Genomic DNA, 144,179 nt, shown 5'->3' with positions numbered 1-144,179 from the left:
AGGACTCTCTAGAGGGAGAAGGAGTGGAGGTAGGTACTTCGAAACACCTTCCCGGGACATACTTTAGCCTGTAGACCCATCCCTGGAAGTTTAATTTTCCTAACCTAACCCCTTTCCAAGATAAGACAAAAGTAGCTAAAGTAGAATTTTACCGTTGTCAAACAAAAATTGTAAAATGCATGTTTTTTGCGTATTTTAGTTGTTCATCCTCTCAGGTAATTGTCAAGAATCGTATCTGTCTTGACTGGTATCACATTTTTATCTGACAACCCATTTTCATCCAATAGTAAAAAGTGTACGGTAGCGTAGTCCAAGAATTGGAATACGAGTTGCAAGACCAAGAAATTCAGACATAAAAGTAAGATATACAAATCACACTCCATTGAAATTCAATAAATTAGCCATGGATTTAAGGTGCAAGAAAATTTGTTTAATTTAAGTTTTGTAACTTAATTTAAATTTTAAATTGCCTATTTTGTCGGATAAGTTCAATTATCAGTCAGTCTAACCGATCAATTGGATTAAAAGAATCTCAAACATAGAGAATCAAAATAGCCTGTAGTACAGGTCCAAATTGACAAAAATACGCTTATTTTCAGGTCCTCCTTCGTCATGAAATATTTGTTTTATGCAATCTGAAAGCAGTTTCCAGTCATATTGAACCTGCTATTGCAATTATACCCAGGAATATCTAGCTCCAAGGGGGCTTGACCCTTAAAAATGACTTGAAAGGTTAGATAATACTACCTCGTGAGTTTTATATACAGTTTTTTTTTTCAAGTTTGTATTGCTACCTGTTACATGGCTCCTGCAAGGCATGCAACTTTAAGAAGATAAAAAAAATTATTGGCAATAAATAATAAGTTTTTACCTTATTGCCAAAAATTTGTAATGGAAACAGTTATTATATACTCAAATAACAGGGGCTTCATCTGTTTTACCTTAGGCTGTTCTAGTCACTCCTTGGCACTTTGTTCTTCTCGTGCTTCAAAACTCTTACCCGAAAGCGTGGAAGACTTTATTAGAGACCGAGTCAACTATATTGGCGTTAGTCCAAACCTGTCAAGGAGTATGAACAGTTTCAAGAGTTTACAAATATTGGCAAATACAGGCTACTGTCCATCAGTGCAACACGATGGCTGTCTCTTGAAGCAGCAGTTTACAGGATTTTAGAGTAGTGGAGTGCCTTGGTTTGGTTCCTGGGTGATTAATCTAACAACGCTGTCACTGATAGGACTAGTCGAGAGAAGGCAAAGCCGTTATACCGTTTCATGAACGATCCCATCTGCAAAGCCCATCTATATTTTCCGTTTTTCTCGCTGAAGAAAATCAATGTACTCAATCTGAATTTTCTGAGCGGAGCAGTTCGCGTTCACAGTATTCTGAATAGCACCAAAACTGCATTTACCTCGCTATTGAAGTGCTTTATAAAGCCCAGTGTGATAGAAAGGGCTGCACACGAGAAAGTTTTGAAACTCTCCCTGGAGGATTAGACACTCCAGAGTGTAGTTCTTTCCTTGAGCAGATTGAACCTCCGGCCAAACAGTGGGTGTCATTTGTTACAGTCGTTTCCTGCTGAAGCTTGCAAAATTCCGAAAAAACTGCAGGTCATATTATGTAGTGTTCTGCAGGCACATCGACAAGAGATTCGACAACGAAGATGAACCGCTCAAAAACGTCGAGTGCATCGATCCTGCCGTTGCTTTGAGCAGTTCGGTCAGAACAGTAGTACCCAGTAATGCCAGGTGCCTGACTTCAGATAGCACACCAGGGGAGCAAAAATGCACCATCGGCGCATTTTCGCTATATATTTTTTGGTTGGAGTTCAAAATTCAGGCTAAATTAGATCTTGCAGGGATGAGTGCAAAAAAAAAGAAGAAAAAAAAAAGAAATTCAGAAACAATGTTACCAGGAAGTGTGAATTTCGCTTTTCAGAAATAATAGAACTCAAAATCTTTAGGATTCAGTCTTCATTGACATATATCGGCACCATATTCTGAAATCTGAAACAGTGAAGCATTTTTGACTGATTACTTGCGCTTTTGTGGTCGAGGTTTTCTGTTCTCAGTCTCTGGCTTGACAAAAAAGTTATTTTCCTTAGTTCTCTGTAAGGTCAGAGAATTAAATAAAAAAGGGAATTAAAGAAGATCTAAAAAAAAAAAAAAATACTTGCCAGTATCTAAGGTGGTATTTTACATTACTTTCTGGCTAATATACTGAATTATTCCCATCAACAATAGAAATTGTGATTAAAGAACTAAAAAAAGAAATAGGTACTCAGTATACTGGTCTTGCAATATAGACAAGTTATACAAAAACGTGGAAATTAAAAGCACATTTGATAAAGATAACTAATAAATAGGATTTTTAATGTAGAACTAACGAGAAGCATGATCCTTGAAGGTCACATCTCTCCAAAATATCATTTAGGTAATTGACATTAAAGTTTACTCATTTATACAATGTTTTTATGACATTGCAATTCTAAGCTTCAAAAAGATATAAATTCTCAAACTTAGTTATGAGAACAAAATGTTTCGTAGCTTTTAAAATATAAATTAGAACGACCAAGTCAAAGATCAGAAATTAGACTGGCCATTATTAATGCAACTATCTATAAAATTACAGACAAAAGACAACGTTCTGAGATTTTGTCATAAAACAGAAGCCTAAGACCACAGTTTATAAAATTTCAGGATCGGGGCTCAAACTCCATTTCCGTACCCCCCTCCCCCTTGATACACCCTTGAGTAAACTATTAAAAATTAAAAAGTGGAATCAATATGGTAATTCAAGCTCTGATCTTATAGTTATTGCAGTTGGAAGCCTTGTGATGAAAAGACAATGGGAAAGGCTTTCTGATTTATTTTCAGGATCGGGGCTCAAACTCCATTTCCGTACCCCCCTCCCCCTTGATACACCCTTGAGTAAACTATTAAAAATTAAAAAGTGGAATCAATATGGTAATTCAAGCTCTGATCTTATAGTTATTGCAGTTGGAAGCCTTGTGATGAAAAGACAATGGGAAAGGCTTTCTGATTTATTTTCAAAACCAATTTAACTGGTTCATCCAGGGATTTCGTTTTGCTCCTGCTATTTTGACTCATCTCTATCTAACGTGAACTTACGCAACGTTAAATTCGAAGCAGAGCTCGAGTCTATTTGGCGCTACCTACTACGTTACGGACAAAATTTGCTCCGTAATGGCTCTTTCACACTACACTGTAGAACGTTCCACGGTACTAGCATAGTTGCCAGGTGGTGCGCATTTGCGCCACTTGTGTGGTTTTTTTTGAGTTGATTGCGCATTGAATTTTTCAAATTGGCGCATTGCGCCAATTTCGCGCATGTAAAAAATTCGGCACAAAGTGGGCGCATTTTGCCTTTACAATAACAGTGACAAAACTCGAGATTTTAAAGTCCAGTGTTTACTGACAACTTCTACTGACAGATTCAGGAATCTGTCTGTAAAGACAGGTAGAATTTTTGGAACCCTGTGGGAATTCTCATATCGCATTCCAGGATCCATGACGACCTAAATTTTAGATTATCCGCGTGAAAAACCAAATGGGAAAGTGGTCAAATTTTGAAAAAAAAAAAAAAATAGAAAAGAGTGGGAAAAGCTGACCCTTGTTCGACGTAGCTCAAGCAGCTCTTTCTGTCTTAAGCTTATCCATCAGTAACCCCTTTGTCGAGAGAGTGTTTTCTGTTATGAATCTTGTCAAGTACAAAATTTGAAACAGGATGCACCTTAAAATGCTTTACTCTACTGTGACCATCCAACTTAGGCTTAATTGCCAGGGAAAGTGCTGCACAGACTTCTATCCTACACCCTATATGCTGAACAGATTTACCATTGACATGTATGACATCAAAAAATCATCCAATGACAAAGAAAATGAAGATGAAAATCTTCAGGAAATTTTGTGGCGATATAGAAGGAGGGTTTGCTGTTTAACTTTGAAAATGATCTTGAATACTAGTCGAAGATAAATGCAATATACGATTAAAAAATGTACAAAACTAATTCTAAGTTCATTAAAAGAAAAACACAAATAAAATAACAATCGGTATTGTTGAAGGACCTTGCCAAATACAATTTTGTCTCATATGTATGTCTTAGGCACAGTTTATATAATTATATATTATCTATAAACTGTGGTATTCACCCACAAAAGATAGCAAACCTACAAAACCAGCGGATTTTTTATATAGACTAGCGCTGTATATAGCCCCACTAGAGAAGTTGGGGCGCAATTAGGACAGCAAGAATTATATTTGGATAGACTATTGACTGGAAAATATAACGATATTTCTTTTTTTTCCATCTGATTTTTATCCTGCAATATTTGCCTTTGCCCAAAAGGGCGAAAATAGAGGGGGGGGGGGCAAAATCCATTTCTTAAAGGTACTTGTTTAGAATCCAAAAAACACACGAGAAAGACCGCATCTAAATCTCAAAGATGCTTAATGAAAAACAGGTTTTCGCTGCATTGTGAGGTATTGCTCACTCCGTAACACAGATTTGAACTTTAGCTTTTTGGGGTTGAAGGGGCCAAAAAAGGTACCCAGGTTAGGTTACGTATTTAATATATGCTATGGTTTACCCTCACCTCCCCACCCCCTAATGTGCAAATATATAGCCCAAATTTGTTCCTAAACTATTATATTTTCATCCTACTTTGTATTATCTCATTAGCATTAACGAAACTTCACTTCTCGCAAGTTTTCTGGATTCGGTAAATATTTACCAAATCATATTATTGAGTTACGACTACAGTGAATATACCGCTCAATGCCCTCTTTTTATGCTCTTTACAAATATAATAATCATTTTAGTCGTAAATGAATTTTAGCCCCCACTCCCTATATATACCAATTCAGGGTATATATTTGCACATTAGGGGGGTGGGGTGATTTTATTTCTGATGTAAACGAGAGGTAAGTTTAAACTTCCCCCCCCACCCCCTTATCTGCAAATATATACCCTGAATTGGCATATGTAGGGATGTGGGTAAAATTCATTTCCGACAAAAATGATTATTATATTCGTAAAGAGCATAAAAAAAAGGCATTGAGTGGTATATTCACTTTAGTCGTAGCTCAATAATATGATTTGGTAAATATTTACCCTGGATTCTAAACAAGTACCTTTTTAAAATCTAGGAGGGTGGACTTGTTGTTTTTTCAATTCTTGCAACTAATTACCAATAAAACCTTTTATCAATGAAAATATCCCTTAGAAAGGTAAGTTTCCAAACCTTGGGATAAATTCAGAGGGTCACACGCCCTCCAATAGACGTTACTGAACTCAATTATCACTAATGGTTACAAATTTCAAAGAACATTTTTTTTTATCTTTTTGCACTTTCCTTTCTATATCACCTTTAGGTAGGCTAATGCCATTGCCAAGCAAACTATGCCTTTACTGATTTACTCCAATCAAATTAAGGGGAATAAACCTACCTTTAAGGTCTGTATCCTAAGCGATTTTTCTCCATAATTGATTTGTAAAAATATCCAGAAAACATTTTCAAAACAAAAATTCACCAAATCATGTTGAAGTCCTTCTTCAATGGTACTGTTATAATGAATTAACGCAAGAACAGTATTAGTCTGCGCAAGGCGAAATCACAGCAACAAAATGACAAGTTATTTTTTGTAAAACGGCATGTGTTCGAAACCACTAACTATGTCGAAAATCAAGGAAAGAAGTAGCAACTTTCACGTAATGTGAAAGATAATTGATTTTCCTTGCTAATGACTCTTAACGGCTGAACAAATTATCCCTAAAATAGTAAACAAAAGTTTGACAGTAATACGAAAAAAAAAATAATTAGGAAACCAAAACGAGGGTGATTTTTAGCTACTGAAAAACAAAAAAAAGACGAAGGGGATATTTCAATAAGACACTCAGCCAAGCAGTCCTCGCCGCTCAAAAAAGGAGAGAAGGAGAAAGAAGGTGACACAATTGTAAGATAGCTGCTAGAAGGTTTTGAAAAAAGGCTTGTGTTCGAAACCATTGAACTATGTCAAAAATAAGGTGAAGAAACAGCAGCTTTCTCTACGTGTGAAAAATGATGGTTTTCCTAGTTATTGATACTCTTCTTGTGGCTAAAACAGTTGCCTCTAAAATAGCAAACACAAGTTTGAAAAAAAAGAAGAAAAAAACGTTAAAATAATTAGGAAACCAAAATGAGGGTGATTTTAAGCCTGTGGAAAAGAAACAAACAGGCGAAGGGGTATTTTTGGCGAGGACCCCCAGCATACCATCCTCAATGCTCAAAAAATAGGGAAGGGGAAAAGAAGGTGACAGTTATAGCAGCAGTAGCGGTGGTAGTGGCCCTAAAAGCTTCAGGTTAATACCCTAAGCTATTCCTAAGACATTGCGCATACGCCTATTTTGATAACCTGGACGCACTTAGTTTTTTTTACCCACCCATGAACAAACATTAATCCCTTTGATGATAAATTCCGCATTTAGAAAATGGACAAATCACATAATATTCATTCCCTGCCCTGTGGGCCGTAACAAACATGGCATCCCGAGATGCATAGCTATTAGACCTTTTGACTGTTTTGAACACAATGATGTTTCTAAATTTCAGATTTTGGTTGAAGGGAAGGCGTTTAAACAGGGTAAATAGGACTGGTCAGGAGGGTATGTAGGGTTTTAGTCAATCCTGAAGGTATAGTTATTTGACCTCACGACTGTTTTGAACAAAATAGCTATCTCAAAATTGTGATCAGATGTCTTTCGGCAATAAAGGGACATGGGAGGGTAGCTAGTCGCCCCACTATCGCTTCCGTTGGTTAAAAAGGGCATTAGAACTTTCAACTTTAATTAGAACAAGAACTCCAATTTATAATCAAATGAGCGCCCGTGGAAGATTCTGCAACACATTTTTTCTGTTTTTAAAGTTTTAATTTATCATATATTTTCCCTTAGGCAGCTTTTGGTGGGGGTCATTTGATTATAAATTGAAAATTCTAATGGTCTTTTTACAATCTAATTAAATTGGAGGGGAACATCCCCCTCCAAGCCTTTTTAGCTGCCCTCCCCCAAAGACATTCGACCAAAATTCTGAGATAGTCATTTTGTTCAAAATGATAAAAAAAATTTTTTTTCATGCGATAAACCACCGTATATAAATAGTTAATTTAAAAAACTTTTTCCACGAAAAAAGTTTTTCAAAGAAAAGTAAAGAACTTCGTTAAACAAAAAATGAGCAAAAATAAAATCAAATAATCTACCAAGCATGAAACTACCACAAATCAGCATCGATAAATAAATGAAACCCAAAACTGACAGAAATTACAATAAATAACTGAGTCAACTCAAAACGAGCAGAAATTAACATAAGTTGGGCGTAAAAACCCTATGCCTTCCCAAGGCCAGAACAAAATTTGCACTTTACTGAAAAAAATATAAATGTTTTACTTTTATAACTTTAATAAGTCAAATAATTTTAACATTTTGTTTACTGTATATCAGTATATGTATATTAAACTGATAATGCACATTCATTTGTATTTTTTCAGTAAAGTGAAATTTTGTTCTGGCCTTGGGAAGCCATAGGGGTTTTGCGCCCAACTTATGTTAATTTTTGCTCGTTTTGAGTTTGACTCGGTTATTTATTGTGGTATGTGGTAGTTGTGGTAGTTTCACGCTTGGTAGATTATTTGATTAAATTTTTGCTCTTTTTGTTTAATGGAGTTCTTTACTTTTCTTTGAAAAAATTTTTTTGCGGAAAAAGTTTTTTGAATTAACTATTTATATACGGTGGTTTATCATATGAAAAAAAAAAAAAAAATGAATGTGTATTGTCAGTTTAATATACATATACTGATATTTATTAATCAAAATGTTAAAATTATTTGATTTATTAAAGTTATAAAAGTAAAAACATTTATATTTTTTTCCGTAAAGTACAAATTTTGTTCTGGCCTTAAGAAGGCATAGGAATTTTGCGCCCAACTTATGTTAATTTCTGCTCGTTTTCAGTTTGACTCGGTTATTTATTGTAATTTCCGTTCGTTTTGGGTTTCATTTATTTATCGATGCTGATTTGTGGTAGTTTCACGCTCGGTAGATTATTTTATTTTATTTTTGCTAATATTTTGTTTAATGGAGTTTTTTACTTTTCTTTGAAAAACTTTTTTCGTGGAAAAAGTTTTTTAAATTAACTATTTATATACGGTGGTTTATCGTATGAAAAAAATACAAATGAATGTGCATTGTCAGTCTAATATACATATACTGATATTTAGTAATCAAAATGTAAAAATTATTTGATTTATTAAAGTTATAAAAGTAAAAACATTTACATTTTTTCCGTAAAGTACAAATTTTGCTCTAGCCTTGGAAAGGCATAGGGATTTTGCGCCCAAATTATGTTAATTTCTGCTCGTTTTGAGTTTGACTCGGTTATTTATTGTAATTTTCGTTCGTTTTGGGTTTCATTTATGTATCGATGCTGATTTGTGGTAGTTTCACGCTTGGTAGATTATTTAATTTTATTTTTGCTCATTTTTTGTTTAATTGAGTTCTTTACTTTTCTTTGAAAAACTTATTTTGTCGAAAAAGTTTTTTAAATTAATTTTTGTTCGTTTTATATTGAAATAGTCTTTTCAGGGAAAAAGAAAATCATACTTTAAATCTTTTCGTTTTTTAAGACTTTATAGTTTGGCCTGCTACTCGTATGCTGAAGAAAAATTTTCAGCAATTTTTAACAACATACGCCATTTTAAAAATCTAGACACAAATAGTTCTGTTTAATTTAGTTTCATACCTCCTCTAGTTGAAATGAAATGGAAAACTTGATACCGTTCGCAAAAAAATTTGATTACTTTCTTTGATAGCTTGGATACACTTGGATACTGATTTGGTTAAATTTTAAGCGTAGAAATGGGAGGGTTGGCGTGGTAGGTTGGGTGTGGGAGGGGGGTAGTGGAAGGGGGAATAGTTGCCCTCAAATCCCTTTCGACTATTGAAAAGGGCATCAGCCCTTTCTATTTTCAATCGAATGAGCCCTTTTCGAAGTACCCGCGACAACTCCTTTGATACGAAGTGCCCTGGTCTAAACAACAACAAAAAATAATACATTATACCCACTTCGATCTTCATTATAAAAATGTCAAGCGTTCCAGTCACTTTCGACTATTAAAAAGGGCACTAGGCCTTTCGATTTCCAAACGAATGAGCCGTTTTGGAAACGACAACGCTTTCTATAAACACCTTATATGCCTCCAAGAGTATAAATTACAACCCTTACCCTAAGGTCTGTTAGGGTGGTTGTCAGTCCTCTAAGACCGAATTTCTAGAACTTTCAACTACTTTAAACAACATGGCTATCCCAAAATTTGATTGAATGTGTTTGGGGAAATGGTGGGCATGAGAGGGGTGCTAGTCACCTTCCAATCACTTTCGACTATTAAAAAGGGCACACGCTGCTCCAGTTTCCAATTGAATGACCGCTTTTCGAAGTTTCTCCGACAACGTCTTTGATACGAGGTGCCCTGTTCTAAAAAAAAAAATAATGAATAATACATTGTGCCAACATCGTTCTTATATGCCCCCAGGGCATAACTTAAAACCCTTGCCCTGAGGGTTTTGGGAGAGTATCCTCCTCTTTACTTAGTTTCTGTTTCTTGTCTCGTTCTTGAGTGTTCCCGTTCTTTACTTAGGCAGTGCGATCGTGCTGCCTATGATTTATACAACAATTTTTTATACAAACCTTATGTGCCCCCAGGGCAAAACTTACTACCCTAGCACTGAGGACTCTGAGGGGATTATCATCCTAAAAGACCTAATTTCCAGAACGTTCAACTACGTTGAACAAAATGGACATATCAAAATTTTGATTGGATGTGTTTTGGAAAATGGTGGGCGTGAGAGGGGCGTTAGTCGCTATCCAATCACTTTCAACTATTAAAAAGGCACTAGCCCTTTCAATTTCCAATTGAATGAGCCCTTTTGAAGTTTCCACGACAACGCTTTCAATAAAAATTTTGTATGCCCAAGGGCATAACTTACAACCCTTGCCCTGAGGGTTGTGGGGGGAGGGGTTGTCATCCTTAAGGACCTAATTTCCAAAACTTTCAACTACGTTGAGTAAAATAGCTATCTAAGAATTTTGATTGGATGTGTTTGGGAAAAAGTTGGGCGAGAGAGGGGGGCTAGTTGCCCTCAAATCACTTTCGAATATTAAAAAGGGTACTATCCCTTTGAATTTCAAATCCAATGAGCCCTTTTTCAAGTTTCTACGACAAAGATTTCAATAAAAACCTTACATGCCCCCAGAACATCTTGCCCTGAGTATTCTGGGGGAGTGTCCTCCTCCAAAATATATTTTCTATCTGGAAATCAACTACGCTGAATAAAATAGCTATCTCAAAATTTTTATCGGATGTGTTTGGAGGAATAATGGGCGTGGGGGGGGGAGGCTAGTTGCCCTCCAATATGTTTCGACTATTAAAAAGGGCACTAGCCTTTTGAATTTCCAATCGAATGAGCCTTTTTTGAAGTTTCAATAACAACGCCTTATATAAAAACCTTATATGCCCCCAGGGCATAGCTTAAAAACCTTGCCCTGAGGGTTCTGGGGCAGTTTCCTCCTCAGAAACATATTTTATGTCTGGAAATCAACTACGCTGAACAAAATGGCTATCTCAAAATTTTGATTGGATGTGTTTGGGGGAATGATAGGTGTGGGGGGGGGGGCTAGTTGCTCTCAAATCACTCAACTATTCAAAAGGTTACTAGCCCTTCGAATTTCCAATCGAATAAGCCTGTTTTGAAGTTTTTACGACAGCGCCTTCTATAAAAACCTTATATACCCCCAGGGCATAACTTGAAAACCCTGCCCTGAGGGTTATGGGGGAGTGTCCTCCTCAAATCATATTTTCTATCTGAAAATTAACTATGCAGAACAAAATGGCTATCTCAAAATTTTTATTGGATGTGTTTGGGGGAATTATGGGCAGGGGGGGGGGCTAGTTGCCCTCAAATCACTTTCGACTATTAAAAAGGGCACTAGCCACTCCAATTTCCAATTTAGTGAGCCCTTTTTGAAGTTTCTACGACAACTCCTTCGATACGAAGTGCCTGACTGAAGAAAAAGAAGAAGAAAAAAAAAACACATTGTGCCCACATGTTTTACTTAGGTAGCGCTAGCGAGCTGCCTATGATAGACAATATGATCTGTCCCTATTACAACCATTATAAAAACGCGGACCGACATGCAAGTGCTCCGTAGAACATTTAACTTTAAAAAACTGTAAACATTAAGCGACATTCGAATTTTTCACGGTTGTAGCTTGTAACACTTGTTCACTTGCTTCAACGTTGTAACACTAATTTAGAAGAAACTAATTTATATATATATATATATATATATATATATATATATATATATATATATATATATATATATATATATATATATATATATATATATATATATATATTATATATATATATATTATATACTCCCGCCACATTCTTCAGGGTAAGGGTTATAAGTCATGCCCCGGGGGTATATAAGGTTTTTATTGAAATCTTTGTCGTAGAAACTTGAAAAAGGGCTCATTCGATTGGAAATTTAAAGGGCTAGTACCCTTTTTAATAGTCGAAAGTGATTAAAGGGCAACTAACCCCCTTCTCACGCCCATATTTTCACCAAACACATCCAATCAATATTTTAGATAGCCATTTTATTCAACATAGTTGGAAGTTCTGGAAATTTGATCTTTAAGGAAGAAAGCTCCACCCCTCCCACAGCCCTCAGGGAAAAGGTTGTAAGTTATGCCCTAGGGGCATATAAGGTTTTTATTGAAAGCGTCAAAACTTCAAAAGGGCTAATTAAATTGAAAACTGAAAGGGCTAGTACCTTTTTTAACAGTTGAAAGTGATTTGAGAGCGACTAACGGCCCTCTAACACCCACTATTTTCCCAAACACATCTAATCAAAATTTTGAGATACCCATTTTGTTTAAGGTAGTTGAAAGCTCTTGAAATTAGGTCTTTAAGGATCGTAGCCCCATCAGAGCCCTCAGTCCAAGGGTTGTAAGTTATGCCCAGGGGGTATATAAAGTTTATTTAGAAAGTTTTATAGAAATTTCAAAAAGGGTGCATTTGATTGGAAACTGAAATTGCTCTTTTTAATAGTCGAAAGTGGGTGGAGAGTAATTAACCCCCCTCTTACGCCCACCATTTCCCCAAAAACCTTCGATCAAAGTTTCGAGATAGCCATTTTGTTCAACGTAGTTGAAAGTTCTGGAAATTATGTATTTAAGGATGACAAACCCCCCAGAGCCCCAAGGGCAAAGGTTGTAAGTTCTGCCCTGGGGGCATATAAGCTTTTTATAGATAGCGTTATCGTAAAACTTCAAAAGGGGCTCATTCAATCCAAAATGGAGAAGGCTAGTGCCCTTTGTAATAGTCGAAAGTGATTGGAGGGTAACTACCCCCCCTCTCACACCCACCATTCCTCCAAACATATCCATTCAAAATTTTGAGATAGCCATTTTGTTCAAAATAGTAGAACATTCTAGAAATTAGATCTTTGAGAACGAGCCCCCCCCCCCTCCATTAGTAATAATTATACTGTGCCCTCAAATCCCTTTCGACTATTAAAAAGGGCATCAGCCCTTTCTATTCTCAATCAAATGAGCCCTTTTCGAAGTACCCGCGATAACTCCTTTGATACGAAGTGCCCTGGTCTAAACAACAACAACAACAAAAAATTGTAATTTTTTGTAAAAATTGTAAAAAATGTAATTAAATGAGCCATTAGTAATAATTATACGTAACTTACGAATTAACTTACGTAACGAACTTCTATATTCATAGATTTTTAATACGTATATTAGAGGGTTTGCCCCTAGTCAATACCTTGCTCTTTAAGCTAAAGTTCGAATTTTGTCCCAATTCTTTAAAAATGACCCCTTACTCACAAAGGCCGTTAATTAGAATAAATAGCCCTTATGAAAGTACAAAAAAATCTTTGGCTTAAAGAGCGAGGTATTGACTAGGGGTTGAACCCAATCATATACGCAGTGTTTTCTGTTCGTTTTAAGTTTTGATGTTGCTCCTTACTTTCAGTTGAAAAACTTGTTTTTTTTATTTAATTTCTGAATCTTTTTTTTTAATAATGATGGGAAGTCCGGCGCCCCTTCATAGCAATGATCCTTCCACAATTAAAACTTCCTTCATGGAAAGATCTTCCCATATAGCCCCCGACCCCCCCCCCCCACCTACCAGAAAAAATCCACCTGAAAACGTCTATATACTTCCCAATAACCAATACTATATGTTAACATGGGATAAAGTTCATAACTTTCAGCCCCCCCCCGGGGACTTCGGGGGATTAAATCATCCTAAAAGACATAATTATCATATATTCGATCATGCTGAACGAAATGGCTATCTCAAAATTTTGATCGGGTGACTTTGGGAAAAAAATGAGCGTGGGAGGGGGCCTAGTTGCCCTTTATTTTTTTGGTCACTTAAAAAGGGCACTAGAAATTTTAATTTCCGTTCCAATGAGCCCTCCCACGAAATTCTAGGACCACTGGGTCAATACGATCATCCCTGGGAAAAAAATAAATAAATAAACACGCATCCGCGATCTTTCTTCTGGCAAAAAATTCAAAATTCCACATTTTTGTAGATAGGTGCTTGAAACCTCTACAGTAGGATTAACTTTTGATATGTAAGACTATATTTGATGAAACCTATATATTTGAAATCAGCATTAAAATCTGATTCTTTTGATGTATCTATTGATATCAAAATTCTGTTTTTTAGAGTTTCGGTTACCATTGAGCCGGGTCGCTCCTTACTTACAGTTCGTTACAACGAACTGTTTGATATAGGGGATTGTTGGCTATCTCATTATAATAACCATCGCTCTGTTAGATGTAATATTGATAGAGATTGTCTCTGATCAAACTTGATATTTTAAAAACTAATGTTGGGCGAAATTCAATATCGATATATCGGAGCAAATATCGATATCGGATATTGAAACAAATATCGATATCGAATATCAAAATATAAATACTGATATCGAAAACGATATTCGCAAAATTTTGAGTATTTTCGACTTTTTCTGATATCTACCGGTGAACGTCTTCAGAAAAGATCCAAAGTGAGAAATTCTTTCGAAAATGGCCGAGAAGTAGAACAATTATGTATTCAATCCATTGACTCATACATGCTAATTCATAGCATATATATCTGTATCTATAAGTTGGCATAGCCTGTTCTCAAACAAAAATACGTTTAGTAACGATGAACTTTCAAATGTTGCTGATGGCCTCCGAAGGGCTTGGCTGCATCAAATGCCTTCAAGGTGTATAGGTCTTGCTCAGATCACATCCGTCACGATTCTCACATGTCTTGATCCGCGTTTCATGAAAATATATATTTCCCCTGACGATCTTCTCCAAGTTGAGAGTAAAATAGAGAGATATGTATTTGGCCTTTCTGACTGCTGAATTTATATCAAAAGATGTGAGTGCCAAGACAGTATCAAGCTAGTTTGTGGGGAGTGCATGACAAAGTTTCAGTAGGCAGTTCAATGCATGTTTTGCCAGCAGCAAAATCTATAAAGGCTCTGCAGATTTTCAATAGGGAGTCTATGGTTCGAAGAAAAACTATTCCTCTTAAGTAGTGGAAGTCTCGTAATATGGGTCTCAGAAAATGTATACTGGGTGATCTTGAAATTAATGTCCATGCCCGCCACCATTGTCCCTTCTGAGAGCGTTTTCCAAGACTAGTCAGTTAGTCAAACAAGTTGTGCTAATAACCCGCAAGTAAGGAGTAACTCGGCCCAATAGTAACCGAAAATCTAAAAAATTGGATTTTCGCAACAATATATACATCAAAAGAATTGCCTTTTTATGCTGGTTCCAAATATATACATTTCATTAAGTTTAATGTACCCATCAAAAGCTACGAGCCTGAAAAAATTTGTGCGGTTTCCGAGAAAGGGGAGACACCTCCCCAAGGAATCTAAATGAAAAGTACGTCATCAGATTCATCATATTATGGACCCCTCACTGTAAGGGTTTCAACCTACCAGCTGCAAAAATCAGGAATTTTGTATTTTTTGTTAGCAGAAAGATCACGAATGCGTGTTTATTTATTTATTATTATTATTTTTTGTCTTTTTTCTCCAGGTTGATCGTACCGAACTAATGGTCTGGGATATGGCTCGTTCTAACGATAATTAAAAGTTCTAGTTCCCTTTTAAAGTGACAAAAAATATTAGAGGGCAACTAGCCCCCCTCCCACGCATTTTTTCCCTGAAATCGTCCAGTCAGAATTTCAAGATGTTCATTTTCTTCACCATAACTGAAAAATAAAATAACTGTGCCTCTGGGGATGACATGGTCCCCACAACCTGTGGGGTAGGGTTGTAAGTTATGAATTTTGCCTATTGTTTACGTGTAGTATTTTTGATTTGTAAGTAAACATACATTTTTCGGGGAGGGAGAACTTCCTGCGGGGAGATTTTCCACGAGGAGAATTTTTCATGGATAGAGAAGTTGCTGAAGATGAACTTACAAGGGGGAATATTACATGGGAGAATTTGTCAGCATTTCTATACGAAATTTGTCCTACTTTCTCTTTGCCAATTAAATTTTTCATGTAGAGATGGTCCAGGGAAATTGTCATGACTCCCCATGGTACCTGGGGGGAAGGGCTATAAGTTATGGATTTTGCCTATTGTTTATATAAATTATTCGATATTTGGAAGTAAACAGACATTTTTTAGTGAACGAGAATTTTCCACGGGGAAATTTTTCACGAGGAGAATTTTCCATCGTCAGATAAGTTTCGGGAGATGAACTTACAAAGGCAAATATTACACGGGAGAATTTACCAGAGCTCCTATACGAAATTTATCTTACTTTCTCTTTGCCAATTCAGTTTTACATCTAGAAATGTTCGGAAATTGACCGGGCAAAATTTTCAGAGAGGTTAAAATTATCTGGGGTTTTTTTCCATGGAAGGGAGGGATTTCCAATAGGAGAAATTCTCCATGGGGAAGTTTTCTATGGGAGAATTTCTTCATGGCGAAATTTTCCGCAGGATCCTCCAAGGGGATCTTCCGTGGGAGAAACTTTCCATTTAGAGTATAGAATTTCCAGGAAAAACTTCTTATCGAGGGCTTTTCCGGCACGATTTGAAAAAAGATTAAAAATTAAACGAAAAATAGGTTGTTTTTTTTTTTAATGAAAGTAGGCTAAAGAGAATTTCCTAGATGAAATTGTCCGTAAGAAACTTTCTGTGTGAAATTTTTAGCAGGGATGGATTTGTCATGGAGGAGGGAGATTTAACGCAGGAGGAAATTTCCATTGATGAGAAAGGCAGATTTACCGGCATTATTTGATGAACATCAGAAATTAAATAAAAAAATATCAACTATAACAAGGGAGGAATGTTAAAACTTAAAACAAAAAGAAATCATACCGCTCATAAGGGGAGATGTCCCCTCCTCAATACCTCGCTCTGTACGCACAAGTTTGACTTTTTGTCCAAATTCTTAAGAACAATTCCTGAAACATAAGGGCTATTTAATTGTATAAGAATCCTTTTTAAAATACTAGAAAAAACATATATGAGGGGCATCCCTCTCATATACGGAATAATTTCTGTTCGTTTCAAATTTTGCTGCTGAGCGTTAATTTCATTTGATTTTTTTTTTTTTTTTTTATTATTATTTTTTTTTATAATCACTGAGAGGTAGAACCAACTATCGGGGGAAAACATTGACATGTTGCTGATGTTGAATAGCCAAAAGTAGTCAGTAGCTTATCTTTCTTTATCCTGTGCCCGAGTAATTTCAAATCTGGATTTCTATGACACTCTTTTATGCAATCGAAGTTTGTTTTTATTGTTAGATTTTACATTATTCAAAGTTTGAAAAAATTGTTCAAAATATACTTTAATGATAGTTTTTATTTAACTTTGGCAAAGCCAAGAGTTAATCTGAATAAAAAAAATTAATCAGAAATATCGAAATCGATATATCGAATATCGAAAGTAAAAATATAGAAATATCGATATATCGTTTAATCAAATTATCGCCCAATACTAGAGTACACCCGACTTTCCCCTTTTTGTTATTCAAATTTCTGTAAAAGGGATATAAACGCTTTTATTTTTTTTGAAAATAGGCTTTGAAAAATATGTTACGAGATAAATTTTATAAATAACATTTCTACTTTAAATTATATTTTCATAATCGTTTGACTCGTTACAGTAATGAAAAGTATATTTTGTGTAAACTAAAGTAATATCGATATAATAGATACTAAGACAGATGGTATAAAGCGACCAATCCCTCCATATTATGGTGCTATAAAGTGATCAAACATGTTATATTTGGAACTAGGGGCGAGATTGTGTAATACAAGCAGACGGGTTTCTGAGGCAACGCCCATTTTTTGGAGTCAATCAGAGATGTTTTTCATTATAGTTCATATTAGTAAGAGAATAGAATTCAGAGAGAGAATAGTTTATTTGAGACGATATTAGTAAAGAAAATGAGTGGAACATTTACGCTATTGGAGCTTGATGGTGGAGTCGGTGGCAGCAATGATACAAGGGTGAGAGTATCAAACATGGCTGAGGATATAACACGAGGATGTAGACTAAGCCTTGAATGGGATGATATGTATGCTAGATACGTGATATCATTGAGCAAATTTAAATTGGAGGAGCAATTTTGCTTTGCTGCGAAACTGAACATTGTGCATATAAATAGACTTTAGATGGCATTAGATACACTAGTGAAATATATTGATGAAAACAAATTGAATCAGTGATTATTATTGTTGTAATTATGCTCAATAGAACTGTTTCTAAATCGAAGATATTTTTATTTCTATAGTAGGCTAGCATATATTTTTTAAAGTAGAAAAAAAATTCTGCTTAGTCTGAAGTTGGTTGTTAGAGTGTTAGGACTCTAAAAAATGGATAGATTTGAGATAGAGCAAATCATTGAGAAGCTTGAGTTTGTGTACAAACGTTCGCTCCTAGATGATGATTTTCTAGAGTTATCCATTCAACGGAAGATATTTTCTCAGGCAATGTTTGTCGATGAAATGAAAACTGATTCACCGTCATTAGACTATTGCATGAAGCTTTTACGTTTTGGTCCAAAGGCATTTACACAATTTATTGACATATTAATCAAAACAGGGCAGAATGATATTGTGGATATGCTTTTAAACACTAGCTTAGAAATTTAGAACTTTTTCATGAGAAAGATGCTGTTCAAATATAATTTACTCCTCTCTCTTTCTATCCCACTGAATCTGTTGATTGTAGCTCAGTTTCATTTTGGCGGTGAGAGAGTCAACACATGAAAAAATGTTCCATACATGTCCACTATGCATGTATACACTGGGCAGCTGGTCATCATGTGAGAATTGCACAATTATTGATGAGTATAATGAAAAGTGCAGATTATGCAACCCGTGTAAATTCCATAGAGGATATGCTGTACAAATTAAAGGTTGTAATTCTTGTCTTGAAGGGGTGTGTGAATCTCATCCTAGAGGGCACCTATACTCGAATTGCCACTATGATAAATGTAATCAGTGGGAGAATACTTATCCTTGTGTGATTGGAAAGAATCCTAAGCGTGATTTTAGTTTATTGCCAAGAGATTGGTATCGTTGTGGCTTTAGATTGTTTTGGGAGGAGGAGCCAGGTCAGCGATTCAACTGTTAAAATAACAAAAGAATTCGGTTTCTAGGTCATCGTTGTGAAGAAGATGGCTACTATGATTATAAGCCCACTGATTTTTATTTGGCTGTGACGGAATGTGATTCGCCACCTTAGGGCACTGTTTGTGACATTGCTTCAAATAAGCAAATTGAAAAATGCGAATTCTATCATTAACTATACAAAGAGATATGATGCGAGTGAAGTTACACTCTACTGTAGAAAATGTGACCCTGACATTGCAGCACATCATGATCAGTATACTGTGAATTCAGATGATCTACCTACATTAATTGTCATTGACAAATACCTATACGTAGTAGAAGAAGAAATCTAAAGAGTAGAAGAGTTGTTATCATCATGTGTAAGCATTATTTTTATTAATAAACAATTTTAAATACATTTTTAGAACATTTTATTCATAGGGCACTAAAATAAATTTTAAACACATTTGTAAGTATATTTCACATTAGAAAGACATTCAATCGAGGAAAGTCAACGTAAATGTTGAGAAACTGCTTGTAGGTATAGCCACGACATCTGAACATGAACAAGAGTAATGAATGAAAGCCACACGTCTTGGTCGTTAAATCCTGCACCCTCCTTTGATTTTGAATAATAGTTTTCCCACTGCTCTCAATAAAGTTGCTGATGTGTCGAGTGTAAAATTTATATCATAGGCCAAGAGGATCAAAAAATTCAATATTCTTCGCTGTTTGAAAGATGCATAGCCAGTGGCCTGTCTTCAAAGTCGATGTACTGGTATTAACAATGATTAGGGTATTGTTAACACATGGAATTTCTCAATGAAGTCCGTTTGTAGGCAAAAGAATATTCGCATAATGTCGTATGAGCTCACGCTGTACATATTGATTATTTGGTGTGATTTATATGCGAATAGTCTATAGGCACACTGCCGACAGTGTGCATTTCCTATCCAATATCAATCCAACACAGGAATATTAATGCGATGCTAACATCCAAAGCATTAGCAAAAATGCACTCTAAGCGTGCATTCCCCATTCGTACTATACTCATATCCTGGGTCCCCGACAGGTCCAAAACAATTACACCATGATTTTTTGAAAACATTGAATCGGTTATTCCATTTTCAAATAGTTGTTAGTTATGATCTACGGATTGTATGGTCGACTCATACACAGTTATATATGTTTTTTTTCTTCAAATGATAGGATTGTACAGTGAAATTCCATCCACTTTGCAAACAAGACTAGATATACAAAAAAATGAAAATCATTGGGGGATGCAGTCCAGGATCCAACGGCACTATCACTCTTCACAAAGGCCAAAGCAAGTTTTGATGGGATTTCTTCATTGACAAATGATGAATCGGTATAACTACAAGACCCAGTGGCAATGAGATGTTGATTGGTGATCGTATGGGGGACGAGAAGTCTAATGTTGTTGCCAATGGCTCTTAGCTTTTCCACTGCCAATGCAACAGAGCTGATAACCTGTTGTTTTCGAACATGAAGAATTGCCGAAGTGATAATGGCATTTGCATCGGGTGCTGCAGGAAGTGTTTTTCTCAAAATGAAATTCGATGGGGCTAGTTGCGACTTTATGTCTATCTTGACATTGGGGGGTAATCATTGGGATATATTGAATATCTCATGATTTAATTTTCCAACTAAATGATACTCCTGGGTCACTGTAGTAGTTAACTCACCGTCAGTATCAACACCTGATCGATATTCATAACCCAATGACTGTCCTCTCAACTCCTTATATGCCTTTGGTGTCATCATTATAAATTGTATGTAGCTTGCATAGTTGGATAAATTATTGCTAGTGCTCACCAATGTGCCATTAATAAGTACATTAATTTGTTTGAACAGATTGTGTAGAATACAGTTTTCATAGGACAAACCATCGGCAGCAGTTGGAGTTGTATTATCTGACTTTTTCTTCACCGCAACATTTAAATCAATAAATGTTGATGACAAATCAATGAGATAGTCTTCATTAGAAAATATCTGAAAGTGTATATTTTCCGAGAGGGGCTGTTGAGGATGAAATTGTTCATAGTATCCATACTTGACACTGAAATCAACATTTTCAGCATTGAACAGATTCAACGAGGAACTAATTGATGGATGTTATTCCTTGTGGGGGAGATAAGTCATCTTAAGAGAATAAATCCTTCTTTGATCTAACAATCGTTTTCTTTTTCTTCTTATTGGTCTTCTTCGTTTTATTCCTCAAAGTCGTTGTTGATGTCCTTCGCTTCCCGCCTCGGTAGAGATTGATGAGTGACTGACGCGCACGCATCCTTTTTATTCCCTTCCCATTTTGCTGAGATTTTAATGGCTCACCAACGGCTCTTGCTGAAGATCTAATATTTTCCTTAACATTCTCGTTGAAATTTTTACCCAACCCCCAGTCCTGTAGAGTTGAGGCAGCAAAATTTGATGCAGCAGGTACTAGATATTTTCTGGCAAGGGGTAGTGCAGAACGAAATAGCCTAGAAAACCAACTACCAAGACCATAGCCAGACATTGTAGTACGCCCTTTGTAGTAGTCCAAACCATGAGCAATTTGACGTGGACTTAGAGCACCAACATAGCATGTGATATCAGGACAAACAAATGAAATTCTTCTATTGTTCATTTTAGGCAGTGACGACGACGATGGGTCGAAAATGACATGTAATTACAGCTAAACCTTTTGTTATTGCTAGAGGATCACCCAATTCACTTCTTAGTGTTAACTGAAAGAGTTCCAAATGCGAAGTGTTTACAGGAACATACTGAAGATGATTTATATTATAGTGATGGACATGTTCAGGGGTTGTTTTTCGTTCAAGAAGACGTAGGAGAGGGACATTTGAATTACCAACTCTCGATCCTTCCACAAAGGATGCATACAGAAATATACAAGAGTCCGAGGCGAGAACATCTGGATAATCAGCAAAAATAACTTGATCCATCCCGTTAACAGTGCCTGCGTTTCCCATTGATCATATTCTGTTTAAAGCCAAGAAAATCTCTCAGATTATCATTGAGATGAATCATTTCAGTGTCAACAGGTGAGGTAATGTATATCCTATCGTGTTCCGTTGAATAATTAAAGTGGGATGTACCTTTCTTACGATATGAGATTTTGCTATTGATTGCACGACACAAATCCATCATAGTACCATATTCTTTATATATCAATGTAACATCTGGATAGTCACTAGATTTAAATGCTTCAACCCATTCATACTCGACAAAGAGCGACCAGTCAAATCGTAAAACTTTTATCTAATACGCGCAATCTTTTCTCAGGATACCATAGGTATTTTTGAGAATACAGTCGACAAGAGCCACTTCATAGACACCGTCGAATTTGATGGCGGGGGAGAGTTTCGTCCAAAAATCACTTGTTTTATTCATGTCATTGTAGAGTGGGTTGGATACGTTGGATATAAATGCTACATAAAAATCATTGGGCATTATCAATATCATCAACACCGATCCAAGAATCAAAATCAGAGTTGTATCCTAGCCACCGAACAAGTAGCTGTTTCCGACACCTGCGAGTACGAGTCTTTAATATCTTTTCAATTTGATAGATTTCACTTTTATTTTTAACTTTTTGTAGTTCATAGTCATAAAAGCCGCCGAGAATCTCTTCATCTTTGGTATCGCGCAAACGATAAGTTATGGGTTTTGTGTGTAGGATTTTTGCCACTTTAAAAAGTTCAGTGAACCACAAGTTATTGCGCTTTTCAAAAACATTAGTTGTTCTATTAATTCGAACAATATCACCAACATTGACTTTTACCCCTTGCAAACTTGTTTGATATCCTTGTTGTACGTTTCCACACAGTATACCTTCGGCCCAGGAAACATACCACTGAATATCAGATCACTACCCATTTCAGATTTTAACATGAACAATTGATTTGGGGCCTGGCATTTCACTAGTTCTGGGTTCATTCCAGTTGGTGTAGTCCATTCGTTAGCTAATGTACTCGCCATTTTCCAAATCATTCAATAAATTTTTAGTCTTAACTTTTAACAGGAGTGAATCAGTGTCCCCGTAATACACTTGAACTTGTCCCTCAATCGGCCATTGTATCTTGCACATATTATAATAAAATGACAACATGAGCTTTTTAAATATTTCTGTTATGGCACTCCCGCCTGCAATATTTTTGTTTAAAACAACGATTCTTTTCTTACGATATAGGAGTACCATATCAGAGTCTATGATTATGAACGATGTGAAGTTTGGATCCGCAATGATTCAAGCACAATCTTTGGGATTGGTTACAATGTCAAATCGACTTCTGTTCCGTAAACTTTCACACACTGTATCGAAGGCTGTATTTCAAATGAGTTTATAGATTTATATCTCAACCATCATTTTCGCTTGTGAGTGTTTACACAAAAAAGCGTCGATAAACATTTTAATATAAGGCTTTTGATGTGTAAAGTTTCTGTATTCACTTCTCTGTGAATTATCTACTTCTCTGTACAGTGAGACTTCTTCTCTTTAGGGCCTTATGGTAGCGTTTACCTATTATCTGGGTTCTACCGGTGGAGGATGTCTAGAGCCTCTAACCATCACATAGTTTATGTTTAGAGTATAAAATGTTTATTTATACATAAAATACAATAAATGTACATATGGCGAGGCCAGATACAGAATTAGAACTGACTCAAATAATCTAAATTGGTAACTTATATTCAGCACAATCTGCTTCTGATAAAGACAATTCGGGTTGGGTTTTTGACCATTGAGCTTCTTCCAGACAGGAAATATTATCGCTTTATTCCAAGAAGTGGGGTTGTCGATTGTTGATAATTTACAATGTTTGCATTTTAGATAGTGGGGTTATTCTGCGTTCAAGTGACCTTGGGAAGAATTATACATATGAATTTCTGACGTATACTTAGAATTTTAATTATTGGTTTTCACCAAGAAAAACCTATTTCCAAAGTTTACAGATGGAATTGGAGGGCTCTATGAATCTTTGTGACTTTGAAACCATTGGACACCATCCATTTCAATAGCACGTGATGTACAACGATATTCTGTTTGGGTTGTGGTCGGCAATAAGTTTTTGCTTTGAAGGCACCTAGTGCATACCCCCATCCTCTACTAAAGATAAATTGTAGGGACTGAGAGAGTTCCTACCCACCGGTCTATTTATGCACAGAAAAACAAAGTCTTTTACCGAGTCATGGATTTCCATGGGTATTTCACCGTCAATTTAAAAAAAACATCGCTGTGCCTCATTCTCCTCAACGCTAGCAATGTTGGGGAAATTCGAAGCACATGGATTGTTAAACCATTTATAATTGCCACATGGCAAACAGTAGTGAGACATTACCGATGGGTAAAGGGAATTCATAGCCAAAAAACTGCGTCTGACTTTTCATCGGTGTGCTGTCCGGTCGGATCGTTTTCATGATACGATCCCCGTGAAAAACATACCCACCCCACATTGGTCTAGGTACAAACAGATGCTGATCCATGTTTCTAATCAGGACTGTTTATTCCTTTTTGATTTTAAGAATCCATTGCTCCACCAGATAAGGAGTGGAAAGAAAGCAGTTTAGATCCAACACAATGTACCGATTTATATTATCCGTAATATTGTACACAATGTCCAGAAAAGTCAAGAGATCATTGGCCAACTACAATTTACAGTAATCCCACCCATTTTTCATCCGCCCTTTGCCCAAACCCTCTTAGAAAATTCATAGTCGCTAGTGGTGCACTAACTCTTAGTAAGAGAATTTTAAAAAGCTTCAATGGGCGATAATGACACCTCATCTAGCCTCGAGACAGAGTTTTAGTAATCATATGCGTATATGCCCTTACACATATAAATTATACATTTCATCATCTGGGAAGCGCTGTTTAAGGAGGGGGAAACTATCAAAATTGTTGCTATTCTGTACCTGAATCAATTGGCTTTAGGATTTTGGGAAGAAGCTGAAAGAGTCTAAAAAATGGATTTTATTCACGTTTTACCCTTGTCAACTGTTTTTCACATGAATTCTAGAAGCAGTAGCTTCTCCGATGATTTGGGTATGATATTATATGAAAAAGAACCATCTATCCATACGATATCTACAACTCCTCCCTTGGCAATGCGGCCCAACGCCGGTAAAATAAACTTTAAGTCGTAATTATAATTGTGAATAAAATCCGTTTTTTAGACTCTTTCAGCTTCTTCCCAAAATCCTTAAGTCGTTAATAAATCATACATTTCAACATCTTGAAATCGATGTTTAAGGAGGGGGAAACTATCAAAATTGTTGCTTTTCTATACCTGAATCAATTGGCTTAAGGATTTTGGGAAGAAGCTGAAAGAGTCTAAAAAACGGATTTTATTCAGGCACATGTTACCCTTGTCAACTGTTTTCCACATGAATTCTAGCAGCAGTAGCTTCTCCGATGATTTGGGTATGATATTATATGAAAAAGAACCATCTATCCATGCGTTATCTACAACTCCACCCTTGGCAATGCGACCGAACACCGGTAAAATAAACTTTAAGTCGTAATTGGAATCGTGAATAAAAACCGGTACGAAATATTGCTGTCTAACGTTTAAATTGCACGACTGATATGCCACCCCTCTAAAGTTTACTCCCTCCCAATGTAATTTCCTGCCACAAATGATCATGGTCAATCACCTTCATCCTTCCCCAATTCCCAACACCATCATCAAATTCCCCCTTGCAAACCCAACATATTTTATGATTTTTAATTGCCAATATGTCATCTGGTGATAGGAGCATAGGATAGTTTGTGTAACGAAGGCGCGAAATTGCACCGTTTGCTGTTTTGATTAGACTGACCAATGCTGAGCGCATGCAGTCTTCACCGCCCAACTAATCAACTACATCCAACACTTGCATGGTATTACTGAAATCTCGTTGCGCATGAGCGTAATAGACACCTATGGCTTCATTTATTTTAACACAATTTGAATTTAACAAATCGTACACGTCTGTGAGTCTTACTTCGCACTCCAAAGCGATCTTATTGCTCTGTAGGAGCGTGTTCTGGAAATTCTTAAAACGTAAGATCGCTTTATCTCCACTTACCGTTTCCACAGCCTGGTATCCATGACGTTTACAGTGTCTCATGTGATTCTTTAACTTTAAATCACAGCGAAATCTGGACAGGCATGTTGGAAAGTAATAGCATACACCTTTCCCCTTTTTACCCTCACACAAAACCATACTAATATCTGTAATTGGATTAAAATTCCCAATTGAATCAGGCTCTGTGGGTGGTTTGTATAAAATCCAAACCCAATGCTCCACTGACTCAATTGACGGTACCCTCACTGGAAATAATAAGCCTTTTTCATCAGAACGCTGGCCTTCCTCAAATTCTGTTTCATACTGCAACACCGTGACACCAACCTTTAAATGTGCATTAGCCCAGTCAAAGATATCTATTCCTTTTAATGTCACGGGAAATTGACCATTTAGACAATTAAAATCTACTATTGGAAACTTTGACCCCTCCATCTCATTAACTGCTAATTTGTCCAACTTTTTCTTAGAGGCATTATCACGCAGGGGTCTATGTGAGGCAATCAAAAATGCATACTTGAAACACTGTAGCCTCGCATCGAAACAGATTCGTTGTACCCCCTTACAACCCTCTAAATCAGAATGATATTTTAAAACTATAGAACCCTGTCCCTCCCCACCACCTCTTAAAATAAAATCCTTTTTAAATCTACAAATATTAAAGTTTAAACTCTCAATAAATAAAAACACCGACCCGCTACCCCCTCGTTATAATTATCCAGTTTAGTTACAATACTACTTACCCAATATAAACAAACCTCCTCATAATTTGATAAATGCGGGCGAATTGCTAACACCTCTGTATGCAAGTATTTCGAATATAGCTCGCTCGCATTTTCATTAAAAAAATATTTTTAGTGCTATTGATGCTTTTAAACTGTCCCTTCCCCCCTATACCCCCATCTGTTCTTCAAGAAGGACTCGAATCTTGTTAGCATATAAATGGGTAATGTCCAGGGGATGTGTTATTATGTCCTCTGTCATTAAAGAGTTAAAGGGGTCACCGAATTTGGTGCTGTAGACTTTTGTATGGTGCAAGGCAGAGTTAGAAAGACAAAAATCTGGAAATGTAAATGCCTGTGGGGATATGGTTTCATTACTACTAGTATCATTAACCTCAATCGTGGGGGGTGGTATAGAATCGTCAATAGTGCTACCCCCAGTCTGTTCAATTGTATTAGCGGGCCCTGGTGTGAAATCACCCAGATCACTTAGTATGCCTTTCAGGGTATTTGGGGATAGCTGATCAAGCCATCCTGTATTGTCTTGTGACGGAACTTCTTTATGAGGACCCGGTTTAGATACACTTATACTAGCATCTCCTAAATACTCATTCATATGTCTATCTGTCCATTCCGGGTCCTCCACAATGTCTATGTCACAAGTTAAGTCATCTAGGCTGGCCAAGTCCCCAAAACAATCATTTAAAAAAAACCTATGCACTCCATATTATCAACCACTAGAGTATTCTCATCCTTAAACTCTACTGGCGGTTCAATGATTGACGCAGGTCCACTAAAAATAGGTGCTTCATGACTTGATGGTGGTGCTAATTCATTAATCTATAAAAAACAGGGTTTATTTTCCATGTGAAATATCTACTGTCTTAAAGAGTTAAAAGACTGTGCCAATTTTTCACAGCGTCTGAACTTAATTTCTTTCCTAGCATTATATTGGCTAGAACCAGAATCTTTATCATACAAATCTAGGCCTTCGTAGATAATTCATTAGTAACGAAAGTGGCAGAACCCTCCATTCAATTCAATAATTGTCTTAATACCCCATTAAAAAAGAAAAAACAATGACTCTTTTTCCTACAAATCTAGCCATCCATAAAAATAGCGACCAGACTAGAAGCTGTTTCCTTTTCCTACAAATCTACCACCTCCAAAGATAATTCATTTGTATCGAGAGTGTTTGGCTAATAGCAATAAAATAAAGTACATTATAAAAAATATTTGTCAAGGAGCTGCCGTTAGTTCAGTAAGAAGCGGTAACCTATTTGTCATGACCGATTTCAATGCACTTTTACTCACAGGTTTACCAGGTACTAAATAAGTACCATTTTTCACTCCCGTCAAAACTTAAGTTCCCTCCTAGCATTATATTGACTAAATACTTACCCCCACCCCTCACCCATATAAAGTACCCAAATAGAGCTTAATCAATTCTATATTTCACCATTTTTATGTTATTAATTACACTGAAAATAATTGAGCAGAAAAAATCCCGATAAATATTTACTAGTTGCTATAGCACACACACACACACACATCGCAACGTTTGGCTAATAGCAATAAAATAAAGTACAATGAAAAAACTATCTGTCAAGGAGCTCCCATTATCTCAGTAAGGAATGACAACCTATTTTTCATGAAGCATTTCAATAAACTTCCGCTCACATGTTTTCCAGGAACTAAATAAGTACCATTTTTCACCCCGTCAAAACTTAATTTCCCCCTAGCACTATATTGACTAAATACTTGCCCCCACCCCTCACCCATATAAAGTACCCAAATAGAGCTTAATCAATTCTATATTTCACGATTTTTATGTTATTAATTACACTGAAAATGATCGAGCAGAAAAAAGCCCGATAAATATTTACTACTTGCTATGGCACAAACACACACACATACACACACCCACACACACACACACACACAACGTGACGTTTTGATAATATCAATAAAGTGCAATAAAAAAATATTTGTCAATGAACTGTCAATATCTCAGTGAGAAGTAATAACCTATTTCACATGAAGCATTTCAATACACTTCTACTCACATGTTTACCAGGTACTGAATAAATACCAAAAGTCATGTAGTAAAGTTAAGGTTTTTTTCCCCAGTCCCCCCGCACCATTTTCTACAACATCTATACTCCTTTTTCCGATGCAAAATTGTGAGCATATTATAAAGTTGAAAAATATCTGTTAAATTGGTGGTTACCTTGGAAATTGCAGGTAGGTCGGTAGAAACTGTTCAAGGTGCGAAGTGGATCACACTATCCCTCATGGAATTCATGGATCTGATTATGTCCGTGTCAGTGGTAACCGGCCCGGCATCCATCTTCAACCGCTTTTGGCTTGGTGTTTGAATACCAGTGTCCTGGAATAAAAATTAATTTCAGTTTGTTTGTTTCTCCACTATGTAACTTATAATCCTAAAGGCTTAAATCATCTGAAAACACATTGAAAAAAGAATGACAGTTCTAGATGGAGCCTAAGCACGATATAATTAAAATATGATACGTAAAGAAAAGAAAAAACAATTTTGATTATTTACTTCGTCTATTATTTATTCAGAATATTAATGGGGAGCACCCCTCCCCCCAAGTCATCTTTATTAACCCCATGAGTAAATACACACGTGTGCATTTTCAGTTTTTTCACTAGGTAACTTATAGCCTTATAGCCCTAAATTTCAATCATCTTAAAACACATAGAAAAAAAAGCACTGCACTTCAACGTATGATAAAAGAAAAAAAAAATTTTTAACTATTAGTTACGTTTTAAATTTATTCAGAATATTAATGGTGGGGTTGCACCCCTCCCACTTCCCCAAAGCCCACTCTAAATACATTAACGAAATTGTTTGTATTTAAAGGAGACGTTTTGTTCAATTATAGTCTTAAAAATGAGATATTTCCGTAAAATACATAAGAAGCATTTAGAGCCAACTAACCTATACCTGTATGGAATGCCATAAAACATATTTTTAAATAAGATACATGAAAAAAAAATACAATTTTGATTATTTATTTCATCTATTATTTATTCAGAATATTAATGGAGAGCACCCCCTTCCCTCAACTCCTTCTTTTTTCCTACCCTCCCGCTCTTCTTCCCCATGAGTTGCAACAGACGCGCATACAAGAAGTTGATTATTAACCGAGTAAGCGATGTTCCTTTCATCAAGTTTGCCTAATTAAGACTGCAGTGAAATATGGATGGAATTTCACGAGAAGCGACTAAGTACCCTTTTAGTCAAAATATCTAAACAGCTGTTATAGAGCATGCGAAAAATATGCGGTCCCCTGTCAATCAGAAAACTATTACAGCTATTTAAAAGCCAGCTATAACGAAAAACCTTTGGCTGATGCTTAAAGCAAACCCAGATTTGGATATCGCTAAATGTTAATTCAAATCATCAAATCAAAGCAAATCTGAAAGACATATGGCAGATACCTATTGGAAAAAGATCACGCTTTTTTTGATAATTCAAGAATAATGTATTTTACTTACCATAAAGATTCTTTTGCTGTTCTCCATTAGAAAAAACGAATAAATTTAACTGTAAAAGGCTTATTACAAGTTCTATTATTCAACTGATACACAAAGACCAATTTGCTCTACATTTATCGTAAAAAAACATGATTATAAGCCTGCAAGGTGAAAACCAGTATTTCTAGAAAAAGATCATCTTTGAATATACGGTATGACTGAATCAAGTTTTGGATATTGAACCTACGAAAAACATATGTATATATATTCATGGTAGGTGCATGAACCGAGGATACTGGAAATATATTCTTGTATAACTCAGTATACACCCTTGTTTGGACCAGAAAAATGCATGTTGCCTCAGAAACTAGTCTGCTTGCATTACACAATCTCGTCCCTAGTTCCAAATATAACATGTTTGATTACTTTATAGCTCCATAATATGGCGGGATTGGTCGCTTTATACCATCTGTCTTAGTATCTATTATATCGATACTACTAACATTTTATTTTACAGTTTTATATATAAATGCCTTTTCAGTAATAAGACATAAAGAATTAAGCATAAACTGACCTTCAGTGTTGCCAACGTGGTGTAATTGTACCGTTTTTGGTACAACTTAGAGGTTCTGGTACAATGTGGTACATTTGAAAATTGTTTAGTATTGTCCAAATTTTTGGGAATATTTTTGTTTTATCTGCTTTGTATATATGCAGTACAATTTCCATATATGGCTTTTCTTGAAACTAATTTAACAGAAAACAAGTAACATCAATTGCATCAAGCAATAAGAAAATCTACAAGGAATGTAAGATTTAGACAACAGAGGCCTATTATGTCATTAATGGAGGGTCTATAGTAAATTGATTTTCTCTTATAAATGATGTAAAATAGTATTTAATGGTGTAAATCAATATTGTAAATATGTTTTTTAGTCGTTTTCACAATTTTATAGTAGTTTCTGGAAAGGCTTGCCCTTAAATTGTATCTTTTCTTCCAGTTCAGCATAAGCTCGGCTTAGAATTAAAGCCTATTAGTGTTAGTTACACTTTTACCTCTAAATGCATGTCCAATAATTCCAGTAAGAACAACAGCCCATTAGCTAAGCTTATAGTAATCCTCTTCTAATTTGGTTTTAATTACCAAGCAAGTTACATTATCATATTTTTCAAATGACCAACGGAAAAGAAAAGGCCAGTCTCCCCTTTTTTCATTCTCTGTATGTTTGTTATACGTAAGCTACCATAGTTTAGCAGGTGACAAAAGCAAGAGTAAAGCTAACAGCTTATTCAAATTGCATGTTTTCTTGTAATAAAAAGATGAAAAAGTATGATAAAATAATGTTTATTTTCAAAAGGCTATCACAAGCTCTAATAGAGCCGAATTCGCTTCATATGTCTAAAGGAACAGAAAAAGCAAAACAAAGAAACAAATAATACAGCAAGAAAAGAAACACCAATCAAGCATAAAAATGGTCAATAAATAAAAAAAAATCCAAGTCCAAGAACTAAATTGAACTTTTTACGAATAATGGCAAAAACAGAAAGGGTGGGGAATAAAAAAAATCACAGGCAAGATGAAAGACATTGCCGAGTTCGTATTCAAAGTCAAATACCTTAAAAAAAAAAAACACTTATAATCAAGCCAAATTAACTGTCAAAAAGAAAAGTTTTACAATTAAAGAAAGGATTACAATTAAAGGTCAAAGGATTTAAAATTAAAGGTCAAAAATGAAATATAGCATAAATAAATACCACAAAAGGGCAAAATAAAAGTGACCAAAGATAAAGAGAAAAAAAGGACGCATGATTATTGTGGGTATACACCAATTACAAAAATAAGCGACGGAGGAATTAATTTTGGCGCAGGACATAGTTCAGGAATTATTTAGGCGCTCCAAAATAGAGGAGATAAAACTTTTTCAGCACCTCTCAGTAACGGTATGGATAGGTGAATAGGTTGGAATTGCCAAGGAAGCTAAGCGGGGGGAGTCGGGATCTAATGGGGTCGCGTAAATCGGGAAAGATGTCCTCAGTACGAGGATTAGATACTGCGGATTTAGCAAAACGCAAACAAATTTCTTCTCTCCTCTCTTTTAACGTGGTAACACGTGCGGATTTAAAGAGGAAGGGGTACGGAATTTTGCTCTCTTTGTAGATGATCCTTAGCGAACGCTTTTGGACTGACTCAATTTTGTCGCTAAGTTCACTTGAAAGTTGCAATTGCCAGACCGGACATGCATATTCCAATAGCGGCCTGATAAATGATAAATAAACACAGAGGGAATGCATCTTAAGGCAATTAAATTTGTTAAAAGTTTTAACATAGATAATGAAACATTAAATTGTTTAACAATATTTGAAACATGCATGGCCCACTTAAGGTTATTTAAAATTGTGTCACCAAGGAGTTTAACATGCTTCAAAAGCATTTCGGGTGGGATAGGGTCAAGAAAAGCGGGAGTGAATTATAAGAAATTTATCGTCATTACATTTTATTTAGTGGAATTTACTTTCATATTTAGGTTCTTAGCTTCATCCGAAATATGGCGAGGGGATTTAGGATTTTGAGGGGGTCACTTTTAATATTCCTGTGACATACTTCAACGATCAACAAGTCATCCATGTATTTTACATTTGGTAGACCTTACCAATATCGTGAATCATAACTAGAAATAAAAGTGGTCCCAATAAGGTTCCTTGAGGAATTCCACAATATATAGGGAGTGGGTTAGAGAAAATTTTTGTATTTTACAACTTGAAATCTATTTGAAAGAAACGGTATAGAAAAATTTACTAACAGAGGATCAAGTTCAAAGTTAACCAGTAGTGAACAAATTAGGGTGGTGGGGTCAATAAGGTCAAACGTTTTTTTGAAATCAGCTAAGACAAGGTTCAGCCAAACGTTTTGTTTATCAAAGTTATAACGATTATATATGTTAAGTGCACACGGTAATGGGTGGTGGAAGTTTCCCTTAAGTTACCAAACTGCCGGATGTCAATATGTGGACAAATTTTAACTTTAAACCAGTCAAAGAGGAAACCTTCCTATAGTTTGGAAAAAATTTAAGGGAGTGTAAAGGGGGCCAATATTGGCGAAAGTCAAACTGGTGCCCTTTTGTTATAGGTGTTATACATCCTTGTTTCCAGCAACTTGGGAATTTACCAGATTTTGTAATGTGGTTGAAAATATTTGATAATTGCTCAGCAATTTTGTTTGAAAATGCTTTAGTTAAGTAAACTGGGATGTCCAAGGGACAAGTATTTGATTTTCTGAGCTTTAGGATTTTATTTATAACAGCAGAGGGAGAAATAAGGATACTTTCCCATTATGTAGACACCTCGGCTATAGACAGTCAAATGAATGCAGCGATGGAGACTCGTAAAGCGGGTAATTGCTATCTAAATTGATCGAAGAGCGTGATTTCTCATTGAATTTACCTTAGACCCGCCTGTGCCTCCAGAGGCACCCAGGGCATCAAGAAGGAGCCACCAATCTTCCCACCGGTTTGCTGCTGCAAGTATGTCCTCCCACTGAGGTTGGATTGATGTGTGCAGGTTACGGAGATCTGTCTGGTACGTTCGACGCAGGGTGTTTCTGGGTCTGCCCCTGCGGCGTGGGCCCGATGGCTGCCAATGGAGTGCTGCATTTGGTATTCGGAGATTGTCCATACGTAGTACGTGGCCAAGGTATCTCCATCGGCGGACTCTTATGATATATGTCACAAGAGGCTGACCAGTCTTGTCACGGATGGATTGGTTTGTTATTCTCTGCTGCCAACGGATGTTGAGAATTCTTCTGAAAAATGTGTTTTCGAAAGCAAGTATTCTTCTCTCTTGTTTCTGGTTCAGGTGCCAGGTTTCGGCTGCGTGAAGCAGCACTGGCATAACATTGCTATTGAAGAGTCGTAACTTTAGCCATATAGAGAAGCTTTGGGACCGCCATACTTTCCGTAATCTAGTGAAGGCCCCATTGGCTTGGCCGATTCTTGTGAGCACTTCTTTTGTGGTCGATCCGGTACTTTCTATTATGCTTCCCCAGTAATTGAAATGGACGACTTGCTCTATGTGTTGGTCTCCGCAAGTGATGCTCAGGGGTGAATCTGTGGTGGACATGCATTTTATTTTCTCATTATTTATTTTCAGGTCGACATGGCCACTTCTCTCCCTCACTTTGTTAAGGAGTTCTTGGAGTCTTTGCTTGCATGATTCTAGGACGGCGATGTTGTCAGCGAAGTATACATCACTGAGGCGTGTTTCTGTATTTAGCTGGATTCCGTCTGTGCTTGTACTTCGCAGTATGTAATCAATGACGATTACGAAAAGTAGTGGTGACAAGACGCAACCTTGCTTAACTCCTGACTGAATGCAGAAGAAACGACTTTTGCCATCTGGCGTCTTTACACATCATTCATTATAGTCATAGGGCGGAACGATCAGTGAAACTATATTTCCCGGGAGTCTGGAATGCAGTAGTATCTTCCCCAGACTTTGGCGTTATACTGAGTCAAATGGCTTCTCAAAATCGATGAATATCATATAGATTTTGGAGCGCCATTCTCTGCTTTCTTCCGTCAGTAGCCGTAGGGTAAATATCAAGTCTGCACATAAACGGTTTGGTTTGAATCCATGTTGCTTGTCGCGAAGATGCGTGTCGAGCTGCGAGCTGATTCTCTGCAGTAAAATGTGTTTCAGCAATTTGCTAGGCGTGGAAAGCATGCACAGTCCTCGCCAGTTACCTGGGAAGGTCGCATCGTCTTTCTTAAAGATCCTCACAAACGTGCTACGTTTCAGATCCGAAGGTATTTTTGTGGTCGTTTAGATTGTTGCGAACAATGCTGTCCAGAACTTGAGGCAGGTCATAACAGTCACTTTGATCATTTCCGCGGATATCCTGTCTTCGCCAGGCGACTTACCATTTTCAGCTTCTTTTCTGCTGCTATAATTTTAGTGGATGACGGCGGATCCGTGCTGATATTTAAGGAAAACAATATTGTTGCTGGGATCTCTGGGGATCGTCTGGTGGATGTCTATTCAACAGCTTCTCGAAGTGACTGGCCCAAACTTCGTTTACGTCAGACTGGTGTGCTATCAGGATGTCCGTGGTGTCTGTTACTGGTCCATGTTGAATAGAGGATTTCTTTCCAATAATCTCATTAGTGATTTTATAGACGGCTCTTGAATCACCTCTCTCCACCGCCTCCTCTGCCTGCGCTGCTTTTCACTCCAGCAGGTTTCTCTGGTCTTTTCTGGCACTGTTCTTTACCTCTTTATCTGCGGCTCTGTATTCATCGTTTCGGAGGATCTGTTGGTCGGGGGTTTGTCTTTGGATAAGTGATACTTTTACTTTTTTCCTTGTCTCTATGAGTTCCCATGTTTGGTCAGATAGCCACAGGTCTTTTGGGCTCTTGCGGTACCCAATGGTGGTTACATTGAATTTACAATATTTAAACTGTTGTTTTTGGGGGTTAGGGGGAGAAAAAGGTACCTAGGTTAGGTTTATTAATATATATTTAATATATGCAATGCTTTACCCCCCCCCCTCCCGCTAATGTGCAAATATATAGCCTAAGTTTGTTTATAAACTATTGTATATTCATCCTATTTTGTTTTACTTCATTAGCATTAACCAAACTTGACTTTTTATAGGTATCCACATAATGAGAAAGTACCAAAATAAGGGGAAGGAGGCATTGGGAGGAATAGTTGAACTTGAGCCAGTGAAAGGGGGGGGGAAGACTTTTAACGATGGAAGCAAGGTACAAGCTCAAATCGTTGGCAGTCATATTAGAGGGTTGAGGGAGATGAAAATTAACTTCAGAAGGACTTTTCCACATATAACTTTAATTTTTCTGCATCAGTGCTTGGGCCTATTAGAATATAGATCTTTGACTTTACAATCACAATAATCAGAAGCTGTTTTTCTGATTTTTTTTTCTTTGGGAACTTTTAGACTATTAGCCTCAGTAATACGACTTGCCTTGAAAAAATTGACTTTTTTTCTTAGAAGTTTTTTTTTTTAAGACTCAGTAACATAAGAGTAGTGTGCATTCTATATGTCCAGCCAGTGATTACATAATAAGCCTTACCACGGACAGGCATCTATTACTAGGGAAGGGACATGCCTTACCAGACCGGCTTCTGTGTCAAAGCCCATATTCTGGGTCAATCAGAGAGAGCGGATGCAGAGGGTACTTAATGTTTCTGAGGCAACATCCATTTTCTGGACCAAGGTTTTTTTTACTATAAAATAATGTTTCTACTAGTGATACAGCCAAGTCGGACATGTTTATGAGTCAAAGCTTGTCAACGAGATTGATAACCTTTAGCTGAAAGGCATCTTGCATCTCATCAGGTTTGGTTAAGAATGCATCATGGGTAGTTACAGAACGATGAATGGTATGGTATAGTCATAATTGTTTCAACTTGAAACTTATATCATTTGTGTAAAAGCTAACTCAATTCGCGGAAAAGCTTTTCCATTGGTCAAGAGTATATCATGGGTAATTACAGAACGATGAATGGTATGGTACAGTCATAACTGTTTCAACTTGAAAGTAGTGTAATTTGCGTAAAACTAACTCAATTTGCGAAAAAAGGTATTCCATTGGCATAACTCTGCTCTGAATGATCTTAATTGGGGATTGAACAATAGGAGTGAAACGGAGCTCGAGATTTATTTTAATTGGATTGTATGAAAGTGGTAAAAAGGGTTAAAGTGCTTATCAGTTAAGGTAAGTCCGAAGGGGATGTTAACTCTTACGCAATTTAATATAAATTTGGAATAACATCATTGGTGTCAATCTACGGAAAAGATTATTTTAATTGGATTGTATAAAAGAAGTAAATAGGGTGAAACTGCTTACCAGTTAAGGTAAGCCCGAAGGGGGTGGTAACTCTTAGGCAATTTATTATAAATTTGGAATAACTTCATTGGCATCAATCTATGGAAATGATTAATGATGACAAGGTTATCATGGGACTTGACTTAGCTTTACCTCTTGGCTGTGTTCTGTATAATACACAAATACCATTTGGACAGTGTTGCCAATATAAAATATGGTTTAGCATAGGGATATGCTAAAAAGTTGAAACTAATAGAGTCATAGGCGCCAAGATGACCTTATGCCTTGGCCTAGCTTTACTCCTCGACTGTGTTCTGTATAATACACAAGTACCATTTGAGTAGTGTTATCAATATAAAATATGCCTTAGCATTGGGGTATACTAAAAAGTTGAAACTAATAAATATATAGATGCATAGAAAAGAATTTTAATAGAGAAATTCATAACAATCCTTAAAAATCCTTAGAAATCAACTAGTGAGATGATTATGGGTTTGAACTATGAAGGACAACAACCACCAACGACCCTAACCACCAAGAGCCTCAACCTCCAAGGGCCCCCTACCCCCAGCCTTTTTTATACTTTTTTTAAGTTTTTTTTCGAACTTTTTATTTTTTCAACTTTTTTATTATTTTTTGAACGTGATATATTTATCAACTTTTTTTTATACATGTATTCGAATGAGATAAAACATACTTAAAACAAAAAAAAATCACGTTTAATATTTAAGTCGTGACTTTTACTATTAGAAAAATAATATTTTGTAGTAGCACTTTTTTTGGACTGAATTTTTTTTGACTTATAAATTATTCAACTTTTTTTACGTATCCTAAAATGACATGAAATATGCTTGCGGGTCTACCAATCGTACCCCATGCTTGCTCATAGACACTACGCGGCTTTCCCACTGGTACTCTATGACGGGTTATCGACACTAACTAGTTTATTGTATGTAATAAATCAGTATTTTGCACACAGTGGAATGATAAACACAATTCATATCTTTAAAAAAGTGAATATGAAGCATTTTAAGAAAGTGTGTTCACATGATAGTGTTATTGTAGCATTGAATACTGACACGGAGAAGCATGTGAACTCTGAAACAAGTACAGGTGGTAGCACTATCAGAAACGCATACGTGCGTTGTCATGACAGTAGGGAATTAAATTTCTTTGGAGCACCAAAAAATTCCATTAAACAAATGGTGTATATGCAAAAGTATCATTTCCAGAAAAGTTAATACTCAAAGAGAATGCTAACATAAAAATATTAGTTGATGAAGAGGGGTATCTTCTTGCTAGTGCTTCAGGTAACATGCTACCTGTTGATAGAACACATCGTCATCTTTTAGGTTTTAGCATTCAAATGACAGCAAAGGGGAATAGAAAGGCAAACTCTTCTACTAATATAATAAACCATATCTTGTCTACGTGCCGGAACTGTTACCTGTGTAAAAATAATATGATAATAGACAGAGAAATTGCCAGAAAAATAAAAAGGGCATTGGCAGAAAATATCACAAAGGAATGTAAAGATGAATCGATGAAAAACAAAGTGCCAGCAAACGTTACTACCATAATTGATCAAAAAGTCAATGAACCAAATAATACCAAAGACTAAACGCATATTGAACCTGTCAACGACACACCAGTAAAACTTGTGTATGACTCAAAATGGAATAATGTTTATTCTACTGATTACGAACTAAGAGAAGACAATAGCTACAGTATCAAGAGAGATCACGGCAAACTATTTTACGGAAGAGATTCCAAATGTCCAAAGTTGTTCAATGATATTAATAATGTATAATAATATATTTTTTGTATTAATTTTCTGCATGTCATTATTTCATTAAAAATATATTATGCATTATATTGTTATGTTTTCATTATTTTTAGAGTATGCTAGCAAATCAAAAGTTTAGAATGTCTATTAAAACATCGGAGATGCAAGAAAGGGAATTTGTATACATCATATGTCGGATACAAAGGTTAACATGGAGAAAATCATAGGCAGCACCCTTGCGCTGCCTAAGTAAAGAACGATGTGGGTACAATGTGTCTTTGGTTTTTTTTTCTCCACCCGGGCACTTCGTATCGAAGGAGTTGTCGTAGAAACTTCGAAAAGGGCTCATTCGATTGGAAATAGAAGTGGCTAGTTCCCTTTTTAATAGTCGAAAATGATTGGAGGGCAACTAGCCCCCCCACGCCTATCATTCTCCCAAACACATCAAATCAAAGTTTTGAGATAGCCATTTTCTTCAGCGTAGTTGATTTCCAGATAGAAAATATGCTTTTGAGGAGGGAACTCCCCCACAACCCTCAGGGCAAGGGTTTTAAGTTATGCCCTTGGGGCATATAAGGTTTTTATAGAGGGCGTTGTCGTAGGAACTTCAAAACAGACTCATTCAATTGGAAATTCAAAGGGATAGTACCCTATTTAATAGTCAAAAGTGATTGGAAGACAACTAGCCCCCTCCCACACCCATCATTCCCCCAAGTACATCCAATCAAAATTTGAGATAACCATTTTGTTCAGCGTAGTTGATTTCCAGATAGAAAATATGCTTTTGAGGAGGGAACTCCCCCACAACCTTCAGGGCAAGGGTTTTAAGGTATGCCCTGGGGGCATATAAGGTTTTTATAGAAGGCATTGTCGTAGAAACTTCAAAACAGGCTCATTCAATTGGAAATTCAAAGGGATAGTACCCTATTTAATAGTCAAAAGTGATTGGAGGGCAACTAGCCCCCCTCCCACGCCCATCATTCCCCCAAGTATATCCAATCAAAATTTGAGATAACCATTTTGTTCAGCGTAGTTGATTTCCAGATAGAAAATATGCTTTTGAGGAGGACACTCCCTCACAACCCTCAGGGTAAAAGTTTTAAGTTATGGCCTGGGGGCATATAAGGCTCTTATAGAAGGCGTTGTCGTAGAAACTTCGAAAAGGGCTCATTCGATTGGAAATGGGAGTGGCTAGTGTCCTTTTTAATATTCAAAAGTGATTAGAGGGACACTAACCCCCCCCCTACGCCCATTATTCCCCCCAACACATCCAATCAAAATTTTGAGATAGCCATTTCTTCAATGTAGTTTTAAGTTCTGGATATTAGATCTTTCAGGATGAAAATCCCCTTACATTCCTCAGGACAAGGGTTGTAAGTTATGCCCTAGGGATATATAAAGTTTTTATAGAACGCGTTGTCGTAGAATCTTATAAAGGGCTCATTTGATTAGAAATTGAAATGGCTTGTGCCCTTTTTAATAGTCGGAAGTAATTGGAAGGCAATTAACACCCCTTTCATGCCCACCATTTCCCCTAACACATCCAATCAAAATTCAAGATAGCCATTTTGTTCCATGCAGTTGAAGTTCAGGAAATTATACCTTTGAGCAGGACACTCCCCAAGAGTCTTCAGAGCAAGGGTTATAAGATATGCCCTGGAGGCATATAAGTTTTTATTGAAATCTTTGTCGTAGAAACTTGAAAAAGGGCTTATTCGATTGGAAATTCAAAGCTCTAGTGGCCTTTCTAATAGTCGAAAGGGATTTGAGGACAACTAGCCCTCCTCTGTCACCCACCTTTTCCCCAAACACATCCAATCAAAATTTTTAGATAGCATTTTATTCAGTGTTTTGGATTTCCAGATAGAAATTATGTTTTTGAGGAGGACACTCCTCCACAGCCCTCAGGGGAAGGGTTGTAAGTTTTACCCTGGGGGCATATAAGGCTTTTAGTGAACGCGTCGTCGTAGAAACTTCAAAAATGACTCATTCGATTGAAAATTGAAATGGCTACTGCCCTTTTTAATAGTCGAAAGTGATTGGAAGGCAACAAACACCCCTTCCACGCCCACCATTTCCCCAAACATATCCGATCAAAATTTATTGGTAGCCATTTTGTTCCTCGAAGTTTAAAGTTCAGGAAATTATACCTTTGAGCAGGACACTCTCCCCATAGTCTTCAGGGCAAGGGTTATAAGTTATGCCCTGGGGGCATATAATTTTTTTTTATCAAAATGGGCAAATAACCCCCCTCTCACGCCCACCATTTCCCCAAACACATCCAATCAAAATTTTGAGTTATCCATTTTGTTTAACGTAGTCGAAAGTTCTGGAAATTAGGTCTTTTAGGATAAAAAAACTCATCAGAGCTTTCAGTGCAAGGGTTGTAGTTTGTGCCCTGGGGGCATATAAGGTTTATATAGAGAGTTGTTGTAGAAATTGCAAAAGGGGCTCATTTGATTGGAAGTTGAAATTGCCTTTTTCAATAGTCAAAAGTGAGTGGAGAGTACTTAACCCCCCTCTTACACCCTCCATTTCCCCAAACACATTGAATCAAAGTTTAGAGATAGCCATTTTGTTCAACGTAGTTGAAAGTTCTGGAAATTATGTATTTAAGGATGACAAACCCCCGAGAGTCCCCAGGGCAAAGGTTGTAAGTTATGCCAAGGTTGTAAGTTATACATATAAGGTTTTTAATGATAGAGTTGTTGTAAAAACTGCAAAAGGGGCTATTCAATTTGAAATTGAGAGGGCTAGTGCCTATTTCAATAGTTGGAAGTCATTGGAGGGTAATTAACCCCCATCTCACGCCCACCAGTCCCCAAAGCGAACTCAATCAAAATTTTGAGATAGTCATATGGTTCAACGTAGTAGAAAGTTCTCGAAATTAGGTCTTTGAGGATGACAATCCCCCCACCCAGCCCTCAGGGTGAGGGTTGTAAGTTATTCCCTGGGGGCATATAAGGTTTTTATTGAAAGCGTTGTCGTAGAAACTTCAAAAGGGCTCATTTGATTGGAAATTGAAACGGCTAGCGCCTCTTTTGATAGTTGAAAGTGATTGGAGAAAGACTAAGGCCCCTCTCACGCCCATCATTTTCTCAACCACATTCACTCTAAGTTACTAGATAGCCATTTTGTTTAACGGAGTTGAGCGTTCTGGAAACTATGTCTTAGAGGATAACAACCACCCCTACAGTCCTGAGGGTAAGATTTATTACCTACTATGCCCTGGGGGCGTATACGGTGTTTATAGGAAGTGTTGTCGTAGAAACTCGAAAAAGGCTCATTCAATTGGAATTCCAAAGGCCTAGTGCCCTTTTTAATAGTCGAAAGTAACTGGAAGGCTTGACATTTTTATAGTAAAGATCGATGTGGATACAATGTTTATTTTGATGTTGTTGTTGTTGTTTAGACAAGAGCACTTTGTACCAAAGAAGTTGTCGTAGGAACTTTGAAAAGGACTCATTTGATTGAAAATAGGAAGGGCTAATGCCCTTTTTAATAGTCAAAAATGATTGGAGGGCAACGAATCTCCCAACCAACACCCCCCTCTCAATTGACTTTATTTTTAAAAAATAAACGTTTCCATAATATTAAATCGAAAAGCACTGTGTTAATGCTAATTCCCAATAAGGCATCTCTGCAGTATCTCAAGAACGACTGAGGGTATTATGTTCAAACTTTTGGGGCTGCTTCTGCTCTTAAAATTTAACCAAATCAAAATAGCGTAAGTGTATCCAAGCTATCAAATAAAGTAAACAGATTTTTTTTGCGAATGGTATTAAGTTTTCCATTTCAGGTCAACTAGAGGAGGTATGAAACTAAATTAAACACTACTATTTGTGTCCAGACTTTTAAGAGGGTGTATGTTGTTAAGAATTGCTGAAAATTTTTCTCCAGCATACAAATAGCAGGCCAAACTATAAATTCTTAAAAAAACGAAAAGATTTTCATACGTATTTTTTTATCATATTTTTCATATTTTAAGTTGGGCTCAAAACCCCTATGCCTTCCCAAGGCCAGAACATAATTTGCACTTTACTGAAAAAAATACAAATGAATGTGCACTGTCTGTACATTTACTGATATTTAGTAATCAAAATCGTAAAATTATTTGATTTATTAAAGTTATAAAAATAAAAACATTTATGTTTTTATTAGGGTAAGAGTTGTAATTTATGCCCTGGGGCCGTATCAGGTGTTTATAGGAAGTGTTGTCGTAGAAACTCGAAAAAGGCTCATTCGATTGGAATTCGAAAGGCGACTGCTTTATGACAAGCGACTGCTGTCGCTTGTCACTCATTTTTTTTTTTTTTTAATGAAAACTATAGATGTCGCAGCATAGGATGACAACATCGATTTGTTGGAGTTACGGGAAGCGGAAATTTTTTTTTCCTAAAAAGCGTGATGCTACTTCTTATTGGTCGAGGTTAGGAGCGGGCTTGCACAGTACAGAAGCAAACAGAACCTTGAAGTGTCTCTTTTTTATGACCTCTTCATAAGTCTGTTACTAGACCGTTTTCGTCCGATTGGGATCGGTCATGACAGTCGGAGAAGGAAAATCAACAACCTGCCTCGAATTTTCACCAGTCGGTAAAGTACTGTCCTGTTTGTTCAATTCACTTGTTGCAGACTTGACCGAGTAGGACAACTGTTGTCCGTTTGCGCCTGCAAGAAGTGAAGTCAAAAGAGCAATAGTTGTCTCATCACTCTAACAGTATCTTGTTGGGAGAAAATATTCTATCGGAAACGGATTACGAACGACACTCCGCCTAGTCAGCTTGTCTGTATTTGACGGCTTTTTCTTGCCATCTTTTTACGGGATGCTGTCCTGGCACCGATGAAGTGTTCAAGAACCTCGAATGCATCAATCCTTCTGTTGCTTTGTGCAGCTCCGTGAATTACACAGTAATTTGCTCTCTGAGTAGACTGCAGTTTATTGCTATTGGTAGTTCTTGATGCCTGACAAAGAAAAAACTGCCGTCAAGACGTAACTTATTTCCACCTTGATATGCTTGACTCTAACTGCAGCGGTATGGACCAAGTCGCTACTCCGCCATTTTCATTTTCTCTACGCACCATTTCATTTCAATTCAAACTTTTTATTTCCTCCAAGTACGAAGAGTAAAAAAAAAAAAATAGTAATAACCGCTAATCAACAGGCCAAAAAATACTTTTAAACTATATAACAACAAGTACGCAAAGGCCTTCAATCAAACTTACCACACAAATTAACACTTCATTCAATAATTAATAAATTAACATTTAAAATTAACACTTCACAAATTAACACTTCATTCAATAACTTATAAATAAAAAAAATCAGTTGTGGCAATAGCTGTTGTTCCAGCAACAGTAATAGCATTAATAGCAGTGTGCACATAAAACTTTTTATTTTTTCAATATCCCTCTCAACATACGCTGAAAGTTTCCCCTTAATGGTGGCGTTTGTTTATTTGTTTCGTGTGCATCATCGCAGCAACAGTTTCCATCTTTAGCCTATTCTCAAGCTTTGTCTTCACGTTTGACCAAACTCAGAACTGCCGTTCTGACTCAGCAGACGAATGGGGGGGGGGCAGCATAGTTGCAACATAAATTCAAAAAGATCAATTCTCTCAAGTTTAAAAAGAAGGTATGGGTCAGAATACGACTCAAGCTCCCAAGAAACACCTCACCAATGCCCACAACGCAGACGGAGCAGAGTCTAGCAGGGGAAATCCAGTGGGGAAGTGTTATGAGCCATATAATCTTTTCTAGGAACCATAAAGTCTACATATTCGATCAAAGAATTTTTATAATCTTAGAATATCTGAAAAGGACATGTCGACAAGCAGCTGAGCCTTACTATCACCACCAAGGAACCATGTTCAATAATGGATTAATGATTCAAATCCGAATTTTAATTCAATTTTCAGTGAGAATTTTAGGTTTTTGATTGGTGTTTGGATGTTCTAAATACACTTGTATTATTGAGCAAAGCTATTGAATTAGATGGTTGTTTCAAACTGCCATAACATGCCTATGTTTTTCTTGGAAAGAAAGGAAAAAAAACAGAACTTGTAAAACAGGGACACATCACATCCTTGATGTGACCATGGATGCATTCATATGACAGTGAGCCACCTATTGAGAAAAGCTGTGAGGATTTACAACCTCGTTCCTAAATTTGAAAATCCATACTTTTTATCACACTATGGCTAGAATAATACTTTATCTGCACTTGGAACTCCCCCCGCTTCTCCTCCGTGGAGTAATTTTGACTAATGATAAAACTGAGATCGTGAAATTGAATTCTGATAACACCAGCGTCAACTCAAAGATGTTATGATCAAGAAATATTCGTAAAAGCTATTCGAGAGGTTGCAATGCTTAAGAGAAAGAGTGATACCCTACTTCAACGATAGTAGAGGTATCGCCTTTCAGTCGAGGGCTAAGGGACGGAGATGCTTAAAAAAATTATCAAATACACATCAAAAGCTGAACCGCTTCCCTAAAAATTTCATTTGAAGCAGGGTTCCCTTTACTCTGACTACTGAAAAGGGGAATCATATTTGTGATATATTCGGTTTTTTTTTCGTTCTCAATATAGCCATTTGAAGGTCAAAAATACATATTTATGAATGCTATTTTTGGAATGTTTATTGAAAAATACCTTTTTTGGTATTTTCACGGAAAAATCAAAAAACAAAATTGCCCCCTCTCAGATTTTGAAAAATGTATTCTGCCCCTCCCATTCATTCTTGTAAATTAGTGCGGCTATATTCATGTGAATTGAAAGTGAGTAGATTTCGCATGTAGATTTCTCCTAGCCAAGAAAACTATTCACTGCTTGTCTCTGGGTTAGAACCCCACTTCCTCCTCCCTTCTTTCTACGTCATTGTCCACCATAAGGGCTTTTCAGTTTGATCCTGGCAAAGCTTCAGTGCCAAAAAACGAAAATGCAGCTCTATTTCCTCAATAGCCTCGAGTTTTGCAGGTGCGTGAAACTATTTCTGGAGATGTGGGGCCAATTTTTTAAGACAAAAACAAAGGTAATTTAACAAAATAGCATAAAAACTCATAATTTTGTTCTGGAAAATGGGAGGGGAAGGTGGTAGATTGAACCCCCTATCCAGCCTTAGGGCCTTGATCAAAGTGCTATATTTTGAGCAGTCCAAAAACTTTATAATTAAATACTTTAACGTATATCAGAAAAAAGGTTGAGATTCTTACAGTTTAAGAGTTAAAAATTTTCCCTCTTGCATCATACAATTTTATCAACAAACGTATCTATGAAATGCTTGTTAAATCACAAATCAGCTTCCTCATTTCACAAAATTTCCGTTATATTTGTGCTCACGTTTCATGTAATAACCAAAGATCAGATACGAAGAAGCGTTATTACTCATATTTATGACAACCAATCATCCTGCGACACTCAAAGCCTAAGAAATGCCTATATTACGTATGTGAGACCTCTACTCGAATATGCCGTCGCTGTCTGGGGACCTTTTGTCCAGAGCACCCACTACCTTTGCGATGACCTTGAATCTTTGCAGAAATGAGCTGTTAACATAATCGTTGGTAACAAAAGTGACGACTACAACAAACTCTTGCAAGAACTGAACCTTAAAACTCTCAGCGACAGACGATTATCACTGATCATGTCCCTCGGCAAGTCACTGCTATCTTCGCCCCATCACAGACTGATCCTCCCACCCGATGCTCTTGTTAACCAAAGAACCAGATCCCAGTCGAAGCTACACCCCCGGTCTTCAGGACCAACCGCTACAAAAACACGTTTGTCCCCTTTTTTGTAGAAGCATACAACAAGACTCAGTGTTATTTGTATTCACGTGTTAGTGTTCTTATAGTGTTATTATAGTGTTATTTGTATTTTTTTTCCATACTGTTGTAAAGACTGCATAAATTAGCCATGGCTACACTGTTCGATCTTAATAAACCTATGTCTATGTCTATGTCTATCCTGGGATTATTTGTCTAATTAGTTTTTCTTTGTGACAAGGTTAGAAGACGTTGCACATAGGAGAATGTTTTTATCGGCTCCTCTCCCCCCCCCCCTGGAAAAACATCAAACTACATCCTTTTGTGTACTTTTCTTGAAATTTTTTTTCCACAAAGATGTAATTCGGAAAAATTGGGATGTAGAAAGGGTTTCAATTTTTACAACAATTAAAAATCCAAACTAAGCGCATTAAAACGAATAAAGATACAATCTACATACATCAATTATTACTAACGGCAGTTATATAGATTTTATTTTATGAAAGTCATTATAAAAAAAAATTGTTGAATATTATTGGAAATAAATTTATTCAATCGATTTCAAAAAAGACGATATTTCCTAGTGAGGGAGATTTGTTTGAATCTGTCAACTAAGGCTAAGAAAGACAAATCAAGCGTAAAAACAAGTTCCAATATAAACGCTAAATAATAACTAATATACAGTTTTTATTGTTTAACGGCAGGGTTTTATTTTTAACGGCAGGACTAGACCTCACTCTAAACTTATGGTTACATAAACCTGAATTGCACACACACTTACCACGAAGGACGAGGCTTAACATCTTGACCACCCTTGGAGCAGGAGGATCTACGCTTCCTCACAGGTAGGGACATCTCTAGGGTGGAAAAGATGGCGTTAGACACAAAGATTCTTCTCTCATAAAGTTTTTGCGTTATTAAATGTATCGAAAATACTGAACAAAAACGTGTAATATCGTATTTTGATTTTTGACAAAATTAAGGATTGAGTATTGATGCAGAATCTTGCAATTTTATAGACCCTTATTACTTCTTTTTACTCGATAAACTCATAAGCATGCAAGTGAAAACTGTTAAAAATTCAGCAAAGACCGACAACCTTTCCGGGTCCACCCCTGCTACAGGTTTACCTCGATGGATGCGCATTTTATGTTCATTCTAAATTGTTATATAATATACCTATTCCTGTATATGTATATCTATTCTATTCTAATATACCTATTCTTGAAAACTTAAATATCAAACACTAACATAATGAGTTTTGGGAGAAACTTTATTAAACATCGTTGACGCAGAAAAAGTATAAAGATAAGACCTTTCAATGTCTCGTTACAAGTCGACCCCTAGAAACTAACGGTAGCAAACATTAGTTTCTTAAATTTTTTTATCCTAATAAGTTAGAAAATGGTTGAATAAATCCTTACTTTCAGAAAAATAACATGCAAGGTTTAATTTTTTTTTGCCCAATTCCTGTATATGTATTCCTGTATATGTACCTATTCCTGTACATGTATATCTATTCTATTCTAATATACCTATTCTTGAAAACTTAAATATCAAACACTAAGATAAAGAGTTTTGGGAGAAACTTTATTAAACATCGGTGACGCAGAAAAAGTATAAAGATAAGACCTTTCAATGTCTCGTTACAAGTCGACCCCTAGAAACTAACGGTAGCAAACATTAGTTTCTTAAATTTTTTTATCCTAATAAGTTAGAAAATGGTTGAATAAATCCTTACTTTCAGAAAAATAACATGCAAGGTTTAATTTTTTTTTGCCCACATTTTTTTTTTGCCCAAAGTCACTCATTTATAAAAAAAAACTCATGGTTTGAGTATTTAAACTATGTAGCCCTCGGCGGAAGATTATTTAATTACATGCTTATTTCTATTTCTTCCTTAGAGGTTTTATGGAGATTTTTAACGAATTTAAGAAAAACATTAAAACTCTTTTATTTATAGGTTTCAACTACCCTCTATATTTTGTATATTTCTTTATTCTACTCCTTTTCTTTAATTTTCTTCCTTTAATGATTAAAAAAAGATAAAAATTCACTGAAATTTTTATTCTTCAATTTCTGGCTATAATTTTGCTCTTATAGAAATATTTTCACTTAATAAAAGCCATATTAAAATAAATTATCGTTCAGTATCTCTTGTTCCTAAACATCATTATTCACTGACTATATCTTCTTAGTCTATTATTCCGTAAATAATTCCTTCCGTATTCTACATTATCCAGCTTTTGACTCTTTAGTTTAATTGTCCGTTATTTACATTTGGAATCGCTGTAATTTCGTTGTTGTGTGTCTTTTAGCCGAAGATCTTGTCACGCATTATATATTTCCTCAGAAAATTTCATCGCATGGGCAACAGTTCGTTTTTTCATATAATTTCTTTGATTTAGGGCATATTCTAAGAAAAAAAAAATCTTGTCAGTATTGTAATGTAATAGCCTTGGAAAAATAAATAAAAGATAGAGTCATCAAAAGGTAAATAATCAAGGAGATTTAGACATTAGAGGAAATGACGTCATCGACAAGGTGACGTCAGTTTACATGTTTACTTCCTAGTGTATCTGTGGGAATGATATTTGGAGGAATGATTGAGCGGTGCCATTTTTTAAGAAGCCCTAGTCAAAACGATAGTCATTTTTGGCCACAACCACCAAAACTGTTTTAGGTAGGGCTCAAACCACCAAACAAAATTAACATGAGTAGGGCTCAAAACACCTACAGCATGCCTTTCCAAGGCCAGAACATAATTTACACTTTACTGAAAAATACAAATGAATGTGTATTGTCAGTTTATATACATTTACTGATATTTATTAATCAAAATGTTAATATTTGATTTATTAAAGTTATAAAAGTAAAAACATTTATATTTTTTTCAGTAAAGGTTAAATTATTTTTTGGCCTTCGGAAGGCACAGGGGCTTTGAGCCCTACTCATGTTGATTTCTGCTCGTTTTGAGTTTGCCTCGGTTACTTATTGTAATTTATGTTTGTTTTGGGTTTCAGTTATTTATCGATGCTTATTTGTGGTAGTTTCACGCTTGGAAGATCATTAGATTTTATTTTTGCTCACTTTTGGTTTCATCCTTTTAAAAATCTGGACGCAAATAGTAGTGCTTAATTTAGTTTCATACCTCCTCCAGTTGACCTGAAATAGAAAACTTGATACCATTCGCAAAAAAAATATGTTTACTTTCTTTGATAGCTTGGATACACTTACGCTATTTTGATTTGGTTAAATTTCAAGAGCAGAAGTAGCCCCGAAAGTTTCAACATAATACCCTGAGTCGTTCTTGGGATACTGCTGAGATGCCTTATTGGGAATGCCTTATTAGCCTTGAGATGTCTTATTAACAGAGTGCATTTTGATTTAATCTTAAGAGGAATCTTTAGTTTTTAAACATATTGGGCAAATTGGAGGGTGGGCGTTGAAGGGGAATTAGTTGCCCTCCAATCACGTTCGACTATTAAAAAGGATTGACCCTCTCTATTTTCAATCGAATTAGCCCTTTTTGAAGTTCCTAAGACAACTCCTTCAATACGAAGGTCTAAACGAAAAAAAAGAAAAAAATAATAATATGTTAAACCCACATCGATATTTACTATAAAAATGTCAAGCCTTCCAATCACTTTTGACTATTAAAAAGGACACTAGCCCTATCAATTTCCAGTCAAATGAGCTTTTCTTGAGCTTCTACGACAACGATTTCTATAAACACCTTATATGCCCCCAGAGTATAAATTGAAACCCTTGCCCTGAGGGCTGTGAGGGGGTTGTCATCCTTAAAGCCCTAATTTCCAGAACTTTCAGCTACATTTAAAAAATTACTATCTCAAATTTTGATTGGATGTGTTTGGCGAAATGGTGGGCTTGAGAGGGGCATTAGTTGCTCTTCAATCACTTTCAACTATTAAAAAAAGGCACTAGACCTTTCAATTTCCAATCGAAGGAGCCCTTTTGAAGTTCCTACGACAATGCTTTTAATAAAAACCTTATATGCCCCCAAGGCATAACCTACAACCCTTGCCTACATTGAACTACGTTGAAGAAAATTGCTATCTCTAAATTTTGATTGGATGTGTCTGAGGAAATAGTGGGTGTGAGAGGGGCTTAGTTACCGTCAGATCACTCCCGACTATCAAAAATGGCACTAGTCCTTTAAATTTCCAATCGAATGAGCCCTTTTTGAAGTTTCTACGACAACACTTTCTGTAAAAGCCTTATATACACCAGGGCATAGCTTACAACCCTTGACCTGAGGGCTGTGAGGGGGTTGTCATCCTCAAAGACATAATTTCCGGACCTTTCCACTACGTTGAACAAAATGGCTATCTCAAAATTTTGATTGGATGTGTTTGGGGAAATGGTGCGAGTGAGAGGGGGGTTAATTACCCTCCAATCACTTTCGATTATTAAATAGGGCACTGGTCGTTTCAGTTTCTAATTGAACGATTACTTTTTGAAGTTTCAACGACAACGCGTTCTATAAAAAAAAAAACTTATATGCCCCCAGGGCATAACTTACAACCCTTGCCCGGAGGGATGTGGGGGGAGTGCCATCCTCAAAGACATAATTTCCAAACTTTTTATCTACATCGAACAGAATGGCTCAAAATTTTTATTTGATGTGTTTGGGGAAATGGTGGGTGTGAGAGGGGTGTTGGTTATCCTCCAATCCCTTTCGACTATCAAAAAGGGCACAAGCCCCTCTAACTTCCAATCCAATGAGCCCTTTTTGAAGTTTCTACAACATCACTATCTATAAAAAAAACCTTATATGCCCTACAGGGCACAACCTTTGCCCTGAGGACCCTGAGGGGGTTATCATCTTCATATACCTAATTTCTAAAACGTTTAACTACGTTAAACAAGATGGCTATCTAAAAAAATTTGATTAGATGTGTTTGGGGAAACGTTGGGCGTGAGAGGACAGTTAGTTGCCCTCAAATCACTTTCGACTATTAAAAAGGGCACTAGCAATTTCAGTTTCAAATCAAATGAGCCCTTTTTGAAGTTTCTACGACAATTCTTTCTAAAAAAAAACAGCCTTATATGTCTCCAGGGAATAACCTACAGCCCTTGCCCTGAGGGCTGGGGGAAGGGGGGGGTTTGTCATCATCAAAGACCTAATTTCCAGAACTTTCAACTAGGTTGAACAAAATGGTTATCTCAAAATTTTGAAATAATTTCCAGAACTTTCAACTACATTAAAAAAATGGCTATCTCAAAATTTTGATTGGATGTGTGGGGAAATGGTGGGCTTGAAACGGGCGTTAGTTGCTCTTCAATCACTTTCAACTATTTAAAAAGGCACTAGCCCTTTCAATTTCAAATCGAATGAGCTCTTTTGAAGTTCCTACGACAACGCTTTTAATAAAAACCTTATATGCCTTAATATGAACTACGTTGAAGAAAATTGCTATCTCTAAATTTTGATTGGATGTGTTTGGGGAAATGGTGGGTCTGAGAGGGGTGTTAGGCATCCTCCAATCACTTTCAACTATTAAAAAGGGCACAAGCCCTTCTAATTTCCAACCGAATGAGCCCTTTTTGAGGTTTCTACAACATCACTATCCATAAAAAACCTTGTATGTAATACAGGGCATAACTTACAACCCTTGCCCTGAGCGCCCTGAGGAGTTTATCATCCTCAAAGACATATTTTCTAAAACTTATAATTACATTGAACGAAATGGCTATCTAAAAGTTTTGATTGGAGGATTTACAACCTCGTTCTTAAATTTGAAAATTCATACTTTTTTTTATCAGACTATGGCTAGACTGAGAGTTTTTCTGCACTTGGACCTTGGATTAAATATAAAACTGAGATCGCAAAATTTAATTCTGACAACACCAGTGTCAAATCAAAGATTATAATCAAGAAATATTCGTAAAAATTCTGAGAGGTTGCAAGGCTTAAAAGAAAGATTGATACCCTAGTACAACGATAGAAGAGGAGAGCCTTTCAGTCGAGGACCAAGGGACACAGACGTTTAAAAAAATGAACAAATTTACATTAAAAGCTAAACCGTTTTGCTCAAAATTTCATTTGAAGCAGAGTTCCCTTTACTCTGACTACTGAAAAAAAGGAATTATATCTCTGATATATTCGGTCTCAATATAGCCGTTTGATGGTCGAAAATGCATATTTATAAATGCTATATTTGGAATTTTTAATGAAAAATACCGTTTTTCGGTATTTTCACGGAAAGAAACAAAAATCAAAAACAAAATTGTCCCCTCTCAGATTTAGAAAAATGCATTTTCCCCTCCCCTTCATTGTTGTAAATTGATACCACTGTTGACAGTAGTTGTAGATGTTCATGTTTTTTTTTTCATCAACTACGTGTTTGTCGAAGAGTGAGCAGGAGGTTGGCTATATTCGTGGGAATTGAAAGTAAGTAGATTTTGCATGTAGATTTCTTCCAGACCAGAAAACTGCTTCTGCGTGTCTCTGGGTTAGACCCCCTCCTGCCTTCTTCCTACGTCATTGTCCACCATAAGGGCCTCTCAGTTTGATCCTGGCAAAGCTTCAGTGCCACAAAACGAAAGTACAGCTGTATTTTTCTCAATAGCATCGAGGTTTGCACGTGCGTGAAACCTATCTGGAGATGAAGAACCAATTTTTAAGATAAAAATAAATGCGATTTAACAAAATAATAGAAAACTCATAAATGTTTTTTGGGAAATGGGAGGGGAAGGTGGTAGATTAAACCCCTTATCCAGCATTAGGGCCTTGATGAAAGTGCTATATTTCGAGCAGTCCCGAAAATTTAGTGGCGAGGGATCAATCTATTTAAACGCCCAGATATGGAAATTAACATATGGTTGTTGGCTGTTGGTTATGTTTTCTGAATATGGCTGTTGGTTACGTTTGATGGTTGTTGGTTACGATTATTGGTTTTGTTTGTTGTTTTTGCATATGGCTCTTGGTTTTGGTTGTTGGTTTTGCTTGCTGGTTATGTAGTTTGTTGGGTATGCTTGTTGGTTATGTTTGTTGGTTTTGGATATGGCTGTTGGTTATGCTTTCTGGTTGTGTAGTTTGTTGGTTATGATTGTTTGATGGTTGTTGGCTATGTGTTGTTTGTTTTGGATATGGCTATTGATTGATTGTCATGTTTTTTAGTTGTTGGTTATGTTGGGGATGTGGTTTGTTGGTTGTTGATTATGTTTGTTGGTTTTGTTTGTTGGTTATGTGGTTCATTGGCTATCTTTGTCGGATGTGATTGTCGGTTATGATTGTTGGTTATGAATGTTGGTTGCTGGTTATGGTTGTTGGATGGGATTTTCGGTTTGGATATATTTGATATTAAATGGAGTTACTAGCCAATGCCGCCTCTTGTTTCTGTTCCCACATTGTGTGTTTCTATGAAAAACCATAGACGCCCATTTTGTAAAGAATCTTGTCTAAACATGCCCCTCAGATGCTAAATTTCCCCACGACGTTTTTCTAATAAGAACCTCATACGGCCATTATGGATCACGTCCAATATTTTTCTTAGCATCAGCCATTTTATAGCACATTAGATAAGTGGACCTACCAGCCCCTCAAGCCGTCACACCCGTGTAACGCTGTCACCGATTCTATTAAAGGCTATACAGTTGGCAAGACTCCCTCGACCCATCCCTTTGGACTCCAATGACGTCACAACACACGCCGTTTCACCCCGCTTATAACACAAAGACAGCACACATATTATGTGATGATACTGCAACCATCCCTGCCTTATAATTAGTTCCCCAGCGCCGCCCCGATAAGGGAAGACTGGTGGCAGTGGGGCCGAAAACAGTGAGCCGCGCCGCGCCGTCGGTAAGATGTCGGTGGCGTGGTCGCTGGCTGGAAACTGGTCTTCTTCGTTATTCATCAAAAGAAATAGAAATCTGGTAGAAACGAAATGACTGTGGCGTTTCGGAACCCTTGCATAATACTTGAAGTATCTATTAGCTATGTATTCTTAACATAAATAATTATCAAAATTAGTAGCGTTTCTTCATCGAGCATTACTGCATACAAAACTTCAAATACCGTATCACAAATTCTTCAGTTATCTAAGTAAGAACTTTGACAGTAAGTTTGAACTTAGAAGATTAAGTTTTCATAATGCCCTTTGCCTCTATCTGTTTTGTCACCTTTAAAACAGTTGAAATGGGCGACTTTGATATTGATTGTTTTTTTGTTTTTTTTTTTGCTCTTTCGGATTCCTAAAAAGCCTTCCTTGCATTAAAAACTGGTTTTCAATAACAATTTAAAAAAAATGAATTTTTAAGGTTTTTTTGCTTCTTTATAGAATATGTCATGTAGGCTAAGGCTGAACTGCTGCTTTTTTTATTGCTTTTGGCCGCCCGTTTGGATAATATTCATTTTTCTTTTGGGTATTCATTCCAAATTATAAATACCTAATATCAGCTGAATTATAAACTGTATCTAAAAGGAGTAAATTTATGATATTGAAAAATACATGTTGAACACTTCACATGAGAACACTTTCAAATACAATGAAAAAAAAAATACTTAATGGTTTATTCGGTATGAAGAAAAATGAAGCGCCAGCTATTTTCTTAGGTACAAAAAAGAAAAGCTCATCCGTTTTAATTGTAGTTGAATAAAATAATATACAGATAGTAAACACCTCTGTTGGATATAATCTGGATATAATCTCATTATACAATAAGACCCAATTGTGATTCCCTACGGACTTATTATAGTCAACAGAATCAAGTCTGGATATAATCTCATTATACAGTAAGACTCAATTGTGATTCCCTATGGACTTAGCATAATCAACATTTTTGAACTTGAATTATTTATAGCTAATTGACCAAATCTGTTTGATGCATTGCCTGTAGGAGTCAAGAGCTGATTTAATCGTGCTATATTTGGTTAGCGGGGGGTATTCACACACACCCCTTGCCAGTAAGTCCCTTTTGATGCTATTTCGAATGAACTGCTAATCCCCAATCCTCCCGAAGCGGATTTATAATCGAAATTTATCATGGCTAATGTTACGCAAAAATCGTTCGACGAGTTCAGAAAAGTTTTGAGCGGAAAACTAGATTCTATTATTGGTACGCAGACAGAATTAAATAATAAGCTTGACGGAATTACTTCTGAGATCGCGTCGCTGAGAACGGAGGCTGCTGACCGAGATGTGAGGCTTAATAACTTTGAGAAAACTATCGACGAGTATGTCGACAAGTACCAGGCCCTGGAAAAACAGCTATTACTTATCGACGTGAAAGATCGCCGTCTGAACCTTATTGTGCATGGTTTACCGGCAGAAGAGCCTAACAAGAAAGTTGAAGATAGCGTCATTAAATTAGTTAGCGAAAAGCTGGGTGTAACTAGTGACATATCTATGACTAAGTGCTATCGGATTTCTTCACGGGCTGCAAACATCACAAATAGGCGCAGCAAGCAAAATAGCCGACACAAGGAGTCCCCCGTATTTATTTCACTAAGCTCGGAGAGTGATGTCCAGTCGATCATGAACAATGTTAAAAAGCTAAAAGGTAGTGGGATTATAATCTCTACAGACCTGCCCCCTGCTCTCAACATGATTCGAAACTCCCTACTCTCGAAAGCACAAGAAATGAAAGAGTCGAAACATATCGTTTCATCCAGAGTGCGTCATAGGGGTATTAACTTATGGCTAGAAGTGAAAAAAAGTGATTCTTCTAACTGGGAAAAGATTAATTAGTTTGTTTGTAGTGTATACGTGGACCATTATTTGTTTTATTTGTTTAATGAAATACGTCCGCGATCGAGAGATGAAACAAGTTCATTTTGTTGGTGTGTGTGATGATTGGGAAAATGACCACTAGTCAGTGTTGTTTTTTTTCTTTTCGGTGTTTTTTTCTTTCTTATTGTGTTCAGTGCTCAATGCGACTTCGACTTGTTAAGTCTGCCATGCCAGATTATGCTTCATCGTCGCTATTCTTTATGTGAGGCCTAGAAATCAGGTTCTGTTTTTGCTTCATGTGTTTTTTTCAGTTGAAGATCAGATATTTCACAAGACGTGCCGTACTTTTCCACATCAAGGTTTGGTTGATGATTAATTGCCGCATCACTACAGACTCCCACCAGACGGTTTGGTAAGTCAAAATGATTATGATTAATTCTACTGGTGATGGGACATCGAGTAGGTTAAGAGATTTTGAGAGAGACCCATTAGATTTAATAAAAATTTCTGCAGATTGTGGTTTTTCGGATGATGAATATGATATTTCTATTAGATCCCTCCCTATTAACAAGTATTTACTCCCTAATGAGATTAATGGACATGTTTCTCCTGGTAGTGTGAGGGTGGCGAGTTTAAACTGTTGCGGGTTGATGAGTAGTTTGGACCATTTATCTTCGTTCCTTCCATGCTGCCGAGTTGATGTATTAGCTGTATGTGAGACTTTCTTAAATGAGTCAACTAGTCACCTAGCGAATATTAATGGTTACCATTTTATTTCTAAGACTAGGAATGACAGATCGAGAGGAGGCCTTGGTTTTTTTATTCATAATGATATTACTTACAGGATTGTTTCGGATTTTGATTCGATGTATGAAGAAATGTTGTTTGAATTTTTGGTTGTTGAGCTTGATTTTGGTAATGAAAAAGTGTTGTGTTGTTTGTTTTACAGACCACTTAGCTCTTCGGTGCAACATTTCATAAGTAAGCTGGAAGCATTTTCTTCGATCGCACTCGAGCGAAGTCGGAAGATTATGTACATTTGGGATTTTAATATTGATATAAGTAATGCTGGTCATGATCTTTCATATACACAATATTCGCCTTCGGCTGTTGATTTTCTGACACTTTGTCTTTCGCTGGGGCTTCTCCCAGCTTGTCGTATTCCAACTAAAGTTGTAAGCTCGACAGCAACGGTAATCGACAATATTTTTCTGAATATGGAATTTGATTCGTGTCGTGTTATTATCGATGACACGTCAGACCACTTTATGCTTTTGATGGAGATAAAAACTGGGCGACAAACGGCGACTCCGATCAAAACAACTAGAAAGCTTGATGCTACATCTGTTCAGCGGTTGAATGAACTGCTGCTTAAAATTGACCCCTCTCCGTGCTTAGACTGCGAGGATGTAAATCAAGCTTCACAGTATTTTGTCAACGAATTTACCACAGCACTTAATGTGGCTTGTCCGATGTCTTCGACCCGTCTAAGACGTTACAACAGATCTAAAAAGCCTTGGGTTACACGAGGACTACTAAGGTCGATCCAATCAAAGAACAGGCTGTATAAAATATATCTATTGAATCCAGATGAAACAAATCAAGCCTTTTTTAAAGCTTACAGAAATTGCTTAACCAAGGCTCTCAGGTCTGCTAAACAGCTCTACTATTTGAAGGCATTCAATAGCGCGCATGGATCTCCTAAGAAGGTATGGACATTAATAAACGATTGTATCGGCAAAAAAAAGTTGAATTCTTTTCCGGACGAAATGATGCCCCCAGGTGGTGATCCAGCTGTTAAAGGAAAACTTAACGTCGCCAACATGCTCAACACGCACTTCGCTAAAATAGGTGAAAAGACGTCGGAAGAGGCATCCCAAAAATCAACGCCAAATTCTGCTGATTTCAAAAGTATTCTACCCTCTTCTACTGACCGATCCATATTCCTCACTCCAGTCTCGTCTGCTGAATTGATGCTTGTACTTCATCCACTCAAAAATGGACACTCAGAAGGAATCGACGGATCTTCTACGAACTTGCTTAAATAGATTATGCCTAGTATAGTAAATTTTATTGTGCATAGAATTAATCTGTGTTTCAAGAATGGTATTGTCCCTTCATGTATGAAGTCCGCCCGTGTCAGTTCATTACACCCAGGGGGAGATATAAATGATCCGTCCAATTATCGGCCCATATCTAATCTATCTGATTTTGGAAAAATTATTGAACGTTGTTTGTACGTGAGGATTGTAAATTTTCTTGACAAGAATAGTTTTTCAGTAAGTCCCAATTCGGGTTTCGAAAAGGACATTCTACTGAGCATGCTATTTTGGCAGTAACCCAGTTTATTCATGATGCCTTGGATAAGGGTGAAATTCCAGCTTCTATATTAGTGGATATACGGAAAGCGTTTGACACTATTTGTCACATGATTTTAAATGAAAAATTGTCTAACTGTGGTATACGTGGTCCGGCTAAATCGATAATATTGTCATATTTAAGCGATAGAGTCCAGTGTATTGATGGGGGCGATGTTATATCAACGTCTTCGAACCAGTCAAATAAAGTTGGAGTGCCCCAAGGTTCAATTCTCGGCCCTCTGTTGTTTCTAATTTATGTTAATGATATTAGTAATTAAGTTGAGGACCTAGGGCTGACCGTTCTCTTCGCAGATGACACAGCTTGTAGTGTCTCTGGAATCGATGAAGATCGTGTCAAACATAATTTAAGTCAAGTATTCGATAGACTAGTAGCATGGTTTATGGCAAATAGGCTAGCTCTGAACACTTCAAAAACAAAGTTTATGGTATTTTCGCGTACGTCACGGGCACTTCCATGTCTGAAGTTGATTAAGTCATCTGTTTCAGGTATGTATATATCATGTGTTGAAATTATTCGTTACCTTGGTGTGCTGGTTGACTCAAATTTGAGTTGGAAGCCGCATATAAATGGTATAAGATTGAAGCTTGGAAGGAACGTAGGTATTATGCAACGTATGAAATTCATTTGGCCGCTCGAAGCTATGCGTTCTATTTATTTTGCTCTTGTTCATTCTTATCTAAATTATTGCCCACTTATTTACTTGAATACTTTCAGTTCCCATTTAATTCCGCTTCAGAGGCAACAAAATAAGGCGCTTCGTATTTTAAAAAGTTATCTTCCTTCCCCAGCGTCTTTCCCCAGTAAGTCTTCTACAAAGAGTTTATATTGTTTATTGAATATTCTTCCTGTTGAACTTGCAGTTACTTTTAACTCGATTTTATTCAAGGTTAATCATAATCTCCTGTCACTGCCCAGTTATTTCTTTTCTTTTGATTTGTTCCCAGTTGCTCCGCCATCTTCTCATCTAGCTCGCAGCATACGCCAACTACGCCAGCCGTTGATAATTTCAGAGAGGTCCCGGTTTTCTCTACGAAATAGTGTGGTTGCCGCGTGGAACCAATATGAATCTATTTTTGATTTTGATGTGTCTATTGGAATTTTAAAAAATAAAATCATTCCTTTTGGACATTTATTAGTCAAATATTATTTTATCATTAATATATTTTCCTTATAATAATATTCTCTTCTTATTTTTTGATCTCTCTCGGATCTTGATATCCTTCTTCTTGTCCCATTGCTGGTTGAGAGTTGTTTATGTATCGTCGGGTGGGTATCTGCCGTGATGTGGTGAGTAATTAACTTTACATTTATTGATTTATTTATATTTGTTTGTGAAGTCTACCATTTTGATTTAAAATCCGTATATTTCTTTATTGTTTTTCTTTTTTTATCAGTGCAAAACGAGCTTGTCTCACTGCCAGATATCTGTATATATTTAATGTCATTATGTAAGATTGAATAATAAATGAACCTGAACCTGACTGAAGTAGCTCCAAGAAAATGTTGAGATTTTCTTCCTAGTTCTTCACTTTTAACCCAAGCAAAATGTTAGGAGACTTAGTATCAGTTATTGAATTTAAGTGTTGATTTCCAATACTCACAAAATTACCAAATTCAAAAAAGTTGCAACAATAAGTCACCTGCGGGCAAAATACTCAATAACTCCTCTTTGATCCCCACCGAGGTTCAAAGCTTCTGCTATGGTCATATCCATGGAGATCTCCAAAGAGTTTCTTTTTAAGTTAGCTTTCAAGCGTAATTAGGGCTATTAAGTCTTTTTTGCTTTTCTTCAAAGCTTTGAAAAAAGTATTATAATTTTCCAAATGTTACATTTGTTATATTTGTATATATTTTTGTTCACCATTTGTGGAGTGATCAAATTTTTTAAACCACTGTAGATACGTAAGAATATTGCAACATCTCGTACCCTGAGGGCATTAGACTGTCAAAGACTCCACCTTGAACCTCCCAAATTGAATTTTTATTATTATGATATGGCCTTTTAAAGTAACTTGAGCACTGGGCCAAGGGCGTCATTGTCACTCGAGCGCAACGTTAGGTGAGGATGTCGATATCACTTTTGTCACGCCAATTCGTTTTAGTGGGAATCTGCCTGGTACTTAAGAATGAATGTTTTCAAAGTAAACTCGTTTCATCAATAAGAAAAAAACAGGTTGGACACATGTGTCCCTTTCCTTTTGGACGATAAAACTGTACAAGGGCTGTATCAAGTATAACTCACGAAAATCTTGTTAATTTTTGTCAACTATCTAACCTTTTGGCATCCCTGCTTTCAATAAAAACATCAAAGTACTATCACTTAAATATAATAACTTCCTATGCCCCCCTCCTCTGGATACCATCTTGATAGGATTCCGTCTCTGCTTTAATAAATAATTAACTTATTGGCATCCCTGCTTTAAAAACAAATAGAGGTATTATCATTTAAATATGATAGCTCCCTGCCCCCCCTCTGGATACCACCTTGATAGAATGCCGTCTCTGCTTAAAAAAATGGCATCCCTGCTTTCAATAAAAATTTTTGAGATGTTATCATCCAAATGTAATACCTCCCTACAACCCACCCCTCTGGATGCCATCTTGATGGGATACCGTCTCTACTTTAAGTTAAAAAAAAATAATTAACTTATTGGCATCCCTGCTTTCAAAAACAAATCGAGGTATTTTCATTTAAATATGATAGCTCCCTACCTCCCCTCCTCTGGATACCACCTTGATAGGATGCCGTCTCTGCTTTTAATAAAAAATACTACCCCCCCTCTGGATGCCGCCTTGATAGGATACCGTCTCAGCTTTACATTAAAAAAAAAATTATTTACTTAATAACTAACTAGGTCAGTATATGGTTCACACAAACACGCAAAATAATGTTAAATAGCTTAGTGTTTCCTTGAAAAAAAAATTGACGGTATGAGTAAAGAGGTACAAAGACAACAACAAAAATGTCGAAACGGTTCAGATATACCTCAAATTATTTGAAAACTGAGTCATAGATTCGCCGTGGCATTCAATAAGATCCAAAGAATCTAATTAAAAGTGAGCACACACAAAAGCCAAATAGGAGAAAATCGCAAACTACCCAAGACAATGAACAAGTCCCAATGGGGTGCCCTGGTTCTATCAAAATATTTCAATGATTTCCCAGGGAGCTTATATCATTTTCTTCCGTCTCCACTTTAAATGAAAAAAATAATTATCTTTTTGGCATCTCTGCTTTCAATAAAAAAAAATGAGGTATTATCATTTAAAAATGATAGCCCCCTATCCTCCTCCCCCCCTTATAGACAATAATTTACAAATTTTTTATGAAATCATTTTTTTTGGAGTAGCTTCCGTTACAATCTTTAATTCCCCAACCTTGTACATAGTAAGCTTTTCGCATTTGACCTGTGAACATCTATTGATATTTAAGCCGGATTAAATTTGGAATAAATTACAGTGGATTGTAGTGACCGTTAGTTTCGAAATAAGTGAAATAATAAATTTATATTTACGGACTATTTTACCATTTGGATATATTTACTTACTCATATAAAATATCAACTATCCTACTATCTTTTAGTTTGGTCTCACAATCTGCTTATAATTCGGATGTGTTAAAAAGCGGGCGGAATAATGGATGTTCTTGCTACAAGGGCTATATTACCAGTTGAGGGCGTTGCTTCCTTAAATTATAGGGATCTGGTAGTAAGAAACTACACTTCCTTTGCTTATTGGTATCTGGTTCTTATTATACGTACAGTGAATAATGAATAATGGACTTGTTTTTTCGCCGGTTTTAAATTTTTAGCAGTTTAACCGTGATAATGGAGTGAATGCAAACAAAATAGTGAAAATTGGAAAGGAGTTTTTTCTGGACTTGCCGAGTGTAATCGAAGCTAAAAAACTCCTCTACGATGCGGCTGTACCTGGGACTGAGCTTCCAAGAAGACAGGGGCCGAAGGCTTTGGAAAGCCATCCGAAGGATATGTTAAGTATATTCGAGAAATGTGACGATGAAGACAAAGACATACCGATGTTTGTAATTTGTTCTCCAAATGATGTACCAATCATTCCTGCTTTGGTTTATTCAAGTTTGAACGCGAAATGAATAGAATGGAACACTTCATAAAGACTGTTTCAAGTAAGTTTGAGTCGTATGATTATCACTTTCCACCACTGCCTGCCCATGAGATGCCGTCAACTGATTCTCTCACTACTCTTGTTGTCTCTTAAGTGCTGCAAACACTAAATGACCCGATAAAACGCAAAGAAGTGCTAGATAAAGGGAGCTGTCATGATTCGGTTACCAAGCTGAGTTTGCGAGGTGACAAATGGCTAATCAATGTTAAAAAATCTGCTGCTGAAGAATTCAAAGACTATTTCAGTAATTTTAGCAGAATCTCCATCCAAGGTGGTCACTAAACGGTTTTTCGAGATAGTCAGAGGAATATCGAAGGACTTAGACCTCTCATTCTTTCAAGGATATCCAGGTGTGATGGAAGCTATGCGGCTCGGTGACACTGGCACGGTTAAGCTTGGGTTTTGTGACTCCATGTCAAGGCACGCTGTGCGGGCCCTCATATCTCCACCAAGGATTCTCCCTGCCAGCTTGATGCAAGATGTGCCAATTGTGGTGAAAATCATGCCTCCTTTAGTCTTAGATGCTGAGAGATATCATTGCCAAGAAGGAATGATTGTGCCTGTTTCGATTATATCGCTTAACATAAATGGTACTCGTTTAAAGGAGTATATCATTGATGAATTGTGTGAACAATTTGATATAGTATGCCTTTTGGAACACCTCCTGACTTATACTAGCATTAACGTGTTAAAAAGGACTTTTAATCATTCAGTTTGTACATCTAATGGTGAGGTCACTTTTGGTAGAGCTTATGGAGACCTCGCGTGCATTGTTAAGAATAACCTGAGTTTTCTCTCTCCAGTGTATTTTCACAGTGATAAATTCATCTTTTCGGTTTGTTTTGGTAATACTGTGCTGATAAATGTATATCTCCCGTGTAAAAAAAAACTATTTGCGCTTTAAAGGCGTATATGAAAGCCTCGGCACATCTTAAGGCTATTCATGCGTCTGTTGTATCGACTGGTTATGATTTCATAGTGGTTGGTGACTTCAACACAGATATTACAAGTCAGTCAGTTCGATCTGATATAGTCCTTGATGCTTTTTCTGCTTATAAAATATTTGAGAAAAGTGTTGATTATTCATATATTCACCAATCTGGAAGTTTGTCTAATATAAACCATGTTGTTTCCTCACCAAATATTAATGTATCGACAGTTCTCGTTCATGAAGACTATCGTGATATTTACCACCTCCCGATTTCGTTCTCTGCTTCAGTAGTTGCTTCCCGTTCTACTAGACCATTTACACAAAGATCTAAGTGGTTTTACAGGAATAACTGGAATAGAGCTAATTTTGCACTTCATATTACTACGTTGTCCGCGTTATTGGGTTCTATAAAAGTTCCTTACCATTTGCTTAAAGCTACTGACCGTTTCTCAAATGATAAGCAGTCTCTAAATGAATATTATGATAAAATAATTTGGTGCTTAAAACAAGCAGAGGCCACTGCTGTTCCTCTAGAAAAGATTAAAGTTAAAACTTGAAAACCAGAATAGGTTTTGGAACCAGAATTAAAAGCTGTAAAGAATAAAGCTAAGTTTTAGCTACGAATATGGGTGTCTTACGGTTGGCCAAATCGAGGAGTTGTCTTCGATCTGAAGCAAAGTACCAAGCGTGCTTATAAAAAACGTTTACGGCAGTCTAGGGTATCTGGTTTTGATTTTCCTGCGTCGAGAAAGGAGTGGTCTCAATGTTATGAATTCGGATAAGCTTAGTAGTGATTTTTCTGAAAGTCCTATAGCAGTTCATACTTGGGTGTCCTATTATAATGATATTTTCGGCAAGGTTAACCGGGAAGTTGAAAAGTTTTTTTAGTAACCTTCTTGAGTCGTGTTTGCCTAATCATATTTCTCAGAGTAATGTATTACCAGTTTCTACTGTTGATATTAGTCAATCTATTAAGAACATGCAATCTAGCTCTGTTGATCAAGACGGAATTTCGTCTTATCATCTAAAAGTAGGTTGCCCAACTTTGATAGATCATCTTCAGCTACTGTTTCAGATGTGTTTATCTACTTCTATGGTTCCCGACAGTTTTCTCTGTAGCATAGTCACCTTGGTTTTGAAGCATGGAAAAACTTCGTCAGAGTGTAGTTCTTATCGACCAATTACTGTTTTGTGCACTCTTAGCAAAGTTTTTGAATATATTCTTCTCCCTTTCACTTCGGAAAATGTTATTTTTGATGCAAACCAGTTTGGCTTTCAAAATAGGCCGGGATGTCAGCCCGCCCATTGTGTTCTAGCTTCCCTCCTGTTGCAATCTATTAATGGATAAATCTCCCTTCATATCTGTGCTCTTGATCTTTTGACAGCTTTCGATAGTATAGTCCACTCACATGCAATTTATTCCCTTTTTTCCAACAATATTAACCTTTCTATTGTTGTTTTGTTACCGTACTGGTAATCGAACTCATTTATTCGGGTGAATTTTAATGGAGTAGTTTCTGATTAAAAGGTGTTTCTTCGGCGTGGGGTCTGTCAAGGTGGTGAACTTTCTCCAACTATTTTTAATTTATGTACTTATACTATCCTTTAATACTTTCCTTCAACTTTCATTTCTGATGGAATTGATGTCTCGTATCTTGCTTATGCGGACGATGTTCTCCTTGTCAGTCGTTCTAGGGCTGCACTCTCACATTCTGTCAGCTGGATCTCAGACCAGTTCAGACGGATTGGGTTTATGTTGAATGTTGATAAGTGCGAATATATTTCATTTAATTTGAGTGCGAGTCTCCCGCTGAATTGTGTTTTTATCTCTATTCCCTGTGTCGCTGCTTTTCAGTGACTTGGTCCTCACATTACTAATAATCTCAAAACACTTCGGGCTCTGATAGTTTCAAATGCGAAAAAAAAAAATTCAGGTTGGATATTAAAAAATTGTTGCATATAGAGGGAGGTACAATAGAAAAGCACTTGGGAAATTATATTCTTCGTTTTGTGATGATTCTCTTCTTTTTTTATCTGGTTTTCTTCCAATTCTGAAGCCTAAAGATCTTAATTCTATCTGGATTTATTATTTTAAATTTTCTCGGTACCTTTTGTGCCTCCCTCCGTGGTTCCGGAACCGGCATCTAATATCGCGATTCGGCCTCCCTGATTTACGGAAAATGTGACTGTGCTTGCGGGAAAGCTGTCGTTGTCTGCAGGTCTTACTGCGCACCATAATTTACGTCGTCTTATTAAATAATTGTTAAGGGCGGGTGTTTGCTTTTTTTTTTTTTTTTTTTTTTTTGATGTACTCCGTATCTTTTTTATAGTGGGTAGTAAATAAATTATTATTATTATTATTATAGCTTAATCTATAGCTAGATTTTGTCTCATTAGAAGGTTTTTTGTGGGGAGGGGGGAATTTTTTCAGAATTAAGATTTTATTTTCTTTAATCTATCAGGCGGTCAACAATTGGGTATTAAACATTAAGAAAATCTTATCTAAACACAGCGAAAGAAAAAAAAAATTCTGCCAACTTTCAATTCAGCAGTAGAAACAGGCTGTCGGCTATCAATTTCAAAATCCAGCTGAAGGGTGAAGCGGTATAGTAGTGAATGCGTTCTATAATTCTATTCAACTTGAAAATAAAATTCTTGACTACGAATGATGTAAGAAATAGAAATTGGGAAACTGCATTCAAATGATTTAAACTCATTTCCTAAAGACGATACTTTTTTTGTCAACATATGAAGAACTATGTACATTGCAATATTTGCAATTGCATTTTGCATCTGTCTGGTTTTTATGCAAAGTAACAAAAGGGACGAAAATTAACGAACAGTGAAGAATTATGGTATGTAGTGAAGAATTGTGGTATGCAAAGTAATATTTGGCAGAGAAAGTCACTGGTGATAAATCCCTAGGGTTGGCACCGGGATTGCGTGATTTTTGGGGATTCGGGGGACCAAATTTATTTTCGGGGTGACCCATAGATTTTCGGGGAAACACCCAAAAATTCGGGGATAGTGAAAGCCCTGCTTGATTTCTAATCAGGAAAATTAAAGTACTAAATCACACGAGAAAGAAAAGCTCCGACTTTGCGGTTGACACAATAAAGAATTGCCACAAAATTAATTCAAAGTCAGCCGAACGCCACCGCCTCTGTCGGCGGTGTAGCAAAACTTTGGCGGTGGTCGACCGGGCTTCTTGTCGGTGACGTTTGGTCGATCTGCCGGCATGGCGCCGGAGATTACACGTAATACCTCTTCGTCAGTTTCATTTTCTGCCCGAAACACTCAACACGTTTTTTCTTTCTTTAACTGAATGACGGTGTACACTTTATGTCATCTTACACAGTGATAGCGCAACCATCACTGCCAGTTAATACCCTTTTTGGCATATTATTCTTCGCTTCTTACCTTCAACGTTTTTTTCTTACTTTACTTGTTCTTTTTTTCTTTAGTTCCTAATATTATAGAAAGGTGATGGGGTCCAAGCGACTAGTTCAAGAGGAGAGGAGTTTGATATTAGATGCAATTTCTTAGGCATTATTGAGGTATTTCTCTAAGCCCTTAACAAAAATACAGTGTTTTGAGACAGGACAATACGAAAGGAAAAAAACATGAAAAGGCTTACAAAAAATATATTAACACTAACATTTATAAATTAAAGAAAGATGGGGGAAGGGTCCAAACAATTAGTTCCAGAGGAGGGACGCCTTGATTATATAGTTAAATTTGTGCTGTATTAAGAGCTGGGAAATTCTATTTCGAGAAATTATTGTTCCCAAGGCAAATATGCAATTAGGGATATTATGAAAATACAACGTTTTGAGAGAGAACGTTGAGAATTGAAAAACAAAAACACACGTAAATAGAAGAAAGGTATGGGACCTAACAGACATTTCTAGGGGGAGTGATATTAGAGATAGATTTAAAGCATTCTAAGAGGTATCCTTGAAGGACTATTTATGGAAATATCCATTTCATTGAGTTAAACTTATGAATATTTCACAATATCCCGAGAATATACGACTGCCACCCTAAAAATCATTTTGAGAGGGTGAGCTGATATTAGTGGTACTTTCAAAGTGTTCTAAGAGCTATTTTTAACGAAAAGCGTCATTTTTTTCGGTAATTGTTAGACTTTCACCCTCCTCCATGGAAAAAATCCTTTAACGCCTCCACATTAAATTTTAAGCTGTAGAACATAATACTCCAAAAGATATCTCAACACTATGACATTACTTGACTGTCCCCAAGTTGTCAAGGATTTTGAATTGAAGTTATCAAGTATTTTGCAATAGGTTGCATAGGTTGCATCAAGACGCTGGGTAATTGTAGACAGAGAAAAGCCAAGACAGATAGTCCAAGTTTCATCATTCCTAATACATTTTTCAGTCAATTCTAACCCAAGCTTATCAGGATGCCCCACGAAACACTCCGCACCACCATGGCATTGCAAGCTACCCCTTCCATCACTCGTGCCTCATCAGTCCCTCATCAGCCCCGTAAGACATTGTTGACCTTTTTGTTCCAAAGTAAGCTAAAGAATCGCATTAAACAGTATATTTTTGAAAACAGAGAAGCCATCATTTCATTGCTAGAGAGTGATACCCCATATCACCCCACAATGGAACACTATTACTGCTCTGTGCCACCCCTCTGACATCGCCCCATCTCCCCAAAACACTTTTCAGACATTCCTTGTTAAAAATTTTACTTTTTAAACAAACAAGTCCTTATTTGATAATTTTTTTTACCTATCAGAGACATTAAAAAGATTTCCTGTCATTTCGCTTGTTTAGTCTACCTTTGCCTATTCCGGTTCAATATCCCCCACCTTAGTTTCAAAAGATTCTATCCCCCCCCTTTCTCAGGGATAATGCCATTTTTCACCAATTCAACGTTTGATTGGCTTTTTCGCTTTTCTAGTCTACCTATGTCTTTTCAGGTTCCATGCCCCCCTGGTTTTAAAAGACTCAGCCCCCCCCCCCCAGAAATAACTAAAATAAACTTGTTTTTCAACTTCTCACTCTAATAAAAAAGGTAATTTTTTTCTAAATCTAAATTCATTAAGTGCTTACCCACGAGTTGTTTTTTGGAGGGGGGGTCTTCTTTACCCACTATAAGGATCCCACCCCCCTGATAGCTACATTCATACCTCAGATTTCTGTTTTCCTTCTTCTAGGCCGAGATCTAACGCTTCAAATATCAAAACACACAAAGGGGGAATGGTATTTCCAGAAATTATTGTTCCCACCCATCCATGGCAGGCCACCCGGGATTTCAGGCGCTCTAATATTTCTTCAGTATTGGCTTGATTCCGACCCATTTAGGCACACTTTTTTTTGAAGATTCTCAGGATTTCTGTGACCAGTTCTTATATGGATGAAATCTTCGTATGTCACAAACTCGACTCCAGGAGTCCATGAGGAATCCCGGATTGTAACAAAACACGGGTACACACGTGGGTGCAGCGTAAATAACGGTGCTCATCTTATGCAATGACACCTAATGGGATAGGTTGGAAGATAAGTGGCTCATCTTGCGAGAAGAGTAGATACCCAAACCGTTAAAAAGTACACTTATGGCCCAGAGCGAAATGGTTCTGCAACAGTGTTTTCACACTGGACCAGCCCTTATCAACCCCCCCCCCATCCATCATCCTTGTGGTACTACTCTCCCGTGCCTAGGACATTTTCAACCTTTTCGCTCCAAAAATTAGCTAAAGAATGACTTTAAACAGTATTTTTTCGAAGAAAACAGAGAAGTCGCTCCCCGTTCTTTGCTAGAATTTGATACTCTAAGCAATTCATGCCAAATTGCCACACTATTACTGACCTGTGACACACTTTTAGTAATTTTTGCTGAATGGAGTTTGAGTTGCAGTCGGGATATTAAAAATGTATACGAGTCAAATCGTCTATAAATTGCAAATCTAGTTAAAAGAACCTCTAAGAACGGGGCCCTGATGTTGGAGTTTTAGTAATTTTTGCTGAATCTAGTTAAAAGAACCTATTAGAAGGAGGCTCTGAAGTTGGAGTTTTATTAATTTTCTCCTGAATGGAAAGGGACTTGGAGTCACTATATTGAAAATGTCTGGACCTTTAGTCAAATTGGGTATAAATTACAAATCTAGTTAAAAGAGTCTTTTAGAACAAGGCCCTGAACTTGGAATTTAAGTAACTTTTATGATGAATGGAGTTGGGGTTGGAGTCGACAGTTGACCTAATAAATTTAGAATTTGACACTCAAGCATTCAGCATGCTCATCAGATAGTGTCTAGTAGACTGGTATCTGGTTGGTTATAGGTATATTATCTTAGCCCTAGGCAATATAAAAACTTTAGTGTTTTTTTTTGTTTTTTTTTCAAAATGGTAATATTTTATATTATGAACCACCATTAGCAGGATTTCGGACCTTTCTTGACAGTAGATGTCATTTAGGTCCTCACTCAATGGTTTCTCAAAATACCACATTAGAAAGTTGAAAATGTAAGGAAGGGGTGAATTGTCACTATAATTTTACACTGCACTTATATTCCAGATGCACCAAATCTAATTAATAAACAGGACTATATCTTCTTATCTGCTCATATGTCTTGTAAAAACTGCACTACCAGTCGACAAATTTGCATATTAATTTTTTATCAGCAATGCCCCCCAAAAGTAGTTCTAAATTGGGGCACATAGAATTCTGTGCAAATAACTTTGCTAAATATTGTCTCTGATGTTGATACCTTAATTCATAGTTGATATTATGAACCAATTGTTGGCGAGAAATAAGTACAAAAAATAATGGAAATGAACATAATGGCAAAGTTTTGCGTGTGGACTTGGGTTATGCCTGGCCAAATTAGGGAAGAGAAGGGAGGGGGCTGCATTGAAATTGTCAAGGTGGTCATAATTATATTGGAAAGTTGAACAGGGAATCAAATACTACAACTGTTTTGTTATTATATTTTAATTCCTACATTGTATCCAAATGAAATGTAACCTGTTTAAATTCCTTAATTTCTTTTATAGTTATAGTTCCTTTATTCTTTTATAGTTAATAGTTATTAATTAACAAATTCAAATTTTTAAATTCAGCCTAATCTTGGAAAATACTGCATAATCCTGGACATAAGATCTTAAAAAAAAAAAAAAAAATACCACAAACGTTAGAATACGCGGATGATATTCCGAATCTCAGTCGTACGCTACCGCAAATAAGTGAAATTGTTGCTATCCTTCAAGATGAATACCTAAATATTGGGCTTCAGTTCAATTTGGCGAAGTCCGACACAGTTCTTTTCAACTGGAAGAGTCCTACTCCCCCTTTAATTGCGCTTGGAAGCTCAACGATTCAGCCTGCTGATCATCGAATTTCAGCATCTTACGCCTCTATTGTCACTTGCAAGTTCCGTTTCAATCGTCATCTCTTAGCTAGTCTGTTCAATGCAGTAGCCCTCCCCCATCTATTGTTCATCGTCCCATTTTGGAAAATATTTACAAAATCTAAAGTCAAAAATCCATTCGCTGTTTTTCCGTTTAGTAAAAACGTCTACCACCTTGGCACAGAAATTCACCTATAGTTAAAATATACAAAATTGCAGACCCAGAAACGGCTATCTCTCAAGTTATTGGAAAACATAATAGAAAAGTAGCTGGTCATGAGCTAGGCCCACTTCTAGTGCAATAACTTTGTCTGTTGTTGATTTTTTTTCTTTTTTTTTATATATATATTATATATGAATAAGTTGATGTTGTATGTGTGAATTTGCCTTGTTTGATTTGGTTCCTATTTTATCCTTGATTTATTCATAATTGACGTTCTTTTATGATCTTATTGGTTTTGTCGATATTTGTCTCGTACTATTGATTTCTTTTCTTTTTTATATTTTGCTCCGTCCTTTTCAAGTTTTTGTACACGGGTTTTCAGTTAATAAAAAAAAATAAAAAAAAAATATTGTGTCTAATTCACAAATAAATATTGTAAAGAAAAATATCTGCATTTAAATAGGTTTATCTACAAGGGTAACTTTGGCTTAACCTTACATATTAAGTTTTTAAAGATTCTGATCAGCTAGCTTCGATTAGTCTAGTCTTATCTCAAACTATATACATCATGTCCAAGATTACAGATTTGCTGTCCATGTATAAGAAGTATTCATCTTAATTAAAATATTTGCAAGAGATTAGGAGTTGTCCATGTTGCCGATAAATGTGAAGTTTTTCCCAATTACTTAGCTAGTTAGAAGGTGAAGATGCCAATCAGTGTGCATTCAAGCATCCCTTATGTTTAATATTAGGTTCCTTGGGCATAATCCATTAAACCTGTCAACAATTATTTATCTGAAAACTTGTCAAATGAAACACTCATAGTTGGCCCTAGACGTTTCTTGGGGTAAGCAAACTATTCTTCAGTGCCCCCCCCCCCTGGTAGACCAAAATATAATTATTCACCCTTAAAGTAAGGTGTGCAGTGCTCTCTAGTAAAAAGTATAACAATAAAAATAAATAAACATTTATTATGTCAATAAATGGCCAGGTGATTTATTAAAAATGGGGAGTTAAAATATGATTCACAATTTATTGGTTTAATATAGCACTTATAAAACAATAATACATGCAACTTATTATAATAAAAATAAATTTTTCTGGCTTTCATGTTTGAAAACTCATTGAATGGTCTGTTTGTATTGAATTCACTTAGCACATCATTTTCAATGACCATGAACACAAGCTCACACAGTCAAGCTTGACTCAATATGGATCTTAAGTAAGTTTTTATTATCTTTAATTTGGAGAAACTCATTTCACCACAGACAACTAATACTGGAAGCATTAATACAATACTCAGTGCAATAAAAATGTTTGGGAATGTGTCCATATATCCATAATTGTTATACAGAACAAAACTTGAGCTGAGAGTCTTCTAGAGGGCAGCATTTCTTTGAAAATTTGTAACTCCTCATTGCTGTTCACATTGCAATCTTCTCCCTCACACAAAATGATTTGAACATGTTTAAAGGCTTTCTTCAATGCATCTTTATCCAAGAAATTGTGACAGCTTTGAAAGTTGTAGAGAAATTTCAAACTATCACTAAAATTTTTCATTAGCTCAAATCTCTACTTTAATGACGATATTGCAGGGTCTAGCACAAAATAGAAGAAATAGACCTTAAATAAATGTGCTCCAGAATCTACAGTTTTTTCTTCCCCCCAATAAGAAAATTGTCTATTTATTTTTCTTTGGCAAATTGTGGTTTCTTTTTCAAACTCAGGAACAATACCAATTTTGTCTGCAAGTTCCTAGGGATTGGTGATCACATTGTTTAAACCTTCATGAGATCTCATCTTGGTGAGAAATAATTGCACACTTTTTATGAGATCCATCAAACTTTGAAAATAATTCATGACTTTTTGCAACAATTTACTCACCATATATATTTGCACACCATTTTTGCCACAGAGGGTGCCCCCTATCACTTGGTGTCCTATCCAACCACTTACTTCACTTACCCCAAGAGCAGCTCCTAGAAACACTACAGGCAACAAGGAGAATAGCAAAATTAATCATGTGTACTTTACTCCAAATATAGCTTACTTACAAAGCCCTAAAGATGTGTCGCATTTCAAATTTAGTGTCACTTTTTCTTCTTTACATATAATTTCACATGTTTTTTTCATTTTTGAGAAGATACAATTTTTTTGTTTATAGATGACATCACTTATTCACACTGATCTTGCATCTTCCCGGATTAGCAGGTGCAACTTATCTGACAATTAACCTATACTGTTTCAAGCAGTAATCCTACTAACCTCTGACATCATTTACATCTTGTGAAACGCTAAAGATAAGGTTAAAATTGCACTTCAGCTACATTTGGCTGTCTTGGAAAGTGGCTAGGTTAAGAAAATGAAACTTTCAGGGGTGGGTCTACAGGCTAAAGTATGTCCTTGGAAGATATTTTGAAGTACCTACCTCCACTTCTTCTCCCTCTAGAGGCTCCTGACCTTTGATAACCTTTAAGAATTTGTGTGTTATAAAAGTGAAGCCTTGCAAAATAGATCTTCTCCTTAAATGAAGCACAACAAAATTATTTTCAGCTTCACAACTCTGCTCAAACCCAATTTATAAGGTTTTAAAGATATGCAAATACATTTCTTTAACTTTACGTTTGGATTCGGGCCCATTCATATGTCTCCGCTATAGTGGCGCTATTTGCAACTTTGATCATGTTCTATAGGTTTCACCGGCACAGTTTATTGGTCAAAAGTAAAACCCATGCCAACCAATGAAATTCCTTCTCGTTTAACTTCTAGACTTGACATTTCGCCAAAGTACGAGATTTTAGCGGAGATTTGACTACGATATAAGGAGCCGACGACTTTTGGATAAGGTATATTTTGATGTAAGATTGAAAAAAAGAAAGAAATGAGGGATCAGGAGTTTCTAGGGCCTGGCATTTTTTACTTGTTTAGCTGTAAATATGAAATGCTTGTTTCAAAATCAAATTGCCAGTTTTTCCCCGTCGCGGATGCTTGCGCGATATAGTTGACTCGAGTAGGCTAGCCATCTTCGTGGTGATCAAAAACGTTCATTCTAAAGAAAGAAAATTATTTCTTAGACCACACTGCATTTTCATTTACAAAAATGAAAAAGATAAAAATAGGTTTAATCAAACAGTTCGTGGTAACGAACTGTAAGTAAGGAGCGACCCGGCTCAATGGTAACCGAAAATCTAGAAAACGGTATTTTGATATAGATACATTAAAAGAATCAGATTTTAATGCTTATTTCAAATATACAAGTTTAGTCCTACCCATCAAAAGTTACGTGCCTGAGAAAATTTGGCTGATTTTCGAAAAAAGGGGAAAGACCCCCTAAAAGTTATAGAACCTTAATGAAAATCACACCATCAGATTCAGCGTATCAGAGAACCCTACTGTAGAGGTTTGAAGCTCCTATCTACAAAAATGTTTAATTTTGCATTTTTTGCCAGAAGAAAGGTCACAGGTGCGTGTTTATTTGTTGTTTTTTTTTTCCCAGGGGTTATCGTATCGACCCAGTGGTCCTAGACTATCGTGGGAGTGCTCATTAGAATGGAAATTAAAAGTTCTAGTGCCTTTTTTAAGTGACCAAAATATGGAGGGCAACTAGGCCCACCCCCACGCTCATTTTTTCCCCAAAGTCACCGGATCAAAATTTTGAGATAGCTATTTTTTTCAGCATTTTCGAAAATATTATAAGTATGTCTTTAAGGATGGCTTAATCTCCCGAAGTTCCCAGGGGGAGGGCTGAAAGTTATGAACTTTACCCAATGTTAGCATATAGTATTGGTTATTGGGAAGTATATAGACGTTTTCAGGGGATATTTTTCCTGGTAGTGGGGGGGGGGCCGGGGGTTATGTGGGAGGATCTTTCCATAAAGGAAGTTTTCATGGGGGAAAGGACATTGCTATGAAGGGGACGCCGGACTTCCCAGCATTATTTAAGAAAAAGATCAGAAATTAAATATAAAAAAGCAAGTTTTTCAACTGCAACAGCAGCAACATCAAAACTTTAAACGGACAAAAATATTACATATATGATTGGGTTCACCCCCTAGTCAATACCTCGCTCTTTAAGCCAAAGATTTTTTAGTACTTTCATAAGAGCTATTTATTCTAATTAACGGCCTTTGTGATTAAGCAGTCATTTTTAAAGAATTGGAACCAAATTCGAACTTACGCTTAAAGAGCAAGGTATTGACTAAGGGGCGAACCCCCGAATATACGTATTAAAAATCTATGAATATAGAAGTTCGATACGTAAGTTAATTCGTAAGTTACGTATATTTATTACTAATAAAAACATTCGTAAATAAAATTAAACAAGTTTCGAGAAAGCCATTTAACCAAATAAAAGTAAATTAATATGCAAATTTTGTTTTAATTATTCATGTACGGTGAGCCAAGATCAAAACCTGCATTTATTCAAAAACGTTCAAAAATTAAATAAAAAAACAAGTTTTTTTTAACTGAAAGTAAGGAACGACGTTAAAACTTAAAACGAACAGAAATGATTCCTTATATGAAAGGGATTGCCCCCTCCTCAACGCCTCGCTCTTTACGCTAAAGTTTGACTTTCTTACAACTCTGTTTTTTTAAACAATAAAAAACTTTAGCGTAAAGAGCGAGGCGTTGAGGAGGGGACAGCCCCTTTCATATAAGGAATAATTTCTGTTCGTTTTAAGTTTTAACGTCGTTCCTTACTTTCAGTTAAAAAATCTTGTTTTTTTTTTTATTTAATTTAAATAAAGCTTGATCCCACTCAAGAATTACGCTGTGTAAAACTGGAGAACAAACCTAGAACCGGTTATTCTTGTGTCAGTATTAAAAGACAATTAGACTATGATCAATGAAAAAAAAGGGGCGGGTGACAGAATACATCAGAGTTATGTAATTTGGGCTATCAATTTGCATCTTAGGGGGGGGAGTAAAGTATTTGGACAATGTGAAATTAGAAAAAAAATTCTTACTTCATAATATGCAGAGTAATTGCAGGTAATACATTTTGCATGCAGACCCGCTATATTTTAACCCCGCCCCCTAGTGTGTAAACAAATAGCCAAATTTGTTTCTAAAGCATCATTTTCATCACGTTTTGGTATTTTTTTTATTAGGACTAGCCTAACTTTACTTCTTGAGTGGGGCTGCAATAACAGAAAAGTACTAACCCGTTTTTTCTCTCTTGAGTTTTTAATCGAAGAAAACATTTTTCTGCTATTCAAAAATCGTTTCCTTTTGTAACATGATATATTTTATTTACATACATACCAGAACAAAAGTAATTGAAATTTGAAATGCTATTTAAGTCAATAACCACTAGGTTGTTTTCTCCGTCAGTTAAGCTTGTACCATACTGTTGACTAGCTTTTTTGGGGGTGATATGTTTCTTATTGCAAAAAAAGTATTTGTTGTAACATTCGTACCAGAACGCCAGAAACCGATCATTGCTTTTTAGAAATATCTAGGTTTAGAAGTGCAGATCTCAAACAATGTGTCAAAGAGGGATTGACCGCATGTGTTTCAGTGGGAGAATTTTTTTATGATCGAGGAAGCATCCAAGTGGGGAGAGCTACCGGGTTTTTACCCCTCCTTCCAACAATTATTTGGCTTACTCGCAAAAATGTAACAACAATTTTTACAAAATCAATTTGGAAGTTTTTTGTAACTCCCCTCTTCCAAAAAATATTTCAGCCCCCCAAACAACAATCTTGAATGCGCCCTTGTCAATTATATATGGTTTTGGTACTTGTCTAAAATATAAAACACACTCAAGAAATTCTATTGCGATTACCCGGTTTTTCACGCTGTCAATACCAGACAATAATCTTCGGCTTGTTGAAAAACCAAATAAAAGCTTTTATTATAGTTGAATGTTTAGTCGGTATTTTGGTTAGGCTAGGTAATTTTAGGTTAAGCGCTCTGGGCGGCCACCCTTCCGCAATTCTTTGTGATATTTTTCATAATTTTGTTGCTTAAGCATTGTATTTTTATCATATTTTGTTTTATTTCATTAGCATTCACCAAATTTCAATTCTCGAGTGTGTTTTATATAATAGACAAGTACCGTGGTTTTTCTTAATTTTAGCTTCTAACTCATATTTCAGAAGCAAAAACCTAAAATGATTCCTAACGTTGAGAAGTTTCTCAAGTTTACCTCCTTTGGAGACACTAAGCGTAGACAGTAATTATTATTTTTAGACCCAAGATATCTAGCTTCTCTAAGGGAGGGAGAGAGAAAGAGAGAGGGGGATTACAAAATTACTTTAAAAAACATATCAAAAATTGATAATATAATGTGTAAAAATTGTATCATAAAGCTATGGGAATCACAGTCACTAAACTCAGCGTTTTCAGAACTAAATACAAAAGCTAAATAAATTTAAATTTGAAGTCTGACTCGATTCCGATAGCATTATCAAACAACCTGATGCTAGACTGAAGGATAGCATGTAGAGGATTTAAACAGGATTCAAACTTAAATATTTGTTTCTACAAAATCACCCATTTCTTTTAATAAAGTTCATTGAAATCAGATATACAACTGGGCTATTGGGAGACGCGGCCTTACTGGTGCGCAAGGCCTTGTGCAGCCGGCACTACGCGGGGCAATATAGCGGGAACAATAATAATGTAGTCTCTAGCGGGACTGTTACCAATGTGATTCATAGGGTTTAGCGGGAGCGTTGTGGTTTAGGGCCAAAAGCGGGTCTAACGAAGGAGGGTTTTGACAGTTTTAAAACCACTGGCCCCGCTTCATATAAAGAGGGAGCGCACATTTGGGAACTCAAGTCGTACATTCCACGGTTTTTTCTGTGAGTCCCCTCATGAAGTCACAAAATCACTCATGTGATTGTAATTCATAACATATTTGGCCCTGTTAGCGCGAGGCCCAGTGCGGTAGCACCACTTACCACCCACAAAGGACGGCACTGGGTATTGGAGGGGCTGGAATCGAAAGTCCATACTAGATACTTAAGACCAATAATAATCTAATATGAAAATAAATTTTGAGTTATCAGATTGTCCCGCAGTAATGCTAGGTAACTGCACGAGTTGATATTTAGTGGAAATCAATTTTTTTTTAAGTAGGCTTTTTTCGCCGCCTTGAAGTCAGTAGATGGGAGACCTAGTTCTGGCCATATTTTGAATCTAATTTTGGCAGCAATCCCTGCACGCTGCTATCATTGCTCACTAGACGGGCTTTATACCCCTTTTGTAGATTCCAAACGACAGTGGAATTAGTTGTCTCGCGCAACGTGTACGTTTTTCACGTTTCATAGAAATTTTTTTTACCCTTGTCGTGGGACTATGGGCAAATAGATAGATAAGCGTATTAAAGCCAAAAATACGGCCATGAACACAAAACGAGCCCAAATATAATGAACTTGCATCGGCCATCATAAAAAAACACTTAAATGAAACATACACTTAAATACAAGTTTTTTTTTCGACTGAAAGCAAGGAACAGCAATAAAACTTAAAAGTACCAGACATTAATTCATATATGTGGGAGACAGGTACTGCCCCTTCGTCGGCCCTCTCTAAAGAGGGCCGACTTTAAGACAGCTCCCCCCCCCCCCATTTTTTTCTTACTGTCGACTGAAAAAAATTGCATTTAAAAAAATTAATTTGAACTCAACACTTATGCAACAAAAGAGAAATGCAATGCAATTCCTCATTCAATACTCTTTGCGAATATATTAATCATTACCGCTTGATTATAAAAGAACGATGAATGAGAATTATATTTGAAGTGACGTCACATAGGCTCGCATTTCCACCCACTTAAGAATTAACTTGGAATTAGACCCCTCATTTTAAAGATCATTTTATTTTCTTAATCCTGATATAAATTGAAAATAAGCTCAGCTTTATTCGTTTTGTTTAACAAAATTTCCAGACACCTTCTTATTCTACAAATAAACTAAGGCGACGTACTATTTAAGACACCTATTATAATATGCTATTTAATGAGCGATTGTGCCATCTACTGCCATGATATTTGGCAAGAGCTACTGCCGTGATACGTACGGCATGCGAATTTCTTTTGGATCAGCGAACCTGTTTGGGCCCTAAGAATTTAACAACGACTCTCATGAAAGATTCGGTAAGGTTTGTGGTTGAATCGATTAAAAGGTTGATAGCCTTATGTAATACCTCTCCAGTTTTTTTCATTGACTGCTAGCATTACAACTTCAGGGACCCTAGAAAACTTATTTTCAAGAGACTCAGATTTGCTGCATGCCGAGAAACATTGTTGGTGGTTATCAAATGCAAAAAAGGTACATTCTTTATTATAAATTTTAGTTCTTCAGTATTTCCACCATTGTCGTGTTTTTTTTTTTTATAGCCCCGCGAAGATCCTTAGTGAGGCTTGAGATACAGCTTTTGGTGAGAATTTTTGAAAAATCGGCCATGTTCTTGACAAGGTTTATAGAAGTCAAATTTTTTGTGACATGGTTGGCGCACTCGTTTTTTATTAGACCCTTTCCATGGGCCACACGCTCTATATTGCGTTGATATATCCTTCAATTCCCATCCCCAACAATCCGAGATCGATGCATGGACAAACTAAGTAAAAACCCCTCTACGATCATGTCCTGCTCCATTCGCGAAGAAAACAGTTCCATTTCAGATAGTATAGGTGATCTTGTGGTGGCGCCACGTGCTGATAGCGTGGTAAATGTGTTTCTTAAATATGGTGGCTCTGAGATTAGAAGCAAGTTACTGAAGGTTATGAATTTGATTTTCGAAGAATTAGAAGTACCTGGCGATTTTAGGAAAGCCCTAATTAAATCACTGTATAAGAAAGGTAATAAGAGTGAGTGTGGTGATTATAGAGGCAGAGATGATTCCCAGACCTTTTCCAGAGAAATTGCCAACGAATTGTTTTGGGTGCCTGGCTGAATGACCATATTTCAGACAGTAGGCTGTACAGTAAGTGTCGTTCCATCCCGCTTTCTAGGGCTATAATGTGAGAAAGGTGGAGATGGCTGGGGCACGTTCTGCGGATGGAGGATGACAGATTGCCAAAGATGGTGCTTTTCGGCCAACCGTCGGAGCCTAACAGAAAGCATGCTGTCCGCGGTTGGGTGGGAGGATGTCGTAAAGAAGGACTTCAGAGAAAAGGAGCGTGCATAGCTTTGTTGGCCCCAGGTGGCTTGGTGCTGCGGTGAGCAGTTAGCAGTAGTAGTAACGGTACTTGTGTTTTAAAGCCACCACACTCAGTTCTCTCGAGGTTTTGTATCGCGAACATGAGACAATAACTGGTTTTCATGGTCTTTATACCAGATTAAACACAAAAACAAGTTTTTTTTTAACTGAAAGTAAGGAGCGACATTAAAACTTAAAGCGAACAGAAATTATTCTGCATATGAAAGCGGGTGTCCCCTCCTCAACGTCTCGCTCTTTACGCTAAAGTTTTTATATTGTTCCGAAAAAATAGAGTTGTGAGAAGGAGTCAAATTTTAGCGTGAAGAGGGAGACGTTGAGGGGGGACAGCCCTTTCGTATACGGAATAATTTTTGTTCGTTTTAAGATTTAATGCCGCTCCTTACTTTCAGTTAAAAAAACTATTTTTTTATTATTAGTTTTTGAACATTTTTGAATTAATGCAGGTTTTGACTCACCGTGCGTGAATAATTTTGGCTCACCGTACATGAATAAATTTAAAAAAATGCATATTAATTATACTTTTATTTGGTTAAATGGCTTTCTCGATAGTTGTTTAATTTTATTTACGAACATTTTTTTAGTAATAAATATACGTAACTTACGAATTAACATACGTAACGAACTTCTATATTTATATATTATTAATATGTATACTAGGGGGTTCATCCCTCAGTCAATACCTCGCTCTTTACACTAAAGTTCGAATTTTGTTCTAATTCTTTAAAAATGACCCCTTAATCACAAAAGCCGTTAGAATAAATAGCTCTTATGAAAGTACTAAAAAATATTTGACCTAAAGAGCGAGGTATTGACTAGGGGGCGAACCCAATCATGTATGTAATAATTTCTTTTCGTTTTAAGTTTTCATGTTGCTCCTTACTTTCAGTTGAAACTTTTTTTTAATTTAATTTCTGATTGTTTTTTAAACAATGCTGGGAATCCTGCGCCCCCTTCATAGCAATGTCCCTTCCCCCATGGAAAGATCCTCCCATAACGCCCGATCCCCCCCCCACTTCCAGAAAAAAATATCCCCTGGAAACGTCTGTATACTTCCCAATAAACAATTCTATATGTAAACATTGGGTAAAGTCCATAACTTTCAGCCCTCCCCCCCGGGGACTTTTGGGGATTAAGTTATCCTAAAAGACATAGGTATTATATTTTTGACCATGCTGAGTAAAATAGCTGTCTCAAAATTTTGATCGGGTGACCATGGGAAAAAATGAGCGTCCGAGGGGGCCTAGTTGCCCTCCATTTCTTTTGGTCACTTGAAAAGGGCACTAGAACTTTTAATTTCCGTTTCAATGAGCCCTTCCACGATATTCTAGGACCACTGGGTCGATACGATCACCCCTGAAAGAAAAAGAAAGAAAATAAACACGCATCCGTGATCTTTCTTCTGGCAAAAAATACAAAATTCCACATTCTTGTAGGTAGGAGCTTGAAACCTCTACAGTAGGGTTCTCTGATACACTGAATCTGATGGTGGGGTTTTCATTAAGGTTCTGTTACTTCCAGGGGGTGCCTAAACTTGATTAAACTTATATATTTGAAATCAAAATAAAAATCTGATTCTTTCGGTATATCTCTTCTTATCAAAATTCCTTTTTTTAGATTTTCGATTACAATTGAGCAACGTCGCTCCTTACTTACAGTTCGTTAATATGAAACGTTTGACAATATTAGTTTCAGCTCGGTGGGAAACTACATTGAAGCTATATTTTAATTAAATATTTAGTTGGTATTTTTGTTAATTTAGGTCGTGTTTTATGCAATACGGTCTGGGCGGCCCCCTTCCATAATTCTTTGCTATAGTCTCCATAATTTTGTTACTAAACTATTACATTTACATCCTATTTTGGTACATTTCACTATGATTAACCCAACTTCACTTCTTGAGTGTGGTGGCTATAAGACACAAGTACCGCAGTAACAGAGCAAACATATTAGTTTGATCTGATTTTGATTTAGCTTTTTTCACTTATATTTGAATCGGGAGGGGTGTGGTAATCAATTTTTCTCCCGCATCGCCAACGCCAGGAACGACTTTGTAATGAGGGGGGGGGAGGGTGCGGTCAATGTTGTTAGTCCAATCTCATGGAAACATCCTAATAAAATAACAGTAGTACTACAAAATGTATTTTCCAAATAACATGGTAGCTTTTTTTTAACAATCCACCTACCCTCAGATGATTGACGGTATAATTCTAGGATATATATATAAAAAAAAAAAAAATGTCACTTCATATTTGCAGTTATTATCTATTAATCAGAGCATCGTGCTTCCTTCCATTGTTACCCACATAGGCTATATTGGAATATATTCAAATAATATTTGGCGCTTTCGTGTTATAGCGACCACACCAAAGAAGTGAGGTTAGGTTAATCATAATGAAATATATCAAAATGTTAATGAAAATATAATACTTAAGTAAAAAAAATTAAGGAAAATAGAATTATGGGAAGCAGGACGGCCAGAACACATTATATTTAATATCTAAATTAGCCACCTCTATATATTAAATATTTAATTAAAATATACCCCCAAAATAGTTTCTCTCGCTCAAGTTAAGCTGATTATTTCCGAGTGAAGACAGAGAACCGATTTCATTAAAGATCAAGAACAAAGTGTGGTCGCTATAATATATAAGTACCTAACATACTAATCTAGTAATTATATTGAAATATTAGCGGAAATTGTTTCATCAGGTAAAGAGTGAGACACTAAATTTATTGATTTCACTTTTATTGGTTTGACATTACGAACAAACTGTTGATGAGAAACAAATGGGAAAAAAATCTAACAAACAATATCTACAAAGTTAGTTTCTCAACTGGGACTGTAACCAGTCTAGGCATTAGATCCCATTTTAACAGTAGTGATTTTATGCTGGAAAAAGCGTGAATGGCAAATGTATGAATATGTTTAATTTTTTGGAAGCTAACTTTCAAAAGATAGCCCGTGATTCGGTATAATTTCAAAATACATGAATTAAGAAGATTCTATCGGTTTCCATGCTGCATTTTCATTACTTGTTGTGGATTGGTAATAAATGCACATAGATAAATTAATGAAACGTAAAAAAATAAATTATATTCGGATTTGTTGAACAACTTTGAACAAAACAATATCCAAAGACATAATTTCCATTTTACTGTAACCAAATACATCGAATGGGACATCCAAGATTAGATACTTTTAGAATTGTCTTGAGCTTCGCTTTATTTTCTCCTTCCGTTTTTATTTCCCGTGACGAAATTGTTTAAATCACTGAGTCCGATAAATTACAGAGAAGAATATTCCAAAGTAGTCTAGTCAAGAACTTTGCCTTGTCTTTTTGTCAGACCGTAACAGTAAGACAAAACTGCATTTTGTTAAACCACCACTCTAAAGGCATTACATTCACCCTTTATGACGGATCCGCCTTTATTTCTTTGAATGAGAAATAGCGAAGACGAGTCCATCTAGCGGTAACAATTAATGGTTTTAGTTTATACAGAAAATTCAAAGCAATTTTAAAAATCTGGCACGGTGAATAAATAGATCTAAAGCTAATGAACAATATGGTATAAAAATCTTGTCTATTCGTTTGAAATAGTAGCTTCAGCTTAGTCGCAAAATTCCTTATTTAAAAAAAATATTTTTCTTAAAAAAAACTGAGGCAAATCTAAAAAAAGTAATGCGGTGAATTTATAAAGTTAAATCTCAGATATCGAATAATACCAAAAATTTTATCTTTTGTCGAAACTTGAAGACGGTACGCGTCTTCTATTTAAAATCGGCCAAAAACATGCATGATAAGCAAAAACCTTAATTTTGAAAAAAAACAAAACAAAAAAAACAACAACATTGATATGGTTTAACAATCCTCTCAAATAACAGGAATTACATTTTCAGAAGTAAAGCCAGAAAAAAAGAAACTGATAAATAAAATTAAGGTAAAATGCCGTTTTGTCAAAATTTGTGAAAGCCTGTCATCTAGGCAAGTTTCAAGGACCTCTAAAGGGAGAAGGTTGGATGATTTTCGGGAAATGGTGGGCTGGGAAGGGGTGTTAGTTGCTTCCCAATCAGTTTCGACAATTAAAAAGGGCACAAACTACTACAATTCCCAAAATACTACAAAACCCTTTCCAAAGTTTCTACGACAACTTCTTCGATATGAAATGCCCTGGTCTAAAGAAAAAAAAAAAAAAAAAAAAATATACAAATAATATATTGTGCCAACATCGTTCTTATATGCTCCTCCCAAGGCATAACTTAAAAACCCTTGCCCTCAGGGTTGTGGGGGAGTGTCCTCCAAAAAAAAAACATAATTTCTATCTGGAAATCAACTACGCTTAGCATAAATAGCTATCTCAAAAATTTTGACTGGATGGCTTTGGAGAAATGGTGGGTGTGGAAGGGATGTTAGTTGCTATCCAATCACTTTCGACTATTAAAAAGGGCATAAGCCACTCCAATTTTTAATCGAATGATCCCTTTCGTAGTTTCTACGACAACTCCTTCGATACGAAGTGCCCTCGTCTGAAGAAAAAAAAATACATTGTGCAAAAATCGTTCTTTACTTAGGCAGCGCGATTTCGCTACCTATGATTGAATAAAACAAAACGAATTTTAAAAGCTGTAATTTATTAGAGTAAATCTCAAACTCTTTACAAAAACAAGGCTTTACAATTCTCAAGCTAAAATGCAAACGAAGCTTTAAAATATATGTAAACGATGCCGTAGCCAGAAACCAATGCAAATTAAAGCCCAGTTGCCCGCTTTTAAAGGGAATCAAATTTAGCTTCAGCAGCCGGACTTCTCATCACCTGTTGAACATTGTACTTCGAAAGAAAAAGACTAGTTTCTCAAAAAAATAGCGGTTTTTAAACAAATAGGCTTTAAACAACATAGGATATTCATAGCGAGGTAGCGTTAACATATACATTGCTTAAAACAATATATATATATCGAACGAAAAAGACTAGTTTCTAAAAAAATAGCGGTTTTTTAAACAAATAAGCTTGGCAGATATTCATATATGGCAGAATAAGCTGGCCAGATATGTTAATTGCAACTTGTTTAACTAGTAATATGTTATCAATCAATCCAAAATTTAAGTCTTGTTGCGGATTCATGTAGAAATCGTTGTCTAAGTCGTTTGCGATTTCGTTTATTGTGCGGTTAGTAAAAATAGCATATAATTGGATAACTGTATCCTTTAGATTTTGTAACTCCTTTACTTGTATGATTAAGTCTGACACTTTTCCCTGTATTGCTCCACTCCATGGTTGGTGAATCATTATACGGGAGTTTCGACATGCGAATCGACGTCCGGTAGTACCCGCAGCTAAAATAAGGCTCGCAACTCCAGGAAGAGCTAAGCGGTGAAGGCGATTAAAGCTTCAAAAGCGACTCCTGTTCTATGGGTAAACTGGTACTACTTTTGAGGTTTTAGATCCCCAGAGTCTCATCCAAAATAAATTAAGCACTCCTTTTTTGGACAGGGGGTGGAGGACCAGCAGGAAAACGTTCAACTGTTTTCATTACAGCTGGCTTCAGTCGCCCTCGCAGCTTCCGTCGACTTCACCGCTTAGCTCTTCCTGGAGAGTTTTTACTGTGAGTACGCCTGAATCTTTACCTGTTAAAAATAGGCTTTTTCCATGAATGAACTCAAACATGAAGTCTCAGTCTCCTCGTCCCTCCTGGATGACACAAGCAGCCATGTGTAGCCAACCCAAGGTAGCTTCAAACGCTACATTTCTATCTTCATTTAGATATTTTATGACCGGGAGTATACATAACGAGCGTAACGTTTTTATAACGAGTTGGATCGATGCAGATGTTTCCCAGCTGACCGACTTGAAATCTCAAAGTAGTGACCCAATTTGCATTTACATTAACAGCCCTGGAGGGGAAGTAGCTTCAGGGCTTGGTATTTATGATTTTATTGAAAGTATTAAAAACAGATAGTAGTCAACACAATCTGTTACGCAGAAGCTTTGAGTATGGCGAGCCTTATTTTAGCTGCGGGTACTCCCGGCCGTTGATTCGCATGTCAAAATTCCCGTATAATGATTCATCAACCATGGAGTGAATCAGTACAGGGAAAAGTGTCAGACTTAGTCAGACAAGTAGAGGAGTCACAAAACATAAAGGACACAGTTATCAGATCATATGCTAATTATACTAACCGCACAATAAAGGAAATTGCAAACGACTTTGACAACGATTTTTACATGAATCCGCAGCAAGAATTAAATTTTGGATTGATTGATAACATATTACTAGTTAAACAAGTTACAATTAACATATCTGGCCAGCTTATTCTGCCATATATGAATATCTGCCAAGCTTATTTGTTTAAAAAACCGCTATTTTTTGAGAAACTAGTCTTTTTCGTTCGAAGTGCAATGTTTTTTTTCGATCTGTTCCTATATTAGCGTCATTTAAATTGTGCTTTTGCAGAAGACGGAAATTTTGCTCTCTTACGTGAATATCATTCTCTTCCGTGAATCTCCATAAAATGAAAAAAATTGCTCTGTCGGAAAGCTCATTATCTTATTTAGGGACGTCTAGAATAGCTGTCATATATATATATATATATATATATATATATATATATATATATATATATATATATATATATATATATATATTTACAGTTGCAATTGCTGCAATTAACAAGCTGAATGCAAAGAAGAAGGAATTAATTTTTCAAGTTAAATTAAGAATTTAAATTCAAAATCGACTTGTGTTTTTAATTGCAAAAAAAAAATATTCAGAATAGACGAGTGTCAACTATCGACAAAAGATAACAAAGAAAAAACAATTAGAATTATCATTTGTAGACATCTCTCCATGATCAGAGGTCAAGTGGTAATTAAGAAAGCGACCACCTGAAAATCATCATGTCATGGGAGGAGCTTTCTCCTTCTGTTGTTTTTCTGAACGGTTTGCTTCCCAATAAAATAATTCTTCAGTCAAGTCTTTCTTGGTGAATATTGTAATCGTAAAAGGAAAAAAAATATAACAGCTCCTGGTTAGTTATAATACTCCATATGGTTGGTGGACTCTTACGTGAATCTCCATAAAGTACAATTTTTTTTTTAAATTGCTCTTTTGAATGTAGATTCTCTTATTTAGGGACGTCTAGAATATATAGAATGGCTGTTTTTTGTATTATTTTATATATTGTCTTATATCTTATAGAAAGCTTTGAGCATGGCGACCCTTATTTTAGCTGCGGGAACTTCCGGCCGTTGGTTTGCATTTCGTAATTCCCTGAGTGACTGAGACTTCACGTTTGAGTTCATCCATGGAAAAAGCCTATTTTTGACAGGTGAAGATTTAGGTGCACTCATAGTAAAAACTCTCCAGGAAGAGCTAAGCGGTAAAGGCAACAAAAGCTGCGAGGGCGACTCCTGTTCTATGGGTAAATTGGTACTACTTTTGAGGTTTTGGATCCCCAGTTTCATCCAAAATAAATTGAGCACTCCTTTTTTGGACAGGGGGTGGAGGACCAGCAGGAAAACGTTCAACTGTTTTCATTACAGCTGGCTCATCAGCTTTTTCTAGAGTAGGTGGTAGTTCTGCCTGGTTAACCTAGAAAAAATTCATAGTAACAGCATTTTTGGTAGGTTAAAATTTATTCATTGCAAAGATATAGCTAGCACCAAGAGCTACTTAGAGCCATAGCCCAACTTCGATTTATTTGCAATTTTTAAGATATTGATGGTAGGTTTCAGATATTACTTTCAATTCAAATGGGAATATAGACTACAATTGATCAATCTCAAATTTAACTGTTCATCATTTTACATTAAAAAAAAAAAAAAATTTAAGTTAATGATTTGCTTCAGCGCTTAATTTTTAACTTCAAAAATTTTTTTTGGTACATACTTTCTATCTGAACAAGCTTATCTGACCATATTAAAAATATTCTTTATGAAGGGTGAGAAATAAAGAGAATTAAAGCGACTTATTCTGCTGATTCCAAACATGTATAGAATAGAATAAGGCTTTATTCTTAAAACTTTTCACAAGCGATAAATCGCCGAATATAGGCTAAGTTCGCATCTTAAAAAAAATTTAAGTAAACAACAACCATCACAAGCACTTCAATGAAATTAGGATCAGGGACACCAAAACATTAAGAAATATAAACAGACAAAATACAGACAAATAGGAATTAAACAATTAAGAAAAATATCAAAGTAACAAAAATAATGTCATATCAAACAGGTCATACATTAAAGGCAAAAATTTAGTCATAAAACGGCGTACAATAAAATAAGTCATAAAAAAAAATTGATTATCAAGGGTTTTTACTTGTTGGCCATCCATTTGGGAACATTCTTGAAAAAAGATATTTTTCACAAGGAAGTAAGCTAATTAGCCGAATAAGATTAAAATTTCAATAGAAAGATCCACAGCCATTAGTCCATCCACAAAATTTGCATCGTAAATTTCCACAACAGTGAAAGCAATATAAGCAAAAAATTGGCGCAGACTATCAACATAACATCGGCGTCTTCCCAAAAACACCAGCTCTAGTGGGACTGCCACACGTTCTTGGAGTCAAAATCAGCGACTTTAGGGACTTTCTGAACCAAGTGGCAGCCCGGCTGTCGCCAATGGTTTTTGGAAATCTCGCAAGCTGTTAACATAGTGTTGGCGTTTGCCAATGCACACCAGCTCTAGCCAATGGTTTTGGGACATCTCATAGCCAAAGGAGCCAGGTATAAAGCTCTAAGAAATTAACATTCTTGAAAGAAGGTATTATTCAAAATATATAAGCTAAATAGGCAGCAAGTAAATTGCAAATAATTAATCAGATAATTACAAATTATACATATAGTATCTTTACATACAAGTAATAATTGTGTATGTATTTATGTATGTCTGTATGTTCTCGAAAACGGCTCCATATTTTTTCGGGAAAATTGGTATCTTGGGATATTCCCGCATAAAAAACGATCTAGATAGGTCAAAAGTCAGAAAAATTGTTAAGAGCCTTAATTTTGTTTTTTGCAAATGAAGTCAAGTACTATGTTATTACATCATACATGGGCGCCGGCAAAAGGGGCAAGGCCTTCCTGGAAATTTGGGACTATAAAGTAATTATCAGGAAACCAAAGGAAAGAGAGCAGAATAGGGAAAAAACCATGGAAAAAATGTTTGTTGCCCCTTTGTTGGCTGCCTCCCAATAGATTTTGACCCATAATAAGGAAAATATAAGTTCTAATTTGTGACTGAGTAACCCTTAACTAGTTTTACACAAACATTTTTTCTATATGATTCGATTAGAAAAAAAAAAAAAAAAAAAAAAAAAAAAAAAAATCAATTCTCTATAGTAATGCATGGTGAGTAAATAACGATCCTACTCGTCAATTAAATAAAAAAAACAAGTTTTTTAAACTGAAAGTAAGGAACGACGTTAAAACTTAAAACGAACAGAAATTATTCCGTATATGAAGGGGGCTGTCCCCTCCTCAACGCCTCGCTCTTTACGCTAATGTTTTTTTATTGTTTAAAAAAATAGAGTTGTGAGAAAGTCAAACTTCAGCGTAAAGAGCGAGGCGTTGAGGAGGGGACAGCCCCTTCATATACGGAATAATTTCTGTTCGTTTTAAGTTTTAACGTCGTTCCTTACTTTCAGTTTAAAAAACTTGTTTTTTTTATTTAATTTTTGAACGTTTTTGAATTAATGCAGGTTTTGATTTTGGCTCACCGTACATGAATAATTAAAACAAAATTTGCATATTATATTTGGTTAAATGGCTTTCTCGAAACTTGTTTAATTTTATTTACGAACGTTTTTATTAGTAATAAATATACGTAACCTAGAATTAACTTACGTAACGAACTTCTATATTCATAAATTTTTAACACGTATATTAGGGGGTTCGCCCCCTAGTCAATACTCTGCTCTTTAAACTATAGTTCGAATTTTTTTTCCAGTTCTTTAAAAATAACCTCTTAATCACAATCAGTTTATCAGTTGAAAAACTTGTTTTTTTTTATTTAATTCCTGATCTTTTTCTTTAATAATGCTGGGAAATCCGGCGCCCCCTTCATAGCAATGTCCCGTCCCCCCGGACAACTTCCTTCATGGACAGATCCGTCCCTATAGCCCCCGGCCCTCTCCTTCCCCACCTACCAGAAAAAAATCTCCTCTGAAAAAGTCTGTATACTTCCCAATAACCAATACTATATGTTAACATTGAGTAAAGTTCATAGCTTTCAGCCCTCCCCCTGGGGACTTTGGAAGATCAAGTCATCCTAAAAGACATTTTTATCATATTTTCGACAATGTTGTACAAAATGGCTATCTTAAAATTTTGATTGGGTGACTTCGGGAAAAAAATTAGCATGGGAGGGGGCCTTGTTGTCCTCCAATTTTTTTGGTCACTTAAAAAGGGCACTAGAACTTTTAATTTCCGTTCCAATGAGCCCTCCCACGATATTCTAGGACCACTGGGTCGATACGATCACCCCTGGAAAAAAAAAAAAAACAACAAACAAACAAACAAACAAACAAACAAATAAACACGCATCCGTGATCTTTCTTCTGGCAAAAAATGTAAGATTCCACATTTTTGTAGATAGGAGCTTGAAACCTCTACAGTAGGGTTCTCTGATACGCTGAATATGATGGTGTGATTTTCATTAAGGTTCTATAACTTTTAGGGGGTCTTTCCCCCTTTTTTTGAAAATCAGCCAAATTTTCTCAGGCACGTAACTTTTGATGGGTTAGATTAAACTTAATGAAACTTATATATTTGAAATCAGAATTAAAATTTGATTCTTTTGTTGTATCTATTGGTATCAAAATCCCGTTTTTTAGAGTTTCGGTTACCATTGAGCCGGGTCGCTCCTTACTTACAGTTCGTTACCACGAACTGTTTGATAACGAAAGTAAAAGAGCCTAGCTATTGATAACATTCGGTCAAAGAATCAGCTTTTTATGATGATCCTAAATATGTATTTGTTTATTAGTAATTAGTGCAGTTATTAGAACACAAGAAAGTATTTATAATTACAGAAAACACAAGGAAAACAACTTAATAAGGGGCAATTCTGGTAAGAATATGCCGTCAACTTTTGCTTGCATTACTAGAGTACCCATGAGGTGATATATAAAGCCACTATAATCACAAATGTTTCCCTTGAAGAGAATTTTAAAATTTTCCCTCTGAAGAGATCCGTTTTTTTGTGCTTTATTATATTTTTTTTCCAGGAGGGATTGTATTTAGAGGAGTGACAAAAGTGATTTTATCTAGTTGTCACTTTGAAAAAGATTTAATTTTTACAGTTATAAAGTATAAAGCTGTCAAATATACTGGCTTTTCGTATTCATAATCATATTAGAAATATTGGATTAAAATTTTTATTTGATTTTCTTAATCTTAGTTTTAATGTTTTACTTTGAACAAACTACTTTGATAATGCGTTACTTTTAAAAATACTGAGTCTAAAGCCATTAAATATTCGGTGATTGATAACCAAGTTCAAAACTGTCGATATTGTTAAAAAAAACATCCGTCCAACGCCTCGGCATTGCTCAACAGAACTAAATGCTGGGAGTTTATATCTTTTTTTTTGTAAGTAGGCTATTGTTTTGTGCATTTTTTTGTAATTACTTACTTTTTTCCTTTTTATATACTTATACTTTAATTGACACTTTTTCCATTGCCTTTAGAAAATTGTTTGTCTCTAAAAACTTCATTAAATAAAGAAAAAAAATTCAACTGAAAGTAAGGACCAGCATTAAAACTTAAAACGAACAGAAATTATAACGTATATGACGGGGGTTGCCCACTCCTCAATACCTCACTCATCACGCAACAGTTTTTTGGTATTTTAAAAAAAGTTACTTATTGTTCAAATTAAACGACCCTTGTGTTTCAGGAGTCGTTTTTAGAGAATTGGGACACAATTTAAACTTTAGCGTAAAGAGTGAGATTAATTTCTGTTCGTTTTAAGTATTAATATTGCTACTTACTTTCAGTTGAAAAAACTTTTTTCTGATCATTTTTTTAAATAACTCCAGGATACCTGGCTCCGCTTCCACGGAAAAGTCCCCCTCCCCATAGAAATGTCATCTGTACAATTCGATCCTCGTGAAAATTTACCCCGGCCAATTATCCTTAACATCTCCACGTGTAAAATTGAATCGGTAAAGAGAAAGCAAGACATATAAAACAATTTCGTATATGAATTCTGGCAAATTTACCCAGTGTAAAATTTTCTCTGAAAAGTTCACCCCCTGGAACATATCCTCTCCATTGAATTCTCACAACAGAAAATTCGTCTCCCCCTCCCCACCCGAAAAATCTATGCATACTTCGCGATTTTAAATAAAAGAATGGGCGAATTTTTTAACCTTTCCCCAGGGGCTTTAGAGGGTCATTTTACCTCCGAAGACGTAGTTATTGGGTCTTTCAACTGTGCTGAACAAAATAGCTATCTCAAAATTTTGATCGGACGATTTTGGGAAAAAATTTGGCATGGGAGGGGGCCTAGTTGCCCTCCAATTTTTTTGGCCACTTAAAAAAAGAACTAGAACTTTTTATTTCCGTTAGAATGAGCCCTCTCCCGACGTTCTAAGCCCACTTGGTCTGTACGATCACCGCTGGGAAAAAAACGTACTGTTTGATTACGAATCAAAATCCAAACAGAGATCATTGAAATATTGATCTTTTTTTTGCGTTACCAAAATTATTGTATTCTTAAAACTTTACAGTTTCACGAAATGTAGTTAAACAATTAGAAAAGGTTTTTCGACTAAAGTAAGGAGCGAGCAAGTTTAAAACTTAAAACAATTATTAATTACTCTGTATATAAGGGGGACTCCCCCTTCTTGACACCTTGCTCATTAAAAAAAAAAGTTTTTTAGTGCTTTGAATTTTTCTTTTACAATTACAAATTTCCTTAAAAAACTTGGAAAAAAGCCAAACTTCACATCGAAGCGTAAGTATCTAAAGTAGAGATTGTTCCATCCAGACAAATAGTAATAAGTTGAGAAAGGTTTCAAAAATGTGCCTTTCTTCCAGTCGAAATGCTCTTTTTTTATTTAATTTCTGATTGTTTTCCAAATGATAGCCAGGCCTAACTAAGATATAATTTTAGGTACCGGTCCCTTAAATCAATTGCTTTGAAAATGTGTAAATCAATAATTATACGTTGATTAGTACCGTCTACGTTTAAATTTGTAATTTCAATTTTGGATAAAATTTGAATAAAAACGTATCAAAATTAAAAATGATAACGATGATGATTGGGTTTGGGATTTTGATATGGATAAGGTCATCAATGCCTACCATACCTTTGTTAAAATAAGAAATATTCGGCGATATGTACTTCATAATGACGAAAGATAAGCCGAGGTGCAACGAAGCAAACAAATTGAAAATGATAGCGGTGATGATTGGGTTTTGGATTTTGACATGGATAAGGTCATCAATTCCAATCATTCAATTGAAAATCAAAAATATGGACTGGATAAATCGTTGGAAGAAAAAGAAGTTTAGTTTGTCCCACCACCTGAACAATTGAAAGAAACAAAGGTTCTGAGATATGCCTTCCATAATGACAAAAGACAAGCCGAGGCAAAAGTTAAAGGTCCAATAAAAAAATGTAATTTCACAAAGGCACCACTTCTAATTTAAGGTCCATTTGGCCGTCATGACATCAAGAAAAGGCTCAAATTGTCTGGGTTTCAAAGACAAGCGACAGTGAGAATCTATACATAGAAGACTGCCGAGTGCCGGTGCCCGATGGCGAAGCCGCCAGGCTCCCGGTACTATAAATTATAATTACATAAGTCAATTATACGAAAATTATCCTTGATAATCTTCTAGTGTAGAAAAGTGAAAGGTTACGTATATATTTGGATCTAATTTTTGTAACTAGTTCTTTGTTTTAGTAATGTTTTTCCATATAGTTTTTTTAGACTAGCGCAAAAATTAGATGCACGGCTTTTCCGTATTAAATTTTTTCAGCTTATATAGAGGCTTGTATATTTTTCCATCAACTTAACTATAGATTGCTAGGACATTTGCATGAATGATAATGCTGTGTTTGTTGTTGTGATTTTTTTCAATAAATAAAATTTAACATGATTTATCAAATAAAAAAAAACATTCAATTAAATATCTTAGAAAACGGATAAGAGCTCAAAAACAGATACCATATTTTAATAGCATCTTAATAACTTCTAATATCACCATGCAAATAACACGAATACGCCCATATTGCGCATCAACATTGCACAACATCGTGCTATATTGTTATTAAAAAAAAAGAAGTTTTTTTTTAACTGAAAGTAAGGAGTGACATCAAAACTTAAAACAAACAGAAATTATTCCGTATGTGAAAGGGGCTGCCCAACCCTCAACCCCTCGCTCTTTACACTAAAGTTTTTTATTCTTTTAAAACACAAAGTTGTACACAAAGTTGTGAGACAGAGTCAAACTTTAGCATAAAGAGCGAGGGGTTGAGGAGGGGGCAGCCCCTTTCATATACGAAATAATTTCTGTTCGTTTTAAATTTCAATGTCACTCCTTCCTTTCAGTTCAAAAGACTTGTTTTTTTTATTCCATTTCTGAACGTTTTTGAATCAATGCAGCTTTTATTTTGGATCACTGTACATGAATAATTAAAACGAAATTTGCACATCAATTGTACTTTTTTGGCTAAATGGCTTTTTCGAAATTTTGTTCTGACTTAACTTACGAATTAACTTACGTAACGAACTTCTATATTCGTATATTTTTATTACGTATATTAGGAGGTTTGCCAACTATTCAATACCTCGCTCTATATGCTAAGTTCAAATTTGATTCCAAATCTTTATGAATGACCCCTTAATCACAAAGGCTGTAATTAGAATAAATACCTCTGATGAAAGGGGCAAACCCAATCATATACATATTAATTTCTGTTCGTTTTAAATTTTGATCTTGCTCCTTACTTTCAGTTGAAAAAATTGTTGTTTAAAAAAAATGTAATTCCTGATTGATTTTTTTTTAATAATGCTGGGAAATCCACCCCCCCCTTCATAGCAATGTCCCTTCCCCATGAAAAGATCCTCCCACGTAACACCCGACCCCCCCCCCCCCCAATTACCAAAAAAATCCCCCCTGAGAACGTCTGTATACTTCCTAATAACCAATACTATATGTAAACATTGGGCAAATACTATATGTAAACATTGGCCTAGTTACCTTCCATTTTTTTCGGTCACTTCAAAAAGGGCACTAGAACTTTTAATTTCCGTTTGAATGAGCCCTTCCACGATATTCTAGGACCACTGGTTCGATACGATCACCCCTGAAAAAAAAAAAAAAAAAACAAAAAAACAAACAAACAAACAAAGACGCATCCGTGATCTTTCTTCTGGCAAAAAAAAAAAAAAAAAAAAAAAAAAAATTCCCCATTTATGCAGAGAGGAGCTTGAAACTTTTATAGTGGGGTTCTCTGATAAGCTGAATCTAATGGTGTAATTTTCATTGAAGTTCTATGACTTTTAGGGGGTTAATAATTTCTGTTCTATTTAAGTTTTAATGTCGCTCCTTACTTTCAGTTAAAAAAAAACTTGTTTTTTTTTGTAAATTTCTGAACGTTTTTAAATTAATGCAGGTTTTGATTTTGGCTCACCGTACATGAATAATTAAAACGAAATTTTCATATTAATTTTACCTTTTTGGCTAAATGGCTTTCTCGAAATTTATTAAATTTTATTTACGAACATTTAAATTAGTAATAAATATACGTAACTTACGAATTAAATTACGTAACGAACTTCTATATTCGTATATTTTTATTACGCATATTAAACTTTTAGCGTTAAGACCGATATATTGACTAGAGGGCGAACCCAATCATAAACCGAATAGTTTCTGTTCGTTTTGAGTTTTGATGTTGAAAAGTTTTTCAGTTCAATACTTGTTTTTTTATCTAACTTCTGAACGTTTTTTTATTAGTACTCGGAAATCCGGGACCCCCTTCATAGCAATGTCCCTTTCCTCATGGAAAGATCCTCCCACGTAATAAAAATTTAATTCTTTTGATGTATCTATTGGTATTAAAATTCCTTTTTTTAGAGTTTCCGTTACTATTGACCCGGGTCGCTCCTTAATTACATTTCGTTACCACTAACTGTTTGATTGTTTTCCTTGTCTTTAAAGATTTTGTTTATGTTAGCTTACTTCCTTTTTTTTCGTTGATAAAGGCTTCCGGACAAGAAGTCAAAATGTTCGCATTTCTTTATTATTTTAAAATGTGTTGCTTTTTTGTCCATTGCTTTGTTTAAAATATTATCCCCCTTTCAACCACATTTTTATTCGTTAAATTCCGTACTAGAAAGGCAGTACAGTAACGTTGAAATTATTAAATAACTTTGAAACAATGATAATATTCTAGGCAACATAACAATCAAATTACCTTATTACTGTTCATCCTCTCCTTTTTCTAACACAATTTTTTAGCTAGGGATGACGGGAGAAGGTGGCAAAGAACCTTGCGTGATAGCTGCCTGTAGTTGTTCATAGCGTGACCCTCGTAAATACCGAGCTAGCTTCAAGCTCACAGTCAATCCAGTGGCCCGCAGAATTTCTACAGTTTGGCGATTGCTACAGCCTTCCAAACTCCTGCCATCAACCTGTAGGGTAAAAAAAAGTATAACACATCTCAAAAACTATTGATGGCACATGGGGGCGTCAACAATTGTTGATTTTTCGTCTTTAGAGGGTATTTCTTCTTTAGAGGGAAAACTACCAAAGCATATCACCCAAGCTTGCAGCAATCAATAGCCAAAAAACCATAAATCCGAAATTAATTGTATTCAGGTTTATGATTGTATTTTCAACTGGAATTGTGCCAATTAATTTGGTAACCTCATTGGTAACCCCTCCTCCGAGGAAAATTACTCAATTTTTTAATGCTAGTATTCTTTTTTGGGGTTACTTTTAACTTAGCGAACTTCACATATTTGTCGTCAAGAAAATCAGACTGTTTTGATATACATATTCTTGATGAAGTTTTTCTTTTTCTCTATAGTATTGATTACTATTGGCATAGTTTTCACACACAAAAAATGTTTTTTTATTATCTTTTGCTCTTTTAAGTAATTTCTAAGACCAGTAGTTACATTTGGCGTTTTTTTACAGGGGAGGGCAGAGGAGGCACTTGCCCCGGGCGCGGAAATTTTAGGGGTGCAAAATTTTCAATAAATAATCTACCATTCTCATTTGTTTTTTTTGAAAATTTATTCTTTATTCAAATAAAATAGAGGGTACAATCAATAAATAAAAATTATTAAAGAATAAAACAAATATTAATTAATCGATAAGTTGACAATATTTTTTTTAACGGAGGGGGGGGGGGCTGCTCAAAATTTTGCCCCGGTCGCAAGAGATGTCAGAAAATATTACCGGGGGAATGTAGCAAGCCTTTCTCCCAACCTTGTAGCAACCGGAATCAGACTCTAGGCCCCGAATTGCCAAGCAGAGATCGATCAACTGTACCAGGATAAAATAAGAAATCAATCCTATAATATGTAACCTGGTTAGGACAACTTTAATCTAGCACTATTTCTAACCACTGGGGGTAATACATACAAACTAATACAGAGCAACTAGTAAAAGAGCGAGGCTTTCACCTAACAGCAGTTGGATGAAAGGCTTGCAACATTCCCCCAGTGGCATCTCTTGCACCCAGGGCAAAATCTTGAACCCCCCTCCCTGTTAATAAAATTATTTTCAACTTATCAATTAGTTAGTTATTTATTTTTTAATTCTTTGATGATCAATATCTAGTCATTTTCATTTTTTAATTGTGCCCTCTGCTGTGACAATCGGAAACCAACTGATTCCGAATGTAAAAAGTAATCACTGATTAATCACTGGCTCTGATTGCAAAGCTAAAGTAATAGATAATGAAGATAGGATAGAGTTATGAAGAGAGAGATAAAGAGGTAACCGAGATATGCGGTGGCAGGAAAGAGATTACATTATTAGATACTGCACAAAAGATGTGGTACTTGTATAGAATCCGATACACACGCGAGAATTGCATTGAAGATCAGATAGGCATTTTACCGGGTAATGCCTAGACGCTGTATAAACAAAGGGTTTCTCACTCTGAGAACTATACTAAAACTTTGTTGTTTTTTTTTTTGGGGGGGGGGGGGGTAGGGGGAATAAAAGGTGCCGCTGGGTTAGGTTAAGCATTGAATATATGCAATTCCCCCCCCCTCCAATGTGCAAATATATAGCCCAAGTTTGTTTCTAAACCACTATATTTTCATCCTATTTTGTTTTATTTCATTAGCATTAACGAAACTTCACTTCTTGAGTGTTTATCGGATTCTACTAAAGCTATTACGAACTTAAAAGTCTATAAGCAGTATAGACTAGTATACTGTATGTGATATACACATAATGACAATATAATAACACTCGCATAAAAATAACGATAAAAAAAGAAATATAATTTTTTAAACCACATTGGCCTGACATAACTTAAAGAAAGAAAAACGAGCGAAAATAGGATAATTAAAGGCCAAATGAAAATACTGAAAAAAACACCATAAAGCGAATATTTCGAGAGGACAAACGCCTCTCTTCTTCATCGTGAAACAAAATAATGTATCCAAGGAAAGTGCCGAAGAAAAAAAATAACAAAAACAAACGTGGAAAGTCAATATGAAAAGAACCAAAAAACCAAAGAAAAAACCCAAAAACTTAAAAGATAAATAAAATTCAATAAAATCCAAAAATTATAAGAATTAAAACCAACTACCTAACAGCCATAAAAGCGAGTTATTTGCCAATACCCGCGATTTGCACAAAATCCAAAAAATTATGAACTGCTATCGAAGGATACTAGCGAACAACTGAGAAATAAAAGAAAGAAAAACAATTCATTCACTCAAAAACAAAACGAACCAGCAATTAAATAAAATGGAGAACTGTGTCATCTGATTTCGGATTTTAATTATTGCATTTCTTGCAGACACCCTTTGAGACCTAAGGTTGTTCACGTGTTTGATTATATGACTGGGAAAGTGGCTCAAGGTTTATTTCAGGGATTACTAAAGTATTGGATTCTCTTTTGAGAAAACCGAAATATGACTCGTTTATTCTAAAATAACCGGAATCTCTGTTTAAAGCTAGACCTAAATGTTGGTATTTATAAATTTCAACAGCTTCTCTGTAGTGCTGGACAATACCTCTGTCATGCGAAATTAGGCTACCTTGATTAAACAAAATGGTATGGTCTAGTTTTTCAAAAATGTACTCTGCAAGGGCAGAGTCAAAATTTTCTGTTTTTTTTTTTTAGTTTTTTAAGTGTATTTTTAATTGAACTAGAGTACTGAGTTAATCTATCCGTGAGTCGCTGATCAGTTCTTCCGATATACCAAAGACCACAAGAACAAGGGATTCTGTAGACACCAGAGTTTTGACCTATCGGGATAGGGTCTTTACCTTCATAAATTTGGGACCTGATATGTTTTTCTGGGTCTATAATAAGTGTAAATGTAATTTTTCTTAGATTTTTTGAAATGTGGTCTGAAACTCCTTTAACGTATGGGAGACCAAGATAAACTGAATTGTCCCTTTGATTTGTGTTTTCTGTGTAACTATCTGATAATCTTTTAATGCGTTTTGCAATTACAGAATTTATTAAACTAATTGGATAACCGTTCCCAAATAAAATATCTCTAAGGTGGTTGAGCTCTAAAGCCAAGAAGCGTGTTGAACAAACTTTCAATGCTCTATCAACTAGAGAAGAGATAACTCCTCTTTTCACTGCAGGAGAATGATTAGAGGAATAATTTAAGTAAAGGCCATTATGTGTGGGTTTTCTATAGACACCAAACTTGAAATATGTATCATTTCGGTGCACCAGAACATCTAAGAAAGGAAGACGCCTCTCTACCTTTGATTCCTGAGTAAATTTAAGTTTTGGATCCAAGGAGTTAAGCAAGCGAAGAAGAAAACCCAGAGACTTGTCACCATGCTCCCACCTTGTCCTCTCGAAATATTCGCTTTGTCGTGTTTTTTCAGCATTTTCATTTGACCTTTAAAAACCCCATTTTTGCTCGTTTTTCTTTCTTTATGAGAAACAGTAATACTTGCAATAATAAACAATTACGACAAATGAATAAATAAATATAAATAAAAAGGAATCAATAAATAAAAAAAAACAGCAATACAGTAATATTGAACAAAATTATTTACTACTGCTACAAGAAACAACTCCAGACTACCAGAAATTCATTTTTTTTTCCAACTACCGGAAAAAATTCCCCCTGAAAACGTCTGTCTACTAGTAGATTGTCACAGTACACTTTGCTTGGTCCCCAAGGAATCACTGAAGCGTATCAAGCTGAATGAACTTGATGTATTCATACAGCTTTGAAAAAAGTGATGTTAATGTTATTGGTCTAACTTTGTCAAAATCAACCACGGCACCTTATTAAGGAATTGGAGTTCATAACCTTGTTTCCAAAGAACCGGGAATTCGCCTGTTTTTGTGATCTTGTTGAAAATCTCTACGAGGGGATCTGAGATTTTATCGGAGAAAGCTTTTACGAGTGCGATCGGAATATCTACGGGGCAGATACTGGTTCTTTTTAAATTTTTGGATTTTATTTGTAATCTAAGATTTTGTGATTATTGGTAAATCATCTTCAGAGGTTTGGGAGGATATTCTTTCCGGATTCAGGGGAAGGTAACGTCTGGAAATCAGCCTAAGGTGGCGGTTTAAGTCGTTTGCGGTTTTTATAGGAGGCTCATTTAAGTTAAAGTTTAGTTGCTTAGGTTCTTTGCCACAAATAAGTTTTATTTCCTCATACCATTTTTTTGGATTGGTACTGCATAAGTGATTTATTTTGTTTTTTTTTGTAGAAATTTGATGCAGCCCTACGGAGTTGCTTCTTTAAAATTTTCTTTAATTTGTTGACCTCTAGAATTTTTAAGGCATTTAATTGTTTCCAGAATTATTTTTTTAAGCTTATGATTGAAGAACAGCTTGTCGGTGGAACACTTCTCGGTCTTTTTTACCGGGAATGATCCAATGCAGTGTTTAGTTAGGAGTCCATGGAGCCGTAAGACTTTGTCATTAACATCTTCTGCATTTATAATTTCGCTCCAAGTTTCGCTTGTTATCCTATTTCCGAATTCCAATAAGCTTTTATCTGTTACTGGTCTGGAGCAAATTTTGGTAACCTTATTATTGTGTTTGGTTTAATTATGTAAGGTTTATTAAAGTTTAATGTCACCGATCAAAGGGCTGTGAGGCTAAAAAGATTTTGCTAGATTTTCGAAAAAGGGGGGAAACATCCCCTAAAATTAAAAGAATCTCGATGAAAAAAATAGCATCAAATTTAGGGCACCCGAGAACCTTGATCTAGAGGTTTCAAGCTCCTATCTGAAAAACTTTGGAATTTTACGTTTTTTGTCAGAAGAAAGACCACAGATCCGTATTTATAAGCGGAACACCGGTTTAAACACCAGCAGGAAACAATCCAAATCTCCATAGACTTCATTACCGCTCTTGATTCGGTCCATCGTGATGCAATATGGGAAGCAATGAGAGGGGACGGTGCACCTGAGAAGATCATCAATCTGCTCAAGGCATACTAAGCTGGAACAAAGGCCCGGGTAAGAGTCCATAGCGATCTTTCAGATCTGGTCCTGATCGAAGAGGGTGTACGTCAAGACTGTGTCCTTTCACCAACTTTATTTAACTTCGTCATCGATTGGATCCTCAGGGTCCTGGACAAGCATAAAGGTGTTGCAGTGAGCCTGTCCTATTCCGTCTCATAACTTGACTGTACTGACGATGTGGACATGCTTGCTTAATCCATTGCCGAAGCCCAGGCTATGATAAATGACGTGGCAGTCAAGGCACTCTCGACTGGTCTTCAAATAAACCTACCAAAAACAAAATCTATGCGAACAGATGAGATGGATAAAGCCCATGTGACCCTAAAAATGTAATCAAATAGAGGATGTCCAGTCGTTCAAATACCTCGGATCGATGGTAAATCCTGCCGGCGAATCATCAGAAGAAATCTGGAGCCGCATATCGTCAGCCTGGAGTGTCTTCCTTCAACTACGGAAGTATCTCTAGAGCGGAGCGAAATATCACCGCGCACAAAGCTCCGAGTGTATGAAGCAGCCAAATCGTTGAGCTTGAATATATTCAACCACAAGTGCCTGCGCTATATCCTGGGCATCTGCCTCTCAGATAAAATCTCGAACGACAAAGTCAGGAGAAGATGTGGGGATAGCCCACTTGTCTCCGACATTGTTAAGCAGAGGAGACCATATAAGCAAAAAATGCTGCAAATGTCTACCACTACCGGCATGGAAGAAGAGGGCAGGAGGCCAAAAGAAGACGTGGCTAGCAACATTCAATTCTGATCTGGAGCCAATAGGAGGATTCCGAAAATACGGCCGTCATTGGGATCGCCAGTTGCTGGAAATTGTGGAGCCTGCCACCCTCGAACGAAACCTATGGGAGGAGACATGTCGTCATCTGCTGGGCACCACGATGAGCCAGGATGCGGCTTGAACGTGCAACAAGTACAAGTAATCATCACTTGAGATTTCCCGTGAAGTATTTTAAAGGCGCGAAGCCTTTAAAATGACAATTCCAAAGAAAACAAGATCTCTAAATGCAGCTTTCCTTATGTCTTCAATAAACATGATTTGAGGACCCTTCACTCTCCTGCGTGATGGATCTAGATCTATGATAATAGCGGTGCAGACTAGGCCAATGCAAGTTTGAAAGTCAATGCAAGACTCATGAACAAGGTGAAGATGGTATTTGAATTTGATATTCAGAACGTGCCTTAGCCATCTCAATATTTCCCTCATTATAGCCCTAGAGCGGGATTGAGCCACACTTTCTGTAGAGCCTACTGTTTTAAATACGGTCAGTCACTCGGTACCCAAACAATCCGTACACAATTTCTCCTGAAAACATCTGGCAAATCTTCGTCCGTTATTAGGAGCGCCCATGCTTCAGAACCTTAATTGACCAGTGTCATCACAGTAGCTTCCAACATTCTAATGGTTCGTAGACTTATCTTCCTGTTCTTTCAATTCTTTTTCAACTGTGAAAAAAAACCCTGATCCTCGGCTATTCTACTTTTAATATTATTCTATATAGTATTATTCTATTATTAAAATAGTATTCTATTTATACTATGCTTAAATCATCAGCATAACAGGAAAGCTTTTCTTCCCCATTTGACTCCGTATTCTTCCATTACCTTTCCTGAGTTCCTTAAAAGAAAGTCCATCAAAATGATACATATATAAAGGGGGAAAGAACACAACCCTGCTTAACTCCTGATTTAATACAACACCAGCTACTAACCTCATTTTCTACCTTAAGTATAGCAGAGTTATTCTCGTACATAGCACTTATCACTAATGTATTTGTCTGATATACCATACTAGAATAAAACCTCCGCTAAGCTCTTCAATTAACAGAATCGACCACTTGCTCCTAATCTATAAAATTGAGGACTAAAGGTGTTTGATAACTCAGTAGCTTCTCAATTATTGGCCTAAGAGTGAAAATTTGGTCGACACAACCTTTATCCTTCCTAATACCGCACTCTTCTTCTCTACAGCTTTGTCCGCAGCATCTCTTAGTCTAAAAAGTATCATATTATTAAGTAATTTGCCTACTAAGTTAATATTTTAATACTTGCTCCACTTTCTTTACATTCCTATAATTTTTATATGATCTATCACTCAGATAATTTTTGTACAACCTTCTTCTCCTCTATACTAAACATAACGCCTTTTCATTAACATTTCTAGCTGCGTTCCTAACTTTCTTCTGCAAGACATCAACAGCAACTTCACAAATTATTTTCCTAGAATTTTTCCATCCGTCTTCTACATTGTCAAATTTTAAACTCTCCAGTTTAGTGTTAAACTGTTCCTAGATAGTTTCTCTCAAATTCTCATCATGGAGTCTACCAACGTCACAACTTCAGGGGAAGTACTTACAGTTCCAAAATGTTAGCTTTAAATTAACCCTAGACATTACTAGATGGTGATTTTTACTTTTAACATCAATAACAGCACTCCTATATACCATAGTATCTTATATTGATCCGACCAGTCTTCAATTTACAATAACATAATCAATAAGGTTAGCTGCCTTACCATCATGTGAAAACCATGTTAACTTATGTACCATTTAATGACCAAATACTGAACTGATTATAACTGGATTGTAATATCTACAAAATTGCAGCAGTCTACAGACACTGCTGTTTTCTTTTCCTACACCAAGTTTATCTAGGCTAGGATACCATCTATCCCTATTTCTACAAAACTGGGCGTTAAAATCTCTAAATAAAAACACCCTATTTCTGCCTGGGATCCAGTCTCTTTATTCCCGTAATTATGAGAAAATTTCATCAGAGTCCCTACTATCCCCGTCAGTCGGTTCTACAGGGGCATTTACTACTATAAGTGATACCTTGCATCTTTTAGTCATAAAATGGGCGATTAGTATTCTATTATTAATACCCTCCCAGCCTAAAAAAAACTTAGCAGCTTTCTTATAAGTCAAGAGCCCTACTCCCGGTTTATTTATCCTTCCCTTCCTGCCTTGGTAAATAAACTCTAAATCAACTAATTTCATGCTTCCTAGCCCTGGGATGTGAGTTTCTGAAACTCCTAATAGGTCCACCTTGACCAGTCGGAATTTGTCAATCAAAATGTCAATACGATAGTCATTTTTTAACATTGCAACATTCCTAGTTGCAATTTTAAAATTCTTTAAATCGTTGAAATTATTTTGGAATTAGGAAAAGCAATAGTCCCGGGTACCAGTGCAGAATGGGGACCAACATAACTTCTCAAGTCTACACGGAAGCGCTTGGATTCTTGGAAGCTATTGGATTCTAACATCATCAGCTTGTCTTGCATTATAGCAATGAATAACATTACCTGAGACAAACATATAAGCAAAACATAATCCAATATTATTATTCTAAATTTGATACATTAACTTACAGCACAGAGGATAAATAAACAACATAATGGCACAATTTTAATCTGTTCATAAACTGTCCTACTACCATGTTCATTTTCTAAAATCTGTATAACATTATTCTGAAATACTGGAAGAGACTGGAGAGAATTCTTCCAGACGAATAAGAAGAATTCTTATTCGTTTTAAGCTTGACTTGAAAATTCAATTTAATTTTTACTCGTTTCAATTATTTATTCATCTATGTTACTACCTGCTATCTCTATGTTTTCTGTGATTGTTTACTTTAATTTCTGTTTGTTTTCGGTTTCATTTATTATTTAATTGTAAATTTTGGTCGTTTTGAGCTTGAATTATAATAGAAATTTATTTCTGCTGGGCTTAAGTTTAATATGGCAATTTACTTTTCTTTATAAAATTTCTTTTTCGATTTTTTTTTTTTTAACTTTCTGCTTGTATTTGATTGCCAAAGCTTTAGTTTTGGTTTATAGTATGAATATTTTTACTGTTTTTCATGTCTCTGATGTAAGAATTAAAATATCTACTTCTATTTTAATAATTCTAATCAGTAACTTTTATCTATTCCAACACCCCCTCAACATTCCCTGAAAGTTTCATTTAAATGTCATTAGCCACTCCTGGGATATTTCACAATGCAACAAAACTAGACACATTGAATTGACTCACAGGCCATGCATCTTGACCAGCAGCAGGAAACAGAGGACGAGGTTCTCCTTGTGGCAATGAGACACCATGTCTCATTGGTAATGGATTCCTGGCAATTGTTCCTTATATTCCTTGAGGTATATACGGATACATCGTGTTCATCATGTCGTGGTTGACCAGTTCTAGATACAAATTTTGGAAAGGGCTCTTCTTCGTCTTCAGAATCACTTCCTCCAGCACCTCTGCTACCTATTAGGAAAATAAATAATAAATTCGTTCAGTAACGACAAGAATATTAAAGTTAAAGTACATCTCGACTGTCCACAGAACTGGTTGGGGTGGCAACCGTCCATTAGCAAACATTACAGATTATTCAAAATGGAACACAACAGCAAATGATAAAAACAAAAATACTTTTAACATGCTATATTTGCCAATAAAATATTAGATTACTATTATTATTATTGCATCATTACCATTTTCATTTCTGTATTCTTGGTTTCTTTGCTTATTCTTTTTCAAAAATCTACTTTTTGGGTTAACTAGTGAAGTAGGATACAATGAAATGATTTTCTCTTTCTATTTGCGTTGAACATAATTTGCACTTTACTGAAAAAAAAAATACAAATGAATATACATTGTCAGTTTAACACACATATACTGATACTTAGTGATCAAAATGTTATTATTATTTGATTTATTAAAGTTATAAAAGTAAAAACATTGATGTTTTTTTCTGTAAGATGCAAACTATGTTCTGGCCTTGGGAAGGCATAGGGGTTTTGAGCCCTACTCATGTTAATTTCTGCTCGTTATGAGTTTGACTCGGTTATCTATTGTATTTTTTTTTCGTTTTGGGTTTCATTTATTTATCGATGCTGATTTGTGGTAGTTTCACGCTTGGTAAATTATTTGATTTTATTTTTGTTTTAATGAAGTTCTTTACTTTTCTTTAAAAAACATGTTTTGAGAAAAAGATTTTTAATTAATAAAATTAAAGAAGCAAAAGACTAGCGAAACAATCACTATACTAAACCTAATAAGCCTAGTCTATAGTCACGATTTTACTGAAAATTAGCATCAAATATTATCACTATATTATTGTACTACTACTACTACTACCTACTCACTGCAGCAAAAAACCGCCCGAGGACAAAACAGCTACACCCGCTCCTCCATGCCAATCTATTAAAAGCCTTCCTCTTTATATCATCCCAAGAAGTTCCCACTTCTCTTAAATCTTCCCTTACAAAATCCCCCCGATTGAATTGTATTCCAGAAATGTGTTCTTCGTTCCCTTTTCGTTGGTCGGCTAATTGCCATCCACAGAGAGAAGACAAAAATAGATCATAGGCAGCGCAATCGCACTAACTAGGTAAAGAACGATGTTGGCACATAATGTATTATTTATTTATTTTTTTTCTTTACACCAGTTGAACATTGTACTTCGAAAGAAAAAGACTAGTTTCTCAAAAAAATAGCGGTTTTTAAACAAATAGGCTTTAAACAACATAGGATATTCATAGCGAGGTAGCGTTAACATATACATTGGTTAAAACAATATATATATATATATATATATATATATATATATATATATATATATATATATATATATATATAACAGCTATTCTAGACGTTCCTAAATAAGATAATGAGCTTTCCGACAGAGCAATTTTTTTCATTTTATGGAGATTCACGGAAGAGAATGATATTCACGTAAGAGAGCAAAATTTCCGTCTTCTACAAAAGCACAATTTAAATGACGCTAAAATAGGAACAGATCGAAAAAAAAACATTGCACTTCGAACGAAAAAGACTAGTTTCTCCAAAAATAGCGGTTTTTTAAACAAATAAGCTTGGCAGATATTCATATATGGCAGAATAAGCTGGCCAGATATGTTAATTGCAACTTGTTTAACTAGTAATATGTTATCAATCAATCCAAAATTTAAGTCTTGTTGCGGATTCATGTAGAAATCGTTGTCTAAGTCGTTTGCGATTTCGTTTATTGTGCGGTTAGTAAAAATAGCATATAATCTGATAACTGTATCCTTTAGGTTTTGTAACTCCTTTACTTGTATGATTAAGTCTGACACTTTACCCTGTATTGCTCCACTCCATGGTTGGTGAATCATTATACGGTCGGGAGTACCCGCAGCTAAAATAAGGCTCGCCATACTCAAAGCTTCTATTTGCGTTGAACATAATTTGCACTTTACTGAAAAAAAAAATACAAATGAATATACATTGTCAGTTTAACATACATATACTGATATTTAGTGATCAAAATGTTATTATTATTTGATTTATTAAAGTTATAAAAGTAAAAACATTGATGTTTTTTCTGTAAGATGCAAATTATGTTCTGGCCTTGGGAAGGCATAGGGGCTTTGAGCCCTACTCATGTTAATTTCTGCTCGTTATGAGACTCGGTTATCTATTGTATTTTTTTTTTCGTTTTGAGTTTCATTTATTTATCGATGCTGATTTGTGGTAGTTTCACGCTTGGTAAATTATTTGATTTTATTTTTGTTTTAATGAAGTTCTTTACTTTTCTTTAAAAAACATGTTTTGAGAAAAAGATTTTTAATTAATAAAATTAAAGAAGCAAAAGACTAGCGAAACAATCACTATACTAAACCTAATAAGCCTAGTCTATAGTCACGATTTTACTGAAAATTAGCATCAAATATTATCACTATATTATTGTACTACTACTACTACTACCTACTCACTGCAGCAAAAAACCGCCCGAGGACAAAACAGATACACCCGCTCCTCCATGCCAATCTATTAAAAGCCTTCCTCTTTATATCATCCCAAGAAGTTCCCACTTCTCTTAAATCTTCCCTTACGAAATCCCCCCGATTGAATTGTATTCCAGAAATGTGTCCTTCGTTCCCTTTTCGTTGGTCGGCTAATTGCCATCCACAGAGAGAAGACAAAAATAGATCATAGGCAGCTCAATCGCACTAACTAGGTAAAGAACGATGTTGGCACATAATGTATTATTTATTTATTTTTTTTCTTTACACCACGGCACTTCGTATCGAAGTTGTCGTAGAAACTTCGGAAAGGGCTCATTCAATTGGAAATAGGAGTGGCTTGTACCCTTTTGAATAGTCGAAAGTGGTTGGAAGGCAACTAACACCCCTTCCAAGCCCACCATTTCTCCAAAACATCCAATCAAAATTTTGAGATAGCCATTTTATTCAACATAGTTGATTTCCAGAAATAAATTATGTTTTGAGGAGAATAATCCCTCAAAACCCACAGGGCAAGGGTTGTAAGTTAAGCCCTAGGGGCAAATAAGGTATCTACAGAAAGCGTTGTCGTAGAAACTTCAAAAAAGGCTCATTCGATTGGAAATTCAAAGGGCTAGTGCCCTCTTAATAATCGAAAGTTTTTGAGGGAAACTAACCCCCCTCTCACGCCAACCATCTTCCAAAGCAAATCTAATCGCAATTGTAAGATAGCTAATTTGTTCAACTTAGTTGAAAGTCCTGTAAATTAGCTCTTTGGGGATGACCACCGTCCCCCCAACACCCCTCTGGGCAAAGATTTTCAGTTATGCTCTGGGGACATATACGGTTTTTATAGAAAACGTTGTCGTAGAAACTTCAAAAAGGGCTCATTCGATTGGAAATTGAAACGGCTAGTGCCCTTTTTAGTAGTCAGAAATGATTGGAAGGCAACTAACCCCCCTCTCACGCCCACCTTTTCCCAAACACATCCATTGTTCAAAGTCGTTGAAAGGTCCGGAGATTATATCTTTGAGGATGACACTCCCCCCACGGCCCTCAGAGTAAGGGTTGCAAGTTATGCCGTCGGGGCATATAAGGTTTTTATAGAAAGTGTTGTTGTAGGAAACTTCAAAAAGAGCTCATTCGATTGGAAATTAAAACAGCCAGTGCCCTTTTTAATAGTCAGAAGTAATTAGAGGGCAAATAACTCCCTCTTACACCCACCATTCCCCCAAACTCATCGAGATCAAAATTTCGAGATAGCAATTTTCTTCAAAGTAGTTGAAAGTTCTGGAAATTCGGTCTTTGAGGATGACCACCCCCTCCCCAGCCCTCAGGGCAAGGGTTGTAAGTTATGCCCTGGGGGAATACAAGGTTTTTACTGAAAGCGTTGTCGTAGAAACTTTAAAAGAGCTCATTTGATTGGAAATTGAAAGGGCTAGTGCCCTTTTTAATAGTCGAATGTGATTAGAGGGCAACTAGTCAGTTAAGTAAAGAACTAGAAAAGTAAAGAACTCCATTAAACCAAAAATGAGCAAAAATAAAATCAAATAATCTACCAAGCGTGAAACAATCAAAAATCAGCATCAATAAATAAATGAAACTCAAAACGAACAGAAATTATAATAAATAACCAAGTCAAACTCAAAACGAGCAGAAATTAACACGAGTAGCGCTCAAAACCCCTATGCCTTCCCAAGGCCAGAACATAATTTGCACTTTACTGAAAAAAATATAAATGAATGTGCATTGTCAGTTTAATATACATACAGTGATATTTAGCAATCAAATTGTTAATATTATTTGAGTCATTAAAGCTATAAAAGTAAAAACATTTATACTTTTTCAGGGGACTTCCTGGGAAAATGGGAACTTCCTGGGAAGATGTATAGAGGGAGGCTTTTAATAGATTGGGATGGAGGAGGAGCGTGCGTAGCTGTGCTGGCATCAGGCAGTCTGATACTGCGGTGAATTGTTTGTGGTAGTAGTAGTTTCAATAATTTTAAATTTTCTTCTTTAAATTTGTTTTTAAACGGAAAGATAGTATGTTTGAAAAAATTATTTAGGATAAAAGTCACCCTTAGTAATCAAATTTATGGGTCTAATGATTTTAGTGATATTGGAAAGGATGAAGTTTCTAGACAGACTACTAACATTTTATTTGACTGTTGGCGAAGTTTTGATAAATTGAAGCAATTCAATCTATTGATATCCGAACCTTGCATGCTTATTTCAAAAAAGTATGGTCGAAATAAAATCTTCCTTAAATACTAACACATTGAGAATTGGAATTTTCCAGGTAAAATTAAAAAAATTATTCCCAAAAATTATTCCAGGTTAACTTTCAAAAATCTGGAAAAACTACAAACATTCCATAGATCTCAACTAGACTATCAGTTTTTTGCTTCTTGTCACAAAATTTAGCAAATTTCAGGAATATCTTTCTATATTTGATGATTATCATACGGAAAATATTTCACGTTACCAAGCTACAGACCGCATACACTGAAGGGATGCAAGGACCTTAGTGCTCAAGAAGCATTGTTAATCTGATACAGCTACAAACCACCGATCACAATAGAAGAAAGTAAAAGAACAAAGTAGCATTGTAGCTCTAAAACCCAAATGGTGCTACAACTAGCTTTAAACGTAGTGGATTATACAATAGAGACATAAAAAATCAAACAAAAAGCAAGGAAGCAAATAATTGAAAACTCATACCAGAGGGACTTCCCAGTCCTTGGATTCCTTCTTTTGACTGTAGATCTGTCTTTGGGTGGCCGTTGAAACATGAACAGCCACTCCTTTGATTATATGATCTTCACCACACAAAGAATTAGCTACTTCTGGGTCAGCAAAAGTCACGAAAGCAAAGGCTCTAAAAGGACGTGGAATAAACACATCAGTCACTTCACCAGATGTTGAAAAATAATCTCTAATTTCATCAGGTGTCATGTTTTACGTGCATCAGCCGACAAAAAACCTTGCATGGTACTGAGGATTCTCCTGCCTATGGATAATTAAAGAAATGAGTGATATTCTAATATATGTAACAAGACAAGTATAAAGAGACGGGGAATACTTGCCCATCTACTCCAACACTGCAACTTTTTACCCTTTTTCAATCAAAATACAACACAGTTTTTTTTTTAGAAAAACTTTATTGTCACTGAAAGTAACTAACTTGGATTCTGTTTTGACGCAAACTGCCAAATGATTCAATGCAATTTTAAATACCAAAAAGAAAGAAAGACAGGGAGAGAGAGAAAAGGAGAGAGAGAGAGAGAGAGAGAGAGAGAGAGAGAGAGAGAGAGAGAGAGAGAGAGAGAGAGAGAGAGAGAGAGAGAGAAGGATACAGAGGAGAGGGAAAGAGTAGCAGAAGGATGTAGATCACTTTATGCCTCTATAATGTAGATTATGAATCCTTGCATGATCCCACACCAAAAAGGTGCAACACTCCTGCCTTTTCCCGAGGAAAGGGTAACAAACAAAGCTGATTCGTTTGGAGGTTGCTACTTTCAACGAGAATCAATATATACAAGCCTACCATATGCCAAGTGCTGGGGCTCAGCTTCTAAATCTGCAACATAGTTTGTCAAATCGGCAACATTGTCCTTAGCTGGCATACTGAAATTTCTGGGCACTAAAAGGATCTAAACAGGTCACAAGTTTAAGAACGGATTTGTGTTTTTCCCATGGTGGTTGTATTGGGCATATGATGACGCCATGACATCAAGAAGATGCTCACATAGTCTACGGTTACAAGAAAAGTGGCAATAAGAGACAATAGATGTTGCATAGCCATGATGGTGCCTGGCCTAAAAATCGGCTAACACACAAGAAACTTGAGTAAATGCACCAAATATAATGAGTATTTTCAGCACTTTCAAAATACTTAGAGGACATTAGAGTGAAGGACAAAGAAATTTAGGATTAAAAGATAAGGACAGGGAAATTTAAAACAAGTCAAAAACACAGGTGAAGAACAAAAATATATGGTTGCTGAAAAATATTTAAAGTAATGATAAACAAAATTGAGGAACAAAAAAACATGAAATTAAAAAATAAGCAGAAGCTACAATGACAACAAGAGAAAACCAAAAGTGAAGAACAAAAACAAATTATGACTATAAGACATGCAACAACGAGAATCAAAACAAATCAAAAATGAAAGTAATGAGCAAAGAAATATATTATTAGAAGGTGTGACAGGGGGAATCAGAAAATGAAAGTGAAGAACAAAGAATTGTGTGGATAGCTGACACAAGAAAGCAAGTATCAGAAGATGTCAAAAATGAAATTGAAGAACAAAGAATTGTGATGTTAGTAGACACGTGAGAACGAGTCCAAAATGAAAGTGAACAAGAAAGTGATACTACATTAGAATAATAGTGGCATCAAATCTTTGAAACTAATAGACTGTGCCGCAAAACCCAGCACAAACATACAAAGATGCCACAAAAAAGGCAAGTTTTAATTTCCAGTCATTGGGACATATCAACGTTGTATGATTTCACTGTGGCGCCCACTATTTCCCTGTAGAAAAAGTAGCCAACAAAGGTGATTTATTTGGAAATTGTTGCTTGCTTGGTCAAATTCTATTACCACCTTCGAAATTTTCAAATTATCTGGTTTGACTTGTTCTAGGAAGTCACTAGCTCTCTGAGGAGCTCCACAAACTTATGCAGAACTTTAACTCATGTTTTAATTTAGCTTCATTCAGTGTGAGCAGTGATCAAACCATTAATGGTCGTAATGTTTTCAGCTTCAACATAGTTTATCAGAAAACCAATCCAGCACAGCATCCATCACATACCCCTGAATGTGATTTTGGACCACCTTCATATGGCTAAAGGTACTTTTTAGACACCGACAAGGCTCTTAGAACCCGAAAACGACTTGCAAACCTTTTAAACTATTGGATCTCTCGTAATTTAATGGACCTGGAAGAAATATTGTGCAATACAAACAACTATGTCAAAGGTTACAGGAAAATTCGAGAAGTCAAAGATGATGTAAATTAACCTCCTGCTTCATTGGGGCAAGAGCCTTGGATACAAGACAAGTGACAATGAGAATCAATATATAGAAACCTGTCGTGTAGCTGTTCCCAGGATAGGCGGTAAAGCCACTGTTCTCTATATACTGAATTTGGGTTTTACAAGATATTTAATTACAGGAGCACAATAGAGCTGCCTAAATAAAGAACAATGTTGGCACAATGAATTTTTTTTTCTTAGTTTTAGACCAGGGCACTTCGTATCGAAGGAGTTGTCGTAGAAACTTCGAAAAGGGCTCATTCGATTGGAAATTAGACTGGCTTGTGCCCTTTTTAATAGTCAAAAGTGATTGGAAGTCAACTAACACCCCATCTATGCCCACCATTTCCCCAAACACTTCCAATCAAAGTTAAGAGAAATTAAGAGCCATTTCGTTCAGCATAGTTGATTTCCAGATAGAAATAACGTTTCTGAGGAGGACACTCAACCAGAGACCTCAGGGCAAGGGTTGTAAGTTATGTTCTGGGGGCATCTAAGGTTTTTTATAGAAAGAGTTGTCATAGAAACTTTAAAAAGGGCTCATTTAATTGGAAATTGAAATGGCTAGTGCCCTCTTTAATAGTCAAAAGTGATTGGAAGGCAACAACCACCCCTTCCACACCCACCATTTATCAAAATACATCCAATCAAAATTATGAGATAGCCATTTTGTTCAAAGCAGTTGAAAGGTCCGGAAATTACATCTTTGAGGATGACATTCCCCCCCACAGCCCTCAGGGCAAGGGTTGTAAGTTATGCCCTGGGGGCATATAAGGATTTTATTTGAAAAAGTAATTAAATTTTATTTTTTAGGTTTTTATTTATTTTTAACTTGAAAAAGGGCTCATTCAATTGGAAATTAAAAGGGTTACTGCCCTTTTTAATAGTCAGAAGTGATTTAAGGGCAACCAAACCCCCTCTTAAGCCCACCTTTTTCCCAAACACATCCAATAAAATGTTGACATAGCCATTTTTCTTCAACATAGTAAAAATTTTTGGAAACTAGGTCTTTGAGCATGATAGCCCCTTCAGAGTCCTCAGGGCAAGGGTGGTAAGTTATACCCTGGGGCATATAAGGTTTTTTATTGATAGTAATGTTGTAGAAACTTCAAAAACGGCTCATTCGATTGGAAATTAGAAGGGCTTGTGTCTTTTTTAATAGTCAAAAGTGATTGGAGGACAAATAACACCCCTCTCACACCCAACATTTCCCAAACACATCCAATCAAAATTTTGAGAAAGCCATTTTGTTTGACATAGTTATAAAAGTCTGAAAATTATGTTTTTGAGGAAGACACTCCCCCAACAGCTCTCAGAGCAAGGTTTGTAATTTATTCCCTTGGGGCATATAAGGTTAATTTTATAGAAAATGTTGTTGTAGAAACTTCAAATAGGAATCATTTGATTGAAAATTGAAATTGCTAATGCCCTTTTTAATAGTCAAAAGTGATTGAATAGCAAGTAACCGCCCTCTCACGCCCACCATTTCCCCAAACACATCCAATGAAAATTTTTAGATAGCCATTTTGTTAAACATAGTTGGAAGGTTAGGAAATTACATCTTTGAGGATGACAACCCCCTCACATCGCTCAAGTCAAGGGTTGTAAGTTATGCCCTGGAGCAAAGAAGGTTTATATAGAAAGCGTTGTAGAAAAAACTTCAAAAAGGGCTCATTCAATTGAAAATTAAAAGGGCTAGTGCCCTTTTAAATATTCTGAAGTGATTGAAGAGCTACTAACCCCCCTCTCACGCCCACCATTTCCCTGAACACATCCAATCAAAATTTGGAGGTAGCAATTTCTTTCAACATAGTTGAAAGTTCTGGAAATTAGGTCTTTGAATGACACCCCCCCCCCAAGGCAAGGGTTGTAAGTTATGCCCTGGGGGAATGTAAGGTTTTTATTGAAAGTGTTGTCATAGAAACTTCACAAGGGCTCATTTGATTGGAAATTCAAAGGGCTAGTGCCTTTTTAATAGTTGAGTGATTGGAGAGCAACTAACAGCCCTCTCACGCCCACCATTTCCCCAAACACATCCAATCAAATTTTGAGATAGACATTTTGTTTAACGTGGTTGAAAGTTCTGGAAATTAGATCTTTGAGGATGACAACCTCCTCCAGTCCTCAGGACAAGGGTTGTAATTTATGCTCTTGGGGCATAAAAGCTGTTTATAGAAAGTGGTTGTTGTAGAAACTCAAAAATGGGGTCATTTGATTGGATATTAAAAGGGCTACTGCCCTTTTTTATTGTTGGAAGTGATTGGAAGGCTTGACATTTTTATAGTAAAGATTGATGTGGGTATAAATGTTATTTTTTTCTTTAGATCAGGGCACTTTGTATCAAAGGATTTGTCTTAAGAACTTCTAAAAGGGCTCATTCGATTGAAAATAGGAAGGATTAATGCCCTTTACATAGTCAAAAATGATTGACAGGCATCTAGTCCCTCCCACGCCCATCCTTCCATTTGCCCATTATGTTTAAAAACTAAAAGTTGCCTTAAGATTAAATCAAAATGCACTGTTACTGTGTTAATGCTAATTCCCAATAAGGCATCTCAGCAGGATCACAAGAACGACTGAGGGTATTAAGTTCAAGCTTTTGGGACTACTTCTACCTTTATAATGTAATCAAATCAAAATAGCGTAAGTGTATCCAAGCTATTAAAGAAAGTAAACAGATTTTTTTTTTTGCAAATGGTATCAAGTTTTATATTTCAGGTCAACTAGAGGAGGTATGAAACTATATTAAACGCTACTATTTGTGTCTAAATTTTTAAAAGGGTGCATGTTGTTAAGAATTGCTGCAAATTTTTCTCCAGCATACAAATAACAGGCCAAACTATAAATTCTTAAAAAAAACGAAAAGATTAAAAGAATTATTTTCTTTTTCCCTGAAAAGACTATGTCAACATAAAACGAAGAGAAATTAATGAAAAAAACTTTTTCCACACAAGAAGTTTTTTCAACTCTTTGAATTTTAGACTTCTTTTGACTAGGATCTTTTGACTACTACGTTAATAGACAAAATAATGTTAACACTAATGTCTAATAAAAAAAAAAAAATGCAAATATTGCTAATATTGACGCTAACATTATCTTTATTGTTTTTAAATTTACTGATGTTTAATAATCAAACTGTTAATATTATTTGATTAATTAAAGATATAGAAGTAAAAACATTTATATTTTTTCAGTAAAGTGCAAATTATGTTCTGGCCTTGGGAAGACATAGGGATTTTGAACCCTACTCATGTTAATTTCTGCTCGTTTACTATTATTTACCTTTGTTTACGAAAGGTTACTATTATTTGAACAAGTCCTAATGGTAGAATGTTATTTTGAAGGCAAATTTAAGGGAATTTCGAAAAATAGCCAAAAACCCTAAAAATGGCGTCTGATGGAAACAAAAAGTACATTATTATTGTCGCCTCTACTGAAAGCTGTATACAGGAAACTTAGTCCCTTGGCTTGAAAAATGAGGAATGAGGCAAGATCTGCGAGGCTGTATAAAATATACTTTAAAGGGTGTTTTGGTTAACAGCTATGGCAAAGTAGTTTGTTCTTAAATAGTTTCTAGTAAGAAAAAACTGGAAGCTATTTTCAGAAGAAACATTCTTGGGCAACCTGCTTTTTGTTTACCCTGGATGGTTAGTTGACAAGTATATACTAAAAACCACCCAAAGAAAGAGTCATTCTGTTCAACACTAGAAGATTCAATTACCTGGACAATAATCCAAATGAAAAAATTCATTTCCCTGAAAATTGTCACACTAATATTTTCTTGCCTGAAAAAAATGATCTAAATGCCTGAAAAAGTCACAACTTTGGTAAAATTTGTTTTAAATAGCAAGAAAACATGATATTACTGCACTGACGTTAAGATCTATATAGAAGCTTGAAAATAATAGATTATTTGAACAACAATAATGACCTATTCCCTCATCAGACAATAGAATGATACAACATGGGTTGGACAAAAATGCAGCAACTGTTTTGCTTGTTAAAGAAAGATTAAGATTCACCTTAACATGGTCAAAAAATTTAAGCCCTACTCTTAGCTGTCAGGACCTCATAAAATCATGCTAAATTTCTAGTAAATTACTCTTTACTGGGTTCGGAATAATACCAGCAAATCATAACTTTAGCGGTATTACCAATTTCATCCCTCTGGATTGTTGGCTTTTGGGGAAAGTGATACTTAAATTTCAAGCTATCAGAATATCAACCAAAAGGGATCAATCTGATTCATTCAAAAGCAAAATCAATGACCTAATAGTGAAATTTTGCGGTCTGGTACCCATCCAACTCTGCAGGAAAGGAGTTGAGAGGATCCCTAGTTTCCATCATCAGTACACTACTATTAGAAAAAAATATTGTCCAGACAAAATCTGGTGGCAAATCAGAGTTAGCCTCAAAACTTTCAGGCTCATATAGAGCTCCAGTTGTTTCAGTGCCATATCCAACTCCTTTGAGCAAAAAACTACATTGTTGCTAGCAGCATCCATAAGATATCTGCTAAATGTGCAAGGGGATCATAGACAGACTTTAGTTGCACTGTAGGGAAGAGAGGTGCTCTGTTCAATTCCATTGGAAATTTTATTACAATGTTATCCTTAGATTTATAGCCAAAAATCTAAGGGATCTATCAAAACAAAGTGCAGCAGAAATTGGAAGACATTTGAGGCATGATGCATTTCCTTGTAATTTGCCTTGGATTCTAAATTCCCTTAATAAAAAAAAACACAAGTGATATTGTGTGAGACCAAAATCCATTTTCCCTTAGTTATACAATATACATTGAATAAGGAGGGGGGGTATATACATCACCCAACCTTCCTCTATTTGGAGGAATACATTTAGACTAAGCCCATTATGTGGGGTTTGAGGAGATGACAGTCTCCTTACTTTTTAAGTTAAAAATAATTTTGAAGCTAAATTTAACTGAACATAATTTGCACTTTACTGTAAAAAATATAAATGTTTTTATTTTAATAGATCAAATAATATTAACATTTTGATTACTAAATATCAGTATATGTATATTAAACTGACAATGCACATTCATTTCTATTTTTTACAGTAAAGTGCAAATTATGTTCTGGCCTTGGGAAGGCATAGGGGTTTTGAGCCCAACTTATGTTAATTTCTGTTTGTTTTGAGTTTGACTTGGTTATTTATTGTAATTTCTGCTTGTTTATGTTTCAATTATTTATAAATTCTGATTTGTGGTAGTTTCACACATGGTAGATAGTTTGATTTTATTTTTGCTCATTTTTTGTTTAATGGAGCTCTTTACTTTTCTTTAAAAAACCTATTTTGTTGAAAGTTTTTTTAATTAATTTCTGTTTGTTTTATATTGACATAGTCTTTTCAGAGAAAAAGAAAACAATACTTTAAATCTTTTCATTTTTTTAAGAATTTACAGTTTGGCCTGCTATTTGTATGCTAGAAAAAACTTTTCAGCAATTTTTAACATACACCCTCTTAAAAATCTGTAAACAAATAGTAGTGTTTGATTTAGTTTCATACCTCCTCTAGTTGAACTGAAATGGAAAACTTGATACCATTTGCTAAGAATCTGTTTACTTTCTTTGATAGCTTGGATACACTTACACTATTTTGATTTGGTTAAATTTTAAGAGCAGAAGCAGCCCCAAAAGTTTGAACATACCCTCAGTTGTTCTTGGGATACTGCTGAGACGCCTTATTAGGAATTAACATTAACACAGTACATTTTGATTTAATCTTATGGCAGCATTTAGTTTTTAAATATAAATTCAAATGGGAGGGTGGGAATGGGAGGGGGATTAGTTTCCCTCCAATCTCTTTCAACTATTAAAAAGGGCATCAGCCCTTTCTATTTTCAATTGAATGAGCCCTTTTCAAAGTTCCTACAACAACTTCTTCAATACAAAGTGTCCTGGTCTAAACAACAACAACAACAAAAAATAATACATTATACCCACACCAATCTTTACTATAAAAATGTCAAGCCTTCCAATCACTTTTGACAATTAAAAAGGGCACTAGGCCTTTTGATTTCCAACTGAATGAGCCCTTTTTGAGTTTCTATGACAACACTTCCTATAAACACCTTAAATGCCCCCAGGGCATAAATAACAACTCTTACCATAAGGATTGTGAGGGTGGTTGTTATCCTCTAAGACCTAATTTCCAGAACTTTCAACTATGTTAAACAAAATAGCTATCTCAAAATTTTGATTGGATGTCACTGGGAAAATGGTGGATGAAAGAGAGGTGTTAGTCTTTCTCCAGTCACTTTCAACTATTAAAAAAGGCACTAGCCCTTTCAATTTCCAATCAAATGAAGCCTTTTGAAGTTTCTATGACAAAGCTTTCAATATTAACCTTATATGCCCCCAGGGGATAACTTACAAACCTTGCCCTGAGGCCAGGGGGGGGGGGTTGTCATCCTCAAAGACCTAATTTCCAGAACTTTCTACTATGTTGAACAAAATGGCTATCTGAAAATTTGATTGAATGTGTTTGGGGGAATGGTGGGCATGAGAAGGGGGTTAGTTACCATCCAATCCCTTTTAACTATTAAAAAGGGCACTAGCCCTCTCAACTTCCAATTAAATGAGCCCCTTTTGAAGTTTTTATGACAACTTTATCATTAAAACTTTATATGCCAACAGAGCATAACTTACAACCTTTGTCCAGGGGCCTCTGGGGGGTTTGTCATCCTTAAATACATGATTTCCAGAACTTTCAGCTTACTTTGAACAAAATGACTATCTCTAAAATTTGATTGAATGTGTTTAAGGATGGTAACTTTGATTGAATGTGGAGAAATGGTGGGTGTGAGAAGGGGATAAATTACTTTCCACTAACTTTTGACTAATAAAAAGGGCAATTTCAATTTCCAATCAAATGAGCCCCTTTTGAAGTTTCTACAACAACTTTCTATATAAACCTTATATGCCCCCAGGGCACAAACTACAACCCTTGCACTGAAAGCTCTGATGGAATGTTCTATATAAACCTTATATTCTCCTAGGGCATATCTTAAAAGCCTTGCACTGAGGGCTGATGGGGTTATCATCCTAAAAGACCTAATTTCCAGAACTTTTGACTATGTTGAACATAATGGTTACCTCAAAATTTTGATTGGATGTGTTTGGGAAAATAGTGGGCATGATAGGGGGGGGGGGTTAGTTGCCCTTCAATCACTTTTGACTATTCAAAGGGCACTAGCCCTTTGAATTTTCAATTGAATGAGCCCTTTTTGATGTTTTTACAACATTGTTTTCTATAAAAACCTTACATGCTCCCAGGGCATAACTTACAATCCCTGCCTCGAGGGGGGTGGGGGGGGGGGTGGGTTGTCATCCTTAAATACCTAATGTCCAAAACATTCAACTGCGTTGAATAAAATGGCTATCTAAAAATTTGGATTGGATAGGTTTGGGGAAAAGGGTGGTGTAAGAGGGGGGTTAGGTGACCTCAAATTACTTTTGACTATGAAAAAGGGCACTGACCCTTTGAATTTCCAATCAAATGACCCCTTTTTCAAGTTTCTAGGACAAAGATTTCAATATAAACCTTATATGCCCCCAGGGCATAACTTATAATCCTTGCCCTGAAGACTGTGTGTGGGGGGGGGGGGTGTCCTGCTCAAAGGTATAATTTCCTGAACTTTAAACTGCGTGGAACAAAATGGCTATCTAAAAATTTTGATTGGATATGCTTGGGGAAATGGTGGGCATGGAAGGGGTGTTAGTTGCCTTCCAATCACTTTTGACTATTAAAAATGCCCATAGCCATTTCAATTTCCAATCAAATGAGCCCTTTTTGAAGTTTCTATGATGATGCATTCTATAAAAACCTTATATGCCCTCAGGGCATATCTTACAACTGTTGTCCTGAGGGCTGGGGGGGGAGTGTCCTCCTCAAAAACATAACTTCTATCTGGAAATCCACAATACTGAACAAAATGGTTATTTAAAAATTTTGATTGGATGTGTTTGGGGAAAAGGTTGTTGAGAGAGGGGGGCTAGTTGCCCTCAAATCACTTTGGACTATTAAAAAGGGCACTAGACCTTTGAATTTCCAATTGAATGAGCCCTTTTTCAAGCTTCTATGACAAAGATTGTAATAAAAGCTTATATGCCCCCAGGGCATAACTTATAACCCTTGCCCTGAAGACTGTGGAGGGAGTGGCCTGCTCAAAGGTATAATTTCCTGCATGGAACACAATGGCTATCTCAAATTTTTGATTGGATGTGTTTGGAGAAATGGTGGCATGGAAGGGGTGTTAGTTACCTTCCAATTACTTTTGACTATTGAAAAGGGCACAAGCCATTTCAATTTTGAATCAAACAAGCCCTTTTTTAAGTTTCTATGACAATGATTCTATAAAAACTTTATATGCCCCTAGGGAATAACTTATAACCCTTGTCCTGAGGGCTATGAGGGGGTTGTCATCTTCAAAGACCTAATTTACAAAACTTAAGACTATGTTGAATAAAATGGCTATCTCAAAATTTTGATTGGATGTGTTTGGGGAAAATGTGAGCATGAGAGGGGGGTAGTTGCCCTCCAATCACTTTTGACTATTTAAAAGGGCACTAGCCCTTTAAATTTCCAATTGAATGAGCCTTTTTTGAAGTTTTTACAACAATGCCTTCAATAAAAAACCTTATATCCCCATGGCATAACTTACAACCCTTGCCCTGAAGGCTGTGGGGGAGTGTCCTCCTCCAAAAAATAATTTCTATCTGGAAATTAACTATGCTGAACAAAATGATTATCTCAAAATTTTGATTGGATGTGTTTGGGGGAATGATGGGCAGGGGGTGGGTGGCTAGTTGCCCTCTAATCACTTTCAACTATTAAAAATGACACTAGCGCTTTGAATTTCCAATTGAATGAGCCTTTTTTGAAGTTTCTATGACAACTTCTTCAATATGAAGCGCCCTGCTCTAAAGGAAACAAAATAATAAATGATATATTATGCCAACATTATTCTTATATGCCCTCATGGCATAACTTAAAACCCTTGCCCAGAGTGTTGTGAGGGAGTGTCCTCCTCAAAAACATATTTTCTATCTAGAAATCAACTATGCTGAACAAAATGGCTATCTAAAATTTTGATTGGATGTGTTTGGGGGAATGATGTGTGTGTGTGTGGGGGGGGGGGGGCGAGTTGCCCTCCAATCACTTTAGACTATAAAAAAGGGCACTAGCCCTTTGAATTTCTAATCAAATGAGCCTTTTTTAAGTTTATATGACAATGCTTCTATAAAAACTTTATATGCCCCTAGGGAATAACTTACAACCCTTGTCCTGAGGGCTATGAGGGGGTTGTCATCTTCAAAGACCTAATTTACAAAACTTAAGACTATGTTGAATAAAATGGCTATCTCAAAATTTTGATTGGATGTGTTTGGGGAAAATGTGAGCATGAGGGGGGTAGTTGCCCTCCAATCACTTTTGACTATTTAAAAGGGCACTAGCCCTTTAAATTTCCAATTGAATGAGCCTTTTTTGAAGTTTTTACAACAATGCCTTCAATAAAAAACCTTATATCCCCAGGGCATAACTTACAACCCTTGCCCTGAAGGCTGTGGGGGAGTGTCCTACTCCAAAAAATAATTTCTATGTGGAAATCAACTACGCTGAACAAAATGGTTATCTCAAAATTTTGATTGGATGTGTTTGGGGGAATGATGGGCAGGGGGTGGGTGGCTAGTTGCCCACTAATCACTTTCAACTATTAAAAATGACACTAGCACTTTGAATTTCCAATTGAATGAGCCTTTTTTGAAGTTTCTATGACAACTTCTTCAATATGAAGTGCCCTGCTCTAAAGGAAACAAAATAATAAATGATATATTATGCCAACATTATTCTTATATGCCCTCATGGCATAACTTAAAACCCTTGCCCAGAGTGTTGTGAGGGAGTGTCCTCCTCAAAAACATATTTTCTATCTAGAAATCAACTACGCTGAACAAAATGGCTATCTAAAATTTTGATTGGATGTGTTTGGGGGAATGATGTGTGTGTGTGTGTGGGGGGGGGGGCTAGTTGCCCTCCAATCACTTTTGACTATTAAAAAGGGCACTAGCCCTTTGAGTTTCCAATCGAATTAGCCTTTTTTGAAGTTCCTACGACAAGGCTTTCTATAAAAACCTGATATGCACCCAGGGTATAGCTTACAACCCTTGCTCTGAAGGTTTTGGGGGAGGATGCTCCTCTAAAATATAATTTCTATCTGGAAATTAACTACGCTGAACAAAATGGCTATCTCAAAATTTCGATTGGATGTGTTTGGGGGAATGATGGGCATGAGGGGGGGGGGCTAGTTGCCCTCTAATCTTTATTAAAAACTTCAACTATTAAAAAGGGCATTAGCCACCCCAATTTCTAATTGAAAGAGCCCTTTTCAAAGTTTCTATGACAACTCCTTTGATACAAAGTGCCTGTCAAAGAAAGAAGAAGAAAAAAAAACAATTGTGGCCACATTGTTCTTTACTTAGGCAGTGCTAGCGTGCTGCCTATGATAATCAAAAGTTGGATTTTACCCTGTCTTTATCTGGAGAGTTGCTACTCTACACATTCACTAGCCTAAGCAATGTTCCCTTCAGGAGAGCCTTAATTACATAGCAGGCTAGGCTATTGGCCTCTTAAGAACAGTTTAACAGGCCACAATTCAGGCTCTAGATTTACTCCCAACTATTTCCTTCTTGAGTTAACTTTTTTTTACAAGAACTAAATAGACCCACATTTTTTCCATCTAATTTTAGTTAATTTTGCATGGAACCTCCAGAAAAAGTAGAAAACAAAATCCTTCAACATTCTCACCCAGCTGCTTAAAAGGAAGTGATGAAGCAGATGAAAAGGTTACCTACAGACAAGTAGCCTCGTTTTCAGGCTCAGCGGGTTCGAACACGGGTTGTTCTCGTCTAGTGCATCAAGCGTTTTCACAAAGCGGGTTCTCAAGGAAAACACGGCGTTGAAACTTCAAAGATGAAAACGCTTGATGCTAAGGAATAGAATTACCCTCTCAATTACTCCGACTATGTGTCTTAGTTTTTTCCACAATTAGCCATGTATTCATGCTTACTGCAAAATACTTGATTTTCCATTCAAAATCAACTGTTTGGGATTTCAATGAACAAACTTCATGTGCTGTGAATTCAGGGTGGTTAGCCATTTTTGAATTTACCGCCAATGAAATCAGAACTCGGGTTTGAACCTGGTATTTCTACGGGTTCCAGATTCAAGGAACCCGGGTTCAAACACGGGGAGAACCCGGCAGCTGAAAACGCTTAGAAGCGGATTTCTGTTGAACCCGTAACCCTAAAAACGCTTGAAGTAGAACTCGATAGCAACCCGTGTTTGAACCCCGTGCCTGAAAACGAGCCTACTTAGCCTCGGTAAGATTACTTACCTACCAGTTGATTTCTAAATGTTTCACAAAAATGTACTTTTGCCTTCCCCCCCCCCCTCCAAGAGTTTTAAATTCAGGAAGTAGATAATGTTGTTGTTTGGGGTTTGACGCGTTTGATCAATTGGTCATATGCGTTTGTATCACTTGATTATTCTGTGACTTCTGTAATTACTAGCTTGCTTGGGTGTCACTTCAGTCAATATTCATTGAGCCAGGTCAGGTATCACTTATTGTGCTATTGGTAGGGGGTCATTCACCTATAGTGAATGCCTGCGTTGAAACATAAGAATCAGAGTAATTCAGCACTGCTTTGTCATAAAACAATTAAAATACAATTACAACACAATTAAATAAATAATGCCAATATACATCATTCCTGTCACATACACCAACTATAAAAAAATACTGATAAAACATAGATAAACAATGATGTGATGACTATAAAATTAGCTAAAATAAGGGTGTAAAAAAAAAAAAAAAAAAAATCTTAAAGGGAATGAACCAAACCAGTAGTCTTAACAAATCTACCTAGAAGGTTTTTGCTTAGTCGTCTAGCCCAAGGAGGAGACGTGTGATGTCCCAGAACAGAGCGCATTGGGAATGCCTTAAATGCCCTCTCACAACAATTCCTTAGTATTTCCCTCTCCTTTTCATATTTTCTACAGTTGAAGATGATGGGACATATGTCTTTGTACACTCCACATGTGTTGCAGTTGGGGGAAGGGGTCATTTTCCAATGGAATAGTGTTGATTTTGTCTTGGCATGGCCACATCTAAGACAAAAGAGAAAAGTTGAAAGGACGCAAAATGAGAGGTACATTTCTTTTGACGGCTGCTTGTAATTATAGAGATCCAGGAACTGGGTATGGAAAGAATGGAGCCAAGCCTCTTCTTCCTCCGAAATTTTTGAACTGATTGAAGACAGGAATTAAGGACCAGTAATAGGGGTTTGAGTGATCAGACCCAGAAGGGAGGCTTGTTTTGCAGCCTGGTTTGCTAATTCATTTCCTTTTATACCAAAGTGTGCTGGGACCCATATAAATAGGACTGATATACCCTTTCTTGCAAGTTGTGTAGTCAGATTTTCAATCTCCATGGAAACATTTCTTGCTTGGTGTTGCTGGTGTGAAAGCTAACAGTGAATCAGTACAGACAATATACTTCTGATATTTGGTCTCTGTTTGGCTTGCTATGGCTTGAAGAGAAAACTTAATTGCCATAAGTTCTCCAGAGAAAAATGTCAGGTAGGGGGGTAAACAGAAGGAAAGGTATAACTACTGCACAGCTGCATTTTGTTTCTGTCTTTGAGCCATCTGTGTAAACTTGGATGTAGTCCTGGTATTCTGCCAACTTTCCCAGGAATATGATTTTCATCACTGCTTGGGGGAGGTCCTCCTTTTTTCCAATACTGATCTTAGAAATAAGCAATTCCCCAATTCCTTTGGAGGCATTGGGAGAATCATCATCCAAATTAACAGTCAGCCTGCCATTTTCTATGAACTCTTCCATGCCAGGAAGGCAAAGGGATCTCAGAAAAGAGGGCATCTCTGTTGGTTTGTGGCAGACATCAGGGTTGTTGTGGCTAATGACTCCTTTGTATATAATGTGGTTCTTGAGTCTTATCATCTTTGCAAAATATCTTGCAAGGAGATGTTTTCTTCTGGAGTGAAGGGACTGGATCCCCACTTCACAGTACATAGCTGCAATAGGAGTTGATTTTAGGCAGCCAAGGGCTCTTCATAAGATTGCATGGAGGGTAGTGTCAAGTTTCTTCAGGAGACATTTCTTGGTGGATCCATATGTACATGATCCATAGTCTATCTTGGACATCACTACTGACTTGACAATAGTTGAAGCAAAGACTGTAGGGGCTTCTCTTCTTCCAAGGCAAAGAGCATTAATGAAGTTTTGTCTTTGTTTGAGACTGCCAATCAGCTCATCCAGATGGGGATTCCATGTCAGTTTTTGGTCAAATACAACTCCCAGAAAGTGTGCATGTTCTGCAACCACAATCTTATGTCCATTCAGTTTCACCAGTGGTTTGAAAGCATCCAGTTTATGCATTTTGTTGAAAAACACACTAACTGACTTATGGTTTGAGAAGACCATATTATTACTTTTTGCCCAAATTGATAGCATATCTACAGCTTTTTGAGAGGCTGGCTGTAAGCATACAGGGTCTCTCCCCACAACTGCGACAGCAATATCATCAGCATACAGAAAGAGCTTTGCTCCAAGAACATTTTCCAGGCTTGTATCATGACAATAAACTGAGAAGAGAGGTGGACTTAGAACAGCCCCTTGAGGGAGTCCAACGTCAAAGGCTTTCCTCATAAACTCTGAGCAGGAGCCCTCCAAGGAGGTCTTGACCTCCCTGTCCATCAAGAATTGGTGTATCCTATTTACCAGTAGGTCTGGTAGGCCCATTACAGATAGTCTTGTGACTAGTTACCTGATATCTACTTTATCAAATGCTGATTCCATGTCCAAAAAGATTACATGTGCTGCTTTTCCTTTTTTGAAACTTTGTTGGATCAGATGCACTAGTCTAACTAAGGCATCTGTGGTGCTCCTTCCAGGGAGAAAGCCGAGCTGTCCAATTTGGATGTGTTCTGATAATGGGGTTAAAATTCTTTGTTTTATTACCCTCTCAATTAGTTTTACAACACAAAGGGTAAGAGATATGGGCTAGTATGAATCAACCAGTTTGGGGTCTTGTCCTGTCATGAGAAGTGGGATCACTTATTCCATTCAGATGGTATTGATGACTCTATGACAGACCTATTGAATAACTCTGTCAGTAGCTCAACAAATATATCTGGCAAATTTTTCAACATCAAATTGTGAATTCCATCAGGGCCAGTTGCACCAGGCTGGAGCTTTGAAATGGTGTCTTTAACTTCCTGAAAGCTGAAATGAGAAAAGGGAACAGTACCGTTTTTGAGACTGATTTGATGGTGTGTGAACTGTAATGGTGTATCTACTTTCAGATACTTTTCTAAGAAGAGATTAAGTTTCCCATTGGTTGAAAATTCTGTAGTCCTTCCCATCTGTATTTCTGCAGGGATGGGGGTATTGTGGCCAAATTTGTCTTCAATGAGCCTTCTCCATCCATCTTGTGTCTCAGTCTTTAGTTTCTTTTTGAATTCTGCTGTCCTTTGCTTGAAAGCTATTTTATTCTCAATTGAGAGGTATCTAGAGAAGTTATTTTTTGCTTTTTTATTATCTATGTAGGCTTTCTGGCATTTATTTTTCCATACAGGAGTGGAATTTTTTATCTTGGAATGAGGTTGTTTGTAAAAAAATATTATTTCTGAAGAAGCTATGATAGCTGAAGTAATCTTATTAGATAATGATTCCACTGACTTGTCACTTGTCTTAATTTCTGAAGCCTTTTGGTCTAAGTTGTATTTCCAGGAGTTCCAGAGTTTGTCTTGGAATTTACAGAATTTTACTGGTTGGTACCTTGACCTTACTGGGATGATCTCTAGTGTTAAAGATAGAACCTCGTGGTCAGAAGTCAAATGTTTCTGAATTTCTACACTATTTATAATATCTGATGAAGTGAAAGTGAGGTCAATGGTTGAGTACTTTACTGTCAGAGGGTTCAGCCATGTATTTAAGTCTTTGGGGGTGACAAGGGACAACTTATTTATGGGTTCCAGTATGTAATTGGTTAGGCGATAAATAAAAGTTCAAATAGGGATAACATCCTTTTAATAGACAGTGATAATAGAAATTCACAAAAATACCAGATATTTCGGTCACATATACAGTGACCGTCATCAGTAGTAAAACTAAAATAAAACTGGTGGAAACTAAAATTATCTACGTAATTGGTTAGAGGGGTTGCAATTGGATCTTCTGGAGATACAGTATCCCACATTCTGTGGTGCAGGTTAAAGTCAACACTAATTATTTTCACAGGGCCATATGCATTCACAATCAGTTTGAATTGATTCAGGGAGAATTTATTCGTCTTTGGGGCATAACAGTTAGCACTACTAATCCACTTATTGCTTCCCAGTTGTTTTATGTCAATTATACCTATCTGCATTTCCCCTTGTGGACTGGGGGCATGTATTCTAAAAGTTAGGTCATTTTTCACAAGTGACAGTAGGCCACCACCGATTTTGTGGACTCTGTCCCAAAAGGCAATATTGTACCCCTTGAAATCATGGACAGTAAACTCCTGTTTTAAGAAAGTTTCTTGAAGTAGGAAAATATCAGGACCATGCCTGACTAAAATATTTTGGAGTTCTTTTCTTTTGGCTTGGTTGAATCCCCAGATATTTAGTTGGAACACTGAAAGGGAGCTAGTCATTTGTGGGTGAGGGGGCTAACCTGGGTCTCTGTAGCTTATTACCACTACCTTCTGGGCTAGGTATAGCCTCCTTTCCTTTTCATTTCCTTTCAGGAGCCCTTGGGCTGCTGGTTTGGGGTGGGTTGTTACTGGTTGTAGGGCTTGGTTCAACTCAGTTTAGGTTTTCAGCAATGTTGAACAGACTAAGGGCTGCATTTTGAAGACTAGCTGCCAGTATCTGAGAGATTAGTTTGCAAAGTGATGTTATTGTCTCAACCAGATCAGAGGTCTGCTTTGTAACACCTTCAAACATGGTCATATATTTCTTGTTGAGGTCCTCAACTGGATGGTGGTTATGTGTCAAAGGAGGGAAAGAGTCTTTATGGGCCATAGGGATGTGTTTGGTTTGTGTTGGAAGTCCCTTCTTCAGGACCTCAGCAGCAGTCCTCATGGGGACATTATTAGTGAAGGAATAGGTTACAATTGCTTTGTTCTCCATGAATACTGGGCATTCTCTAGCATTAGAAGCATGGTTACCACTACAGTTAGGGCACTTGAGTACCTGATCTTCCTTAATTGTTTTAAATTGGGGGCATTCATTATGAGTGTGTTGTCTACTACACAGTAGGCATCTTCTGCCTCTGCAGCAATTTGAAGCCATGTGGCCAAAACCTTGGTAATTGAAGCACTGTACTGCCTAGGGGATAAACTGCTTTACTGTATACCTTGCACCCCAAACAGAGATTTTCAGAGGGAACTGAACATCCCAATTGAAGGTGCAAACCAGGGGGATAACTGAAGGGCTTGGGTTTTTTAATGCCAATGCCACATGTTCTATTCTATTGTCAACTTGAGCCTCCTTGACAAAGTCATCCAGATGGGTGACCTCCTCAGATAGGATGAATACAATTCCTTTTCTATTTCTGATTAAAGCAGGTTTGGAGCTAGGACCAAGCACAAACTTTACTTTACAGCCATTTACTGCTATATCTGAAATTGAAAGTATAGCAGTAGCTCCTGATTGGTTTGCAGCTATTATTATAATGGAACCATCTGGTCCAAGTGGCAATGACTGTTCTACTACCTAATGTCAACAACCTACTGGACTCATTTGGACCTTCAACACCTAAAGCCAAAATCATAACACTAGAGTTACCCTATTTGGGTCAGGGGTGACAGGACTACTAATTGTCCTGTCAGTCATCTAAAAAAAAAAAACCTATAAAACAACAAGATAAAATCACAAGAGAAATAAAATATCAAATACATAAAACAAAGAGGCCACAGGCAGAGGGGGAGAGCCCTCGGTAAATAATAAGTTAAGCAAGCAAAATAAATCAAAAGCAGGCACTGCACTGAATTTCAAAGCAGGGTAAAAATGGGTTCCTAAGCACTCTCAGCACTGTGGTAGTTGCATTATGCAGGAATCTGGGAAAATTTGCACAAAGCACAATAGCCTAACAGTCAAAGCAAGCCAAAGGCAGAAAATGCACAACAAAACGAGTGTACAGTCGTCAACAAACCCTGTTTAATCAACAAACCGTGTCACTCTAGGGAATTCTTCTTCTTCTATTTCACAGCAGGCGGGCTTTTCAGTTGATACTATTTAGCCCTTTTCCTTTTGCTTCACTCTGTGGGCTACCGAGCTACTGGCTTGGTTGTCTCTTATTTATTAGATATTCTCAAATATCTTTCAGTAGATCTTTCGACTCAAGGAGTTCAAATATAAGATGATAGATATCGATTTCTGTGCTCGGTGTGCAGTAATAGTCGGCTAGGCTCTTGGCTGATAGTGAGATTTTGTGGTGCTTGAAGCACTTTGACAGTTTACAATGCAAGGTATGCTGTGCAGACGTCAGCATATTACATTCAAATAGGCAGTGGTCAATTGTTTCACTATTCATAATACAATACCTGCAAAGAGGGGACAAGGGAACTGAACCACTTGAATTAGGAAACTGATACGAGAATGCAAGAAAGTTTAGTCCATTTGTTCCAGAACGAATTCTATGATAAATTTTAGGAAAGTACTTATTGGGAAAAGGGGAAAGAGTAGGTTTTTCTCATTAAACATAATATCTGATAGTCTCCATCGGTAAATATCTCTAATGGGGATTGGTCTCCCACTTGGCTGGCCAATATTTATAGCATTTTTTGCTATTTCATCAACCTGATGATTACCACTTATATCGGAGTGGCTAGGAATATACTGAAGATAAGTTCTTATGCCACTTGAAGCAAGATTATCTATAATACTAAGACAATGATAAGTGTCAATATCCAGGTTATACTGAGGAGCTGAATACAGCAACTCAAGGCTTAATAAAGAGTCAGAATAAACTAAAATATTATTTGAATTAGCAATCAAGGGTTTATTTTCCATAAGGTGTTCTAATTAGACCCCGAAGCCACGCCGAAAAGTCGGCGGCACGCCGCCGAAAAAAACGGTGGCGCACCGCCGAGCTTGCATCAGCGCGCCGACGCCACCGCTGATTCTATCGGCGGCGGCGTCACTAATACGCCACCGTTTTTTTTTTGTTTTTTTCTCTCTTTTTTGGTTATCGATACCGACCTCCAGGCTTCAACCGTCATTCCGGCTAATCTGTTTCTTAAAAATAAATACTGTCATCTTGAGCTCGCCATGTATATCGGTTCGTAGGAAGGAGAAGAAGAAATTTTTCTTGAAACAAAATTCCACTTTAAAATTCTGTTCATTTTTCTTTTTTATTTTTCGGATGAAAAGAGGTAGGTAAAAGAGCATTAGGCAATTCAGGATGTTATCATAGGCAGCGCAATCGATCTGTCTAAGTAAAGAACAATGTTGGCACAAGGTATTATTTTTGTTTGTTTGTTTTTTTTTCCATACCAGGGCAATTCGTATCGAAGGAGTTGTCGTAGAAACTTCAAAAGGGCTCATTCGATTGGAAATTGGAATAGCTAGTGCCATTTTAATAGTCAAAAGTGATTGGAAGGCAGCTAACAACCTTTCCACGCCCACCGTTTCCCCAAACACATCCAATCAAAATTTAAAGATAGCCATTTTGTTCAGAGTAACTTATTTCCAAAGAGAAAATATATTTTTTGAGGAGGTTACTCCCCCACAACCCTTAGGGCAAGGGTTTTGTAGTTATGCCCTGGGGGTATATAAGAACGATGTTGGCACAATGTATTATTTTTTCCTTTAGACCAGGGTACTTCGTATCGAAGAAGTTGTCGTAGAAACTTCGAAAAGGGCTCATTCAATTAGAAATTAGAGTGGCTTGTGCCCTTTTTAGTAGTCGAAAATGATTGGAAGGCAACTAAAACCCCTTCCACGCCCACCATATCCCGAAACACATACAATCAAAATTTTGAGATAGCGATTTTGTTTAACATAGTTGAAAGTTCTGGAAATTAGGTCTTAGAGGATGACAACCACCCTCACATCCCTTAGGGTAAGGGTTGTAATTTATGCCCTGGGGGCATATGCGGTGTTTATAGAAAGCGTTGTCGTAGAAGCTCAAAAAGTGATTATTCGTTTGGAGATCAAAAAGCCTAGTGCCCTTTTTAATAATCGAAAGGGATTGGAAGGCTTGACATTTTTATAGTAGAGATCGATGTGGGTATAATATAACATTTTTTTGTTGTTGTTGCTTAGACCAGGGCATTTCGTATCGAAGGAGTTGTCGTAGGAACTTCGAAAAGGGCTCATTCGATTGAAAATAGAAAGGGATGATGTCCTTTTTAATAGTCGAAAGTGATTGGAGGGAAACTAATCCTCCTCCCATGCCCACCCTCTCATTTGCCTTTATGTTTAAAAAGTAAATATTGCCTTAAGATTAAATCAAAATGCACTTTATTTATGCTAATTCCCAATAAGGCATCTCAGCAGTATCCCAAGAACGAATGAGGGTATTATGTTCAAACTTTCAGGGCTTCTTCCGCTCTTAAAATTTGACCAAATCAAAATAGCGTAAGTGTATCCAAGCTATCAAAGAAAGTAAACAATATTTTTTGCGAATGCTATCAAGTTTTCCATTTTAGGTCAACTAGAGGAGGTATGAAACTTATTTAAACACTACTATATGTGTCCAGATTTTTAAAAGGGTCTGTGTTGTTAAATTTTGCTGAAAATTGTTTTCCAGCATACAAATAGCAGGCCAAACTATAAATTCTTAAGAAAACGAAAAGATTTAAAGTATTATTTTCTTTTTCCCTGAAAAGAATATGTCAATATAAAACGAACAGAAATTAATTGAAAAAACTGCCTCCAAAAAATAAGTTTTTTCAAAGAAAAGTATAGAACTCCATTAAGCAAAAAATGAGTAAAATTAAAATCAAATAATCTTCCAAGCGTGAAACTACCACAAATCAGCATCGATAAATAAATGAAACCCAAAACGAACAGAAATTACAATAAACAACCGAGTCAAACTCAAAACGAGCAGAAATTAACATAAGTTGGGCTCAAAACCCCTAAGCCCTCCCAAGGCCAGAATATAATTTGTAATTTAATGAAAAAAATACAAATGAATACGCATTGTCAGTTGAATATACATATACTGATATTTAGTAATCAAAATGTTAATACTATTTGACTTATTAAAGTTATAAAAGTAAAAACATTTATATTTTTTAAGTAAAGTGAAAATTATGTTCTGGCCTTGGGAAGGCACAGGGGTTTTCAGCCCAACTTATGTTAATTTCTGCTCGTTTTGAGTTTGAATCAGTTATTTATTGTTATTTTTGTTCGTTTTGGGTTTCATTTATTTATCAATCCTGATTTGCGGTAGTTTCCCGCTTGGTAGATTATCTAGAGCTAGTATAGAAATATATCTATAGAAATGAATTACTTTTCTTTTGTACAGTTAGCAGAGCACACTGAAGTTGAAGTAGTCTTAAACTTACACTTCAAACGTTATAACTTGACCACTTCTTTCAGAAAAGAATTTCGGAGGGTTATTCTGTGTTGATAAGAAAAGAGGGTAAAGGTGCAATTCAGTTCCTCCTGTAGTGTTAGGCGCAGGAGCCCTATGGTGAAGGTGCTGGTTTGTTCTCCCTTATTAAACAACTTATTCCGGTAGATACAAAGAAGAAGCCCATTTGCGGCATTCTGTGGGACCCCAAGGTCCAATACTAGTATCATCCCGCAAGTGGCAGTTTACGCTCGTCAAGTTCTGGCTCTACCGGCCACAAGTGCCCAGCTAAACGGCTTTTTATTATGACAGGACTGATAGTGACCGCAAAAAGATCAATGGCTCCCGGCAGAGTGAACAAACTCACTTTTGTTACATCAATTGTAACTGAAGTGATGTAACCGCTTATTTAAAATTATTGGTGTTGTTAAGCCATGGTATCTAATTTGTATACAGTATTTTTTCGATGTTGTTATTTGTTTTTTTTTCACTTGCTTTTCGTATGTATTTGATGAACAGGAGATGTTTGAACTTAAAAACTTTGAAAGTTATACACACAGTAGCCCAAATCATTAACAAGAAGGAAATGACTTAACATGAGATTTTAAAGAAACAATGAGATGTTAAACATAAACACAACGTAGGTTTCCCTGGGTCTAGTGGCTAAAAATGAGAATTCTACTTGGTCAGATCGACTTTGAACATGAACACTTTCCGCACAGCCCAACAAATTCCTGTTTTGTCATATTTTTCTTGTTGAACGAGGTTGAACGGTTGAACGGTTGAACGTGCTTGGTGAAGTGGAATTATTATTATTATTTTTAATCAGAAAAATCGGCGCGCCGTGGCACGTCGCCGGTCTAAAATCGGCGGCACGCTGCCAAAAAAATTTCGGCGAGCCTGGCGGCGCGCCATCGCCAATACTGAATCACAAATTCGCCGCCGTCATTTCGTCGTGGCGCGGCTTCGGGGACTTGTTCTAATGCCATGATTATGGCATTTAACTCTGCAGACATTATAGATACATTATTATACAATCTCTCACCCATTGCAATTTTCAGGTGAGGAAGGAAGGCACCACTTGCTACCTTCTCGTTAATTTTAGACCCATCAACAAATATTTACAAATGTTTTTTAGAAGTAATTGTATTAAGTTCAGCAAATTTTTTCTGGACAAAAGCAATGGGGGTTAAATCTTTAGTCCACTTTGAGAAATCAGTATTTATTATGGGGATTCAACCAATTCCATGGAAGGGATTGGGGGAAAGTGGGTGCAATAGACTTTGCGGGTACAGGGAACTTATTCTGAATATTGGCATACTCATCTGCAATGCCTCTATACATGGCTGGATTTTTTAACCAATTATGTAGGGTTTGTGAGCTAATTGATTCAATTTTTGTAAGATGTTTTATCAAGAGAAAGCTACGTCTCTCCCTTATTGTTGTTAATCCACTCTCCATAAGCAGAAACTTGGTGCTTGTGGGTTTCCTAAGACCAAATATGAGACGTATTATATCGTTTTGTATGGTTTCAATTTTTTGCATCTGGGTATTTGCAAATGCACCATAGACAATAAGCCCATAGTAAATATGGGGTCTTATATGTGATTTATAAAACTGGAGGAAAGTTTTCTCCTTACCACCCCAGTGTTTGGAAAGAAGTCTTTTTAGTATAATTGTTTTTCTATGGCATTTTTTTTATTGTGTTTGAAATGTGGAGGTGGAAATTAAGTTTTTGGTTAAGCATGAGACCTAGGTTATTAATGTGATTATCTTCTGGAATAGTTGTTCCATTTAGAGTTAGTTTTGCATTAACATGGTTTTGCTTTCGGTGAAATTTGATTATTTTTGACTTGGTAGGTGCAATGAGTAAATCTGAATGTTGAGAGAATTTGTCAAATTGGAAGTGACTTTTGCAGCTTTGACTGTGCAATCTCAAAGGTGTTGCCAGATGACCATAGTACCAGATCATCAGCATATTGTAGATTCGTGTGGGGGAGGTTCATGTCCCAGAGATATAGGGCAAAGAGGAGGCAGCTGAGGACTGCTCCCCAGGGAAGGCCTTTGGTTATTGTCTTTTGAGGTGAAGAGGCTGAACCTACACAAACAATGAAACTTCACAATTCTATGAAAGATTTTATAAGATATACTTGCTTGGGGGTAGTCCAAGGTTTGCAAGTTTAATTAAAAGGATTTGGTGGTTCAAATTCTCATATGCCCCCTCAAAATCTAGGAAAGCTGCAACTAGGACATTATTTTTTAAGAATGATTCATTTATTGCATTTGTTAAAAATATGAAAGCATCTGTTGAGGAATGGTGTTTCCTGAATAGAGTTTGAGTGTGAGGGATCATATTATTTTTTTTCAACAAACCAGAAGAGTCGGTAATAGATCATTTTATCCATTATTTTCCCCATCACAGGAGTAATCATTATGGGCCTATAAGACTCAGGGTTATTTTTGGGTTTTTTTTCTTTAGGATTGGTAGGAGAGACGAAAATTTCCAGATATTGGGGAACATAGATGAAGCCCAAGTATGATTATAGCAATTTAGAAGTTCCTTTTTGTATGAAGGGGTGAGATTCTTTATCCATGTAGGGTGTATATTGTCATAGCTGCCGCTAGTCTTGGTCCTAATATGATGTATTGCATTATTCATTTCCTGGATTGAAAATGGACTGGTTATATACTCAGATCCTGGGCAACGTTGGTAACTTGGGTTCATAGGAATTGGGTGCGTTTTGCTACAATTATTTGATGTTAGCTTATTAACAAAAAGAGTGGCCAATAGCTTAGCTTTTCCATTATCTTTGTCATAATGGGTATTGTTATGTATAAGCTCATACAGGAGTGGGTTGGGGGAAGTCTTTTTCCCACAGATGTGGCTTATGGCTTTATGTATAATTGGCTCATGTGTTTTTCTGGAGAGATTATTTGCAAAATTATTCAAGTAGTTATATTTAGCATTTATAATGGTCCGTTTTAGATTAGATTCTGCTTGTAATTTTTTTAAATATGTAGTAGGTGATGGTTTTTTAAGAATGTTCTCCTAGCTGCCTTTTATGTTTTCCATTTATTTTGGCACTCATTTGTCCACCATGCTTTGGGAATATGTTTATGGAAGGTTTTCCTGGTTGTTGTTCTGGGGATAGCATGATTAGCTATATTTATTAGTAAAGATGCCAAAGCTTCAGCATGTGTGTCAGCTGTTGCTTTTGAAATGCATGAATTTTGGGCGAAACTCGTAATTTCATCATTTAGCTTATTTTGGAACATAGGCCAATTTGCTTTAGTGTTGATATATTTGGAGGTATGTGATAGGGTTTCAGCAGGTTTGTTTAGGGAGCAAACTATGGCAAAGTGATCAGTGTATAGACTATCAATTTTATTTAGATAAATTTTATTTAAAATATTTAAAGACACAGTTTGTAGGTCAGTTGTAGAGAAACTGCCACTTTTGGGGTTGAAATATGTATTCAGGTTTGGATGGATAGCAACAGCTAATTCATTACTGTTTGAAATCATACGCTCAATGAACTTACCAGATTTATTTGCTGGTTTATTCCCCCACAAAAGGCTGTGGGCATTAAAGTCTCCACAAATAATGACATTTTTCAACATATTAGAATTATTTATATAGCTGAAGAAATCCATGGCATCTGTAGTTTGGCCATTAGGGTTATAAAAGCTTAATATGTAAGTTTTTGTTATTATTCAGCCAAACACTGATACCAATTGCATCAACATCATTTACAAAATCTGGAAAGTTGATGCCACACAATTTTATATTATTTTTAACTATTAAAGCTACTCCACCTCCTTTTCTCTCTGATGATCTATTCTTTCTGAGGATAATGTATCCCAGAGACTTAATTTGTTGATTTTGGGTGAAATGAGTTTCCTGGAGGCAAGTAATGCTGATGGAATTATTATTCATAAAAGATATTAGTTCATTTAACTTATTTTCTGTAAGTGATCTTACGTTCCACTGGAGCATTGATATGTGTTCTGTTGTTGATTTATTTTTCATAGGACTGTGTATCAATGTTCAGCTTTGTCAATAGTAAAGCAAGATCTTTTTTTGCTTGATCTTGATCTTGATCTTTTTTTCTGTTGTTGTTGTATATTCATGGCCTGAACTGCATTGCAGTTTAGAATGAATAAGCATATATTTGGGGTTTGCATGTTTGGTTGTGCAAATAATTTGTCAGTTAAGGTTTTAATTCCTGGTAGTGTTTCTGGTTTGTTTCTTGTTTGGAGGGGGTGCCAGGCCGACCTCATCTCACTAGGCAAGGAGGTTTGTTGGCTTGGTGATTCTTTCTGATAGAGATGTGAGCTAGGGGGCTTAAAGGATGGTGTTTTTTAAGGAGTATTTGATGCATTGGGAGTGTTTGACTTGGGAGTTCTATTTGATTTCAATATAGGTTTTATTTGGTGTGATTGGGCAGAATTTGCTTCCATAGCTGCAAAAGGGTATGGAATAGCCTTCTCTGCTAATATTTGGAGTGTTAGTGCTCTTTTCTTATATGCAGGGCATTGTGATTTGTTGGTGGATTCATGTGGGCCTTTACAATTGATACATGTAGGCTGAGTGTTGTTGCAAGTTGCCAACTCTTTAGGATGGGAGCCTTTACAATTACTATAGGCTATGAGAATTTCATTGCATTTATTTGTTGTATGTCCCAGTTTCAGACACTTCTGATACTGGATAGGCTTTGGCTTGTATTCCTTGTGCGGTTTGATTTGCCCACATAGGAATAATTTTTCTGGGATATTAATTTTTTCCTTCAGCGTAAATAAGAAAGATCTACTTGTTTTTAATCCATTAGAGTTGGGTTTACCCAGTTGAGTGACATCTTCTACAGGGATTGTGTTACCAGCCCTATCTGAGAGCCCTTCTTTTAACTCCTGAATTGGTATTTCTAGGGGAACATTATATACTACTATTTTTGTTGGGGATTGTGTTGGGTTCCGTTTAGATGAATTAATTGGGGTATTCAGAAGAGATTTGAGACTAAGTATTATATCTGCTGATTCCTGATCTTAGACAGCTATTAGCAAAGATCCCTCACGGTGAATGTTAAGAGAAAACATTTATTTTAACATTTTGAAAACTGCAACCCTTATTGTAGTAATCTTTGTTATTTCAAAGGGGGTATTGGGAGTAATTTTGAGGTAAATGCCTAAGTTTTGGGAAGGAGAAACTTGGACAGGGGGAGGGGAAATACTTTTGATTGGGGACGTTTTTTTTACTGTTTTATCTCCTAGAAACGACCTCTTGAAATCCATTATCATCTATGGTGACATTAGCTCCAACACTGATCATTGTCCTATTCTCAGAATTTGAGCTTTCATGTGAGCTTTGTGATAGAGAGCTTGCCCAGCCAAGGTGGGGTAAAAACGGATCAATTTCATTAGTATTTAGGGTGGGATCCGGAGGGACTTTTTTGCAGGGGGAGTTCTTTGATTTGCCTATTGAAATAAGCTTTAAGCTAAACAGGAAAAGATAGTAAAATGATACAAGACCGTCTGCACTCTACTGTGGGGAAAACTTCACCATCCACAAAAGAAAACACCACGGTTTGGCCCTGAGGAGGATTTTGAGCACGATTGGTTCGGTACAACTACTGATAAATCGAGAAACTAATTCACAATAATTTTTTTTTTAATTTCTTAAAATGTTTCCGAAAAAGTGATATATTTGTTCTATTGCAATTTTAATTCGTCTTTTCTTCCAACTCAAATTTTCGGAAGTGGATGAAAGCGGGGCTCCCACGGCGTCAATAAAGTTAATAAAGTATTCTGCAAAGTTACATATCGTAAAGTTTGTCACGCTCACGCATGAATTTCACCTTCCTGACTTTATAGAAATTTTTTGAAGCAATCAATTTGAATTATTCACAAGTTCATTCTTGAATATATCTGACATTATTTTTTGATAACTTTTTCAATTTAATAAGTTAGTCTTAAGTTAGATGTTGTTTTTACTTTAAAATTTACTAAAGAAGGCTCTGCTTCCGTGTTCCACAGATTAGAGAAAAAAGTTCAAGACTGGCTATCTAATTAGTTTCTTTTAGCTGAATTGAAATTTTCCACAAGTCTTTTCCTATTGGCTAAACTTTCCGGACCTTATTGAAAAAGTTAAATAAAGTTTAACTTCTTTCTGACAGCCATAAAGTCAATAAAGTTACAAGAGGAAAATGGTTTATTAACTTTATGGACAACTTTATTAACTTTATTGACGCCGTGGGAGCCCCGCTGAAGTCGCGTGCATTTATAGTCTGTTTCTTCAACATATCAAGTAGCGTTAGCGTCGCCGAGCTCAGTGCTGAGAAATTTCAGCTCAGCACATTATTGCAGGATTAAGAATTTTTTAACGTGAATTTCATCTACAAAATCGTTGATAAATATTTGCCCAAACTTCAAGGTCAAATAAGTATGGTTCCTTTTTTGATAGCCCCCCCCCAGCTCTTGGGAAAAGTGCCATAAGTTATGCTAGTTGCCTATTTTTCACATATAGGGCTTAAGCTTTAGCATGTAGGTGGTCCAAAGGGCGTGACTCAGGATAGTCCGGAATGACTGAGTATATTAATTTAGAACTTTTATTATATTAAATATATATATAAAAAAAAATTTAAACTCAAGTTAAGGAGCAACTTCAAATTTTAAACGACCAAAAATTATTACACTTATGAGAGGAATTGCCTCCTCCTCAACATCTTGCTCTCCCCATAAAAGTATTTACTTTAATGGGGAGTACCTTTAAAAAAGATTATTGTTGTTCTAATCAAACGACCCTTGCGCTTCAGAAATTGATATTGGAGAAATTGGACTGGTTTCAAATTTAGGCGTAAAGAGCGAGGCGAATAGGAGGGTGCAACCCCTGTCATATACATAACAATTTCTGATCATTGTAGATTTCAATGTAGCTCCTTACTTTGAGTTGAAAAAAACTTTTTTATTTAATTTCTGATTTTTTTTCAATAGTATTGTGAAATCCGACTGCACCCCCACGAAAAAATTCAACCCCCATCCCATTTCGACCGACCCGTATGAACATTTTATAGAGAATTTAATCAGGGGAGAAATTTACCCCGGACAAATACCCTTAACATCTCCACACGTAAAATTGAGCTGGCAAAGATAAAGTAAAACAAATAAAAATAATTTCATATAGGAATTCTGGCAGACTTCCCCTGTATAAGTTTCTGCTGAAAAGCTCACCCTCCGGAAACTTCTCTCCCCGTCGAAAATCCCACCAGCAGGAAATCTAAACCAGGCATAACTACCACCTACTTAAGAAAAAGCTGATTAGCCAGCTGTTGAAAGTTTTCCGGCTGGCCCTCCACCCCCTGTCCAAAAAAAGAGTGCTCAATTTATTTTGGATTAGAGTCTGGGAATCCAAAACCTCAAAACTAATGCCAATTTACCAATAGTATAGGAAACACCAGGTTTTGTCGCCTTCACCGCTTACCTCTTCCCGGAAATTTATTACTCTGAGTGCGCTAAATCTTCATCGGTCAAAAACAGGCTTTTTCCTTTGATGAGCTCAGACGTCAAGTTTCCTTCTAACCTTCCTCTAAGATGACACAAGTAGCCATGTGTGACCAACCCAAGGCAGCTTCAAACGCAACATTTCTATCTTCATTCAGAGATTTTATGACCCGGAGTATGCATAACGAGCATATCAGTTTTATAACTGATTGTATCGATGAAGATGTTTCCCTGCTGGTGGCTACCCAGCTGACCGACTCACAATGTCAAAGTAATTACCCAATTTACATTTTCATAAAAGCCCTGGAGGGGAAGTAGCTTCAGGGCTTGGTATTTATGATTTTATTGGAATGATAAAAAATAGACAGAAGTCAACACAATCTGTTACGGAGAAGCTTTGAGCGTGGTGACCATTATTGTAACTGCAGGAACTCCTAGCCGTCAGTTTGCTTTTTTAACTCCCGTTTCATGATCCAACACCTCATTGAGTATAAAAGGAACAATATCAAACATAGTTAGACAAACAAATTAAATTTTAAATCAAAAGAATAAGCTTATAGCACTATTTACTATGCATCTTAGCCGCCCAGTGAACAAAATTGCAAACCTCTTTGAATACGATTCCTTCATGAATCCAGAACAAACCTTGGAGCTTGGATTGATTGATAGCATACTAGGTTAACAAGTTACAATTACTGCAATTAACAAGCAGAATGAAAAGAAGAAGGAATTAGGTTTTCAAGTTAAATGAAGGATTTAAATTAAAAACTTACTTTTGTTTTAATTGCAAAAAAAATCAGATTAGACGAGTGCCAACTATCGACAGAGGATAAGAAAGTCATTTCAATAATTTAGTATAATAAGAATAATCTAATTTAATTAATGAAATGGAATTTAATTTCGTAAAACAATTTTAAAATTTAAAAAATATAATATAATAAATGGTTTAATAATTATTAAAACTCATATTTTAGTCAATTATTTAGTCAAGCATTTCTTAGTAAATATTGTAGTCGAAAAAGAAAAAAAATATTATCTCCTAGTTAGTTATTATGCTCCTTGTGGTCGGTGGACTCTCTTATGTGAATCTCCATAAAGTACAAATTTTTTCAAAAAGTGCTCTTTCAGAATGCTCATTCTGTTATTTAGGGACATCTAGAATAGCTAGAATATCTGTTGCTTTGTATTGTTTTATTTATTATTATATATCTTATGAAAAGCTTTGAGAATGGCGACCCTTATTTTAGCTGCGGGAACTCCCGGTCGTCGGTTTGCATTTTGTAATTCCTGTTTAATAATCCACCAACCTCATGGAGCATTACAGTGAATAACGTCAAACAAAGTCAGACGAGCAAATGAAATGTTAAATCAAAAGAATAAACTTGAAGCATTATTAGCTCTTAAACGCCCTGTGAACGGAATTGCGAACCTCTTTGAATGCATCACCTTCATGAATCCGGAGCAAGCCTTGGAATTTAGATTGATTGATGTCATACTAGATTAACAAGTTGCAATTACTGCATTTAACAAGATGAATGCAAAGAAGAAGGAATAAGTTTTTCAAGTTAAATTAAGAATTTAAAATCAGAATTGACTTATGTTTTTAGTATAAAAAAGAATTCAGGATTGGTGAGTGTCAACTATTGACAGAAGATAAACAAATCATTTCGATAATTCAGTAAATTCAAATTCATCTAATTTAACTTACAAAATGGAATTTAATTTTTAAAAAAAAGTTTAAAAATTTTAAACTTATAATAAATGGTTTAATAAATTAAAATACTAATGTTTTACTCAATTTTTTAATCAAGTCTTTCTTAGTAAATATTGTAGTCCAAAAACGAAAAAAATATAGTATCTCCTAGTTAATTATTACACTCCATGTGGTTGGTGGACTCTCTTGCGTGAATCTCCATCAAGTACAAACTTGTTCAAAAAGTGTTGTTTCGGAATGCTCATTCTCTTATTTAGGGACATCTAAAATAGCTAGAACACCTTTTTTTGTATTATTTTATATATTGTCTGATAGCTTATAAAAAGCTTTGAGCATGGCGACCCTTATTTTAGCTGCGGGAACTCTCGGCCGTTGGTTTGCATTTTGTAATTCCCGTTTAATGATCCACCAACCTCATCGAGCATTAAAGGGGACAGCGGCAAACATATTCAGACAAGCAAATGAAATGTTAAATCAAAAGAATAAACTTATTGCATTACTTTCTCACTATTTTTAAGTCCCAGTGAACGAAATTGCAAACCTCTTGGAGTACTAGCCTCTTTGACGAAACTCTTT

At 36.2% G+C, this 144,179-nt stretch overlaps 1 protein-coding gene across 8 annotated transcripts; it reads right to left on the bottom strand.

The window, feature by feature from the left end:
- Nucleotides 1-86,441: 86,441 nt before the first annotated feature.
- On the bottom strand, nt 86,442-131,140 carry LOC148954123 (patj homolog). 8 transcript variants are annotated; one of them, XM_089085942.1, is made up of 7 exons: nt 124,530-124,589; nt 111,461-111,749; nt 108,097-108,213; nt 106,014-106,241; nt 96,738-96,954; nt 95,519-95,624; nt 86,444-87,893 (listed from the first exon to the last, which is right to left on the bottom strand). In XM_089085942.1, exons 3-5 carry the CDS (start codon nt 108,170-108,172, stop codon nt 96,950-96,952), a joined length of 309 nt encoding a protein of 102 aa, XP_088942068.1. In that variant the 5' UTR covers nt 108,173-108,213; nt 111,461-111,749; nt 124,530-124,589; the 3' UTR covers nt 86,444-87,893; nt 95,519-95,624; nt 96,738-96,949. The 8 variants fall into 8 exon arrangements, with proteins under 8 accessions (XP_088942066.1, XP_088942065.1, XP_088942069.1 ...); XM_089085939.1 differs by lacking the exons at nt 108,097-108,213; nt 124,530-124,589 and adding an exon at nt 131,042-131,140 and having other exon boundaries at nt 86,443-87,893; XM_089085943.1 differs by lacking the exon at nt 95,519-95,624 and having other exon boundaries at nt 86,443-87,893.
- Between the last annotated feature and the right edge of the window lie 13,039 nt (nt 131,141-144,179).

The sequence above is a fragment of the Artemia sp. Qi Xiang Cuo genome, chromosome 3 (genome assembly GCF_049724085.1).
Source record: "Artemia sp. Qi Xiang Cuo chromosome 3, ASM4972408v1, whole genome shotgun sequence".
NCBI lineage: Eukaryota > Metazoa > Arthropoda > Branchiopoda > Anostraca > Artemiidae > Artemia > Artemia sp. Qi Xiang Cuo.
The sequence above is the reverse complement of the archived record's forward strand: the minus strand, read 5'-3'. Positions and strand labels throughout refer to the sequence as shown.

Coding starts and splice junctions, on each gene's coding strand:
- LOC148954123 (XM_089085939.1), bottom strand. CDS start 111,694: ATGACACCTGATGAAATTAGAGATTATTTTTCAACATCTGGTGAAGTG. Junction 106,242..111,460: donor AGGACTGGGAAGTCCCTCTG/GTATGAGTTTTC, acceptor TTTTCCTAATAG/GTAGCAGAGGTGCTGGAGGA.